The 144,179-nt window shown below is 36.2% G+C and overlaps 4 protein-coding genes and 1 non-coding gene across 7 annotated transcripts in view; 2 read left to right on the top strand and 3 right to left on the bottom strand.

The window, feature by feature from the left end:
• The first annotated feature begins 47,335 nt into the window (after positions 1-47,335).
• On the top strand, positions 47,336-73,850 carry LOC113236121. Its single transcript, XM_026472115.1, has 5 exons — positions 47,336-47,488; positions 52,938-53,146; positions 67,395-67,488; positions 69,464-69,618; positions 73,023-73,850. The coding sequence occupies exons 1-5, from the start codon at positions 47,336-47,338 to the stop codon at positions 73,312-73,314; spliced, it is 903 nt and encodes a 300-aa protein (XP_026327900.1). The 3' UTR covers positions 73,315-73,850.
• A 3,418-nt stretch (positions 73,851-77,268) lies between these two features.
• On the bottom strand, positions 77,269-114,449 carry LOC113236122 (DNA topoisomerase 2). 2 transcript variants are annotated; one of them, XM_026472116.1, is made up of 20 exons: positions 114,311-114,449; positions 107,481-107,718; positions 105,175-107,071; positions 104,131-104,270; positions 103,496-103,698; positions 102,195-102,343; positions 99,746-99,983; positions 95,447-95,604; positions 94,013-94,221; positions 92,878-93,015; positions 91,468-91,606; positions 89,794-89,917; positions 87,951-87,965; positions 87,148-87,303; positions 86,204-86,365; positions 85,293-85,412; positions 84,534-84,711; positions 82,458-82,720; positions 81,579-81,785; positions 77,269-78,013 (listed from the first exon to the last, which is right to left on the bottom strand). In XM_026472116.1, exons 1-19 carry the CDS (start codon positions 114,323-114,325, stop codon positions 81,615-81,617), a joined length of 4,713 nt encoding a protein of 1,570 aa, XP_026327901.1. In that variant the 5' UTR covers positions 114,326-114,449; the 3' UTR covers positions 77,269-78,013; positions 81,579-81,614. The 2 variants fall into 2 exon arrangements, with proteins under 2 accessions (XP_026327901.1, XP_026327902.1); XM_026472117.1 differs by lacking the exon at positions 87,951-87,965 and having other exon boundaries at positions 77,270-78,013.
• Positions 79,186-79,301, bottom strand: LOC113236188. The gene has a single exon (XR_003310923.1). It is a non-coding gene; the product is annotated as a U5 spliceosomal RNA (small nuclear RNA).
• Positions 114,450-115,938: 1,489 nt separating the features above from the next.
• On the top strand, positions 115,939-118,615 carry LOC113236170 (transmembrane protein 223). Its single transcript, XM_026472179.1, has 2 exons — positions 115,939-116,441; positions 117,660-118,615. Exons 1-2 carry the CDS (start codon positions 116,057-116,059, stop codon positions 117,950-117,952), a joined length of 678 nt encoding a protein of 225 aa, XP_026327964.1. The 5' UTR covers positions 115,939-116,056; the 3' UTR covers positions 117,953-118,615.
• Positions 118,616-123,700: 5,085 nt separating this feature from the next.
• Positions 123,701-144,179, bottom strand: part of LOC113236124 — a 221,413-nt gene continuing 200,934 nt past the window's right edge. For both annotated transcript variants that reach the window (XM_026472121.1, XM_026472122.1), the window contains exons 9-12: positions 132,337-132,537; positions 126,943-127,032; positions 125,721-125,815; positions 123,701-124,317 (exon numbers count right to left, since the gene is read on the bottom strand). In XM_026472121.1, the coding sequence (XP_026327906.1) occupies positions 124,200-124,317; positions 125,721-125,815; positions 126,943-127,032; positions 132,337-132,537 (504 nt within the window). In that variant the 3' untranslated portion in view covers positions 123,701-124,199. The remainder of the gene's footprint in view (positions 124,318-125,720; positions 125,816-126,942; positions 127,033-132,336; positions 132,538-144,179) is intronic.

Here is a 144,179-nt window from a genome sequence, read left to right as displayed (position 1 = left end):
AGTAAGAACATTCCTTCCCTAAGGCAACAGATAAACTCATTATATACATTGCCGTCTGTCTAACGACTCTTAAGGATATTTCTTATCTATCACAGTGGTTTTATACAATTTGTTCTAATGACATTTTGTGCCAGTGCCCGTGGCACAATGGGTGTGACGAGATTGCAAAATCTTTAGGAATTTTCGACTTGATTGCGTTTGAATTAAGGTTCACACGTTGGCCTACTTTAAGTCTAATTTTAACGCACCTACCTACCAATCATGTCAATTGTAGGTGGTTTAAAGATCGGTTATACTCGTATATGAGTAATAGGTTCGTCTTCTTAAGACCGCTACCTCTTATCTCTCTTTTAAGTACTTATTTGTGGCTTGATTGCGAGGCCCTGTACGATTTAAATCTCAAGAACTGAGAGGCAATACCACTGCGCCCTTCACCCTGAAATGTTTTTTTTGCGCACGTTTATAGCCACGCACTATATTGCGGGTGCCATGGACACACACAGACAACCACAAATTACACCCACACTCACGAGAAAAATAAATGTAAGCCATACAAATATTTCTCTTGGCCGGGGAATCCGTACCCTGGACCTCTGCGTGGTAGTCCAGCATGGGAACCGTTCAGCCACGGAGGCAGTTAAGGTATATAAGTTGCCATGTACCTGTAATTTCACCAGCACCCTTACAGGTTGGCAGCGCGACGCGTGCAATTTATTTATTTATTATAATAATATAGGTATTGTTATAATGATTAATACAAAGTTTGAACACTCAGAAAAAAATCCTTCGACCCGGCCGGATTCGAACCGACGTCTTTTGGCATAGCGTGTCAGACGCTATACCAACTAAGCCACGGAACGACCCAGCGGACCTCACGAATTTTTCTATGTGCTTGTTGTCACCTCTTTGTATTTGGTTTTTCAACGACTTTTTAACCGTAGCGCCATCTGAGAAATCTGAGACCCAGTTAGATACCCGGGGGGCCGGAGAAAAAAAAATCATTCAGGATTTTTTTGAAGTATGAAGCTGAAAGAGAAAGAGAATAAAGTTAGAATAGTGACAGAGAAGGGGTAGAGTAAATGTAATAGACAAGGGAGAAAAGTAAGTGTAAGAAGTAATAGAGGAGGGAGAAAAGTAAGTGTAATAACAAAGGTATATTATAAGAGGAATAGCAAAACGGAATAAGGCAAGAGAATAGAAGAGGATTATTGTAAGAGAAGGGAAGGTAGCTAATAATATAATTTAAGAGAAATATAGGTTCAATGAAGATCCGTGAGAAGTTTAGATATGTCAATGATAAATAATACATTGGGTCGACTTCCCCTTTCAAACTACATTCACAAAACCTTTTGTACCCTTTTCATACCATTTTCACAAAACTTTCGTATTCCCGCATATGTACCAGCCTATGAGAATAGAGAAAAACCCTAACCACAGGTAAAGGGAGTTTCTCGTAAAGGCGCCCACGACGGTGTAAGGCTTAAATTTGTGTTGGTCACCACCCGCCAACATTGTGAAAGTAATGGATATGATGCTCTATGTGTACAAGTGGTTCAATGCCCACTGGCCTGTACGCTAAGGTACAGCAGCACGTCAGGGACGAAGGTTTAAAAGGGAGTAATTAGGGGAAATAGAATATGAATATATAGTAAGAGTATATTTTAGAGTTAGGGTCATTCTTAAATATACTCTTACTATATATTCATATTCATAGGCTTGTTTTGAGAGTAGTCAACCGCTCTGAAGAAAGACAACGTAAATGAAACCGAAAAAATATGGTGATGAATTATTAGATAGGTTTCTATTATTCGTCTCGGCTTTTCACGGTAACTTTTTAAGATATTTGTCTGACTGATCGTTTCATCGTATTAAGAAAAAATGACAAAAGAGTATTATTATATGCAGTTCGGTTTACAAACTTTTTGAATTATTTAAAAGAAGAAATGTGAATAATAAATTATGGCACTATTACGAGAAAAATAAGATTCGCTCTGGACCTTTTGGAGGGAAAAGTGTCGTTTTTATTTTGACTTTCACTTATTCTGTGAAATCTAGTTTAAAGTGGAATAGGATAATGCTATTGTGCCTTAATCGAAGATTAAAACGCGAAAATATACGAATCTCGAACTAAAATACCCGTATCCGCCCGTGTTAAGGAATCCCGAGTCAATCCAATCACGCCGCCTCAAATTGCCTATCCTCTTTGTGGCGGCCATATTTACAGAAACATAATTAAACTTCATGTTTAGGCTGATGGCTTTGCCAAATCCTTAATAAATAAAAAAAAACAGAAAAATAAATTTGACATAAGTAAAAAATTTGAATTTTAAACGAAAATGAATTATGTCAATTAAAAATTACAAAATAATAGAAAATGTTTGAAAATTTGAAAATTCTCACAGGACATAGGCGAAATCGCCATTTTTTTTTGTATAATTTTTATAATAATACTAAACTACCGTACATAGTTATTTTTACTTGACATTGGCAAAATCATTGATTATTTCGATGGAGCCATAACATTTATAAGAAGAAGAAAATGTTTTACGTAATTTAAGAAAATTTTATAAATACTACAATGAGATGTGGTTATGTTATTATGTGGTGTATATTGTTGAGTAGTAGTGACTTGCAGGGATACTCTCCCAAAACAAGCTGTAAGTCAGTATCGTCTCCGCTTGGAATAACCGAAGGTTTAAACTCCAAGTTTCAACGACTTGTGAATCTACACATGGGTAGATATCGAGATATGACGAAAGTGTACTGTTGGAGTTTCTGGATAGTTTGGTGTTTGATAGGACTGTGCTTGTTGTGCTACCGGTACACCAACTCTGGTTTCAGTTACATTTGTAACCAGCTGAATGTAACGGCAGTCGTCTCTTGTCTGAAATATGGGGTGTGTAGGCGATCTGCGGTGTACTATGAATTATGTAACGTCACTTTTCACAATATTTCACTGTTATTAAAAAAAATTTCACTGTCTTGTTCTTCATTTATTGGTATTCTTCATAGTTTCTTCTAAAATTAGTTAGGGCACTAGTGTAATGGCGCTGCTGGTGCTGGTAGCGTTCTGTAGACTGTAAAATAGCCTGGATAGCAGTAATATGGCCTGGTCCAAGGGTAGTAATAGCCTCCGCAGCCCCCGCAGCCTCCATACGACTTACTTAGCAAGTTTTAGCAGTTGAAAAGACGAAAGTCCGGTTTATAGGAATTTATTCAGTACAACAACAATATTAATATCTTAAAATTGTAAACGGTTCAAAAATAAGAAAGTAGATGTTTTCGCTACCGCGATCGCGAAGAGAGTGACCGTGGTAAGAAGCAAAATGAGAAAGCGAAGGAACATGGAACAATTCAAATTTAAAATTTAAATACAAGCAAAAGAAAAAATGATACGATACAAAAAGGTGAGATGACGGTGTAAGGAGGTCACACCGTCACACTTTTACAGCTACCAGCCCCGGCTAGAGATGTCGCTATTCATTGCATTTCAAATTTTTATTCAATTGATATTCAATTATTTTTGTGTGTGAGTGTTCGAACTTTGTATTAATCATTATAACAAACTAGTGGATTAATTTCACAAAAAAAAATAATTGAATACCAATTCAGTAAAAATTTAAAATGTAGGTATTATTTATTATAAATATTACAGAAAATAAACGTTTTGATAATTTTTTAACCCTCAATTGCTACAGAACACCACTCGAAAAACAACAGGTAAGAAACATTTTTCTCCCTGACATTGTTAATTTTACCCTTTAAAACCGGAACGCAGTAATGCTAACCTTACTGACTTTTGACTTTACCATCTCAGTCAGCCGTGATCACAGAACTTGTAAGGGCCCGAAACGTTGGTTTGTAATAAAATAAACAAATACATGCGATTTAGACCCGAAACAATTGTTTCCAATCCTATGTGTAACAATCGCGAAAACCTAAGGATTCGATGTTATAGTAACGGTCACAAGAATAAATAAAATCAACAGTATGAGTACCACTCTTATATAGACTTTGAAAAACTGCCTCTGTAACGTGCAGTTAATATGAAACCGTTGATTTGTGCGCTAAACTAGCCATAAACAACATTTGATCCACTACACCCAGTTATCTAGACCCGTATTATAATCTAGGATCTAGGCACGGGTGGAATGCACTGATTTATACCTAGGTAGCCTAGGTTAGGTCTCAAGGCTGCTTATTACTTTGATGAGACTTTGATATTTTATAGGTTGTGGTCTGAGATCTCTTTTTCTGAAGATTTTCGCAATAAACTCACGTTCAACGTTAAAGGGAAACAGCGCCCATCAGTGGGGCGTATTATGGGTTAATAATCAAGGTCCGAAATGATAATTAATAATTATCATTAATAATGATTAGATTATGATAATTATTAATGATAATGTTGTTATTTTGATTAATATATCTTGATATTGATAAAATTAATTGAAACAACAAAATACTACCGCTAGCAATGTCATGTCTTTGTATCAGACGTATCCAAAAATAGTCACAAACCAAATCGTTTTTATTTAGTTTCCTTACTGTTTGCATTTTTAGTCAAAAATTAAAGAGAAACCTATGAATCAACGTGGATAATTATCGGACAATTATCATATAATTATCATGATAAGTATTACTGATAATAAAAATCTTGATAATTTTCGAACCCACAATTGTTACAAAACCACTCGAAAAATAACAGATGAGAAACATTTTTCACGCTCAAATTGTTAATTTTACGCAAAACGTAAATATTATCAGATCATGACTATTTTAGTTTATTAATTATCAACTTAAGGTTGAGCAAGAAACATCATAATTAAACTTACACGGTGAAAAGAGATTACAAACTCTTCAACGTCATGTGAAGTTTGTTTTTATGATACCAAATGATGGGACGCACAAGTCGTGCACTTGGTGTTAAGCGACACGCCTGTCCATAACAGTTGCAGATGCACCTGCCATACTAAGATATAAGTTGACACTACTGCTTGGCGACAGTAGTGGATAAGGTGACAGTACATCCTTGGACGAACACTTTCACAAGGAGTTCTACTCCTACTGAAGTCCATGACCCGCAACAAAAGATCTGTATCCAGTAGTAGGACATAAATTATGTAATGGTAACATCGAGTGTATAATCAGAAATAGAGACAAAATAAGGGCCATCCATCCCTGGCAACTACTTTTGACTCATGTCAAATGGTACTGATATCACTATTAAATATCAACTCTCGTTTGCGCTGAAATGACGAATTAGAAAGCTTAAAATTCTACAGCGCCAACAACTGACCTGTATGTACGTCTCCGTATATTCTAAAACTATTCTATATTTATTGTAAAGATAATATCTCTAACAATGGGGGTTGTTCCATTCGGCGGTGTGGGAAAAACAGCAACATTTTGTCGGTAATTAAATATTAAATAAAATTTAATTTTTCGTCCATTATAGCAAAGCTCAGTTAAATTCATCGATTTGAAGTGAAACAATTGACGACACTCGTCAATTGTTTCGAATTCGGACTGGCCAATCGGAACGCAGTTGTCACCTTAATGATATAGCAGAATAGTTTTCAAATAAATTAAATGACATTTCGTCTCTATTTCTGGTTATATATTCGATGAATGATAATGACGACGATATTATGTCTAAGCAGCCAACTCCTACATGTATACTTACTACATTGTAAACATATGTATCTAAAAATCTTGGCTTTTGTATAAATAGGTAAAATAGTTGGCCTATATATAGTCCCACTGGGCACAGGTCCCTCTCACAGCAGGAGAGTTTGGCTGCAGTTCCCGCACCGGCCCGCTGCTGATTAGGAATTTTTGACTCATCATTCAATTAAAATTACTTTGAAAAGCAAATAGCAAATTAAATTTTGCATATCAATTTTGAAAAACTCAAGAGTTACAAACCCGGATTCAAACCCACGTCCTTTGCTTGAGAGGTGATCGGTCAAACCATTAGGCTACCAAGGCTTGTTTTACCGATTCAAAAAAAGAGGTTCCCAATTTGACTGTATTTTTCTTTTTGTATGGGTGTGTTACGCGATTAGTGAACCGATTTGGATGATTTTTTTTTGTTGGAAAGAGGGACCTCAGTATTGGTCCTATTTAAATTTAAAGAAAATATTCCCCCTCTAAGGTTGGCAGACTAGGGGATCAATCCGGTTTCGCGCATTTTCGCGCACAATTTCAATAAAACTTGGCAAATAGATGTAATCTAAAAAATGAACTTTTGAGGTCAGTTTTTGTATAAAAAATTTATAATTATTATGGCAACAAAAAACGAAGCACTGAATAAAAAATGGATTCTTTCGCCATCTAGTACATTCTCTGCAAATAACGGAATATACTGTATAGTTAATCTTTATAGCAGCACACAATAATTGCAAAAGAACACCACAAGTTACAACTTAAGTAGGAACGTAACTTAACTACACTTAAGTTACCAGTTAATACTAAATCTGAACCGTGTCGGTAACTCCTTCATAACTAACAGTTAAGAACTTTACCGGCGAATTTCCGGGTTCGATATCGAGGAATTTATGTTCTAAATCTTACAAAGAAAAATTACTGATTGTTATTTGGAGTTTGCAGTTTATATGGTTTTATTAGCAATAGTTGTAAAAGTAAGTTCAACAGGGAAAATGGTTTCGTCGTATTACCTTGGTTTGGGATTAAATATTTTCTCTCTTTGATGAAAAAACAATTTCGTGCTACTCATTAATACCTACTTACTATACTCGATAGCGCAGTGAGCCAAAGTGGGTGTGGCCTCCGACACCAGACTCTGCCACTCCTCCCGGTTCTGAGCCTGCTCCTTCCAGGCACTAGCACCGAGGTCCTTGAGATCTTTCTGGACTTCGTCGCCTCAGATACTGTAGGAACATAGCTGTGGTTATAACTTAGAGAGAGGTACTATTTAATATTTAAACGAGGAGTATAATTATAAATTAAATTTACTGCGAGCGTTCAGTTTGAAGATTTGTTCAGAACCACCACGATGTTAATTTTACAACAACCTTCTGTTTTATAGTTCTAAATACAATAAAAATATTATCTAACCAGCGTACGCTACATTACCTAGGACGTCTGGCCGGTCGGCGTCCTTTTAGTTGTCCCAAAAAAGCCCTCTTCGCAGCACGATCTTCCCCCGTTCTCTCCACGCGGAGTCTCGCAGCTTTAGTTTCTCTCACAATATTCGGCCCTTACATTAGATGTTCAAAATCAAGGTTCTTCCTTGCCCTCCAGCTCCCGTCTTCATTAATATGTTTAATTATTTTTTTAATTATAAATTGAATTTTGACGACCTCCGTGATCGAGTGGCTTGCGCACAGGTTTTCATAGTGTCACCATCTCTGAGGTCTCGAGTTCGATCCCCGACTGGGTCAATGTAAAAAACTAACATTTCTGTATTGTCTCAGGTCTGGGTGTTTGTGGTACCGTCGTTGTTTTCGATTTTCATAACACAAGTGCTTTAGGCAACTTACTTTGGAATCAGTGCAACGTATGTGATGTGGTCTAAAATTTATTTATAATTAATGAAAAAAATGGAACGTATCATATTAATAATATACATATTTTCAAATCGTATTTAACATAAATGGAAACGTTTCTTTGGTAAATTTATAAATAAGGTACCTAATAACTTTTATAACTCATAAAGATATTTTTTATGATATTAAGTATCGGGATAAACAAGTCGTGCGCCTGGTGATAAGCAACACGTCTATCTATGACAGTTGCAACCACAGACCACATTGCAACTGTCATAGCCACTCAGAGCTTTAAATCGCAAAGATCTGAGGGGCACAGCACGTCACCCAGAGACATAAATTAACAAGTCCCATGTGCCTGTAATTTCACCAGCACCGTTACCCTTCTAAATCGAAATGGAGATATCTTAACTTGTAGTCAGACCTGGGCTGGACCTGGCTTTTGTTTCATTATATTGGAAAGATCCAAAAAAATAGGTTTTCTAGATAAACTGGGTCTACTCATTCAATACACCTAATTTTTTCAATCCTGGATTAAACAAAGATAGGGAAATTCTACAAGTTTGGTTATACAATTCACAGTACCATCTGACAGCCTGTTTCAATACCATTGAAAAAAAAACTGAACTTATAAATGTAATGACCGGCTTTAAAAATACATTTTTTTTGCATACAGTCATTGTACATAAATTCCTACTGATCGGTATAATCAAGATCAATAGTGCGTTCGTTTAGACTTGCAACTCCTGTGTTTGCTTTAATAGTTGCCTGTTAAGTAGTACTTCATCCGTGGCCGAACGGTTACCTTGCTGATCTGCCAAGCAGAGGTCCCGAATTCAATTTCCGGACCGAGATAATTATTTGTATGGCCAACATTTATTTATCTCGTGAGTTTGGATGTAATTTGTGGTTGTCTATTTGTGTGTCCATGGTTCCTCCGACACATGGTTTCCCTAAAGCGAGGCTATGCATGTGTGCGTTATTATTATTATTTAAGTTTAGCATTATCAATTTTAATGTGTTTTATCGTAGATAAGTTATAATCATTAAGTTATATTATCTTTAAACTCATTTTATAGGACATAATTTGAAAAAATTGCAAGAGACCTTGCACTTTCAACTCAAATTTCGTTATAAATTATATTAAGAACACTTAAGTTCGCGCCGATGAAACCGAGTGACACGGGGGTGCACAAAAACCAAAAATTCATTCAAAGGTCGTTCAGAGGACGAATTGAAATACAAGTGCTAGCAACAGGAAACTTTTCGAAGATATTTTTTTGGATTCAAATTTTCAAAACATCATTTTATATAAAGTTTAAAGTTCTTCATTAAATTATATTGTTAAGGAGTTATCAATTATTAATGAAATTCGATCTGCCAATTCGAAATAATATACTCAACACGAACAGTTAAGTATAGTAAAGTATAGAACACGTAAAAAAATCAATAATAACGACCAGTTACTAGATCAATGTAAACACACCATCGGCATAATAAAGACTGCTATAATTCGACGACTCAATACTGATTACTTAACTATCGGTGGCTTAGCAAAAAACGCGCAAAACTGTGCGCGCGCATAACCAATGTAATCTTGAGTTATTTATCGAATGATACGTAATAGTCGGTCGCTCTATGATAACTGGTAGGATAATCACTTTATTGCTACTTGGAGGATTATAGTTTGCCTAATACGATGGGAACGGGATCAAATTCTGTCGTCCGGTAACTAAACCCGCGGGTATTGGACAAAATCATTTTTTTTAAGTTCAAGTTTTCTTCTTTATCTGGCTTTCGCAGAAGAATTAAAGAGTTTACGCTAATAGAACAAATCGAACGAATTATTCTTATTATTATTATTAATTTTGTTATTTTATATTGTTTAAGAGCACGCTGCATATTGTAATAATTATATTATGAATTGGGTATTGTTATTTTAAATGTTAAGGTTACGGATCAAATCCTTGTTATTCTTTTTAGTTTTTGTTAAATAGGCATAGCCATCTACCTCTTCTCAGGCTCCAGCTGAAAATCTGCGCTGTGGCTCTGCCCAGCATTAAGCTGAGCTGTCTAGCCTCTTCGGCTATTAATTATGTACTTAGTAATATATATTTTTTTGGTTTTTTTAGTGGTTTATTCTTTCATTTAAATTTAGATTAATATTATTGTTATTATTTGTGTATTTTATTTGTAATAGCCGAATAAATCTTTCTTTCTTAAGATAACGTAAAAAATCATAACCCTGTTTAGAATATTGAAATCGTTTAATATTTTTTTAGGTACCGCTCAATTAGGGTACATTCTGATATGTCGGATACCTTTATTAACTTGAAGTGTTTTTAATTAGAGAATTTTGAGCTCTACGTATGCTATTTAAAACGGATATTTAACCACTTGTCACTTGACCGCCTTTTAATTAGTGGACGGCAGCATTATTTGGTAAAACGTTTGTTGCTCGCTTTATTTAAAGTTTCATAAGTTAATAATTGTTATAACTGTACTTGGTATTATGTGCTAAGTAGTTATGAACAAATGAAAGAGATTTACTGTAACTTAATATATTACATAGTCTTTTTTTTATTATATTCAGTCATTGGTAAGCGGTACGCCTGTCCATAAGAGCTTTAAGTCATAACTAGATATTTCTTTTATAACACCAAGTGACGGTACGTACAAGTCGTACGCCTGGTATTAAGCGACACGCCTATCCATAGCAGTTACAGCGCCACTCAGAGCTTTAAATCGCAAAGACAGGGGCACAGCCATTGCGCCCGTCACCCTGAGACATAAGTTAAAAAGTCTCATGTGCCTGTAATTTCAACAGCACCCTTATCTTTCTAACCGAAAGTAATGCTCACACTACTGCTTAGCGGCAGAAGTCGGTAAGATGGCAATAGTTCCCTGGACGAACTCATTCATAAGGAGCTCTACTGCTTCTAACTGCTACTGTTTTACAGTACAAGCTCAGGAATGTCTAAATTCACTTTTTTCTCCGACGTTATTTTTTAATTATAAACATCACTTATCAAGAGCCTCATAAAAGACCTCAAAGTCACTGAACGAGCTCGGCAATTCTTCTTTTCGTGATCAAATCAGAAATGAGGAGATCCGTAGAAGAACAAAAGTCACCGGCTCAAAGGATCAGCAAGTTGAATTGGCAGTGGGCAGAGCACATAGCTCGGAGAACCGACAGCCGTTGGGGCAGAAAGGTTCTCGAATGGAGACCATGAACCGGAAGGCGTTCAGTGGGACGGTCCCCTACTAGATGGACGGATAACCTGGTAAAGGCGGCGGGTAACCTATGCATGGATGCACGTCGCGTCCGACCGGCTAGTCTGGCAAACTTTGGGAGAGGCCTATATTCAGCAGTGGACGTCTTCAGGCTAATATGATGATGATGACGACTTATCAAGTCTCCACTTTATGGAATTCCCTATATTATGAGTACCATAACAGCAAAATTCATACAATAAGCGCTACTCGGGCCAGATGAATTTATATAACTCTGTTGCTTAAATTAGTCTGTTAGGAAGTTAAAATTCTTCATCTAGCGCCCATATTGCTACTGACTATCGACGTCACTAACTATCCTTAAAATTTATTCAATTTTCTGTTCCATCTAATCAACATAAAACCGTGGGTGGCAGTAGCGAATAAGCCATTAACGAACCCATAGACTTAGCTGTAGTCTTAACCCTGAACAAGCCCGGCAGGTGTGTCGTACGGTTTAATTGGAATCATGTCCTCTGTATCGACTTTGTATCTATTCAGTATCGATCCTGTATCGTACAGTACGGCTTGGAAAGGTCGAATTAATTGATAGTATTAGCGACTTAATTTTAGTTGAAATTGCCTTCGTTTACTATCGTGTGGTCAGTGATGTTAGTTTGGTTTATATGTAGTTATGATGTGGGTGGTTAGGAAATAAGAACGACGTACTTAAGACTACTAGTTTATTTTCGAAACATTACGTAAATAACATATGTATATGTAATTCAATTTTATTGAATATTGCTCGGTTTGAAATCATTATACATAGTAGAATACCGTTTTCCTTGATAATAGTTGTCGTAATTATTCACAAAGAATTTAAATAATATCACTCAATCGGTAAAGACTAAAACTTGCGTGATCAAGTGTACTGAAGGCCTAGCACAAATCGATATCGATTTTTCATTACTATGCAACTTATAATTCTCAAATAAAATCATGCAATTAGTTGTATTTAAGCCACATTTATTTAATTATACGCGAACAAGAACAGACCGAGCGGAAAATCATTGGCTTGCAATAATCACTGTGCAATTTCTCATAGCATGTCATTTGGAAACCACTCAGAGTTCTTCAAGGAGGTGGCCTGAGCCCTCGGCTGTTCCCTGTCTATGGTTTATTTAATATGATGTTATTTTGATTTATTATTGATGAACAGTACTGTTGGTTTGATGATTGATTTGTGTATTGTATATTAGACTTGCAATAGATTACGGGAATTTTCCTTTAAATGATATTTACGTTCATTTTATTTAAAAAGGACATTCTGAGTATTATTATTTTTTAATTAATGTTACTTATAGGTACTTTACAATTTGCCAGCAATTGTTTTGTTCTTAGTGTGATTTCTTGTTGAAAGATGCAGTAGAGATTATTCACAAAATTATTTCAACTTTGTAATTAAAAACAAAACGTGGTTGATCGTTTGGATTTCAAAGTTACCATACGACAAAATATTATTAAAGATCCGGGGATTTCACCTTCAACAAAAACACCTTTACAAGGCGCAAATATATCGTTTAAAAGGCTCGCAATAACATTTAGCGGAAAGTATTTAATAGTAGCAAGAGAAGCAGCAAGATATTTTGTTTCGACCCAATTGTACGCCCGGGCTCTCATAAACACAAGGCAGTTTATCATTTCGGACCGTTATCTCGACTAACTGCGATTCGCTCCGTTTAGTTTTGTCTGCAGACTTGCAGGTGGTTCGCCCTTAATGCCACCAAGTTAACAGTGCAGATGGGTCAGCGCAAAACTAACGGAGTTGTTTGTAAATAGTACCACAATTGATTAAGAATTTAAATTTGTGAGAAAGGCAAACATAAAGAACTCTGTGCATTAATTTAAAAAAATGTAATCTTAGGAAATCAACCTATTTTTCCGAATTTAAATCGCGTATATTTGTTTTTTCAAACAAACCGACGTTTCGGGCCCTTTACAGGCCCCATGGTCACTGTTGACTGAGATGGTACAGTCATCAACCAGTTATGTCTAATATTAATGCAACCCACCCTATTTTTTCACCATAGTTACAAAAGTTATTAATTAAATACCTCATTTTTAATTTTACAAAGAAAACATTAAAATTTAGGCTACATTACGTTTTACAAATTATTTTATTGAATGAATTTGTGTTAAGTTCAATTAATTAATAATAGAAATTAGAATAAATTAAATCATAATAATTAGTACTGCAGTCTTATGTCTGTTTGGGATTTTCATCAGAGGAAATACTGGATCCCAAACTGATGGTACGGAGAAACCATCTTCCCTGTTGAAATTTCATTTCCTGTGTAACAACCGCGAAAACCTAAGAACTCGATAAATATAATCTTAATTATGAACATCCATATTTTTGGATTCGGTGTGTACTGTTTTTCTAATCTTAAATTTCTTAGCAAGTGAAAGACTGTTGTCTATGCCTAATCCGATGGGAAAAAAGGCATGAAGTATATGTACGTATGTAAATTGCTTTCAGATATTCAAGTGTAGTATAAATACGGTACACATTTGGTAATAATCATCTAAGATACTTTCAAGTATAACTAGCTTACTGCACGACTTTATTGTCAGTTTGTTGAACTTTGAGCACAAATCTTACAAATAAAATTTATCACCAACAATCGATGCATCATCATCAACCCATTTATACCTCCCACTGTTGGGCACGGGTCTCCTCTCAGGCGAGGGTTTAGGCCATAGCCCGCCACGCTGACTCAATGCGGGTTGGGGACTCCACACGTTTTCCTAGGGTTCTGAACCTTCTTCGACATGCAAGTTTCGTCACGATGCTTCATTGCAAAACTCATGATAAATTTCAAATTGAATTTTTTTGATAATAAAAAATAAAATTATTTACCCCAATACCTTTACATATACCATACTTTATCACCAACAATCGTTGCAAGTATTATAAATTCTTATTTGACTACATCTTAAGGAATTGCAGAATCTACACCTGCTGCAATTGGTCGCGATGTGGCTGAAAGATAATGGCCGACTAGCGAGCAAGGGATTTGGAATTATTTTCTGTATCTTTTAATGCTCGTTTTACATCTTGCTTGTTGTGTAGTTAAAAACACTCGTATGAATTTCCTCTTGTATGCTAGTTTTAGAAAACGACTGTCCCTCTTAGAGTATTAAATAATAAAAATCTGTCTACATAGACGGTCATTTGAATTTGTAACGAAAACATATCAATCTGCTTAATGTCGCCCTTGATTTTGCTCTCGGTTACTAGATCATTTATAAAAAATATTATAAACCCCCTGTACAAAGTAGCGTACACCAAAATCTCTTTTGAATGCAATAAAACTCCTTGTGAAAGAATTCGTCCAGGCAAGTACTTAACCTTACCTATTTCTGCCGCCAAGCAGTAATGTCAGCGTTCCGATTTTTAAGGGTAAGGGTACTGGTGAAATTACCGGCACATGGGACTTGGCAACTTATGTGTCAGGGTATCGGGGGCAGTAGCAGTGCACCTAAGGACTTGTATATTTAAATGAAGTTGTTCACATATAGTACAACACGATTAATTGACGTTACGACGACAGACTGTCGTGACAATGGAAAGAGCTAGAACGACAGTCGTCAGACGTCAAATAAAATGTCACGATAAAAATGTGACGACAGATAATCGCAGCTTCCAACGATTCTGTCGTGCAAACGTCAGGGCGGCTGCTGTGAACCGATAAATTGTCGTCACGATCTAGTGGGAACAGCTACACACGACAATCGTTCAACGATAAAGTAAACGTCCAGAACACAGTCAAGATAGATAGTCGTGATATGGGAACAGCCCTAAGATCTTTGCGATTTAAAGCTCTGAGTGGCACAGCAACTGTTATGGACAGACGTGTCGCTTATTACCAGGTACATGACTTGTTCTTGCCATCACACATACACACATATTCCACAATTATAAAAAAAAAGAAAAAAGCAATAAAGTCACCATCTATAATCCAACAATATACCATGAACAATTTAATGAACACAAACTCGATAGTTATATTATAAGTAGTTGTGGAATTGGGTAGTCTGCAAACTGTTCTGGTATCAGATCAAAGCTACCATATTATTGTAATGTCATCAGATACCAAATTTCAAGTTGATCAGACAAATGAAAGTGAAATAAATATCCATTTTATGGATGAGATCTCTACACTAAGAAAAGATCTGATGAACTTATTCGATATACGATTCATTCATTACTGCCTTTTCTATTAAAATATTACCTATTGGTTCGGAAACTTACAGCGGTAAAAAAAACAACAAAGTATTTCCTATTACAAAACAACCTTTCGAAAAGTCTTGGTCACGGTCAGATTAAACACAATGTGTTAATGAACACATGCGGTTAGCGTTAATTTGTTGCGTCACTTGACAACGCCGTGTGAAAGTCGTTGCGTACTACACACAATTTGATGAAAAATTTTATCGCGTGTCGCAGCGGTGACTATATACAGCTGTGATATCTTGATAAACCACGTCTATCGCCTGGTCTCAAACTGGGGCATTCCCTGCAGTATAATGCTTTACCATAGTGGTGAAAGGATTGGCCAATCGGCATAAGAAACTCACTGATTATAATTATTAATACAAAGATCGAACACTCAGAAAAAATTCCTTCGATCCGGCCGGATTCGAACCGACGTCTTCTAGCATACCGTGGCAGACGCTATATCAACTAAGCCACGGTACGAACCAGCGGACCTCGGAGCGTAAGGATGTTTTTCTGAATGTTCGATCTTTGTAATAATAATATAATTATTTTATTTTATTATAATTATTATTACAGACTAGTGGAGTAATTTCACATAAAAAATAATTGAATATCAATTCAATGAATATTTAAAATACTCAATTATTGTTACGCCAGATCATCGAGTATATAACCAGACATAGAGACGAAATGTCATTTAATTTGTTTGAAAACTATTCTGCCTTATTATTACTGTAATCGGTTCGAAACAATTGACGGGTGTCGTCAACTGTTTCTCTTCAAATCAACCAGTTAACTTGAGCTTTGCTATAATGGACGAAAATTGCAAAATTACATATTTAATTATCGATGAAATGTGATTCCGTTTGTTTTGTGATTCCGTTTGTTTTTTAATTAGATGTTTTGCTGTTTTTCCCACACCACCGAATAGAACAACACGGCATTATTAGAGATGTTATCTTTATTACAATAAATACAGAATATTTTTTGGAATATACGGAGACGTACACACAGGTCAGTAGTTGGTCTGTCTATATTTCAATGCAAACGAGAGTTGATATTTATAAGACCTGTACCGACTTCAAAAAAAGGAGGAGGTTTTCAATTCGTCTGTATGTTTTTTTTATGTATGTTTCGCGATAACTCCGCCATTTGTGAACCAATTTTGATGATTCTTTTTTGTTGGAAACAAGGTACCTCAAATGTGGTCCCATTTAAATTTCAAGAAAATATTCGCCCTCTAAGGGTGGCATATTTGGGGATGAATGACTTTTGAGGTCGGTTTTCTTAACCGGAGGTTAGGTTATTTACAATACCAACTTTTTTTATAATGCTAATGGACGTAACGAATAGATCATGCGCCTGATGGTAAACGATACGCCTGTCCATAGCAGTGCCACTGAGATATTTAAGAGTTGTTTTAGCAGAGATGCAAACGCGATGCAAGCGCGCGACTGAATGGATACAAACGCGCGAATGCGTCGCTACACTTGGGACCTATACCGCGCGTTTGTATCGATGCAGTCGCGCGATTTCAAGGCACAGCTACTGCGCCCGTCACCCCGACATAAGTGACATAAGTGCCATTTACCTGTAATTTCACCAGTACCCTTATCCTTCAAAATCGGAAAGACAGTAATGCTCACATTACTGCTCGACGGCGGAAATAGGTAAGGTGGCAGTAGTGGCAGTAGAAATAGATGCAACCATAATTTAAGTTATTCATGTGTGAATAAATATCGCTTCACAACACAACATTTACGGATTTTGCAAGTTTTTTCTAGACAGATTGCCAGCTATTTTCCTTATATATTACAACTCTAATTAAAATGTTATAAATGCACCAAATAAAATACAACAGAAATAGGATTAAAAGACAGTGAGCAAAGGTGGACTTGTCTCTAAAAGAGATCTCTTCCAGCCAAATTCCAAATGTAAAATACAGTTAAATTGAAAATGTAATTTTTTTTAATACTCCAATTTTATGAGAAATATACGTTCAGATTTTTCGAGCATAAAAACTGTTTGGTTAATGTTAACGTAAAAAATCCATAGGGCGATAATGTAATGAAAAAGCCCATGTGCATAATCTAGGACTGTTTACGAGCAAGTGTGATGAAAAATCTTTTATCTAATACCGGCCTTTTGGACAAACGGTAAACAGGTTCCTAGTAGGTACTAAAAGGAGAAGCATATTTCCACTTACTACGAATATGTCTACAATTTCTCTCCCAATAAAGTCACAATTCTTATCTCAAGCAGTAATTTGAGTAAACGAAGTTACAAGAGTACTATATAGTTGTCGTTACTATCTTAATGTGACTGTATTATAAAATTTACTATACCGCATAGCGATCTAATTAAGTGAAACGGCCGCATTAAATTGAAATACCAGCTACGCGGTAGGTTGAGAATTGGTACAAGATTTTCATAGTGTTATAGAGCAAAGAAATGGTAATGGATTGTGACAGAAATGCGTATGAAGGAAGTGAACAAGACATATAGAAGAATGGAAACAAAAACCATACTGCACCGACTCGAAGTAATGATATAAGCATGATGGTAAATGGTAATAGGGCTAAATAATACCTCTAAGAGGCTTTAGTAACAGTAGGGTTCGTCTAGGGAAGTACTTACTGCCACCTTACCTATTTCTACCAAATCTGGTTTTGAAGAGAAAGAATATGATAACCAAATTGGCTTATTGGCTATCCATAATATTAACCTTAGAGCTAAGTCCAAACTCATGGTACCACGATTTCGTTTAACCTAACCAACCGTTAAAAAATCGTTGTAACCAAGGTAAACAACTCTTTTATGGGGAACTGTATACGTTTTTACAATAAGATTCCGGAGCATATGTTAAGTTTATCAATTCCTAAGTTTAAAAACTACATTAAAAATATTTTGATCGAAAAATCATATTACAAAGTTGAAGACTACGTGTTAGATAAAGATGTATGGAAAGACGACATGGCTCCAGAATCCACACAAATTTGATTCAAAGTGTATTCCATAGCATTTAAGTTTATTTGAAAAGAGCAATCCCTAGAGTTTCTTGCTCGTTCTTCTCAGGGAGGTCAGCGTAGTGAACGAGCAGTAGCTTAAATGTGACGTTTTCAAGTGTAAATTTATTTTACCTATGGAATAAATAATCTTGGTCTTTGACTTTGACTTTGCTTCTAAAACGTATTAATATAAATAAATTTATTATTATTTATCTAATTTGGCCTCTCGCCTCTCGCAAGGCCTTAAAGATCAATTTAGAATTTTGAAATGGGAGAGGCGGTATTTTCCTGCACTGGCACAGTCGGCCGGTGCACGTCGCCACTTGATACCATAATAATAGTGACTTCTTTATAAAAAAAACCCGTCCTCAAAAGTTCGTAGAATTACATCTATTTACCAAGTTTTATTGAAAACGGTTACCGAAAAGTGCGCGAAACCGGATTCATCCCTTAGGTTGCCACCCTTAGAGGTGGAATATTTTCTGCAAATTTAAATGGGACCACTAATGAGGTATCCTCTTTCCAACAAAAAAAAATAGGGTAATCATCAAAATCGGTTCACAAATCACAGAGTTATGGCGCAACATAAGCCCCCTTTTTTAAAAATCGGTCAAATAACGTTGGCATCAAATTGCTCTTGAAGATAATCCGTCAAAGCCTCGAGTGGCGTCGGCAAGTGACCCGTCTTTCCGTATTTTACGAGTAGCAGTAAAGCTCCTTGTGAAAGAGTTCGTCCAGGGAAATACTGTCACCTTACGTATTTCCGCCACCAAGCAGTAATGTCCGCATTGCTGTGTTCCGGTTTTGAAGGGTTAAGGGTGCTGGTGAAATTATACGCAAATGAGACTTGTCAACTTATGTCTCAGGGTGACGGGCGCAGTGGCAGTGAGTCAGATCTTTGCGATTTTAAGCTCTGAGTGGCACTGCAACTGTTATGGACAGGCGTGTAGCTTACCAGTAGGCCACGACTTTTTCGTCCCATCACTTGATATTATTAAAAAAATATATTATCATCAAAATGTACCACCAAGTATCGAAAATGAATTCGGGTTCAGATGATACAAATTTAATATTATCTCTCGAGATGCAACTGAACCTCGGACTGGGTGCGATTCCAATTTAATAATTTTTGAAAAGCTACCGGCGCCGGAATCACTCGATATTTTATACATTTGGGCTCATTCGGGTTCCATTGCAACTTTTAAGCCGAGCCGGAGTCAGATGTTACAAACCCGACAGGCGCAGTGGCAGAACCCTTTCAGCGGTACTGCAACTCGACAGGCCAGACGAATTAATACAAAGAGAAACACAACACTCAGAAAAAATTCCTTCGATCCAGCCGGATTTGAACCGACGTCTTCCATCATACCGTGGCAGACGCTTTACCAATAACATTATAATTATATAATTTAAAAAACCCAAGAAAGTTTACAAAATTCCTATCAAAATCGGTACTCCTATAACTAAGTCACACAGTGCGCTGTGCACGCACAGCGCACTGTGTGACTTAGACTCGCAAGGCCGGTCACAGTCGTGGGAACAACCACGCAGTTCCGCTTAGTGTTTGCACATTAGCGCGCACTACCTACCTATTAGAAGGACATTTATGTTTACTTAACAATTTATGGTGCCAATAATAACTAGATATAAAGTCTAAAATTGCATTTCCTTTATTTAGTTTTCTCTTGGCTAAGTGTAGGCATAAATACAATACGGTTGGTCTTTTTATTAGCATATTTTCTTTGATGATAGCCGTACTCGATTTGCTTTTAAAGTGTTACTTCTTAATTTAGCTATATATTATATATTAAGCTTATTTGTTTGTTTACAATCATTTCGAGAGATGTTTATACAGTGTGTTCAGTTCCTTTTAAAGGGGTTATCATTTACGGTTATAGTACATGAGCTCTATATAAATCATACAAGAACCTGTCAGTATTTTTATCCTTAATTATCTTATTACGTTTCATGTAAACAGGAAGCAGGCTTCTATAGAAGAAAAACAAATATAGCCAACTACACAAATGTAAAGAACCTTCCAATAAAAAGTAACAATCAATGCATATGTACATTCAACTACACGCGCTTTACACTCAACATTTAAATTTAACTCTAAGCCAATAACTATAAGAACGTTCTATAGTACAAAGTGTAAACTCACAATCACGTGAATCATGGTGTTCATTAAAAACTAATTGGACATCGTTCAAATAGGCTTTTATTCCTCTATTGAGGGTTATTTCATCGATAATTAGTCGGACAAAGGAAAAATGTAACAACACTACAAAAGATACGTGCGGTACTCAAACTTCAGAAGGATCTGAATACTCCTAGTTCTGTTGAAGTAAAATACAACCTTTCTCGTGAGTTTCGAGGGTTGAAGTTACTGTGTATGTTACGTGTGAATTGGAAATATTAGGGTCGAAACACAATACTGCGAATCGGCGCGATACGAGTTCGCAACGCAGAAAACTGCGACGCGACTTGCGGCGATGCTATTTCGTGCGGCAAAGCGTCTCACTGCCACGGTTCGGGTGATCATTCTTTCTGCGATCGTCAACGGCACTAAACGTATTTTTTAAACTAGGCAGCGACAGGGATCCTCAAAAGAGTGTTGTACTGCTGTTATTGATAAGCAAATATAGGAAAAAAACACAAAGAAGATTAACATCGCAGGAATGCGCGACGCGTGCGAGCTTGTAGATTTCTGCGATGCGACGTCGTATCGCACTTTTGTGTTTCGACCCTTAGTTGTTCTTTTGAGCGTGAGGGTATACTACAATTCGCTATTTGTACATTAACGAAGGAAGGAAAGAGAAGGAAAAGAAGACCGAGAACAGCGTTCTTTGAACAAATAAAAAGTCAAAGAGCTGGCGAAGAATAGAAGAGGCTACACCGACAAGTGTAATGTAATCATAGTTTGTAAATGTTTGGTAGCAATACCTCTCGATGCCGGTAAAGGAACATATAATTAAACCTGCAGGTTAAGACTCGGTACAACCCCAAATGGCTTTGGTTGATTTCGCATAACAGTCAAAGTGTTGAATCAATCAATTTGGAAAAAATATACAGTGTAATTGAGGATATATACCTATTACTATAGGGTGTGAAAACATGATTTCTAAAAATTTTCACGATAGAAAAAAAACACAAACTTGCTTTGAAATTTTACAAGAAAACCATTGTATTCAATAAGTACTTTACATATAAAAATGTTTTTTTATATATCATACGAACTAAATACAACACGTGTAGTATACGACATACATTTTTCAAACGTCCTTAATTTCGTTTGTAAAAAAATAAATGTTGACATAAAGCCAGTGTCCCTGAGGCTCGACCCGAGCAAAACGAACCGTACAACGTAACCGTAGTACGGGAGAAATTTTAATTCGAACTGAGGTAGTATCTACTCCTAAGGGATGTTCACAACCCTTGGAAAAATGTAAAGCATGGACTAAACCCTGTTCTTAGGCGAGACCCGTTCGCAAAGTGTGATGTATTTAACTAGTTGATGAAGAATCTAATCATAGAAGTTACGGTTAGTAACGGTTCGGAAACGAACTTAAAATCTTAAAAGTAAATCGCGTCCACGTGTTGAGAATCACTAACCAAGCCTTTAAGATGCGCCGGCGCACCGTACAAAAGATCAATATCGCGCGGGTGGTTTTAATTTTACAAATAAATTATTTTTAATTGAACCGTCACTCAGTGTGGGCGCTCCTTTTTGTTGTTTAGTGTAGATTAGACTTTACAAAGAGATACAAAGTGAATACGAAGTTAAGGTACGGTCATTCAATTTGTTGTTTGTGTAGTGGAAGGTCTTAATTTTCTAGTGAATATATTTATTGTACTATGAATAAAGAGCAGAGCCTAATTGAGAGAACGCAGACCCCATATGTCAAAAGAAGAGTCTTTATAACATACATACAAAAAAACATACATTCGAATTGAGAACCTTCTCCTTGTTTAAAGTCAGTTAAAAACTAGATAAGTACTGTTTAATTTACTAATTATCTTGCTTTGGTTGTGAAGGAAACCATAGGCAAATCAACATGGCACAGAAAGTTTAAACTTTTTTTTATATTTTTTTTTTTTTTTTTTTTTTTTTTTATGACATTAAGTAACGGGACGAACAAGTCGTGTGCCTGATGGTAAGCTACACGCCTGCCCATAACAGTTGCAGTGCCACCAAGAGCTTTAAATTACAAAGATCTTGGGGGCACTGCCACTGCGCCCGTCACCCTGAGACACAAGTTGACAAGTCTCATGTGCCTGTAATTTCACCAGCACCCTTACCCTTCACAACCGGAACACAGTAATGTGACCATTACTGCTTGGCGGCAGAAATAGGTAAGGTGGCAGTACTTCCCTGGACGAGCTCTTTCACAAGGAGCTCTACTGCTACTAAAATATAAAAAAACTATATAAAAAAACCGACTTCATAAGTTTGTGGTATTACATCCATTCGCCAAGTTTTATTGAAATCGGTTAACGGAAAGTGGGTGAAGTCTAATAAGCCGGATTAATCCCCTAATTTGTCACCCTTGGACGTTTGGATATTTTCTTCAAATTTCAATGGGACCACTACTAAGTTACCCCTCTTCCAACAAAAAAGAATGTTATAATTATTAATTCAAAGATCGAACACAACAGAAAATTCCTTGGACTTGACAGGACTCAAACCTCGCTCAACTGTGCTACAGGTCGAGTTAGCAGAGCGACGAAATTTTGATGTGTCTGTTATAGATATGAAAATATAGAGTTTTGTCGGTTTTCGTCGCCGTAAGTGAAATCTGTGAAAAGAATCATCGAAATCAGTTTACAAATATCGGAATAATCGTGTAACACACACACAAACCTACCTACGGTAAACCTACGGTATACTGACGATACTGCCCTAACAGCTTCCACTCAAGAAGGCACCCAAGATATTGTCTCCCGAGTATACGATAGAAGCAGAAAAAATGGGAATTAACATGAATGTATCAAAGACTAAGTACATGGCTGTCACGTGTGGACCCAAACCTCAGTCGACCATACTGGTCGGAACTGACCTTTTAAGTTGCCCGGGCATCCTTTGAAACAATGAGGAAAGTTTTAAGCAGCCGGCTGTCGTTTAGTCATCCTTTATGGATGCGAATCATGGACCATAAAAGAAGACCTCAGGAAGAAACTTGAAGCGTTCGAAATGTAGTGCTATCGTAGAATGCTTCGCATCAGTTGGACGGTCAAAGTCACGAATGTTGAGGTCCTTAAACGTATAGTGAAGAAGGTGAAGTTGGTACGCACTGTCAAGCAGCGGATGGTTGCCTATTTGGGTCATGTACTGCGACATGACAGATATCACCTATTGCACACTATAATGATGGGCAAAGTACCTGGGAAGCGGAAGGTTGGAAGAAGCAAAATGTCATGACTTCGTAACATCAAGGAGAGGACATCAAGACCGTGGAACAACTGTTCAGGCTAGCTCTGGACAAAGGAGAAGAAGAAGAAGATACACACAAATAATACAGTCGAATTGAGAACCTCCCTTTTTTTAAGTCGGTTCGAAAAAGTGTTAACTTTCCAACTCTCATTGGCTTATTATGGTGGCTTAAGTGCTAAAACTGTGTCCTTATAGACACAAATACAAATATGTATAATATAGATATTAACAAGGCTATAATGGAAAATCTGCTCATTCTAGGTAAACCCGTTTTATGGATGACCAGGTCTCTACCCCACGGATATATTAGGACAATTTTGTACGTACGTACATTCATAAGTTAGCAAGTTACTGTGTGTTAGAAAAGTTTCTCAAGTGAATACAAAAACACGTTGGCGTGCGTGTCAGGATTTGTAAGTGGACCGGTAGTCGCAGTAAAGTTGTACGTACCTACAATTTGAAATCTCTCCTAATTTTAATGCGCTTTTGATACTTAATGATATAGGGGCAGTATGATATGTCCATTTCGTAACTAGGAGACTAGTAGTTGTGGCAGCGTAGCAAATAAGAGGTGTGGTTTGAATATCAAAGTTTAAATCGTGAAGTTTCGGACCTCGCCCGCTACCGACAATAGGTATTATAAATTTGTAATAAATTGTCATTTGCTCACTATTAATAACAAATATCAAAGGCTACTAAGACGTTAAGTTTAAATTTAACCACATAATATATATATCTGATACCCTTTATTCTTACACGGGTAATAATTTAATAAATGACCTGTTTTACCTTTCAACCAGAAAACACAAATAAGGTTTTAAAATATTTACAGACAAAATGCAGTGCGTCCTAAAGAAATAACTTGTCCCTAACAATTTTTTTACTTCAGCGTCCTTGGGCCGTATGGTACCTGTACGTGGTACTTGGTGTAACGGGCAGCTATTTTTTAATAATTCTCAAATCACCAGCAAGCCAACCAAAATAAACGATCTCACCATTCTTAAACAAATTCATTTTATAAAAAATGACGAAACTTTTTCTACCAACATCGTTAGGGACACCGTACAGTCTCTTGGACACGTGACGAGTTACTACATCATCGTCATCATCCTTCTTTCCTTCTTTAATTATTTGGAGTATACGTGCTATGACCTTTTTCATTCATCTTTATTAGCCTTGACGCATAGTAGCAGTAAAGGTCCTTGTGAAAGTGTTCGTCCAAGGAAGTACAGCAGTGACTGCCACCTTACTTATTTCTGCTGCTAAGCAACAATGCGAACATTACTGCGTTCTGGTTTTAAAGGATAAGGGTGCTGATGAAATTATAGGCACATGGGAATTATCAACTTATGTCTCAGGGTGTCAGGCGCAGTGGCAGTAACTCCAGATCTTTGCGGTTTAAAGCTCTGAGTGGCAGTGAACCATGGATAGGCGTGTCACTTACGTCAAGACGAACGACGAAAAACCCTTTTTGCTCTCTCCGTTTACGTGCACATCACTTCCACACTATCCATTAATATTTTCTTTGGAAATAACATGGAAGTAACACTTAAATAACTGTCTTTCAAAAAAATATACAAAAAATTTTTCTTTCCTTTTGGTTTTCTGCTTCTTGAAACTTATTAGTTTGAAAAACGAATAAATGTATCTGTCTCTATGAAGCGTTAATCCAAAATGTCATTGAAATTTTTGTTCTTTGTTCAAACTGCCTCAGTGGCTGAACGGTTACCATGTTGGTCTGCCACGCAGAGGTTCCAGGTTCGATTCTTGGGCCGGGAGAAATATTTGTATTGCCCACAATTATTTCTCTCGTGAATTTGGATATAATTTGTGGTCGTAAACGACCACAAATGTATGTACCCATTGCACCCGCGATACAGGGTTTCCCTAGTACGGGGCTATGAGTGTGTGCGTCATTATTATTATATTACATTATTATTATCATTATTATTGCATTATTATTATTCTTCTTACATCAAATTAAAAACATCACTGTTTATACCATTTGACAAAATTAAAGCCATAATCGAACTGTGTTGTGTAACTTGGGCCTTTTTAAGGCGTGAGAGAATAGGTATTATGTAGGCACATGTGTTCCACCTTCAACTTTATCGTAATTTTCTTTGCGCACTTTTTTATCCATAAAAAAATAAAGCCCAATAATATTCGATACACTTGTCAGCATTCCAAAATATTTCGTAAAAGAAATACATACGTACAAATACATTAATGTAGGTACATACCCATTCCCATAGATAATGACCTGCCTACCTTGACCAGGGTTTAGACATTCGACAGAATAGCGTAAAATTATCATTTCGACGTCTCGAAACGAATACACGATGCGAAAATGAAATGTTTAGACGTAAACGGTTCAAAGCGTATGCAAGAAGTGGGGTATCTCAACTTTATATCAGAAAAAGTTTTTTTTTATTTTGATCACTTCTGAACTTAAAGAAGGTACATAACTACATAGGTTTGAAAACCAAAACCAAAGTTTAAAGGATGATTTTATGGGTCTAAAATTGTGAAATCATATGCAGCTGTTCCTTATTAAATGTTTATAACTACTCGATCAAACGATATAGCGGCGGTAGCCCTAGGAGGTAGTAAATAAGAGATACGGTAGTTCCTATTGGGAGATCACAGGTAAGAATATCTGTATCGACTTTCTATTTTGTAATTACATTTATGAATATTTATTTTAGTGAATATCATGGTGTTTTTATTAGCATGACATTCTTTTTTTTTTAAAAAGCACTCTATTATTATTGATACAAGGACGAAACAAACACAATGAAAAATGCACTCGATGTGACTGCACTCGAAGTAGCGTCTGTTACCTGGAGCCACGGTTACGCTGTGTTTGTCAAATCAAAAGACGATTCTTCTTCTTCTTCTGGAGGCACCAGCTCCTACCGGAAGTCGGCTATCATTAGGGCTATCTATATTTTAGACACCTGAACGGAAGAAGGATCTTGTGCTCGGGTTAAACCATGCCCGGAGATTCTTAAGTCACGAAGTATGCCTTTTTATAGGTAGTGGTTTTTCCTGGATTTTTCCTTGAATAATTAGTCGAAGCAGGTCATATTTATCATTTTTTGACAGTACTCAAGACCGCTAACTTCTTATTCACCATCTGCAATACTCTTTCATTGGACACTCTATGCGTCCATGATATTTTTGAAATTCTTATCTTGTTTTTAAAATACGATGGAACACATCATTTTATCAAACTAAACGTTGTTGTGTACGTGGCAAGTGCTTCAAGTAAACGTTGTTATTATAATTATTCTACCCTTTTCTAGCGTTTAGTTTTCTTCGAAATTGGCACATCAAAAATTTTAAAAATTTTCAGCGAAGCTTAAAGCGTAAGCCCTACCGCGAACGAAGCTAGCTAACTTAGTTTAGCTCACATGCAAAACTAAGTTAAGAAAATGCGTAGTACGCAGTGGTTCTGACTATGAATACGTTCGGGGGTGAAGGGCGGCAGAAGGGCGACATAATTTACATAGTGGGATCTTTGGGTTACTTTAGTTAGCTCGGTTATCTCAGTTCGCTTGCGCGTTAATCTAAACATAATGGAATATACTACATCAGACATTTTGTACCAATAAAGTCTTTAAAGTATACTAGTTAATAGTAGTAATGTCAGTAGCAGTAACATATAATGTAGATGACAAACAATTTAAAAATATTTTGCTTTTCTTACGAATATTTTTTTTTGTTTTAACGGTTAAATTTCCTTTACTTTCAATAACAAATAGATTATCTATCTATATATCTATCTATCTATCTATCTGCATACCACATTACTTTCAAAATATATATAAGATATACCTACAGAGACGCCTGTTCTTGATTAGTGTAACCTGTATAAACATGGCCGCAAAAATTTAAAATCCAACTTCGCTATTGACGTACCCTTTACATTTAAGAGTATTACAATCTTGAGATACGTACTTTTCTCCATTGACTGCCGGCGCAGGCGCACGCGAACGCAAAGTTATGGCTCTCTGACCTTGACATGACATTTGCAACTTAAACTTTGTTATTGGATACTTCTATTACCTTCACGCGCAGTTTTCGTGTTGGAATTTTGTAAAAGAAACTGCATTTATATTGAGTTGGCCAAAAAACTCGTGCGGTATCAAAGTATGAAAATCATTTAAAAAATGTGTGTGTGACTCCGACATATCCATATTGCAAAGAATGCAAAACGTTATCTGGAGCAGTATAGCTAATGTACCCTGGTCATATCACAAAATCGGAGATCCACAGACATCTGGAAATGAACACGGTAAAGGAGGCAATCGAAATAGCCTTAAGAGCCATCCTAATGAATACGCAAAACAGTTGACAATATGCAGTTACAACAAAAGCCTCAAACGAATAGACATACTCCCATTGGAATAACGTAGTGTCCAAATAAAGTGGAAGAAACTCGCAGTGCAGATCTCGTCTGCATTGAGTTAACATTTGCTAAATAGTGGCACTGATTGCAAATGATTCATTTAAAAAAAAAGCTGTGTTTCAAATTTTAAAACACTTTGTATTGCCATCTTTCGAGTAATTTTAGAATTTCCCGTTTTATGGTCTCTTCGTTATCAAAGTCGTGTCCATTCAAAGAATTTTGTAAAGACCGAAACAAATGATAACCTGAACGAGCTATGTCGGACGAACATGGTGGATAAGATAAAACAACCTGTGACAGTTTTTAACGGCTTTCTAAAGTGTGAAGTGTAGAAGATTCTTCGGTAACGCTTTTCATGAATCATGAACTTAAAAAAATCCCGTCTACTCTTAAACGACCGTAAAAAATATAACATTTTAAAAGAAAAAAAGGTTATTTTTTGTTTAAAGTTAGCTAGTGCAGAATGCAGTCATGTGAGCGTTACTGCATTCTGGTTTTCAAGGATAAGGGTGCTGGTGAAACTACAGATATATGGAACTTGTCTGAAATAGAATACTAAACTCCTGACCTCACTTAAAAAAGAAGAAAACGTACGCCATCGTTGTAACTTTTATTCGGCACACGCTTTAAACGACAAGACGATGGCGCGGGATTAGGGCGAGAAATGTCAATGTCAAATTTTTTTTTTATTGACACCCTCGTCTAAAATATATGTAAGGGCTATAGCCTTGATACTTGACCTGGACACGTAGCTACTATAAATCTCTAAGAATGAAGCTGCGTAATATAACTGCAATTAATCTGAACTTGTAAAATACAGTTCTGATTCTTCATAGAACCCTAGAGCTTGACAACATTGCATCTCTGAGCGAAAAAGGCACAAACACTGGTAATTTTTCTTAATGTCATCCATAAAAATCAAAAGAAAGTAGTCATCACATTTGTCAGAGTAACATAATCTTCTGAGTCACGCTTTCGTCTTCTCCCCGCGTTACCTTTAATATTATTATACTAAATCGGTGCTACAAATTACTGTTATTATTGACCTTTTATTTTTTTTCGAGCATGGGCCTACCGCGGGGGCTCGACGAAATTCAAATTATCATTCATTCACGCGATCGAATAGTTTTTTAAGTCCAATGAGTTGGCATTTTTCTTACTCTCGCTGGCCAGTATTAAAATTTGTTTTTTTTTATATATAATATTCACAAATTCGTTAATTTTGAACATCCAGTATATATCTATCCCTGACAACTCATCAGGTAAATGGGCCTTATATTACTTTTTTTTTTTTTTTCTTTTTCTCTCAAGTCGATGAAATTCGTAAATTTATTTCTACATTGTCAAGTGGGAGTACTGATTCTCACAAACTATTGTCGAGTCGAGTGGAACAGTCTATTACTACCAGTGTAACACCACCTGCAACAACTGCAACTAATAACTTGGAACGGCCAAAAAAATACTTAATACTTTTAAATATCAACTCTCGTTCGTTCTCGAAATCACAAATTAGAAAACTGAAATAGTACAGCGCCAACAACTGACCTGTGTGTACATCTCCGTACATTCCAAAAATATTCTGTATTTATTGTAATAAAAATAATATCTCTAACAATTCTAAAGACTGTTCCATTCGGTGGTGTGGGAAAAACAGCAAAACATCTAATCACAGAACAAACGGAATCACATGTCAGAAGAGTGTATGAGTCATATTTGTCCATTTACGTTAGGTAAATAATTAATTTATAAACGACACTCCCTTGACAGTTGTAGTGCCACGACATGAGCACTGCCACTATGCCCGTCACCCTGGGACACAAAGTTGACAAGTCCCATATGTCTGTATTTTTACTACTTCTGTACTTCTCTGGACTAACTCTTTCACAAGGAACTCTACTGCCGCTAAAACTACATACCATCTTCACAACAGTGAGATAACTTTTGTAAAATTTACCGAAAATTAATTAAATTTTTGTATTTAGGGCTCTCGATATCTCAAAGTTTACTATTTCAATACGCATTACGTCCTCTATAGAAAAATGACTGAATACATACATCTCTTTTTCCGTATAAGTTGCATTTTTATAATCTCAGTACAAAGTACTAAAAAAAACGACCTAAAAAATTCGTGGAATTACATCTATTCGCCAAGTTTTATTGAAATCGGTTACCGGAAAGTGCGCGAAACCGGATTTATCCCTTAGTTTGCCACCTTTAGAACTGGAATATTTTCTTCAGATTTAAATGGGACTGAGGTACCCTCTTTCCAACAAAAAAAGAATAAAAAATCGGTTCACAAATGCCGAAATTATCGCGCAACAAAAAAAAAATACAGTCGGATTGAGAACCTTCTCCTTTTTTTTCAATTGTTTTAAAATGTCGAGTTCTTAGGTTTTCGCGATTGTTACACATAGGAAATGAAACTATTTTTCCGGACTTAAATCGCGTATATTTGTTAAACCGTGACCATGGGACCTGTAAAGGGCCCGAAACGTCGGTTTGTTTGAAAAAACAAATATACGCGATTTAAATCCGGAAAAATAGTTTCATTTCCTATGTTTTAAAATGGTTTGCGATCACAATTTTTTGCAGTTAATTCTGTGTTTTACCGGAGGCGAGGCGATACTTTGATTTAGAATTTCATATTCTATGTTGATGTATATATTTCATTTTCGTCAAGATTGCAAGTCACATCCTACAGTGTTGTAAGCTGTGACAAGCAACCTTGCACCGACAGGAGCAATGCACTTAAGTCCCATTCACAATGAAAATGCGAGCGAACTTTACAAGCCAACAATCACGCCATAGCAGCTCGTTCATTTTGACCGTGTTTACGCGATACCATACCAACTAGAAAGATTTTCAACACGGCGCGATTGCATCGACGCAATCACCTATGATTCCCGAGTGTAGCAATGCAATCGCGCGTTTCGATGCAAACGTACATACAAAGGTAGACGACTAGCGACTGCATCGCGTTTGCATCGCTGCTTAAAATCGCGCGCGTGTGTAACCGCACTCAGGTGTGCTGCCCCACACCTCGCATTCATTGAGAAGGGGCGGTTAGGTACTTATATCTTTAAAAAAATCCAAATGTATCATAACGACTCACTGTCGTTTTTACAAATGTTGTAAAATTCATTTCTGTTATTTTCTTACCTGCGATCAGATTGTGGAATTCTCTTCCTGAATCGATTCGACGATCAGGGGATCGTCGGAGAAGGGTCTCTTTATTCCTTCAAATAACGTGTCAAGAACCACTTCCTCAACTCCTAAGTTTCGTCTTTCCCCTACTATCCTTTCATTTCCTATATTTATACTTCATTTTTCATTTTCTTTTAAAAATATATAAGTATTTAATATTGTTATTCATTTATTGCTATGTATATAATTTGTATGTACCTATGATGATATTCTTTTGCTTGCTCCCCTTTTGCATATCCCAAATGTCTATCATAAGGTTGCCTGGAAGAAATTGCTACATACCAATAAGGCTACCTATTATACAATTACCTACTAATACTATTATACTTAAGCTATTGTATTGTATTTTAACTGTAATTTTATGTTTATGTGAAATAAAGAATATTTAATTCACTCATTCATTTCCAATTGTACAGAATAATTACAATATTTATTAATTGATTATCATAATGTTTTACTACTATGATATTCATATATTTTTAGTGAAAGCATTCCACGACTTTGTTATCTTTATTGATACAAAAATCGAAAGAAAGAAGATATCCATAATATTAACCTTAGAACTAAGTCCAGAGTCATGGTACCACGATTTCGTTTAACTAAGGTAAACGATTCTTTTAAGGGGAACTGTATACGTTTTTAGATTCCGGAGAATATATTAAGATTATCATTTTATAAGTTTAAAACTTACATTAAAAATATTTTAATTGAAAAGTCATATTACAAAATTGAAGAGTATATTTTAGATAAAGAAGTATGGAAAGACAACGTGAGTCTAGATTCCACACAATTATGATTTAAAGTGTATTCCATAGCATTTAAGTTTATTTGAAAAGAGCAATCCCTAGAGTTTCTTGCTCGTTCTTCTCAGGGAGGTCAGCGTAGTGAACGAACAGTAGTTTAAAAAGTAGCTTAAAAATGACGTTTTCAAGTGTAAAAGTTTTGGAATAAATGATTCTGCTTATGTTTGTATTTATGTATATAAAGTTCATGTAGGTGTGTGTGTCTGTCATATGTATATATTATCATCCTTTATATGTACATATATATTATTTATATTTATATATATATTTTAATTAATTTATTTTTTTTACTCACATTTAAATTTTAATTTTATTGTACAATAATTAGTCCCGCAGACTTCATTTCTCACCTAGGCTAGGGTTGGCTGGAAGAGATCTCTTCTAGAGATAAGCTCACCTTTGTATATGTCCTTTATAACTTGTGTTTCATGTATCTTTTCTTTGTCAAATAAAGAGTTATTATTTGGCTTTGAATAAAACAAAGAAAAATTCCCTCGATCTGACTGGACACGAACCAGTGTTTCAGGCTTATTCTGTACCTACTTCAAAATAAACAGTTTCATTTTATGGGTTCTTAAAATTCTGGACATATTTCCCTCCATAGAACCGAGTAAGCTAGCTTTGACGCAATTAGACCGCAATTTAATGTTGGAGTCTCAATCTACATCCCAATAGTCTGACATTTATGTAAATATTATAATTGTATGCATTGTATATATAGATTGTGTTTATATATGGATATAGTTAGTCATGTATTATAATGTTATATGTTGTATGTATATTTGTATTGTCTGTTAATAATGTATCATAATTATTTACAAACTTTGATTCTATCTGTTTTTATTTGTCATGGTATGCACTCCTGTTATTTATTTTGAACCCAGCTCTATGGTTGACTGACCTAATGGCATTAAGTTCGTCATTAGTACTATTTTGTGTGTGAAGTTCAAATAAATAAAAAATATACAAAAATTCCACTACCCCTGCTTCACACAGAACGCATTCTGTGTGAAGCGCACTCACAACAATTTTAAAATATAGGTTGTTAGTTTGATGTCCGTAATAAGCACCTTTATTAAGTTTTGACGCCGGCTCCACAGATAAAAATATAACTTGATTGACAGTTTAAAATAAACTAAGTTTGACTTCAACTTCTTGACGACTCCTTAATTTAACCTGACATCTTAACGCTTCCAAATTACTCGAACAAATGAACTTCAACAAAAAGTAATAACATTATGGTATTTTCTAATGATTGATTACACAAACAGATGTAATCTTGTTTCAAACGAAATTACTTTAAAAAAAGTGATCAATTTATAAGATATAACATCGTTATCGTGGAGAGGTTTTAAACCTGCGCGTTAATGGACATCTCATTTTAAACTTAACAAGTAGATACAAAAGTGAAATTAAAATAGTAAATACTAAAAAGAAAAATAAGAGGCCCAGGCACAGATCGAGACTTCTTGTATAGACTAGTCAAGTCGTTTACAATACGGTCGTAGAGTGCCGGCCGTATCTCCTGGCATGCAGCCCTCAGCGACATCATCCGCCGGGTCTTAGCCACGGTTCACGTGCCCGCTATACTCGAGGCACACTCCGGACACTCCATACAACAGTCGCAAGTTATTTACCTACTACTACTTACAGCAAGGTGCTATCTGCACATGTGTGCGTGAAGTGGCAGGGTTACCCATCACTTTCTCGTACTAATACGTGGTCAGAGCACAACTCACTAAATAAAACTATATTCAAATATCAAAGCCGTCTTAGTGTGATAACGGCTCGCCGACAGCCTTGTTGCCGTTCAGTCAAAGTGACCGTCAATGTGCGGTGCGTGGTGCGGTATATAAAGCTAGGGAGGGGCAGAGAGCGCCCATTCTCGTAACTTTTTTGTTCTCTGCTCGACTCAAGCGGCATGTCGCGAACTGATGGCAAACGCCCGGATGGCATGACAGTCATCCCTTGGAGTGTGGGCCGGGCACTGGTGTGAGACGTCGCATGTGTTGACACACTTGCCCCATCCAATTTCCAGCACACCAGCAAGAGGGCTGGCTCCGCAGCTGAGCTGGCGGAAAAAATAGAAAGTAATAAGTACCAGAGCCTCGGCTCCGACTACCTATTTACAGCCTTTCGAGTCGAAACCCTTGGCCCGTGGGACCCGGTGCCCTTCATCTGTACAAAAGTTTCGACCTCATCATCACTTTCCATCAGGTGAGACGGAGGTCAAATGCACACTTACATTTGAATAAAAAAATTTTTTTTTAATCTTTCATACAAAGATCGAACCAACTGGACTCAAATCAGCGTCTGATTGTGTGAAACTATTTTTTATACTAAAAACCCGTGTCCAGTAATGAAACTTAGGTATATGAGTTGATAAAGTCATATTTTAACAATCTTAACCATAGCTAGGTCTTCAGGCTAGGAGAACAAGAGCGAATGACCGAAACAATATCTAATGTCGAAAGACAATAGGTCGTTGAAATATATGCCATACCGCCATACCAGTTGTACCAATGGACGTGGGGCGGTGGTACAAGTTATAAAGACAAGGTGCGTTAAATGTTTTACCAGTGTAATGTTTTTCTTCTAATTTTTTTGAGATTAAGATAACATTTGCTATTCTGCTAAATCTAGTTGCAATGGCAGTTGAGTCTCAGTGGAACGCCAGTGATGGCATATTTTTTTTTAATAGTAATAACGCACACACTCAACATAGCCCCGCACTAGGGATACCCTGTGTCGTGGGTGCCATGGACACAAACATAGACAACCACAAATTACACCCAAACTCACGAGAGAAATAAATGTAGGCCATACAAATATTTCTCTCGGCCCGGGAATCGAACCTGGGACCTCTGCGTGGCAGTCCGGCATGGTAACCGTTGGGCCACTGAGGCAGTTATTCATTCAATACTCAATATATTTATGTTTTTTACACTCAATATATTAGGGGTTAAAGTATGAAATTGCCGTTTTATTGCAATAGGTTCTTTGAATTTTCATAGAATCTTCATGGTTTGAGGTTTTCGAATGAAACTTTTTTCAAATGGTTTCTGTGATTTTTTTTTTTTAATTTGAAACATTTGAATATCGACTTTCAATTGTTTTTGTTATTTAATTTAGACAAGAAAGATGGATACTGCGAAAATTCGAGTGATTTTTGAATACGAGTTCCGACGCGGAACTAACGCGGCATAAACAGCCCGCAATATCAATGCTGCGTTTGGAGAGGGGTCTACTAATGAACGCACCGTGCGATTTTGGTTTAAACGCTTTCGTGATGGAAATTTCGACTTAAAGAACGAGCCACGAGGAAGACCGCCCACACAGATGAATAACGATGAATTAAGAGAGATAGTGGAAGCCGATCCTAGTCAAACTACCCAGGAATTAGCGGCATGGTTTAACGTTACCTTACCCACAATATTGACTCACTTGCGTCAAATCAATAAAATAAAAAAATACGAAAAATGGGTGCCTCATGATTTGACTGATCTGCAGAAAGAAACGCGTGTTGAAACTTGTGTTGCCTTGTTGAACCGGTACAGAAATGAAGGAATATTGGATCGAATTGTAACATGTGATGAAAAGTGGATTCTTTATGATAACCGGAAAAGAAAAATGCAATGGCTGACCCTAGGTCAAATGCCACAACAGTGTCCTAAAGCAAAACTTACCAATAAAAAGGTAATGGTAACTGTTTGGTGGTCTCAGCATGGTGTTATTCACTATAGTTTTCTCCGATCTGGTCAAGCAATAACGGCAGATGTCTATTGTGCCGAACTCCGAACCATGTTGACAAAACTAGCAGTAAAACAGCCCCGACTCATGAATCGATCTTCACCATTATTGCTCCACGACAACGCGAGACCTCACACAGCACGAGAAACCATTTTGACCCTTCAGGAACTGCAGTTAGAAACCATTCGTCATCCTCCGTATTCACCAGACCTTGCTCCAACGGACTACCATTTTTTTCGTGATTTGGACAATTATCTACGTGACAAGAAGTTTTCTTCCCAGGAGGCAGTACAAAATGCTTTCACACAGTTTGTGCAGTCTAGGTCGTCGGAGTTCTATCGCAAAGGCATTAATAACCTTCCCATTAGATGGCAGCAATGTATAGATAATAATGGCAACTATTTTGATTAAATAAATTTGTAAAAAATTTAAAAAATAAACAATTTAGATTTTCAGTACAAATCGGCAATTTCATACTTTAACCCCTATTATTTATTGTCTTCATAAGGTACATAAATTCTTAAAATTAAAATGATGTTACACATAATATGAGCCCTGTGTTAGAGACAACAATAAGAGCAGAGGCAGGCCGAGGCTTAGATTAGTCACTTCGATTATTCACTATCAATATATGTAAGTATAATAAAAGTATGTCACTGAGAAAATTGCGTTTAAACTAAATTACAATATTATCAATATATTATTATAATATAACATGATTCAATTATTTATTTATTTAATTATTAAAATTTATTACAACATTATTATATTTGCCATTCAAATATTCACCTAAATTGTAGTAACATTTATTAATTAGGTATAATTTCAATTTAATAAGAACGAGTGAATACTTTTTCTCGTTCTTAATGATTGGCGGGAGACCGTTGAATATGTTGAATATCTTTACCGACTCGAGAGCTGTGTAATTGTAGCTAAGATTGTGGCAGAAACAATCTATTGCGTGGTCTAAAAATATGTCCTTGGGGCAGGTCGTCTAGATTGGTGAAGATGTCAGGGTGCTGTTTTATAAATTTACAAATCTCGAGAACAGAAATGGAAACTAAAGTTAAAATTATAAATTGTTTGAATAACGGTCTGCGCTCTCAGTACTCTTTATATTAGCGAGAATACGGTTGCACGTTTTTTGAACTGTAAATACTTCTCGTGCGTTTACACATTCATTCAATTACTAACCATCGATGTTACCTTACTAAAACTATCATGGAAATTATTATTAACTCGTTTAAGTAGCAATTTAGTCTTCAAATTAAATATTATATATAATATTAATTCAAATTCAAAATTTTTATTTCGGACATAGTCCATATCATGTTAGTAACAAACAGCTTATAGCCTATGTTAGTAAGACAAATTATTAAAACTGTATCAAAATTCCAAATTGAGAAATTAATTAAAAAGAATATATGAGTGAAAATTAAATAGGTAAATTAAATCTAAAATTGGATAATAAAATTACATAAAATTTACATGTTATCACATTAAATCATACACCAAGCCCCTGGAACCCATGTGAAGCGAGTCCCAGTGTTTCCATAAAGCGCAAGCAGGGTCCTCCCAAATTAGGCGAATAAGGCTGTTGGAACTAACACGCACGCGACGCATCAGGGAGGCAGTTCTCTTACGAACTATTACACCGTAACTGTCTGTATGTGCCTCTGCGAACATACCTGAGGCGCTACAAAAGCGCGGTAGCCCCAACAACCTCCTAAAGTCGTTATTATATTGGACTCGCAAGACGTTGACCGCCTTCTTAGTGTAATTTGTCCACAGGCTGCACGTGTAAAAGGTCTGACAAAACGCCTTAAAAAGGGTGGTTTTGACATCCCCATCACAGCGCGCAAACCTGCGGGACAACATATTACAACGTACGGCCAACGCCCTGCGCTCCCTCTCTATATCAACATCGTCCTGGAGTCTATCTGTGACCCAGTGCCCAAGGTACTTAAAACGTGTGACTCTTCTCAGAGGAATACCACTCAGGTGTACTGTGGGAATTGACGTAAGAGCCTTGTTTCCAGCCTTAAACACTAAGAGCTCACTTTTATTAGTGTTGTACCTTAGACCATGAGCCACCGCATACTCCTCACAAACTTTAATACATACACTACGCCATTTGACGTGCCATCCACGGAAAAAAAACAACGGAAGTGCTAAGGAACCTCGATTACTATAAGAACCGATGTCGCCAAAACTCACACTTTCTTAATTTGAAACACTACAAAATCTTTATATTGATTGGTCGTAGTTTCAAATTTAAAAAGACAACTAATTCTGGATTGTTAATGTAATTTAAACTTTACCTTGTTGGCATATCGTTGATTGTTCAATACCATCAATAACCATAATTGCAAGTTACGACGTTTTGATATTAATTTCAATCAATGTGCTGCCATTTAACGGTTCATTGCTGAACGACAACGAGTTGGAGTAATTAATTTAGTTTCCAAACAAGAAGCGACCATATTGCAGGGGAATAAACTTTACTTTCGTTTCTTGTAACAAAAAAATTATTGAAAATTTATTAAAATAACACTTTCCGATGATATGCAATACCACCACGGATAATATTTTTGATGCGGTTATCATTTTTGCGCTCCAAAACTGCACAATAAGGCATTTTTCACATAAAAAGTTAGAATAGAAGTGGCCGTGGTTGGCCAAATACGACTTATACTTTGACCAATCAGGTGCCAGTAAAGCGTTTGAGTAGCGTCACATTTGATCTTTTAATAAGCAACAATACGACGTTCTTTTTTTGAAACACATGATAATTCTGTACACGGAACTAAAACACAACAACTACACTCAGTAGTGGAAAAACTAATATAACTATTTTGAATCTATAATGTATTTTCAATTTAAACAGAAAGTTCATGACTTGTGCAGTATCGTAGAGGAATTCGTGAAACGCCGACAATGGACTCGTGCGCCGTTCCCTAACTCCGCGTTTTTCATACTTTCCTTTTATAACGTATACATGCAGATATTTTGCAAACATTTTTTTAATATCAAGTAAAATTGCATGCATTAGAATTTTTTTATTTATTTAAACTTTATTACACATACGGTACAAATGGCTTACTGCCATTAGGCATTCTCTACCAATCAACTGGAGAGCTCAAAATAATTAACAGAACATAACATAGCAAGCGAAGATGAAAATGAGATAGGAAAATTTTATAAATAATTATGTTACATAATTTAAACACGTAAATAACAAATTTATAACAATGTCAGACTAATGGAGACTTCACTATGAGATTGTGGACAAATTAATCCGAAAAAAAATAGAGTTAACTAATAAGCTTTCTTGAATTTTTTTAAAGAGTAAATGAGTTAGAAACAAAACCACTAGAATAGAATATATATATATATATATATATAGAGAGAGAGAGCGAGAGAGAAAGATAGATTCACATCTTTCTTCTTTAGTGTAAGCTTTGTGCTATTCGACCAATATCCAACACACACGTAATTTGCTTTCATAATTTCATCATTATTATCATCATCTACCCATTTATACGTCCCACTGCTGGGCACGGGTCTCACGTCACACGGTTTTCCGAGGATTGTGAACGTTCTTCGACGTCCAGGTATCATCACGACGTTTTCCTATATCGAAAAGCTTGTGGTTAATTTCACACATAAATTCCGAGAAACTCGAAAGTGCGGGCCCGGATTCGAACGGCCTCTGCTTGAGAGGTGGCTTTTTTACTTTATCACATCTTTTTCTTTATTTATTTAATTATTTATTGTATAAGAATACACAAATTACATTTAGTAAAAAACATAAACAAAAGGTACTGCTTGTTCTTCCATAAGAAATTTCGACCTACAGACCAAAATACAGGACACAATAATTAAAATAACGTGTTAACTTGCACAACAAAACAAAATTAAATCATGTAATAAATTAATAAAAAAAAATTTGCAAAAATATTAAATTAATACAGACTACACAAATACTTACATAAATACTTATTTCATATTATAAAATCTATAAAATGGATAGAACAGAAGACGGATACTTTTCAGGTAGGTTTTTTATACTCAATTTTGGTGACAATTTCTTTTTATTTAAATATTTATACTATAACACCATGAAGTATTATTATTTAATAATCGAGTGTCGTAACCTGAAATATTCTTTAATACTTCACGAGGATATATTCGAGTAACTATATAATAAAAATTGTCACCAAAATTGAGTACAAAAAACTTAAAATTACTGATAAATATGCTCTTGATTATGTAAAGATATGTGTAAAAATAAAGCATAACCATTGTTGTAGTCCATAAAAAGTAAAGTCACCAAGTCTAATTTGTACTGACAATACAAGTATCAAACTAGATCGATCTCATATTGAATATGTAGCAATCTAAATGCAATGTCATTGGCAATGTTTTGTTAACAATGCGATTGATAATCGTATCATTAGCAACATAGGAACGACCAATGTTGGCCATAGTGTTGGGCAATCATTTGTGCTTGAATTGAGCATTAATGTATATTGACAAAGGAGTTGGGCAAGTTTATCGATGGTTCTAGGTTCATTTAATAATGTATTTGGGCGTTTGAATAGTCTAAAATAGGGTGGTTTTCGTTAATATTAGACCACTTTCTCGCGCGGGACTCACATAATAATGAAAGAAAGTAACAGGTATACACTAGGGAAGGTCAAGGAAAGAAGAACGGAAGGACAGACTGTAACAAAAATAGGTAGGTATAAAAACAGGTACAACAACGTAAAGCATTTCCTACAGATTAGAACTTATAGTACCGTTATGGCCGCTTTGATAGAATAGTGAGATCAAATCTCAATGCGAATCGCATTTATAAGTTTTTGGATTTATAACTAGTATTGCAAGGGGTAGCTGATTAAAAAGTTTTAATAAAACGAAAATAAAAATGTTTGCTTAATATATCGTCAATTTGAAACTGCTTTGTTTTGCATTGAGCTTTGATACGAGTTTGCCGGAGGTAGAAGTTATGCTGGACAGCGATCCTGTAAGTGACGACCGTATTAGAATTCATTTTCAAAAATTTCCAAAAACAAATAAAAAAATTGTGTCGTAAAATTATACATCCATAAATTTTGCTACTCGTGACTATTGACAACAGTGTATTAGTAAAAACACGTCTGCTCGCCTCGAGAATTTTCTATGGAATGACGATGGAACGAAGCAAAGTAAGAACGGCGAAGAAAAACAATTAGAGAACGATTCAAAATTTCAAAAGTAAGTGGCCAGGAACCAGAAAAGAATGATAAACAGGTGGGATGACGATGAAAGAGGTCACATTGTCACAACTTATGCTCCTAAGATCCCATGTACATTACAATGCACATACCTACATAAAAGGTGAAGTTATTCAGACTCCGACAATAGTATCCCTATGATCACTAAAACATCCAGTGTATAACACTATAGGGTTCATTGAAAACCAACGCCACGGTCAATTATGGCTGTAGCTTATACTGAATGAAGTTCTTTTGCGCACGCCACAACCGCACAAATGACAGTACAAAATGTGTAGTCATTATATTTTGTTTTTGACAGTTTTGTCTTATTTTATGTTCTTATTTTAAATTGTATTTTTTATTTTGTTTATTATTCTTTTTATTTTGTTTTACTTGTCTGTGTTATCATTTTTTTTTTGTATCTACATGTTGCAATAAATGTCTATTCTATTTTCAAATTTAACGCTACATATTCTGTATAACCATTAAATATCTAGAAAACTCCTGACCGCGTTTGCCATACACAGCATGTAATTATCATCATCATCATCCACAGCCTGATCACCCACTGCTGGGTTTAGGCCTCCCGAAGTTTGTGCCATCCACCACGGTCTCGTGCTAACCGCATCCATTGACGCTCTGCGACGCGTACTATGTCATCGACCCACCTTACAACAGGGCACCCGACGCTTCTTTTGCCCATCCTCGGCCACCAATCAGTCGATGTCTTGCTCCATCTGTCATCACCTTGCCTTGCTAGGTGTCCCGCCCAGCCCCATTTGAGTTCCATGATCCGAGTTCCAGCATCCTGGACTTTCGTCCGTCGTCGGATCTCAACGTTCGGAACTCGGAGTAACTAACTATAAGTAACTATATGGGTACATTTTCTCTTTTTCCTATGTATTACTGCCGCAAAGCGGATTACTGAGATCACATTCGTGAGCATGACATGTCCGTCTCGTCACTTGACGTTTTCAATTGTTTATCTATAACTGATCCACATCTCTAACAAAATAATCATATACAAATTAATACATTACAATTTTGCGACAATGTTCAAACCTTCAAGGGTGCCGAAGAGTTGTATCGTCTACACAGTATCACATTTCAAAAGACAATTACTGAATACACTTCCACTAAGGGCATTAAATTTCATTACATTCCTGCTTACAGTCCTCAGTGGATTATGGGAGGCTGCAGTAAAATCATTCAAGTTTCTTTTTAAAAGAGTCTTAGGTGTTAAATTATTTACATTCGAACAATTAGTTACATTGACTATTAAAATTGAAGCGATTTTAAATTGTCCGTTGAGAAATGATCCATCAGATTTCAGTGTTTTGACGCCTGGGCATTTTCTAATAGGTTGTCCATTAACTTCATTTCCACAGCCATCTTTATTGAATGTTTCTAATAACCACTTAAAATTTTGGAGGTCCATTGAAGAATTCAGGCAGCATTATTGGCAGGCGTGGTCAAACGATTATCTAGTCTCTTTGAACAAAACGACAAAATGGCAAAATAATCAGCCAAATATACATGAAGGTGATTTGATTTTGTTAAAGGATGATATGGTTCATCCACAATCCTGGCCATTGGATCGTGTAGTAAGAGTCTTTCCAGGCAAGGACTCTAAAGTTATAGTTGTTGAAGTAATGACATCTGATAAAAAATTGCATTCCAGCCTTTTCTAAAGTCGTTGTATTGCCAATACAATTTTGTATTATACTGTGACACTTGTTATGAATACTAGAGAAATACTTATTCAAATATATGTAGTTATGTATTTTATTTAAATGCATTTTAAATATTTAAGTTGTGATTGAAGTGTCCATAGGTCGTTTATTTTAATTTCATGCGCGGGCGCAATTATGTCAACCACATACAATTTCCTTTTTTGTTAAATACTTCTTTATTGCTTTGCAGTCATTGACTTACAATTATATGGACGTCGGGTCCTCGCTAAAAAGTGTCCGAACTTATAGGGCGTTAAAATCGTATACAGAGCGTCATTCACGCTCTAGTCTTCGTTTGTTCGACTGACAGCGAAGTAAGCAAAATTAGACAGTACTGCGATGACATTACAATTTAAATTCAACGTTTTAGCTTTTTCATATTCCTTGACATGTCACTACGTTTAAATAGGTTGAGTTGGGACATTTTTTTCGTGGTTTTTGTATTAGACCCGTCGTCAATTTATTTGTAAGCCAATGTTTGCAATTTATTTTTGTTTCTTTTGTTTAATCACAATTGTTTTTTCTTCCTTTCATGTCGTTCTTACATTTTATAATTACAATACAATTTTTTATTTGTCATTCAATATAAATCCTGCAGTAATTATATAAATCAAAATCAATCAAAAGATAACTTAATATTGGAATACAAAAAGTACATATTGTATTGTAATCGTTGAGTACCGAACATTAATCGTTCTTTCGTAATCGGTTGAGACATCGTTTTAATTATCTTGTTAGTTTTGATTCGAATTTTTAATTACTACTTGTGTAACTGTAAAATACACAATATTTTTCTGTATGGTTTCCGGTTGTTAATCGGGTGGTCTTTTTTCTTTTGCTCAAGTACTGAAATTTGCAATACGCGTATAAGGTTGTATCAACTGTGAATATATAATAAATAAATAACGCACACACTCACAGCCTCGCAATAGGGAAACCCTCTATCGCGGGTGCCATGGAGACACACCTAGGTAAACAACCACAAGTTACACCCGAACTCACGAAATAAATAAATGTTGACCGTTTTTTCGTCGTGCGTCTTGACGTAAGCGACACGCCTATGGTTCACTGCCACTCAGAGCTTTAAATCGCAAAGATCTGGAGTTACTGCCACTGCGCCTGACACCCTGAGACATAAGTTGATAAGTCCCATGTGCCTGTAATTTCACCAGCACCCTTATCCTTCGGCCACAGAGGCAATTGATGTTTCTTTTTGCTATATTTAATTTGTAACCGACTTCAAAAAAGGAGGAGGTTCTCAATTCCACTGAATGTTTCTTTTTTATTTTTGTATGCATGTGAACCGATAACTCTTTGTGAACCGATTTTAATGCTTCTTTTTTGTTGTAAAGAGGGTACCTCAGTAGTGATCCCATTTAAATTTCAAGAAAATGTTCCACCTCTAAAGATGGCAAACTAGGAGATGAATGACTTTTGAGGTCGGTTTTTTTAGTACAGGGTCAAGAGCACGTCAAGCTTGACACTTAAGACCAACTTAACATTTAAATCCAACTCTATGCCGCTTACGATAAGAACGGTCCAAAGTACAAAGTGTCAAGCTTGACGTGCTCTTGACTGTACTCTGTACTGAGATTATAACGTATTGTTTAATCATAACTCTAGTTGGACGCTTTGGCTAACGCTGTAAGTAACCCATACACGCACACACTGAAAAGTTGACAAAAATCATATCTTTATGAATAACGAAATTGTTTGAAAAAAAAAAATTGTCAAAATCGTAAATTTCTACGTTAAATTTAATACCTAGTACTTTTCCCTAAATGCTTCTTGATCTACGCTCCTGCGGCTTATTTATCTTGTATTAAAACGTTAACCGTTAACGTTAAACTCACAGCCCAAAAGATTACGTTGCATTCTAATCTATAATTTACAACACAATTCCAATTCGAAGCGCAACAATGTATAAGTTACTTAACTGGCCCGTTTTAATTTAAATAAATTAAGATCATGATCTTCACACCCTATCAGGAGAAGGCGTGGATATAATTATAGTCATCTTATCCTTAAGTATAGTTCGTAGGTTATTGGAAATGGTTATATATAAGTGGAGGTTGTCGAGTTAACTCCTGGTTTGGTTCGTACACAAGGAAGTTCCGGCCCAGACGATAAGGGACAGCTCAGACAGACCACACTGAAGAATCGGCTTGAGCCGGAAAAAGCTGCAATAATACAATAACTTAGGGTCCACTTAAAATCATCGTCACAGTCTTTACTCGGCTGGGACATTAGCTGCACCGCACACATCAATCGAGTTGACTGTTTAAAATTTGATACGTTCGCTGCATTGTTTTTTTTTTGTTATCATTACCGTTTTTTTATTAAAAAGAAATTGCGCATTTGACCTTGTAGGAACTGTCTCTCACTATAGTACCAACCTACAATGAGTTCCGAGTCTGCATTGGGAATAACTGAAGGACCGCAATTTATTCGTATAAAAATCCCAAAACAGCACGCTATCTGCTGGCGACTCACATTAGGTGTACTGCCACGCGATCGCATTAATATTTCCCGCTTATACTCAAAACTGCTGACTCTAGCCTCACTCACACTTACAGGGCCACCACATCACCTGATGGAAAGTGACGATGACGTCGACGATATGACGTATACAGGGTGTAATCGTTAAGTGTGCCCAGACGATTACTCCGGAAATATAAAAGATATCAAAAACCTTCAAACTTGTATCGAAAGTACGTCACAGAATGAGTAAAACGACATCAATAACATTTTAAATGAAACAGAAATGTCCAACATTTTAACGTTAAATGCTCCTATAAAAAGAAGTTTTAAAAGATTCAGTTGACCTACTTCATGAGGTAACAATAAGTTTATAAATAACAAAACTACTACAAATAAAGTAACAAAACTATCTTTTGATTGAATTAAAACAAATTGATGTTTATTTTTAAGTTAGTACAAAATTTTGTATTCAAAGCAGTTGTTCAAAGTAAAAACTTCGCTACGAATGTCATATTAAATGTATTGTATGGTGGCATTTAACGTAAGTCGTTTTACTCGTTAGGTAACGTAATTTCGATATCAACTTAAAAGTTTTTGATATCTCTTATATTTACGGAATAATCGCCTGGGCACACTTAACGATTACATCTGTATGACGAAGAAGCTATAGGGAAACAAAAATTTTACACTAAATAGCTTTTGTATAACTGGATGACTAAAATTCATTATTGCAACCGGTTTACCTCGTATAGGCTGTTTCAATCTGTACTGGAAATAAGAATTGTAAATGTATACAAATGTTTATTTACAAAGAGCAACTCCTGGAGCTTCTTACTAGTTCTTCTCAGGGGAATCTGCCTTACGAACAAATAGTAGATATTATTCAATATGATGATTTCAAGTGTAATATGATATGATGAGTTTGCATTATTTCACCTAGCATCTAGTAATACCTACTACATAAAGTATTTAACAATTTCTGTATTTGTTTCTCAATTAGTCAAAGAATCGCAATAATATATTGATTTCAAATAAACCATCTGCACAATCACATTGAAGAAGCATTTCAGTTATAAATGGTATTCGATTAAAGAACTAAATCGATAATAATCGGCTTTCCATTAATTAAATCGATTTGGGCCAGATTGGTTCACACAAAAACATGATTGACACATCAGGGTTGCCCGATTTAACTCGATTCATTTAGTCGATTAATAATAACTAGCCTTTTCACGTCCATTGATTTGTAATCAATTGTGAGATGCAGGTAACCATTGTTCGTAATTAAGCAACAGCAAGAGTTTCTTTTAATTAGAATTTTAAACTAATAGAACATCTTTTTTGGTCTCCTTTCTGTAGATTGATGAGATTCGAAATTAGATAGACCTCGGCATACATACCTCAACGAGAAACAAAGACCACAAGTTTTAATGAAGACATCATAAACGGAAGTGTAACAATTTTTTCGTTATGGACTTTGAAATAATTCTGTTACTTTCTCATAAGTTTGATTTTTGCGTGAACATCAACTCACTCGTTTTTATTTTATTAGTCAGCACGCCTTAATAATCTTTCTACAGATGTTTTTGTTGCAGATCATTGATTTTGGTTTTAACGGCTTTTGTTGCATATTGCCTTTACCCAATTACCCGTGAGAAAATTACGAAAATTTTTCCTTTTTTTTCTTCGCTCAATTAATTAGTTTAGTTTGTTTTTTTTACTATGTTATCGTCTAATTTTGATCTGTTTACTTTGTTACAATATTTCTGCTAAAAAATATTTCTTCACTTGTATGGTCGACACTTGCATATTATCCTTCCCTGGATAGATAGAACCTATTTCGGTTTGTTCTTATTACTTTTGACCTGCCTTTTTTAAGGACATCCTCAATCTGGTTGGCTCAATTGGTATGGTCAATAATTTGTACAAAACCGCAGATTTAGTATCAACTAAAGCCGTGACTCAACGAAAATTCAATAGGTCACTATACTAAAATAACCACAAAATTACTACTCAAGGTTGTACTCTTAAAAGGTCAAATGGAGCCCTATTAACAAAACCCTATTCCATTGTTACAGATCTACTGTGCCGGTGCCCCAGAAATCGAGATTCAATCATGATGACTTATTAAAATTATAGGCTGAACATAACTGAATCACGGCCATTAAAAAAAATAATGTCACGAATTGGACGTTGACGTTTGGAATTCGAAGTTTGAAAATGACGTAGGGTTGTTCAAAACACAAAATGGCGCATAAAGTGAAGAATAATCATTACGTGGCGACGCATCGGTCGGGAGTAGATTCGCCATCATCGGGGGCCTATTTGCATAGGGCTTCCCCGAGGGATGAAAATGATAGCCATCGAGCGCCGTCTGAAAGGACACTATCCGAATACACGGTACGTACTACTGTCAACATAATTCTATTTAAATTGAAATAGGTATTATCAAAACTATGATATTCAAGATAATAAAAAAAGACAATGGAACTTACCAATGAAACAAACGTGTCCCACGCACGCACGCACGCACGCACGCACGCACGCACGCACGCACGCACTAATTACTACTTATCAAGTTCTTAGGTCTTCGCGATTGTTACACATAGGAAATGAAAGTATTTTTCCGTAAATATTTTGTTTTTTTTCAAACAAACCAACATTAGTTTTATTTCCTAGAACCTACCTGTTTTGACGACCTCGGTGACTCAACTGCACTGCGCTGGATGAGGAAGTCCCGGGTTCAATTCCCAGTAGGACCAATTTCGGAAATAAACTTTTCTAAATTGATTCTTGTCTGGATATTCCGGGTAACATCCCAGAGTGAACCCTTACTATGGTACAATACCCTACTTTGAGACTGATTTTCTGGCACATTATTATCATTATTGCCTAGCCAAAACATAAATATTTACTAGCAGTAGAGCTCCTTGTAAAAGAGTTCGTCCAAGAAAGTACTGCCAACAGATCTATTTCTGCCATCATTACTGCGTTCCGGTTTTGGAGGGTGCTGATGAAACTACATGCTCGTGAAACTTGTCAACTTTATCCCCAGAGAAAGCTTTGAGTTGCAGATGCAACTGTTATGGATAGGCGTGCCGCTTACATCATCAGACCAAATAGTTCCTCCAGTCTCTAGATTAAAAAAAAAACATTTTTACAAACACTGGTTTATTCTAAAACGTATTGAATAGCAAAACATATCGTCGGGAATAACGCAATTACGCGTAACTAGCATTGGATCATGAGTTTCCACTTCGGTAATTTAGTGGTCAAATGAAATCCGTGTAAACGTGGTGGTAACCAAATTAGCATGAATTACGGGAATCTAAATTATTATCAGTCCGTAGACAACCTAAATTAATGCTTATCATTGAAATAATAATGTAATAATGTTAAATCGCTCTCCTGTAAAATTTGGTTTAGTACAGATACGCGCCTTTTACTAATGTAAATACGCGCGGATTTGCACTATCCTCGACGATATCTAGATATTAAATGCTTACGTTCTTGACACGCAAAAGCAAAAAAAAAAAACAATAACAGACTAAAAGTTAAAGAAACCAGTTTAATAGCACAGATGTTAAGTTATTATTGTAAACAAAAAAATTGTTTAGCCTTAAAGTAAACAAGAGACTATTTCTATCTACGATATACGAAGGTATAGCGTTACGCGAAATCATATATTCACGTCGCTCTGGAATAAGGTTGGCACTTACTTTTATTTTAAATAATTTTACGGAATATAGAACTTCATCATATTATTCATAAGAAGGTCGTTATTTTTTGTTTATACAAAATATTATAATTTTTATAAATATTTTTTGTTTCGTTTGGATTACATGTTCAAGAACAATGTGAACATGTAATCCAAACGATTCTATTTTTGTTGAGTTTCTTAAACAATAGTAGTTTTTATTAGACATCTAGTGACGGAATGATCGAGTCGTACACCTTGCTTGTTGCTGTGCTACTCAGAGCTTTAATCGAGATTTAAAAGGTCTAAGGGGCGCTGCGACCGCATCCATTACCATGAGACATAAAGTTGCCAAGTCGCTTGTGCCTGCCGATTCACCAGCAGCTTTAACCTTCCAAACCAGAACGCAGTGCTTACATTACTGCTTGCGACTTTAGCTTAGTCCATTCATCCTAAAATGGAGGAAAAGATAATAAACAACAAAAAACACAATAATTTTCATGTGTATTTATTTTTCAAAAATATTTCTTATCATTGAAAAAAATGACAACTCTTTATGGTAATTGCAAGAAGCGTGTGTGTGAAGCGATAGAGTGTGTACTTACCCAAAAGAGATAAAATGTAATTTTATTTTTGTTGATTGCAAGAAGCGTGTGTGTGAAGCGATAGAGTGTGTACTTACCCAAAAGAGATAAAATGTAATTTTATTTTTGTTGAATTTCACAATCATCGTAAACAGTTTCAATTCCAATGGTAATGAATTTAACAGAATTTTTATCGACAATTAAAGTTACTGGTACACCGCTATGTCTATTCTGATGTTACTAGTATGAAATATAAACCTTGTACTGTACTAAGTCTCGTCCACAAGTCATATACGCAATACGAATAGTCAAAAATAGCTAAAATTTACACGTAAACAATTTAAAGAGCGAAATTTTATTGCAGTAGCGAAATTACCGAGAAAATTACAATGTCAAATAATATGTTACAATGAAATAGGTTAAGAACGCAATCGTGAACTTCCGTAAAAGTGGAATAGCTCCGAAATTCGGACTTCAAAAAAAGAACGGTAAAATGCCAATTTTTTTTTGTTAAATGAAAACTGTATTGTCAACCCTAAGTAAATAGGTGTAGAACACATGTCGATTTGTATTTTCGTACACATCAAAACACGATATATCGAGTGAAATACTGCGTCGAATCGTAATAGTTTCCTGTGCGGTATCGATTAAACTGCCGCAAACATCCCGATCGGAACGCCTTGCGCTAATGCTCGATGGTTTGGTGAATTTTATTGGTCAATTGAGTTCGAGTTATAAGCTAATGGCGGGAAATTATAATGTAATAATAATTATGCTAAGGGCCTTATCATAACTAACACATTTGCAATTTGGTAACTTTGGAGATATTGGTACCTAAAGCTTTTTTAAAATCAATTACTTGATTTGGCTAAAGAATAAAACTGAAACTAAATACGATATAAAAATACGGGGTTGTAAATCTCGCTTTGCTGAATCAGACATACTAATAACTAAATTTTTCTAAAATTTTTCTAAAAATATTGATTACGTTAGTTATGATAAAGACAGAATGTGCTCATCAATTACCTGGACTCTAACCAGTAATTACCAGTAAGGTCTCTGTACTATTTTAATTAAATTCACGGTCTAATTATACAATAATAGTTATTAAATATGAGAATTTCCAACTTTAGCGAACAATATAAAGTGCTTACAAAACAAAGAAAAAAGTTTATAAAAAACACAATTACATAAAAACTACTGAATAATTAAAACGGTCATTCTCTGACTTAATGTTCACTACCTAATTACCGTGGCATTTTTTATAATTTAAGTACTCGATTTTTATCGTGCAATATTATTTAATATTCGAGTATTGTATAGTGAAATATTATTTAATTATTACAACGAAAATTGGGTAGTGAACACTAGTCCGAGAATGACTAAACGAAAACAAAATAATAGACAAAAATACACAAAAGTTAGAGTATCATCACCAGTTACGTGATGTGTCGAAATGACGTTTGGTAATCTCCCGCCTGCCTGTGTCTATTTTGTACAAAACAAATCAAATTCAGCGTGATTTATGTTATTAAAAAGTCGCAATGTACGCACTAGTAATTGGCACTTGCAAAGGTGGTCGCCATCTGTACTACAGCAACTTAGTGCAAAGCTTTATACGTAACAACACTTCTGGACAATCAATATTACCGTTGGCGATCCTCAACAGAAAACTGACTATGACAATGAGTATCAAAGCAAACTTTTTTTGAAGTCGGTTAATAAGAACCATCTAGGCAAAAATGTAGGTCAGTATTGTCCGAAATACACAAAATACGAAAATTCTTTTTTAATATAGCTACTCGTAAATTGCAGTGATCTTATCGCTTAGACCACACAACCTCTGACACTCATTTCTCTGGTTGTTTAGCATTCTCCGCTAGTCACATTGTGCTAAGGTTTCACTCAATAACATTGTTTATGGCTCTTTAGACTGTTTACGTAGAATGTTTGCTATTTCTGACTGTTCGTATTGTTTATACGATTTATTCGACTGTACAGGGTCTTAATTCCATTTTATAGCCATGAGTGTTGTAAGGGACAATGTCGCACACCGGCTGTTACAGACGGCCGAGACGCGCTTGACCGGTCAGAGTAAATAAGAGTAGAATTACGTTAATAATTCGGGGCTCTGATTGACCGGGTGGCGTCCGCGGCGCATTGATAGGACCGGTACAGTGTGGGAGACACCGTATCGGTACATATATAAGAGAATCTTGTTAGAATTATTCAATCTTATTCGATATTCCGAATGGATTTTTATTACTCGACTTCTAAGTCAGATGGACATAAAGATAAGGTGTTCAAATAAGTTTTATGAAAATGTATACAGTCCACAGTTTCCTAACCTCCAATAAACGGGAAGAATTTACGTTTATACGGAGTTTTGTTGAAGAAGAGAAGGATATCCAACACCCGCTTTAACAATGTCACTTGTCAAAAATCGTTATATTTTCGTTTTTTTATTTATGCACGCAGGAATATTCCTACTTTTGGGTAAAACAAAGACGATGTCGTTGATTCAAACACATAAGTAACTTTTTTCTGCCAACCAGTTATGAGTTTTGTCATTGTTGAAGTCTACTTTTAGCAGCAGTAGAGCTACTAATGAAAAAGTTCGTCCCGGGAAGTAATATACTGCCACCTTACTTATTTCTATCGCCAAGCAGTAATGTGAGCATTACTGCGTTTCGGTTTTGAACGGTAAGGGTACTAATGAAATTACAGGCACATGGGACTTATTAACTTATGTCTCAGGGTGACGGACGCAGTGGCGGCACCTCTCAGATCTTTGTGATTCAAAGCTCCGTGTAGTACTGCAACTGTTATGGAAAGGCGTGTCTCTTTTTTCATGGTAACTAACGTCCTTCTCACCTGATGGAAAGAGACGATGAGGTCGAAGATGTATGCACACTTAAATAGTGCCTATTCACTCTCGCCTTGAAAAGGCCCAAGTTATAGCGTCCGGGGAATAAGTCTGCAGGAAGGGAATTCCAATTCTTTTGCCGTTCGCTGTATACACACACGACTTGTTAGTCCCGTCATCTGGTATTATAAAAAAGTCGATGTGCGACATGCACTTACGTACTGACACATCATAAACCCATTGAGATGTCACTACTGGGCATGGGTCGCCTGAAACGGAATATCGAGTTTACCATATTATCGAAGAATTAAACGGATCTTCAGAAATGTGCAGGTGTCATTACAATGTTTTCTTTGTTTTAGCTAGTAATTGTTGTTATAATTATTAATACACAGATCGAATACAGAAAAATTCCTTCGACCCGGCCGGACTCGAACCGACGTCCTCCAGCACACCGTGCCAGACGCATACCAACCAAGCTACGGAACGAACCAGCGGACAGTGGACCTCACGAATCTTTCTATGTATTTGTTGTAGTGTCTTTGCATTTAGTTTTTTCAACGACTTTTTTGTCTTCTGTTAGTCTAATGTCACAATAATTTGTGTAATTCGACAGGAGACCCAGCCTCTCCCAATTTGGATTTCACTGACCTGTAGGTATCTCAAAAGAACATTAAAATAAATATTTATATTTAATTACAGACAATGGACGAACGAACACGGTCGCCATCGGGTGACCACAGAAACGGTGACCACCGAAGTGCCGATCATCGAAATGGTGACCACAGAAACGGTGACCATCGGAATGGCGACCATCGGAACGGGAAACGGCACGCCAACGGATCAGCTAGGGACTCCGGGTCCGATGTGTACGTCACTAGTGCAGCGTACAGGCCCCCTTCTGAAATAAGGTGAGTTTACAAACACACAAACTTAAATTTCGCGGTTAACTTGCAAATGGTTCAGCTCATTCTGTCGTAATAAACCAAACTTAGGGTCGTATTCCAGAACTCTACTCAATACTCAAGTCAGGACATGAGTATTGCAGTGAGCACTGAAAATCATACTCAAGTCCTTGCCATTAGGGTCGTGTTTCCAGTGCTTCAAATCATACTCAAGTCTGCTCAAATCCTGACTTGAGCATTGAGTAGAGTTCTGGAATACGACCCTTAAACTTAAAAACTCAATCATCTTTATTTCCACACCATACACACTCGCGCACACACTAACAACACTAACGCGCGCTCAAAGCACTAACCCTATTAACTTTTAGATTCTAGACTTTTATGTATAATTTTTATTAAGTTATTTTAACTTCTTAAACTTAAATCAGTCAGTTTTGAAATAGTATTTATCACACTCATGCTCCATTTAGTAAAGCGTATATAGTTATAGTGTTAATGTTACCCATAGAAATATATTCCGAGGGTTGGAGACCTGAAATACAGGCTGTGAGCCTAGTTTAGGCATCAGTCTCCCACAATATGTTTATCATAGTATAGTTTGCACTTTTATTATGTTCACTGTATTGTATTGTGGTGAGAAAATAAAGAATTTATTATTATTATATTTCATAATCGTCATATTAACTAACCTCTACTGCTCATTCGTTAGCAGATTCCCCTGAGAAGAATGAGTAAGAAACTCTGGGAGTTGCTCTTTGTAATTTTTTTTTATAACATCAAATGACGGGACGAACAAGTCGTGCGCCTGATGGTAAGCTCAAGCATATCCGTAACAATTGCAGTCCCACTCAGAGTTTTGAATAGCAAAGATCTGGGGGGCACTGCCACTGCTCCCAACACCCTGAGACATAAGTTGACAAGTCCCAAGTGCCTGTAATGTAACCAGTATCCACACCTTTCAAAACCGGAACATATTAATAATAACATTACTGCTTGGCGTCAGAAATAGGTAAGGTGGCAGTACTACCCTGGACGAACTCCTTTGCAAGGAGCTTTACTGCTACTAATATACATTGGAATATACATTTGAATATACATTTGAATATACATTTGAATATACATTTGAATATACAATTGAATATACATTTGAATATATATTTGAATACAATTTATCATTTACAACATTATAATATAATAAATAGCATATCTATCAGTATAATAAATCAACAATAGATGGGTAACAGATTTATTACAACACAATTCAACTTAGCAAAATATGGCTGCTCCCTCCTCGGCTAGCCCGAGCTATCCGGCCCACAACCCAACCAAAAACAATATCCGTCCGATCTCTTCAAACCTCCCACCAACGACGTGATTGTTCAGCTTAACCCAACCAAAAACCCCGATTGCCACTTTCTTCATTTAACATTCTCTATTTGTTTTTTTTCTAAATTAATGAACCTCACACTATTCATTTCAAACATCTTAGATCGAGAATAAGAGTCATTAAACCTTTCTTCTGTAACGTTGCCATTTTGCAGATGTAACCTAATTACACTAATAATAGTACACATAGGTGAACATTTGTGTGCTACGAGAAAAAATAATGACCCATGGTCCACCCAAGTAAACCAGACAGGTAAATCATGGGTACGAAGGGAAAATAATCCAACCTACAAAAGATTATTTTCAAAGTCCATTTTACCAAAATATGTAGATTTTTTTAATTTGTTACAAAGCATATATATAACATTAATAACTAATTACAATCCAGCCTTTTTAATAGGCAGTTTTAATTTAAAACATTGTCCTAAAATAAAAGTATCTTCTATAAAGAAATTGTCTATCGACCAAAATTTTTGTTAATGCTAGTTACGGACTTTGTTCATGTGTTCATAGTGTAATTAACCCGTCACGCATTTTAGAGTCACACCGTGTCCCTAACGTTTTTGATACTGCAGCGTCCTAGAGCCACAAGGTGACGCATAGCTGTGTTTTCATCCACCATTTTTTTTAAATGTAAAAAAAAGACATAAAAGAAACAAAATGATAGGGACACCGCGTATCTCTAGGGTTCGAGACGGGTTAACGCTGGCATTAATATTTATTTTATTAACTACAACTTAATTATATTATATTAAATCAAAAACGTACGAATTTAAGATGTCACTTTGGTAGGTGAAAGCCCTTCCAAACATTAAGTCAAATTTCGTTCCAAATGCATTAACATTACCAGGAAGACATAAAACGGAACTGAGTAAACAGAAATCAGTGGACGAGCATATTGAATGCGCGCACGCAGGTCACGTCGCGATGATAAATGTGACTATAAATTAGCTGCATCTGGGTAACTGGCGCGTAGAGGTTGAATGCTAAATGTAGGTTGTTAGTTGGGTGGTTTTGTCGTATTTTGATAGACTCTAGTGCTTTGGAACTCGGAAATATCTATATAAAATATAGTCTAGACATACAAACATACAAAAATACTATCACGTCTATTTCCTATTGTTGTAGGCAGAGGCAACGTGAGGTACTTTGCTAAATTCCAGATACACCGCTTTCGCGGCTTCCACTCACTTCATATATTTATTATTCCTGTCTTTACTTTTGTAACGATATCACTTCTCACCTGATTGTTCTAATAAAGAACCTCTGCCATTTGTTTTATCCATATTCAAGTTGATATTAAACGCCTTGCGCGTAACGATCGATCTATAAACAAACCAATTTTCACTCGGTATAATTATATATTTAATTTAATTTCAAAGGATATAATCACTCATGGAAAAAGATTAATTAGCGGTGTAATTACGAAAGGCAAAATATTTACAAATAATGCGGATAATAACGGATGAAATGAATGAAATGAAATGAAATGATTATTATAAGTAATTAATTATATCTCTTGAGCGTTATTTTGACATGTCATATGTCATTTATTATTGTATCGAGGGAACCGCACCCATTTTACGCCGCGTGCGACCTTTCCCCGAGTTCGTATCAATATTCGCATTAAATTTGGTTTATTGTATTAACGAGTTTGGTATAGCAATCGTAATAAGCTGTTTTGTTAGCTATAATTAGTTGAACACGAAATCATAATTCTATTAACAAATGTGTTATTCTTCGACAGATTTTTAAAGTCATATTCTATAGTACCGGCACGCTATGGTGGCCGTTTTGACGTTTGTCTGCTCATCAAGTTTCATATTAATTCGTAACTACGTTGAAGGAGCTAATTGCTGTACGCTTCAAGTCCTTCTTCCCCCTATGTCCCTCTTACCCTACCTGACCCTATATAAAAACAGTCGGTTTCAAGCGACTTTTTATTGCTTCGATTATTGAAACAAAAAAAATCATTATTGTAACTAGCACGTTATTGTAAGGGTCGCCGTAAATTGCTGCAGCTAGACGACGCGACGCTGCACTGGATTAAAACGAGCAATGCAACACAAACTTTATCTTATACACGATAAGTTATATGTCTTCAGCAGCGCAGCGCGCTCTTTCTTATTCTTTTTTTTTTGCATTCATAGAATTGTATACTTTATGTACCTACTACAGAATATGTTGTATATTATATTTAGACGCCGCTGTATTTTTTTTTAATTTTTTGTTCAAATCATGCGGCCTGTAAAACGTATTACCTAATGGCGTATAAAAAGGCCGTGATAGCCGTCACCGCCGTCGGGGTCGTCAAAATCATGGGTTCGAATTTGGGCTTGCACCTCAGAGGTTTTCGGAATTTATGTGCGAAATGTAATTTGAAATTTACCACGAGCTTTTCGGTGAAGGTAAGAATCGTGAAAAAACCTGCACACATCTGCAAAGCAACTGCCTCATTGGCCGAACAGTTACCATGCCGGACTGCCACGCAGAGGTTCTAGGTTCGATTCCCGGGCCGGGAGAAATATTTATATAGCTTACATTTATTTATCTCGTGAGTTCGGATGTTATTTGTGATTGTATATGTATGTGTTCATGGCACCCGCGACACACGGTTTCCCTAGTGCGGGGCTATGTTGAGTGTGTGCGTTATTATTATTATTTTAAAAAATGTCTATGAAGCTCCCGATCCGCAGTGTGCTCGCGCGTGGGAACTACAGACCTTTCATTGTGAAAAAAGGTTTGTGCCCAGCAAACGGGCTTTATATAGGCTATTGCCTAGTGGCAAGTGTCACGACTGAATAAAAATACTTGCTTACGCGCAATTCTGCTCCTAATTTACACTACATTAATCTTTATAACTTATTACGGCTATGTGCTTTTATCTACTTTGTAACTTGTTTACAGTAATATTTGAAATAGTAAAATAAATTTATCGACACAGTTATTCTCAAACTGAAATAAACCTTTTGATCTTAAAATTTATTGTTATATGAACTTTGTTAATATCAATAAAACGCATTTAATGTTACATTTTAACGATTTCGTCAACAAACAAAAACAGATAATATTATTGTTAGTAAGTACAATGCAGTCATTTATTTTAATGTAAATTTTTATCCATTGTCGGGAAGCACGGATTAATCAAACAGTATATCTAAAGATGATGTTATGTTTACTCATTTACACTTTAGATCTGCTTTAAAAAGTTACTACAAAAACATAAAAAAAAACTTACAAATTCTCTTTGCAATATTTCGCACATAAGGTCAACTCAAAAATGGTGGAATTGAGAAAATATATTTTGAAATTTAAACACACGCACGTCTCTTTCAATCATATTGCAGGAACCTATCATTGGTTGACATTATTCCATGACGTCATAAAAACCTACCTACGTGACCTATAAGAAGATGTAATACATCATTGTACGTAATTGGTACATCAATATTACTGACCGACAAAGGCAGCATAAATCTGGACGAGGTGGATATTAACCCATAGCACCGTTAACGTTCAATCCTTGACTCGCCTAATTCTAGCGAACGGATCTCGAAACGTGTGGAATTACACCCTGGGTCCCCAGACGGTGGTAGACGAGCGGTTGGAAAGCGGCGGGCCACTTATAATCGAATTCTCTGCTCTTCTACCTTGAGTAATTAAGTCTGTAGCAAGCGACGACAGCTAGGAGCTCTATACATGACGTGACCACACGTCCCGCTTTTAGGGTTCGTATCCCGCTGTCCCCAAAACAGAACACACGTAAAAATAAATTTAAAAAAATGGCGCGAAAGTGACAAATATATAAAGCCAGGCAACCAGCCATTCATGCAAAGTAATTTTGCATATCAATCGCTCGTCTACAACCCCCGAGTGCATAACAAAACCTTTGCATTAAACGGCCTGGATTGATGGAAGATTACCCATCGCACATCACCACAATTGCTCTGATGACTCATCTTGCATGAACACATCGGTGTACTAGTATGTTTGTTTGCTCATCTACCTTGAATACTTGTATTGTTTATGTTTTGTCCTATATACAGGGTGGAAATTTGTAATGCCACTTGGAAGGAAAGTACGTTAAATACTGGAGATAGAAACCTTTACTTAAAGGAAACATTCCTTTATTTTTAAAAAGAAATAATACTGCATTCAAAGATTTTCGAAAATTACTAGCCACACGCGGGAATCGAACACGCTAAAATCTTTAAAAAAATGCACCCAAAATAAAAATTTCTTTTAAAAAATAAAGGAATGTTTCCTATAAGTAAAAATTTCTATTTCCAGTATTTAGAGTACTTTCCCTCCAGGTGGCATTACAAATTTCCACCCGGTATACTTAGTTGGTTTGAAAATGTTGTTCTAATTTTGGAATGCAATTTTTGATGGTAACTTCTTGGGTGAAAAAAACAATGAGACGTAAAGGGGAACTACCTTCAATAGCTAATTTTACTTAACGTGTTAGTTTTTAACCTACTATAAAAAAGGCGGAGGTTCTCAATTAGACTGTGTGTATGTTTTTTTGAATGTATGTTACGCGACATTCGTGAACCGATTTTGATGATTCTTTTTTTTGTTGGAAAGAGGGTGCCTAAGATGTAGTAAATTTGAAGAAAATATTGCACCTTTAAGGGTGGCAAACTAGGGGATGAATGACTTTTGAGGTCGGTTTTTTTAGTACTCTGTACTGATTTGGTTTTTTATTTGGGTTTTGATATTTTAATAAAATAATACGCACATACACATAATTACTTGACTTGCGCAAGTTTTCTTGCGGTAAAGCCCGACCGTGGAGTCGGGCCATTACATTCTTTCACATTCTAAGTGTGACGAATAAACTACGAAACCATTACGACTAAATTATTATAAAAAAAGCCACCGGCGCCTCGACAAAGGACTATTTGAACGTCATGCATCAAAATTGAGTTACCATCCGGGATTAGAACCTGGAACCTCAAATTACCTGTTATGGTTACGGTGTCCAAGGACGTTATAGTCCGGCTACTGTAGAATGTGCTTTGTTACTGATATTAACGGGTAATTTTCAAATTAGTGTTCTGTTCCCATTGACTTACAATCTGTACCTATAAATATATTGCCGAATATTGTTATGAGGTATTATTTGATGCCTATACGAGTAATATCATGGAATTTTATTTAATATTTCTAGAAAATTTACTCGAATAATTAAATAATAATAAAAGGAAGAGAAAACAAACCTGAAAATTTTGATTTAAACTGGCACGATTTTTACACATTCCATGGTCTCGAAGGGACTGAAGAGGCGGGTGTCAGCATCTTCTAGCCGTGCGAGTTTTTCCAAGTACCCGCACTTGATCCTCATTATTTATTTGTGCATTAGGGTTCTCACTAGACCGACACACAACACTCACGACATCCGGTGACTTGTCGGGCGATACTTGATGTCGTTTTATTGACGTTGCAATATGTCTGAAACGTCTAGATAAATCAAATATGTTTTATACGTGATTAAGTCCCGAATCAAAAATCAAATAAAACCTGAAAATTGCCCCTAAGACGGTATTGCATATTTTAAATACTAAAATTCCGTAAAAATCGGCAAGTACCACATCCAACAGCGGAGTATATTTATTAATTGCTATTTTTGATATGCTATGCTATTTATGATCGAAATATGTAGAATAATAACTACCTAAGCTTCAAGTAATAAATAATCAGTAATTTTATTGCAACCCACAACGTAAAAATACAGAAATGAAAACTTATAGCTATGAGAATCAATTGTGGACTCTGTTGGGCATAGCAATTTAAGAAAAGAGATGAGGACGATATACTAATGTATGTCCTTTGCAAAGAGAAAAAATTGTAAAAATAATTCAAATTGTAAAATTAAATTATAAAAATTATTAAAGTTGTAAAAATTTTATAAATTAAATGCACTGAATGACAAAATTCTATAAAGTAATAATAGTTATCTTATAGTCAATATAACTAAAATAGATTTAAAATATCAAATAACATTAAAAAAAAATATAAAATAGTAATACTCATTTGAGCGAATGATACCTCCCCTGAACTCTTATTACTTCACGTAATAAAGTAATTGCTAGTTCACACATCGAAAATAAAAAAACAAAATACAACACAATAATGCCAAGATTTGACAGAGAGGTTTTATCCAGTCTACGTACGTGTATCCTTGAAGTTTAGGTAAAAATACCCTGCCTTTCCCAATATCTTGTTATTTACATACGAAATTTTATAATATGAGAAAACTATAAAGGTTTCTTTTAATTGTCAACGGAATTCTAAAAATATTGCGTGATTTTTTAAAATTCTTTATTGGCCAGATTGTGGTAAACACAATCACACGAACACAATGAGATGCGATTTGTTCACGTCGCATTTAATTTCCCAATCACGCATTGACCACTGACAAGATGCGAATTAATGACGGATGTAAGGTCTGGATTGTTCCATAGTAAGGTCATCCTAAATAGGACATAGTGTAGAAAGTAAACTGAATTGGTTACGGGAAACCAACGTTATGGTTATAAAGTCTATGGTGTGTTTGGTAATTTGGTTTTTGTTGAAGTGCACTATAAAATAGGGGCAATAAAATGCGCTGGGGCCCTTGGGAAAATGTTTCATTATAGTTTTTTTACCCACAATAGAACGAGAAGCTGACCTATATACGTTTGGGGTAAGAAATATAATATAGATTTTAAGGTTTTCGTGGTTATTCACCAAATGATTATCACTAATTTCAGGGTTCTTACCACGGTATGACTTCTTTTTATTTTCCCGATATTTCGGAACGGTTGCACGCTCCATGGTCACGGGTAGACTGAACGGCGGCAGATGATGAAAGGTAGTCGTCGACAGCGCAAGAGGGTAGACAGATAATGTCTGGTCTTAAAGCTGTCATCTGCCGCCGTCCAGTCAACCCGTGACCATGGAGCGTGCAACCGTTCCGAAATATCGGGAAAATAAAAAGAAGTCATACCGTGGTACGAAGCCTGACATTAGTGATAAATATAATAAGATGTTTACTACCATGATACTCATATATTTTTTGTGACATTACTCCAGTACTTTGTTATAATTATTAATACAAAGATCGAACACAAAGGGTAAGTTGGCGGCAGAAATCGGTAAGTACTTCTCTGGACGAACTCTTTCTCAAGGCGCTCTACTGCTACTAAATCTATTAATGCCGCGAAGCAGTACTGCGTTTTGAAGAGTAAGCGCGCTGCTGAAATTACCTGGGACATGTCAACTTTATGTATCAAGGTAACAGGAGCAATGGCAGTGCCCCTCAGATCTTTGCCATTTAAAGCTCTGAGTGCCAGTGCAACTTTTATGTTGTCGTTTAACACACCAATCCACTTGACATCATAAAAGAAATGCTAGCTGTGAAACATGAGATCTTGAGTCTTCTATGATTTTGATAGCACTGTCTGTACTACAATCCAAAATACAACAGCGCTGAAAAAGGACCAATATTGACCGTTAAAAAATCTACCCAGACAAATTCTGTACATCTAGATAACCCTACCGCCAGCTCTATTTGCGTCAAGAATCACAAAACACCGATAGAAGAACCTATATTAGCGAAGTTTCAACAAAAGTACAGTTAGACAATATCAGGCGCCGCCAATCACAGCTATGTCGCGTCCGGGATTTAAACCCGTCGATATACAGCACTTCTCAACTAATCTGGATACCGGGTCAAACGGTATTCCGCACCGTCTTCAATATTTTACGTGATTTATGAATGGCGGTCGTATGACTTGTATGGAAACGGTTAAACGTATAACGTGTGCTTTATATATACTTTCTTCGTTTATAATGTAATAATAATACTATAATACTTAACCTAAATGTAGACCCAGGCCTCCTCTTACAATGGAAGGTATTGGGCTGTTCCCACGCGGGTCCAATACGGATTGGAAACTTCACACACATCATTAAATTAAATTGCGACGTTTTCTTTCGCCGAAACGCTCGACGTGAATTTCAAATTAAATTTCTAAACTCAGAGATGCAAGCCCGAATTCGAACCCACAACCTGCCGCCTGGGAGGTGGTAAGTTTAAACTACTAACCCAGCACGGCTATTACATAATATTATGATAAATAAAGTATACAAAGCGAAATATTACACTTGAAAACGTCAAGTTTTTTTTTTACTCTAGCAATGACAATCGAATACTTTTAGAAAACTGAGTAAGAAATTTTAAAAAATGTCATACGGCAAAGTCATACGTGCCCAAGGTGCTGTTGTTTATTACAACAATTTCTCAACCCTATGACACTAGCAAAAAGGTGTCACTGTAATGTTTTTAAGTTAGACATATACGTGTAAGGGTTCAACAAGAGGGTCTTCAATAAAAAATACTTAAATCCAAATAACTCTCCTTGTATTCCAGAAAAGTTACAATTTACGACTCGTTGTTTGCTACAGTCATGACAATTGCCGCAGTAATAGTATTTTTTTCATCCTTCAGTACACGCTAAGGCATCTCATCTCAATTGGCCACACTGCCAGTTCTTAGATTGTATTTATTTTTTCAGTAATTTAATTTTCTGAAATATTTTCAAACTTTCGACAATAATGATTATAGATGAAACGGATAGTGATTTGACCGAATGCCGGATATCCGGCGAGCATCAAGGCCGGACAACCGTCTATCCGTTTTTGCTTTTTTTTTGTTTCCCTTCGTTCCGCATGGAACAGGCGAAAGTCAGGGACCATACTGCCTACTCATTAGTTTCTCTTTTTCTTCACTTGACCGTTTTAGTCTTTTTTTCCATCCTCTAAGGTTATTGCTCGGGTGGCGCCAAAAGTGACAGTTCAAGAGAAGTTGCGTTCGAGTAAAAGAATGAATGTCGCGTTCAAGTAACATATAAAAAAAGGAATGTCGCGATTATGTATTTTCAATAAATACGCCGTCTACCATGTACAGTAGTAAACACGCACACGTTACCTATTTCTCCCGCCAAACAGTAAAGTGACCAATACTGCGTTCCGATTTTGAAGGGTATGGGTGCTGGTGAAATTACATGTACATGGGACTTGAGACTTAAGTCTCAGGCTGACTCTGAGTGGCACTGCAACTGCTAAAGACAGGCGTATCACTTACCACCACGCGCACGACTTGTTCGTCCCGTCATTAGAGGTTAAGTGGTAGCTGACCATGTTGTAGGTTTCCTCATTACGTTTTTAATCTGAAATATTAGATCAAAGCCTGAGCAACAAAATTAAAACATCTTCCCAAGTACAAGTTGAATTGGTCGATGCCTGCATTTCTAGATATTCATAATAATGCAGGTTACTACCAGTCCATCTTAAGATCACCCGTAGGCGGCTTTCGCTTTACAAAGAAGTCGCCTGAGCTCGCTTGACTTCGAAGTGGTTTGTACACATATCACATTCACGTTTTTAATAATTTAAACGAATAAACCCATCCAAGTCCCGAATCCAGTCGAACAAGTCCCTTGTGCATCTATTAAGCCATCAATGCATTTTATCATGACACCAGCAGCGAGGCGTCCATATAACTCGATTTTCACCGGCTTGCCTAAAATTTCTATTTATGTATTAACAAATACTACATTTTGTGCTAAATTTGATGTGTGGAATAAGTTAACCAGTGAAATGAAGTATATAAGTAGCCTTGTGTGCTAATAAGTCGTGTTTAAGTGTCGCAAAGGCGCCATTTTTTCTTAAGTTAGATGTTTTTTGTTTTGGTCTGCACTGCACGACACACACCTAAAGAAGTTCCTGTGAGAACTCCGTGACTTTAATAATGTTAGTACCACTGCGTTTATAAAAACGGAGTCTTATTATTTATCTTTTTTATTTATTAGCTTCTTACCTTTCCATACAATCTTTGACAACTCATTTATAAATAAACATTTTTTCGGATTAAGAATGACTAAGGGTTTCGTCGTAAAGCCCTTTTTTGTGATTAGAAAGCTTCTGTCAACATAGATGAATAGGCTGTTTAGCCTTAAAGGTTCCTTAATTCAAAATTGTTTATTTTTTAAACGTTCCTGCTTTCTTTAAATAGATGTTTTAAAAAAACGTTACTTTTGTCATGATTGGACGTTGACGAGTTCCTTATTTGAGAATGATTTCGAATTCTTTTGGTCTTTGACCAAACTTTAAAAGCACAATGGGTTTTACTCTTTAGACATAAATTCAACTCTCTGCCACTAACAATAAGAACGATCCGTGTCTGCCGTCGACGACTATTAGGTACCAATAAAAAGACTTACCAGTTATATGAAAAACATTTCAAGGACCTTTTTCTTTTTTTTATATGTCACAAGACTTTTTTTGTGTAGTATAGCAACACAACTCTCGTTTCCCCCATTACCACGTTGGCCCAATCAAATGAAATCTTTTATTTCTAACTAATTAAATATAAATTTAAATATTAAACAACATGACATACACTTTGATCTCAAGGAAAGTAATTAAAGCACTTGTATTGTGGAAATTACGACGGAACCACAAACATCCAGACCCGAGATAATATAGAAAGGTTAGTTTCTCCATTGTATGACAGTTTTTCGTTAGTCCAGTTACATCGATCTCTGTTAGTAGATGGTGACGCTATAATAAAAAAATTAAAAGAAACTTCGATAGCTCGTGGGGAGCTGCGGGATAGATGAGCTCGTAAGTAAAAGGAATGGAAGCCGTGCTACCACCAACCTTTATGTCCGAACGTCGTAGAGCTCGTCTTCTTTCACACACTTCACGTGCGGCCGATCACCAATAACGCCACCATGTAATATATTGCGTACGCGGCTCAATGCCGGGCGGAGAAGCGGGATATTTAATTTTAATAAATGATGCGACGTCGCGGATGCGGATTTTTCAGTTCGAATGTAACGTCCAGTAACATTAACAAAGTATTTTTTAATTTCACTGGCGATTTATGTGGCTATGGCGTAGCACGGATTAGGACGGGAAAGGTAAGGAGGTGCGAGCTCAGACAAACTATACCTGGCGTTACCAGTAGATATTTAAAAGTTTAGAGCAGTGAACAGTAATGAAGGAAAATCATTTTCATTCCAAGTTCACCTGTTTTCTTTTTTTAAGTAAAATGTCAAAATCAAGGAACAAACCAATCAGGTAGCTTATCAGTGGCACAAATTAACACCAATAAAAAATAATCGACATCTACATGACCGATGACCGCCAAACTGACATCCGAATCGTTATATAATCGATAAATTAATCGATACGACCTTGACTCGATGCAATTCGATTCGAGTCGTGACTTCGACATCCCATCACCCGATTTGTAAAGATAAGTTTGATAAATGATCGATTTTTCATTATTAGTTGCATAGTTTTGTGAAGTAATGGGGTTATACATTTTGTTGTCTTAATTGATGATTGAATTGGAAGGCTGGAGCTTTAGATTGTAATCCCATTAACGAACTTATTACAATCTTTAAATCGAGCTTTAAATCGCAAAGCTCCGAGAGACACCGACCCTGCGCCCTTCACCCAAGACACAAGTTGACAAGTCACGTGTGCTTGTAATTTCACCAGCACCCTACTCCTTCAAAACCGGAAGGCAGTAGTAATGCTCACATTACTGCATGCTTGTAGAAATAGCTAAGGTGGCAGTATTTCTTTTTTTTAAATATTTATTTAAAAAACCAAAGTCTTTATATAGTGAAGTGTATTTATTAGCAAATATAGTGCACAACGTGCAATTGTATTTTAGAATTATTATATTGTAGAAAGCTCCTTAAACTTAGGCAAAGTTCAAAATGCAAAGGCAAAATTCACCTACCCTATCCACCTTCCTAAGCCGCTTTCTTCCGTAGATACCTTAGGATACATAAAGACCTGATCGTGACCGAGACCACACAACCCAGCAATCTAATTTAAAAGAATTATCTATAAAAAATACTTTTACAAAACTAAAACAAGATCATGTCAATAGTTCAGTGTGCGAAATATAATCATGATTTGTAACATCGTGACGTTCGTACGTGAGTCAAGATTCGGGACGGTCGTGAGCGCCGCAACGTCGCCGCGTGCGCAGGTGATGGCTTAGCGGAAAAAGTGAAATTTGGAAGCAGGTGAATGACGAGACATCATTTTTATAACCGTTTTAATGTTGTTTAGTCTTCATCTTACCGTGAAATATAAAAGGCTATCACTAATAATAGCCCGTAGAATTTGTATAAACATTTTTCTGTTTCTTTACCTTCGTCACCTATGGCATAAATTTGGAGATGACATTGCAGTACTATCGCGGTTACCGGTCCATTGCCCTGGAGTGGTGATTATGCTTACTTAGTACTTTAATTGGTAAGAAGCCAAGTGCTGCGAATGGTACAATAGGATAATGTGGTAGAAATCTTTGTCTCTTTTCTTAGTTACGGACAAAATCGCCCGGTAGAAATCGTCGTCACGTGTCTTTACGGACAGATTCGCCAGTGGAAATTTTAATTTAATTTTTCGTTTCGTTTAAAGTATTTTTAAGTTATTGACATTGGTAAAAGTAACGTCAATTACAGTTATCCACGAATGCAAGTTAAATGAACAAGCGTTTGTAGTTTGTCTGCGGTTATTAAGCATAAGAGCAAAAGTTATCAAAAGGACAAAATGGTTTGAGATTTGGACTAAATGCTATCTCTAAGCCTTTCGACTAAGTGTGATCTCTAAGGGATATCTCGTCTCGTTACTTAATTACGGACAAATTCGTTAAACGTTAATATTGATCTCTTTTCTTAGGTACGTACGGTTTTGTATATTTCTCGATATAGGTACAATTAGAGAGTATAATTTTAGAATATAACTTTTAAGTGTAGGTATAAATATAAAAAATAACATTTTCTATTATTTTCAGCCGTCAGTCGCGAGCGCCCCGCAGCGTGTATTCTTACCGGAGTGCAGTAGCTCCTTCAGTTGCGTCCACGCATCGCTCCAAGGTCTCTAGAAAGGTAATGAACAAGAAAATATTTCTAATTAATCATGATTTAGCAACAAAACGTTAATAAAACATCATGCGTGACGATTTGCATATACGAGAGGATTCATTTTTGCCCGGTCAGCCATGTTTCTTGAAAAATCTTCATAAAGGTGACCTCGTTCTATTTTATGGTTCCTACATCTAATCTCTAAGAGCGGTCACGCACGGCAACTGTTCTCAGTCGCGATGTGACGATACACACGTGCAACTTAAGCAGCGATACAGCTCCCATATCTTTTCTACATAAATTTTGTTAGTAGTAACCCTCCTATCAACCTCTTGGTTATGCGGAAAGGGCGCTATCTTCTATCACGTTGAACCTGTGCGCGCACAGGAACCTTCTAAGTTCAGGTTCTGGCCCCAGATCAGCCAGTATACAGGGTTCTAACAGACCGTTGTCGCTGACTTCATCCGGTTCATAAGAGGCTAGTGCCTCGGGTGAGCGACTCCGGGTACACGTACAGTACCCTCCTATTTTCCAAATAGGTACCGGAGCTGTAGGCACGCTCACTTCTCGTTGCGCGTTGCAAAACTAACGGTTGTCACCACTAAGCCGTCAACTCTAAAATCCACTACCAAATCTCCTCATTGGTGGCGGAGCTGTAAGGCTCGCTCACTTCCCGGCTCTGAAAAACGGCGTCTCTCCGTTGCCCAATAACCTAAGCAGCTGGAGGGACCGGAGGATATCTAGCTAAACCACTGCCGGAGATGCCGGTTGCAGTGTCCTGCGACCATGTCCGGACATAGCTTCCGACTTAAAGGGCAACGCACGTGCCCTGCGCGTCTTCTCGCCTTAGGTCTTCGTCTTCTCGCCTTAGGTCTTCGTCTAGGCCGCAAGTAAGACCCGCTAGCTGCGCACGAGATAGACACCCCCGCCACACACCACCGGGGCAAACAAACATGTCCGTCTCTGCAGCTCACTACAAACCCCAGCGAGTCCATACCCAAGTCCGCGCCCATCAGAGACCCATGAAGGCGTATCAGTTCAGGTGCCTTTTGCGGCCGCTGCAACCAAACGCGTTTTTCGTGACGAGCGCTGTGGCTCAGTCACCAGTAATCACGATCTTCGGCGCGTTTGTTATCAAATTTCGGATTTTGTGATGTTGATAATTGTGCGATCGTCTTTATTTGCTTATCAATCTTTGCTTTCAAAACACAGAATCGCTTTATGCGATAAACCTTCTACAGTCTTTATTAACTCACGGACAAAATTCTCCAACACTATTTGCGACAAAAATACGGAGCACATCTTCACACGACCGCGGGGTGACGGCGAAAAACATAAATCGCTATTGTCGCGATGCAATCACGCGTATTTTCTAAACAAGGAAACTGTCTTAGGAACCACTAAGGCGATTATTACACTGTACCGCGCCCCGCGACGGAGCGCGGAGCTGCGTTTTTTAACGTTGTACTGAAGTATCTCAGTTTGTATGGAAAACACGCGCCGTCGAACAGACTGACAAGTGCAGGGTATGGCACCCTGCGCCCCGCTCTACCGCGCAGATTTTTAAGCTTAAGGACATGTTCAGTTTTCTACAATAGATCTCGACGTCGATAAATTTATATTTGCTATTGAAAATCGACCAAATTGATTTTCATATTTTCTTAAATCTTTGTAATGAAGTTGAAATTATCCATTTATCGATCTTGTTCGTAAAAAGGGGTGTATCCAATATCTTCGGTGTCCTTTTATTTGAGTAAACAAAAACCAAATAGATACTACAACAGCAGCGTCCTGATGAATTCTGTATTATTAACCATTCTTTTCAAAGCAGGATCTTGGTTACATATACAATCACTACGGCGATCAACTGCGCCGCTGGCCGCTGGATCGCTGCCCCCGCGCAGATTAAACCGCGTGTTACAAATACAAATGCGCGATCCGTCTCTAAGGAAAAATCTGCTTTTAGGATTATTTAAATTGTAAGTTAAAACTGTTGCAGGCTGGAGTGAAAGTGGACGCTATGGCCGCCCCAAATCCGTTCTGTCCGAACGTGAAGGGTATGTGCTGCTTGATGCTGCTGCTCAACCTCGGCTTGATCCTCGTCACACTCGGTTTCGTTATCGTGCTGCAGTTCTTCGAACCGCTCTTCGTGTGGTAAGTGTCGACGCAATTATTATTTAGACGTCCGCATTCTAAACACTTATAAATACACGTCACACCCTTACCTCGTACATGTGGGATTAGAGAGTAGGGAAAAACTGACTATAAAATTTAAACGTTAAAACGTTGTACTTTTCGGAATAGACGTGCTTATAAAAGCGTTTCCACTTAAACGCTTTTCAGTTTGAAGCTTACAAAATCGTTTAGAAAAACGTTTTACTAAAGACGTAACGCGAATTGCTGCGATGCGATTTCGTGCGGCAAGGCATCTCACTGCCACGGTTCGGGTAACCATTCCTTTGCCGATCGTCAACCGTACTGAACGTATTTTATAAAAACAAGGTTGCGACATGGGTTGTAAAAAAAGTGTTGCACCGCTGTTGTTATAAGAAAATATAGGAATAAAACACAAAGAAGATTAACATCGCAGGAATGCGCGATGCGGAGCAATTCGCAAATTCTTGCGACGTGTCGTGCGAGCTCGTAGATTTCTGCGATGCAACGTCGCATCGCAGTTTTGTGTTTCGACGCAAATATCAAAGTTTCGCCTTAAATGTAGATATCGCTGATCGATAGCCTAGAAGTAGTTTATATTATATATACAGCTATGGATATCAATTAATTTCTCTTTAATATAAAACATAAGACGCCATTTTTTTTTCTTTGTAATATTACTAAAATATTGATCATGAGCTAAAATTAACTTCTGAACTTCGACAAATATGCGTGTCAATAGATGGCATTGTGTGTTAAAAAATAATTTATAAATTAACGCTTCCTAATATGGGTAGATGGCGCTAATCCTAAACAAAATAAAAGAATAGCCGGCCCTATCCATAAAAAATTGTGCAATAAGCGCCATCTAGCTGATTCGTTTGTTATCAGTAGAAATTAGACTAGCTTGCAAATGTAAAACAAATTAGTTACAAAAACAACTAATTGGCACTCGTCGCGACATCTGTACCAATGGGTACTAAATAAACACCCGATTGCGCTGTCATGAATCGCGATTAGCTCTGAAGTTGCTAATACCAACAAAATTATCTCAAAAAGACTACAGTCCAACGCAAAAGTGAATAAAACCTCTTTAGAAATAGTACAAAATGTTACATACTTTTTAACACGAAAATTTCATAAGAAAGTCAAGCAAAAACCAGTTTTCCACAGTCAATAGTGTGAATGGATGGAGTATGAAATATTCTTCCCACTGTAACTACCGGCACACTTTAATCTAGCACGGTGCGTCAACAATTGAATCAGGGCTGTCACACGCCTTTGTTATTTCCAAATTTCTAAGATAAATTAGAAAAAACAGGCCAATGTCGGAATATAATATGTAGACAATCGAACGTTAACCACGTCTGAATATTAATACCCAGTCTTATCACATTGAACGTTGATCAACCGTAGCTACATACTTGGATTAATTAAATTGTTTGAAATTTCAAACTAGTTCAGAGGCGAAGAAGGGTAATTGAACGTAATTTTAAACAAAGAATCTGATAATCCGTTCCGTGACTTAGTTGGCATAGCGTCTGGCACGGTTTGCTAGGAGACGTCGGTTGAAATCCGGCCGGATCGAAGGAATTTTTTCGTATTAATGATTATAACAAACTAGCGGAGTAATATCAATTCAATGAAAAATTAATTACAATTAATAGAGTCATCTCTAGCCAGGGCCGATAGCTGTAAATGTGACTGGCTGACGAAAAACTTTCATACATTTCTCATAGATGGCGCTACGGCTAAAAGTCGTTGAATAACAAATACAAAGATCCGACAACAAGCACATAGAAAAATTCGTAACATGCACTGGTTTGTTCCGTGGCTTAGTGTCTGGCACGGTTTGTTAAGAGACGTCGGTTCGAATCCGGTCGGATCGAAGAATTTTTTTTCTAAATGATCGATCTTTGTATTAATAATTATAACAAACATCTGAATTAAAATTTATACTGGCAATTAAACTTTTGATCTTAGCTATGTTGTAGAATTCATTTACACTACTGATGACATGATTGTCAAAAGCCAAAAGGTATTTCATGTCTGTCACTCATTATGTATAAAGGCATTTTAACTGCCTCCGTGGCCGAACGGTTACCATGCTGGACTGCCACGCAGAGGTCCCAGGTTCGATTCCCGGGCCGGGAGAAATGTTTGTATGGCTTACATTTATTTCTCTCGTGAGTTTGGGTGTAATTTGTGGTTGTCTATGTGTGTGTACATGGTACCCGCGACACAGGGTTTCCCTAGTGCGGGGCTATGTTGAGTGTGTGCGTTATTTATTTATTTATTATTTAAAAAAATTTAACTTTCTATATTGTACAGTCGGTCATAATAATATTATTAATGTTATTATGACCACATGTTTATTCAACTGCCTCCGTGGCCGACCGGTTACCATTCTGGACTGCCACGCAGAAGTCCCGACTTCGATTCCGTGACCGGAACAAGATTTGTATGACCCACATTTATTTCACTCGTGTGTTTGGGTGTAATTTGTGGTTGTCTATATGTGTGTTCATGGCACTCGCGATACAGGATCTCGTTAGTGCGGGGCTATGAGTGTGTGCGTTATTTAATTTACCAAATTATTTACATAGCGTTAAAAAATAGTCAAAAAGTTTTGCTTTTAAATGAAACCCAAGCAATACTTTAAAAGCGACAACCCTAGTGAAAGTCGATAGTAGAGCATTAAAAATCACTTTGCTCAAACGCACTAACGGTGCATATAATTCGGAATGAGCAAATTTCGAACGATTCGTGACAATTTTCGCGGGTCATAGGGTAAACCTACTTTTGCATCGGACCTTGCTTGGGTAAACAAAACCACATACTATTCGACGTTTTGTTATCGCAACAAAAGCCGCCAAATCGTCTCGCTTTGTCACACACTACTTTGTGTGAACCTCCTACATTCAAATGAGAATAAAGAAATCACGACAAATATAACGACACAACTTTCTGGACGAATACCTGATATAATAACTGAATGTAGGTTTCCAAAATTCTTCGGGAAATGAATTTGATTTGGCCAACATTAATATTCCGCTACTTACAAAAAAGACTTGGCTTTAAGATTAGAATATACATTAATTGAGAATGGATAAGGGCTTATAGCATAAGGGTATTATGGATTACAAACACAAAACTCTGGACAAATCGAAAAAACAAATAGAAAATTAATCACGATCATTATTTTTAGAATTACTTGGTTACAAATTAGGTTCCGAAGTACATATTTTTTAAGCGCTTCGATATCTGTCTACTGCATGTGCCACATTTCAGGATCAATACAGTACAATGTAAACTGATCATCGTTTACACTGTACCGCATTCTCCATAATACAAATATTTTTCACCACAGACAATTCCCTAATGAATAATTATTTTTATTTCAGGATCCTGGGTATAGTTTTCCTCATATTCGGCTTCATCACTCTGCTGGGCAGTTTGATCTACTGCGTAGTTCTTTGCAGAGAAAACCCCTATCCCCGGTACCCTGACGATTTCTACTGGACCCACCATTGGTCGAAAACAATAGGACCATCCGAGATCCACTACAGTGCTAGTGAAAAACCGTATAGACAAAACGGACATAGTGATAGGTATAATAAGTATAATGGTAAATATTCTGATAGAGAAAGCGCTAAAGGGTATTCAGACAGAGAAAGCAAACTAAGTAGGTACTGAGAAAGTGTCTGTATGTTTTAAATCGGTGCTAAAAATACCAGTGGCAGTTTTCAAACGCAATTCCTGATTTTTGCGCGGGAAAATGTAACATCCGCCATGTTAAACATAATCCGCAATTAGGGAAATAATACAAAGAACTACATTTCATTACTCATTAACGTTTTGTGATAATAAAACTGTAAAATGAAGTTTATTCGTAACAGCTTCGTTAATTTTCAATACATAATACTTACCTGAAATCAAGTAACGGCATTGTAAACGTGTAAGGAACACGTATATATGTAGTTTACAGTAAGCGCGTCAAGTTATCGCTTCTGCCGAATATACTTAATTATTTTTAAGATGTATTTTGTAACTTAATTGTAAATAATAATATTAATTCTTGACACTCGAAGAAGAATGCCATATTAATTATATAGATATTTAAAGTGTTTTGTAGATTAAAATTGTTAACAATAATTTTATTTACTATGTACGCTTTCGGTGAATATTATTATATTGTAATTGAATTATTTTTACAAAATAACCCTGTGTAAAATGTGAAATTAGATAACAATAATTGTGAGTTAAAAAAATTAATCTTTTCATTAAATATGTACCTACGAATATTACTTAGTTGATGTATTATTTTAAAAACCTTCCGCTGAAATCGCGTTCATGCTGTTATTTATTACTTCTCATGTGATTTAAGTTTACTTTCAAATGCAATTATGTGTGAAACATTAATCGTTACATATCAAATCGACCCCTCCTACGTAAAGTATCGTATGTCGAAATTGCCAAGTTTACAGGGAAGCGTTTTAAAATTCTCCGTTTTATTCGGCAAAGCTCGTTACTCAAATAGAGTGATCATCCAACACATCCTCTAACCGATATCTAGGATTTTATGATACTCTATGTGAGTAGCGAACTTTGTCGAATAAAACTGAGAAATGCTAAAGTCACGTGTTTTGCTTATTTCAGTGAATTCAGAATATTTAAAAGGCTCCTCTGTAAACTTGGCAAATTCGACATACGATACTTTACGTCGGAGGGGTCGAAATACTCGAAAGCGATCGTGTTTCATTTTCTGAAGTTCCAGGAATGGCTTTTGACATTAGTCATGAGTTTTCTAGTAAGCAAAAAAGTCGTTATTTTTCGTCGAAGGAATTTTTCTATTAGTTCGATCTTTGTACTTTATTGGTAGGTCAATGTCTTTATACTAATAATTATAACAAACTAATAGTCGTCACAAAATAAGAGGCACCTTTTCATACTCGCAATCGCTACTTAAATAGGGATGTAACTAAACATGTCGGTAACCATATTGATTGATTCTCACGAGAAATAGATTCAGAATCTTATAAGTCGATGATCATTAAGAATATTTTTCGGGTCTTTGGTTTTTAGTTCTAGATATAACAATTACCATACATAGTTTAATATAAATAATAAGTAAGTATATTAAATGGTTACAGTGAGAACCTGTAGTTGTTGTTATAGCGCATTTACATTAACAAAGTTCACAAGGACAACTTGTAGTTAAGTAACAAAATTCTAAAACAAAAGAAAACAGACTTCATAATTTAAAAAACTTTCATAGTTTTACAATCCTGTGGACTCTCATTTGCAACTAGAGAGCACATTACGATTCGATTTTCATGAAAATCGATACAAATATTTGTATAGATTCATTTAAATGTTATTTTTAACCGAATCGATTCAATGGAAAGGCAAAATGTGTAAGCAAGCAATAAACATTTTGTGATAATATCAACAAACCGATTTACATTCATTTAGTTGTAAATATATTTTGGTCTCGATTTCGAGCGTTAGTGGGATTTAACCCTTTAACAAAGAGCCGGCTTAAAATCCGGGTGCTTGCCCCATCTCAGGTGATATTCAATAAACTCCCAACTTTATTTCCCTTACAAATGAATTCCAGACACTGACCAAAACGAACTAGTTTCTCTTGCACGATCTTAATAGTTCACGGGTCTTTCTAGTTTGGTAGGAACTGTCTGCATTGCGGATCCAAAAACGCAACCTGTCTATTAGTTCGTAAGAACGGTGCTAACGGGAAAATCCGCAATTTTTCACTGCTTTTAGCACAAGTTCGAGTGAAATGCACCACAAATACAAAATTGTATTCTCAAATATTTAGTAGACTATTGACCTAATAGTACTAGAAGTCTGAGGTAGTTCATTTTAAAAGTACATACATACTACTTTGGAGCTTTCATTCAATATCCGAGCAAAAACAAAACGAACTAAATGAAGTAGAAGGCCGAACTAGTTCCGTTGACCAATTGAACTAGATCGGATAACTTACTTTAAATACCGAGCAGATCAAGTATAATTAACATTTCGCTGTCAGACTGGCTTTCAAAGGTGGTATGTATAGAACGTTAAGTTGTCTACCCAGCATGACTAAAAATGCATAATTATGATTTCAAATAAAACTCAAAAAGTCAAAGTTGTCAATTTATTTACAAATAGTAACTAAACAAATTGTCGAGACATAAAAAAGAAAGAAGAAGTAAAAGGGTACCATCATGAGTTTACAGTAACAAAAATAAGTCATATATTTGTATAAAAATGTTACTCGTTGTAACCGCTAGGGGCGCTGAACAATTCGCCGTATAGAATTGTGAATTTCGCGGTCGGACAAAATTGTCACTGTAATCTCAAGTTAAAGGCATAGAACGACAGATTACATCAACGTAAACTAATAATTATATACGGCATTTTTAAAATTTTCTTAATTGACATTCAAAACAAAGTCAGTTCGTTAAATTAAGACGATTACTTGTACAAGATGCTTAAAACGGATAGTCAGAAACCAATCCATGAGACACCAAAATAGCCTCTTAATATTAGAAATGGTACTTAGCCCTGAACTATGGCACCAAATTCTAGATTAGCACAGAGCTATGGTGCCAATGTCCACAAACTTACAACAAAATCGTGGCTTAAAATACGGGCGTAACTGATAATTCAGCTGAAAATTAATTATTTATTTAACAACACAAATTCTGAAGCGTACTATGCATTTTTTAAGTTACATACGTTCATCAAGGGAATGGTGTAATATTGTAACACAATGAAAAGGCTTATACGTATATAATCGAAAACAACCGGTAATAATACATTATTGCCCGTTTGTTCTAATTAATTGTTTGTTAAGGCAATTAGATTAATTTTGTTTTATCGTTGTTGTCCGTTTACCACTTTGCCTCTGACAAATAAAACGAAAAGAAATCACTTAAAGGACAATAAAATATAAGCAAAGATTCATATGATAGCATATCGATAGAAATATCGTTAAACCGGTAATGGTAGTATAAATTTCGATAAATCAGTCAATATTTAAATTTATTATTTTGAAATAATAAGTCAGATTTACCTCGTTGTAGAATACGACTTAGGAGTTAGACATCTTGAATTAGGGGGATATTGTAATCATATAGTAACAAACAACCAGTACAATCAATACATAAAACGAAATTCCAGATATTGTAACGACATTTTAATAAAATATAAGGCGTTAACAAATATTTTTATTGTAGTTCCTTTTCTAGACAACATAAATTCAAACTGGTTTTGTTGATAAAAATTCATCTACAAAAAATGTAAAAATTATGGAATGAATTAAATTAAAGAATATTCACTAAATTATATTTATATTGCTAAGTACACATTAAAAGAAATAAAACTTTTATTTGACTGGTCACACAAAGAAATAGGCTCAATTTATATTGCGGCGGCAAGTAATGGAAGCGATTTTTTGTACATAGCATAATGAACGTTATTCATTCTCGGGCTTGCGCCAGAATTCCGCGGAAGATTTTGGCTCATACCTACTTTATACATTACACAATTGACCATAAAGTTAATTATGCGATATATAATATCGTCACTTCCATTCCGTTCCGCCGCAATGTAAATTGAGCCCCAGCAAGCACAGTACTGCGATCCTGTTGCATGTAGATTTAATTCTTTAATCATGTGTACAATAAATAAGTATTACATTACGATACAAAATGCCTTAATTATAAATGAATTGTCGTGAATAAATTACTCAGAAAATCAAATTAAGAAAATGATATTTCAAAATATTGTAATAAAAATTTAAATATTTACAATTTCTTTTGACGTTACAAGTCATTATTTTTTTAATTGCTTATTACCAAATAGAGAGTGGTAAATAGACTAATAACAAAATGTAAAGATAGAAAAAATGTCAAACAAATGAAAGAACAATTCAATAAAATTTCACAAGATTCTACTAAAAAAAACTAAAAGGAAAAAAACGGCCAGCGCTGCAAACGTACAATAAATGTACTTCCGTCTATTGATAATAATTTGCAATTTAATGAAAAGCAAATTTAAAAAAAACATCTTTCCAATTTGTCTTTGAGCTTAGTGCGAATAACTATTTTATAAGTATAATATTAGATAATACTTAACACCACAGTAATTGTGCTTAAGTAAAAAATACATCTACGAAATCGTATGGACTCACTCACGAATCGAAGTTACTGCAAATAACGTGTCAAAAATTCAAAAAATTTATAAAAAATATTTATTTCAATACAGTTCGAGAGATTCGAATAAGGGGAGTTAGGAAATGAGAGTAAGTCATTTTCAGTAACATACGATGTCGAAACTTTGCTTGCCAGTATTCTCTAGCTGATTACTGCATGGTATTCACTTATTCCTGTAACAACGGAAATCACATTGAAAAAATGTTAGCATATTTTATGGTATGAAAACATTCTGCTTTTTTAAAATCTTTATTTGTTTAAAGAGGGTTTTACAAATGCCACCCGCAAAATGTTTCTCTTAATTCAAACATTGCTTAGGATAGTTCTCTCCTTAACTAATTTATATCATAGTTTCCCAAAGTAGTCCCTACCGCCCCTCAGTGGGCGCCGAAGAGTCCTACAGAGGCGGTAGGGCCTCCAGTGGGACACATTGCTTCCGATCACCCCCTGGTGCTACAGCATTCGAAAAAAAAACCTGGATCATCTATTTATATTTCACAAATATATATAAATTATTTTCACCGTGATTTTTTGTGTTAAGTTAGTCAGTGACCGTCAGGATGGCTGGTCGCCTGTCGCATCTGGCACTTATGGAGTGTATATTAAAGAATGGCTACCTATTTGCCACTAATTGTTACCTTTTCTAAATAATTGTTACCTTTGATATATTCTGAGAAATTAAAAAATAATTGACCAGCAATTCTGACGTCAGGATGGCTGGTCGCCACTTTGTTCAGCATGAAAGGAGTAGAGTTTCCAGTTAATAATTGGTAGGTAGGTAAATAGGTAGTAATTCAAAAATCAAAAATGAAGAAGCTCAATACTTTAAATAGTGGTTCGAGGTTGAGACTGACGAGACTCCCTTTTAAATATGGCACTGTTATTACAATATTGTTGTAACTCAAAATGTGGGAAATTCAAGATTATTATCGTTGCTCAAAATAAAATTTGATTCTCTACACGTCAACGAAACCGTCGTTAGAATATTGTAAGAAACAATTAAAAGATATCTAGTTAACTCAAAGTGAGACTAACTTTATGTGAGCTCGTTCTGCCCAAAACAGTCCTTACTCAAAAATATGACATAATTTTTCGCTTAGGTATATTTTTAAATATATTTGGGAAGTAGGAAATTGTTTAGACGACTGTAATAAACATTAACGTGTACATAAAATAAATATTAATGATCTATCTCGGGAAATTAGTAATTCGTTTATCATTGATTCTGAAAAAAATACACTTTTTGAGTTAACACACTATTGCATTAACAGTGCGTATTTGTGTATACTTGTGCTAGGTATCAAAAAACGCCGTGGCGCCATGTACAACGTAGTAGATAGATAGAGCTCTACTGAACAGTAGAGTTTCCAAAAGTACAATCACTCAAAATATTGTTACCCTCCACACAAACCCGTAGCAAAAGGCGAAAGATTTATACGTTTTGAGGGGAAAACAGAAAGACAACAACTAATAAAACGACACACAGGCGTTGACCCAACCAAAACAGGCATATTCTTAACACCGCGACGCAGAAATTGCGAAAAATGGTATAGTGCCATCTAGTGGATATTTTATGAACTAAAGTTGAATATTATGGAAGCTCTTGTATCGGAAGCGTTAATCATAATTAACATGATATTATATGTTCTTGCAAGGTAATAAAATATTTAAAAGAATATTACTTTCAGAATATGTTACCCGTCTTGGAGCTTATAACACTTAATAGTTCCCTGGTTTATCTATTTATGCGCATTTATAATTTAAATACCATTGTTTTAGTGCTCTGTATTTAATTCCATGAAAATAATTAATTATTTTTAACAGATTTCAAAAAAAGGAGGAGGTTCTCATTTCGACTGTATGTTTTTTTTTTTGTATGTTTGTTACGCGATAACTCCGGTTAATTTCGGTTTAGTCCGGATCATTTGTGAACCGATTTTGATGATTATTTTTTTGTTGGAAAGAGGGTACCATTTAATTTTGAAGCAAATATCCACCTGTAAGGGTGGCTGTTCACATATGAACTTTTTTTTTTTTTAAATAGCGCCTAACTTTTATAAGGAGCAATTATTTTAATAATTGATTTTGCTATGCTCCAATTAAAGGCATTTTTCTCTCTCAATATACTTTAAGCGGTGAGCACCGATTTTTATTATCTCCTGTGTTAAGTCACGTACATGGTCCTAGACCGAAGCCGGATTCTGTCTACCTGGATTCAAGAATATGTAAGCTGCAAAAAAAGAAAATAAGTGAACTTAACTGCTAGTCGTCAAGGTCGTGGATGTAGGCTGATGAAGGTGTACGTAGCCTTTTTAAACGTTTGACAACAAAGGCTATCCACATTGAACTGGTTGGCGACTTGACAAGCAATAATTATTTATCAGCATTGCGCAGATTCATTACACGTGGAAACCCAAAATCGTATATTCCGACAATGGTCTATCATTTGCTAGTGCTTATAACGACCTTTAAAATTTTTATAAAAGTAATCGTGATTCGCTGTCGTCGGAGGCCGCCAATGAAGTAATAAATTTCTGTTTTATTCCAGCTTATTCACCACAGTTCGGAGGTGTAAAGGAGGCTGATGTAGAATCGGCCAAATATCATTTACAGAGTGTTGGGCAATTGTAATTTAACTTTTGAACACCTTTATAACAACTTGTTCATTTGTACTTGTTCAAATTGAAGCAATCCTCAATTCACGACCACCTTACCCCTCTCTCAAGCGATCCAGAAAACCTAATGCCATTCGTATATTCCCAGTAGTTACATGTACTCAGTTCCATGTAGAACAATTGTAACCTTAACATGTCATAATTGACACCAGGACATTTCATCATAAGTAAACCGCTCACTTCCTTGCCAAGTCAGGTTTATCAAGATGTGCAAAACAATCGCTTGAATCGTTTCCAGCAAATTGAAACACTTCGACAACATTTTTGATGCAGATGGAGCAAAGAGTATGTCTCAGAGCTTCACCTGAGGACTAAATGGCGTACTTGTACAGACACGTTGAAGATGAACGGTCTAGTAATTCAAGATAAGGACAATCTACCACCGTTAAAATGGAAATTGGGTCGAGTAGTAGCTATGTATCCTGGCTTCTACAGGAATTGTAAAATCCTTTTGAAAAATTTGTCAACTTCCTGAAGTAAGTATTACTGGCTGAAATGCAAGCGTTCAACGAAAGGCGGAATGTTCACGCATGAAGACTTATTTTTGTAAATAGCGCCTAAATTTTATAAGGAGCTATTAATTTTAATTGTTGATTTTGCTATGCTCCAATTAGAGGCGTTTTACTCTTAATATACTTTAAGCGGTGAGCACCGATTTTTCTTATCTCCTGTGTTAAGTTCCGTATAGTAGCAAACTAGGGTATGAATCCGGTTTTGCGCACTTTCCAGTAAGTGGTAAAAGTTTCAATGAAACTTGGCAAATAGACGTAATTCCATGAACTTTTCAGGTCGGTTTTTTTAGTACTCTTTACTGACATTATGCACAAATACAAATGACGAAAATATAATATGTCCTATAGATTGTAAATAATCTGTGAATGCAGAGGTCACTAGAGATAACCAGTAAGGTCCATTTATTTCTATATTATTCAATACAGTCCACTTCATGGAAAACAATAACTGTCGCTGGCTAGTCGTATTCGCACAGACGACACACGTTTAGAGCTTTAGCAAAAATTTGTTTATTGATTTACTACAAATAAGTTGTACGATCTGTGCTTACCTGTTAGATTAGGCTCTGGTAGGCCAATCTGCCATCCTAATCGCTGTCCGAGCCGCTGTCCAGCTCGCGGTACGTCTTGGCAGTCTTCACGCGCGCGTTGCTCTTAGCCGCGACGGGAGGAGGGCTCCCGCGGAAATCGAAGTCTGACTCGTCATCGCTCGAGTTCTTCTTCGCTTTCTTCTTAGGATTCGCTTTTTTCTGTTTACTCTGAAATATAACAAAATATCTTTTTCAAATTTTTAAGTACTAATCAAGTAAAGAATTATGTTTTCCAGTGCTCATCATAAATTTGTATTTTCGTTTCTTTGACCTACAAGTGTTAATTATTACTAGAGTCTGACTGGATACTTATAACACTAATAACTATCGACCCTGTTACAAAAAACTCCTTTTGAGCCATAGTTTCCCTAAGTGGTTCCTACCGCCCCCCAGTGGGCGCTGAAGAGCCCTAGGTAGGGAGGGGCCTCGGAAGCCGTTGGGGGACGTTGATGCTGACCATATAATTTTTCCCTTGTCATTTTTTGTGTTAAGTTAATATAAAAAATACGTGCTTTCAATTATTGTTTGTGGTGGTAGGCGTTGAAATTTTTTTAATCTTGTTTAAGTAGGCGGTGGCCCAAAATGTTTGGGAACCCATGTTTTAAACTATAGTAATGTTGTCGCGAATTTAGCGTTATAGTATTAAAGCACAATATTACATTTTAAACATATATAAAGAACGTTTTTATAACTAGCTGCTAATTCTCCAGGAGATTTTATGCTAATGTTATGGACAGCTTTGAATTTACATTCTCTAACTATTACTATATAATAAGGCCAGGTTTAGGTTGGTGATCGCTCTGAAGCGAGAATAATGTCAGTGAATTTCATGAAACTCACCTTTTTACTATCAAATATGCTATCTTCCTCGCTATCCAAGCTCAGTACTTTTACGGGTCGTTTCTTGGGCTTTTCTTTCTTTTCCTCTTTATCGGAGTTCATGATTTTCCCCTTTTTGGCTGGAGCCTTCTTCTTCGGCGGGGATGCAGGTGGGGAAGGTGCGACGTCAGAATCACTCGACACAGCAGTGGTGATGATTTTGTGATTGGCCGATCTCTCTTCTTCGCGCTTCGACACCTCGATTAGGGAGTCGAAAAGACAATCTAGAATATATAAGAAATTAAATAATAAGGTCGCACATTGGCATACACTTGTAAGATATCTGTAAGATGTGATAATGGGTGAAAATGTAAAATAATCGCCTTATTCAACTCGCAATTCAACGGGGTACATTTTAACATTGTGCAGTTCCAGATACGCAGAGTCCATTTTAGGTCTAGTTCAATATACCACCGTTAAGACCATCTACACGGGTTTCTTTCTTTTCTTGCAAGAAAAGCTTAGAAAATAAATTCATCACATCAGAACTCCATCAAGTAAGTATTTATTATTAATTAGGGTATGATAATCGGATAGGGAATTTCATGAGGAAAACAGTGATGTGAAATTTGTTAAAATCAAAATCTAATCGAATTCTATGCATTTTTCTGATGTCATTGAAAACGGAAACGCAATTTTTGTAATTAATCAGGCACTTAGAAACACAAGAAGCACAAGACACTCGGTTAGAAAATTGTACGTGCTGTTAATCATTATGAAAAAACATAAGATTGTACCATTTGACGCAAATGTGGACAATAAAAGGAGGAAAGATAAGGTAGCTTTGGTTCCCAACTGTAAAACCGTATTTGCCAATAAGCAATACACTAGATGCTCGGCCTATCTATATAATAAAGTAAACACAGAACTACAGATTTATAAAAAAACTATTTATGAGTGCAAATGCTTGCTAGTGAAATGGTTGAAAACCCTTAGTTATGAGAATGTTGAGATATTTTTGCAATAACGTTCTAATAGGTACAACAACCACTAACTAAAAAACTCTTTCTTTAATCTACACCTTACAATTACAAATAATACAATTCTAATCACAGTAAAATTTATACTAATTGAATATTCGCCGCATTTATTTGTATATATAACACGGAAGAAATACTGTATATTAAATTTGACTCAATGTGTATATATTTATATGTCTGTATATCTTTCGTATTTATGTAATATATATTTACTTTAAAGACATCAACCTACTCTGTATAAATATGTAACCCAACCACTGTTTCAAAATAATAAAACTAATATAAATGCTCTAATTACCTGTACTATACAATTTAGAAATTTGTAAATTAGATGTAGTAAACAGATATGGATGTAGAAGAGCGGAGTCTCCTAACACAGGCATTGCTATGCTTAAAAGGAGATTCCAGTCACTAATACTGTAAATCTAAACTTGAATTGAAATAAATGATGATTATTATTATTATTATTACTTGTTAAGTATAACTTATGATGAATTTATTTTCTAAGCTTTTCTTGCAAGAAAAGAAAGAAACCCGTGTAGATGGTCTCACATGACATAAGACGGCTTAAGTCATAATTATTATAACTGCGCACTCAAAGCACTTGTGCAGAAACACAAAACTAATGCTAATTCGCAGCGCAGAAAACTGCAACGCGAATTGCTGCGATGCGATTTCGTGAGGCAAAGCGCCTCACTGCCACGGTTCTGGTGATCATTTCTTCGACAATCGTCAACCGTACTAAACGTATTTTTTAAAACTAGGTAGCTACAGGGATCCTATAAAGAGTGTTGCACTGCTGTTATTAATAAGCAAATATAGGAAAAAAAACACAAGAAGATTAACATCTCACCATTTCTGCGATGTAACGTCGCATCGCAGTTTTGTGTTTCGACCCGTCCGTTCAGTTTACAGTCGTGTAGTTCAACAATGATTTGTATTTCAGGAGGGATAGTTGAAAATAGACCAAAACAATTTTGCATAACGCCTTCTGCCGCTCTTTGCCACCTGAGTCCAGGCTTTTATCGTGCATTCCAAATCATAGAGTTCAACATACCTGAATCCATCTCCGAGGGTTTCTTGGCTACATTCTTCTTGACATTGAAATCATCATCATCGTCGCTGATCGACATGGCCCTCTGCGGTTGATCGCCGTCTGAATCCAGCTTATTGTCGAGCAATTCAACATCAGACCCGTCTGATTCGGAGTCTTCGCCATCTTTATATTTTTGTACCTGTAAGTTGGTATTGTTAACAATGTGTATATGTTTTATAAGAAAAAAACTACTTGTGTAACTCGCAAACGTTTCGTTTTAAATATATTTTTCACTTCACGAAGCAGAAAGGCTTTCTTTGTTTGTTGTCTCTTTAGAAATATGCGGGCATTAGCATTTTTTCCACGCCAAGTTTTTGAGATTCGAACTTGACTATGGACTGTGGTCCACCCAACTTTTTCCTTCCTTACACGTTCAACTACGCGATTTGTCGTACATTATTTACGTAATATAAATCCGTTAGTATATTTTATGCTTATAATTGTTGACATTCAATTGACAACGATAACTAATTTTGTTTAAACTGATTTCTTATAGTTCAAATGTTTTTCTTTCATCTACTATTTTTTTCGTTACAGTGTGGTGAAACGTGTGTTTCGCTCGGCAGCAAAGGTCTTTTGCATTTCATGCCTTGAAACCCTCGCTACGCTCAGGATTCTGTTTTTGAACCACTCGCGTCAAACAACAACTTTGCAGCCTTGCATAACAAATAACTATTATTATTTTGAATAGATCTCTCTAGCGCAATGAGTTCAGCTCACTTTGGTCGCGGCGCGGCGCACATTGGTTCTCTCCCGCGGTGCAGGCGCAGGTGCGTCCAAGGTCTCCACGTCGGAGTCAGACATCTCGCCGGAGCTGCTGCCGCTGAACGTCATCTTCTTCTGTAAACGCAATACTCTTTTTAACCACTGCATGGCGACTGGGTCGACCCTCTAATTACAAACTTCGACTGTTGTCAGAAATTTAGCTACGTCCACATTTTTGCCAAAAAAAAAGGCTTTACAAACAAAACATGTTTTTTGAATACTTTATGTTCTATTAAAATCGAATTAAATTTACTACGCAATATAATTTTAATTATGTTTCATAGGTAACAAAGCATAGTGCCTAACTACTGTCGAGAAATTTACAAACACACGATTATATTGAATTAAAAAAAAAGTGTCACTATTTTGGAAACTAAAGAATGAAGTATTATTGTAGACCGTTTTCATTCTATTTTGAGACATGTAAACTAATGGTATCAAAACTTGCAATAAAAGATTAAAGACCACAGGAACACCAATTACCTCGTCTCAATCATGGGGATGTACTATAATGAGTACTACCGATAGTCAAACCCGGAACAATCTTATTAGCAGCCACATGACTATCCGCTCGGTCACCGAGGAAGTAAAAATCAGTGTTAGAAGATCCTGTTACTTCATCGCCAACGTTTCATTTACATTTTGTTATCAATGAAGATTTTCACTTCGTAAAGTTTATCTGAACATAGGTCTCCTCTGTCTAGAGAGAATATTAAATTAAACTTTGGCCCTGAACTATTGTGGACTAGGCACTTCATATCATTAGATCTGCAATGATGCGGTGATGCTTACATATGACTAAGGTGACCTTTGAAAAATACGTCCGGGCAAGTAATATTGACTGATAGTGGCGTATAGGTTCTCACCTTCTTAGGCTCCTTCTTAAAAGTAAGTTTGGTCTGTTTAAGCCCATCAATCTTCTCCTTTTCCGGTTTTTCAGATTTCTCAGGCTTTTCCGGTTTCTCCTTCTTCACACGTCCTTTGGGCTTCTTCTCCGCACCCGCTGGACTGACTCCAGTCGGGTCATCCTTACAATACAATACATTATAATTTGAATAAATATTTATAGGCAGTCTTAACAAAACTAAAACTAAGTTACATGAATCGAATAAAGTTAATATGAATAATACGTTGGGCTCTTTCTACCAAGTAGCAGTCGAGCTCCTTTTGAAAGGGTTCGTGTAAGATACTGCCACCTTACCTATTTCCGCCGCCAAGCAGTAATGTGAGCATTTTCTGCGTTCCGGTTTGGAACGGTAAGGGTGCTGGTGAAATTACAGGCACATGGGACTTGTCAACTTATGTGTCAGGGTGACAGTGGCAGTGCCCATAAGATCTTTGCTATTTAAAGCTCTGAATGGCACTGCAACTGTCACTTCGTATTATATTAAAAAAAAGCGATTATGATTGATTTTTTTAGAAATTTTTTAGACATTTCAAAACCACCATCCGACATAACATTTCAGTCTGAAGGACAGAATACTTGAACCATAGAGAACTAACAGACAATGCACTTCAGATTGGCTTTCAAGTTCCCACGATGCATTACTTCGACGCCTGAGCAGTGACGCCGTGTTGTACTACATATAAATTAGAACTACATGTCGCATGGTGCGCAGGAGACGGAGCAAGGGGAACTGCGGAGCGACGTCGGCGTAAGCTGCGTTATGTTGCGCATTGCCCGTGTGGCACTTGGTGCATTCATTTAATAGCGATGCGACGACGCAACGCACCGGTAACGCACGTGTAGCATCGCTCTTAGAAGTAACACGGTAGACTTTTTTAATCTTAAAGATTGCATGAAACTTACCGGATCATACTCCTTCTTAGTTTCCTTCTTAATTTTGGCCTTCTCAGCTGCTTGTATCCTCTTGATGAGGTCTTCTGAGATCTTGGGCTCGACTCGGCGTCCGTTGTCCGAAGGAGCAATTTCCATTAAGGATTTACGGCTCTTTTTGTTAGCGGCCTGAGTGGAGTGATTTATATATATATTCACATATTATTGCACATATAGTGGAGGGAGCGATGCAAGCATGCCAGGAACGTAGCAACTGGAGAATTTGAATACAAGCGTGACGATAATGCTTATAAAATTAAATATCAGAAAAAGAAATTCTTTAAAGCGTTACCATTTTCTAGTTACACACATTCTTCGATATAAAAATGAGAGATTCTTAAAACATTATTCAATAAAATTCACAGGGAACCGATATCTACGTGAACAAATTGATCACAGAACGTAGAGGCCTATAAAAGGTGTCTCCCGGCTATGGGACACGAAGAAAAAGTCTTTAAATATTGTAGATATGACATTTTCCTTCGTAGAGATTATTACTTTGTAAGTAAATCTGCACTCAAAAATTTTTAAAAAGCAGCTTGCCTGTTCTGGAAATCGAACTGACAAAAATCATGAGAAAGGGATTCATTCCTTATAATCTTCTCATAATTTATTTTTAAGTCTTTGAATGCTGTAATACTTAATTTTAAAAATAAAATAACGTCTCCATCAAGCAAAATATCTTATTTAGAAATTTAAAGTACTTGCCCTCCAAGTCCCACAAACGGGAGACTCCCTGTTTACCACACTACGATAAGATAATGGAGATTAAGTACCTTCATCCTTTCCATCTGTTTCGGAATTTGCGAGCATAACAAAAAGTATACATAGTTTACAAAATACTGTATAACGATATGATAACCGACGATACGAAAAGTTACCTTTTATATATCCCCCGGTGAAACAGTGACTTACCCTACATTTGCAAAATTTTACAATTACTACTTAGGGCTTTACTATTTTAGGGCTACAGAGCACATTTAAAGAGATAGTTATATTATTTCAATAAACATTGCACCCATTACGGAAAAATGAAATAATACAGAGTGTATCTCTGTCTTTTTCTTGTTTTTTTGTGTGAAAATGACATCAAATTTTTTGCAGTTAAGTGCGCGTTTCACCGTAGTTGCGATATCGTCTCTTATTAAAAGTCAATACTATATTTCATTTTGCTTGGGTCGAGGGACAGCAACACTGGTTTTATTTTAGAATTTACTTTTTTTACAAACGAAATTAGAGGCATTTGAAAAATGTATATCGTATAGTATACGTTATTAGTTCAATTGATAGAAAAAAATCATTGGTATGTGTAAAGTACCTATTGATTACAGCGGTTTTCTTGTAAAATTTCGAGGTAAGTTTGCGTTTTTTTTTCTATCACAAAAATTTCTAGGAATTGTGTTTTCACAACGCATCCAAAGCCCTCAATTTTAATGTTATATTTTTTCCAATGTGATTGATTCAACACTTCCACTGTTATGCAGAATCAACCAAAGCCATTTGAGGTTCTATAGACTCTTAAAAGATCTAAATTACAATTTAGCGAAAATTAATTATTTACAACATAGAACAAGTGGCCAGGCAAGTATCTATTCCCCAAAGATTTCCAGAGCAGCCGATCGGACGCAACGTGCATCCACCGGTTACCCGCCGCCCTTACCAGGTCGTCCGTCCATCTAGTAGGGGGCCGTCCCACTGAACGCCTTCCGGTTCGTAGTCTCCATTCAAGAACCTTTCTGCCCCAACGGCCGTCAGTTCTACGAGCTATGTGCCCTGCACACTGCCACTTCAACTTGCCAATCCTTTGTCGATGACTTTCGTTCTTCTACGGATTTCCTCATTTCTGATTCGATCACGTAAAGAAATGCCGAACTTTGCTCGCTCCATAGCTCGTTGAGTGACTTTGAACTTTTTTATGAGGCCCATAGTAAGTGACCACGTCTCAGAGCCGTAGGCCATCACTGGCAACGCGCACTGATCGAAGACTTTTGTCTTCAAGGACTGCGGTACTGAGGGCGAGAAGACGCACCGGAGCTTCTCGAAAGCGGCCCAACCGAGTCGGATTCGATGATTGACCTCTTTCTCGAAGTTGGCCCTGGCTAATTGGACGGTTTATTCAAGGTAAACATACTCGTCAACAACTTCGAGAGTAGAGGTACCCAGGTATAGTATCTATTATATTTAAAAAAACACCTAATTCTGAACCGAATTATGTAAATAACTTTGTCTCATCAAAATTTTGAAAATAATGGCATCATGCAAGATGACGAGATAACAAAATCCAACATTCGGTTCGCTCTGGCGTTCAGCGAATAGTCTGGTTGCTTATTGTATTTAATCTGTCTGATTATATCACGATAAATTATTTAATTAACAGAAAATTAAGATACTAGGTGTAGTCGTATTAATCGGGAATCGGAGACAATGTCCTCGACCCAATAAATTTGGACCCAGCCTCATGATAAGTTTATGAAAATTAAAATTATGTTCACAATCTTGAGTGAAAATTGTTATGGGACATAATACAAAAACATGTCTCCGTCAATAAAAGACAGGCGTGATGTCAAATATAAAGTTGATGATAGAGGTAACGCTGAATACGAATTTGTTTTTACAAACCAGCGCTTTCGAGGTCTTCTTGTTGACAGTCACTTCTTCCTGCCTCTCTTTGTTCTCAACTTCCTCGAGCTTATTGATCAACGCGTCAAGGTCCTCGCGCCAGAGCATTGACGGTGTTTTCAATCTGAAAAATACACATATCATTACTTGTGTAACTTCGCAGAGAGTGGATGGATACATGCAGGTGCAAATACATTCGAATAGTGCATGATTCTAACTGACTAAAATATTAATGCAATGCGCAGAATTCGGTGCTATTTCGGAGTCATAAAAATGTAAGAAGAAAGTTAGGGAATTTGAAAAACAATTAAAAGTCTAGGGTTGGTAGAAAATAATCGGAACAGCGATGTTTAAACAACGAATTGTCTTTCGTTATTTTAACTAAGGGGCGTAGAGATGTGAAAATAACTAATTGACGATATGATAATAACAATAATAAAATTGCCTGTATGTAAACCCACTACTGGACATAGGCCTCCTCTTACAACTTCCCACGCGGGTCAAAAGCTGTTTGGAGAAACTTCACACACATCATTAAATGTGCAGGTTTCCTCACGATGATTTCCGTGGAAAATTTAAATGCATCCATGGTAAATTTAAATTCCGCACATAGTTTCGCGAGAACTGTTTCGAACCCAGGACCCACTGTTTGAGAGGCGATAGGTCAAACCATTAGGGTGCCACGATTTTTTAAATTGATGATGAGTTAATACAACAAAGTCGCGCTATGATAGACGTATGACTTATAAACGTAATGAACCACGCGCATCAAGTATATAACCAGAAATAGAGACGAAATGTCTTAATTTGTTTGAAATCTATTCTACCATATCATTACTGTGACATCTGCGCTCCGATTGGCCAGCCCGAATTCGAAACAATTGACGGTTGTCGTCAGTTGTTTCACTTCAAATCGACCAGTTAACTTGACCTTTGCTATAATGGACGAATATTGCAAAATTCATTGACTTACAAATAAATGGACGACGGGTCTAATACAAAAACCACGAAAAAAATGTCCCAAGTCAACCTATTTAAACGTAGTGACATGTAAAGGAATATGAAAAAGCTAAAACGTTGAATTTAAATTGTAATGTCATCGCAGTACTGTCTAATTTTGCTTGCTTCGCTGTCAGAAGAAACAAACGAAGTCTAAAGCGTGAATGACGCTCTGTATACGATTTTAACGCCCTATAAGTTCGGACACTTTTTAGCGCGGACCCGACGTCCATATAATTGTATGTAAATGGCAAAATTACATATTTAATTACCGATGAAATTTGATTCTGTTTGTTTTGTAATTAGACGTTTTGCTGTTTCTCCCCACACCACCGATTGGAACAGCACGCCATTGTTAGAGATATTGTCATTATTACAATAAATACAGTATATTTTTGGAATTTATGTAGACGTACACATGGGTCAGTTGTTGGCGCTGTCTATATGTCAGTGCAAACGAGAGTTGATGTTTATAAGTGATGTATCACTGATGAGTTACCAAGAATGTATGGCCCTTACTGCATCTCTATTTCTGGTTATATACTCGATGACCACGCGTAACAATAAAATATCTAAGGAACCTTTTGTACCATAATAAAATTTAACACCAGTGCAACCATTTCAAAGTAGAAAAGTAACTTGCCGATGTTAACATGTTATATGCAATAGACTTACTTGAGCGCAGTGAGCTCAGTGAGTTTCTGGTCGCGCTGCTTCAGCAGTTCGTCCTTCTTCTCCTTGGTGAGCATCCACATCGACATGCCCAGCAGGTAGTTGAACTTCTTCACTTCCTTCAACTGCTGGAATGCTTTTTCTGCCACACAAAATAGAGCAATAATATGTCAATACTTGATAGTTATTCAAGTAGTTATCTTGTGATTACGGTTATACTCCAATTATTATTTTTTAATTATTAAACTCCAAAAGTTGTTACTGGAGACCTAAAATACAAATCATATCATAAATTGGAGTATAACCGTAATTTATTAAACAGGTTTAAAAAAACCGCAATAAATTAAAAAGATGTAGAAAAAAATGATCATATCAGATAAGTCCTTTTAAAGGTTATAATCATTTATCCACCGCCCTATTTATTAAGTAGCATGTTTATTTTTTTATTATTTATAATGATTACTATCACCAAACTTATCAAGAAATTGCGAATAAAGTAAATCCTACGAAGACATCAGCTGCATAATAAGATTCCAATAATCTGCTCTCATACTACGACCAAGTTCCACACAGACCTGAACTAGCTAAATAAAAGTTGATGACCACCAATCGCAGATACAGGGTTTCTAATTTTAATATAATTTTGACTAAGGAATGTAGATTTAAGCAATATTTTCTTTTTGTTAATAATCAACATCAATATGTTACTTTGTAGTATAGAGTTAAATATTATTCTAAGTAAAGTTTGGTCCACATTGAAAGTAATACTTAGATTCACTACGACAGACGAATGAGATAAAAATGGTGCGAAAAGATACGATTTTTTTTTGAAGGCACTTATAACGTTTATTGCTTTACTTGTTACGATTTATTTTTGAACGTAGTCTAACTTTGATTTAAGTCTAGTTTACACTAACATGATTTGAATTGATTGACAAAAAAATTGCAATTGTTTGTTAACATAGCACAATTAAGATTTTCAATGTCTTATTATGACATTACGAATTTTTTAAATATTTACATCTTTTTTTTTCCAACTTACTTCAAATTTTAATTAATAAAACTTATATTACTTGATTACGTATTTATTTAGATGGATATAAATTTTTAACATGTCGCGACAATAAAATGTTTCTTGTTGTTACTGGAGACCTAAAATACAAATCCTTGATTTAGTTTAGGCTCCAGCTTTCCACCAAATTTACTTTGTTCTGTAAAATATTTACCTAAGTTTTTCATAAGTACCTTGGCTTAGTACTATTGTGGAAGGAGAAATAAACGATTTTTATAAAGCCATTTTCGAGCACTATATTTGACTTTCAGAAATTTGTTGAGAATGCTTCCAAATGTCAAGTCATCAATCAAATTAGACATTTACGCACGTCAGAACAACGAAAGCTTTTTAGAACATACCTGGATCTACGGGCTTGCTCTTGTCTTCTGGTTCCGGCTCTTCCTCAGACTCTTCGTCGGCGTCATCCTCCAGCGCCGTCAGGCCTTTTATCTTGGCGGCTCGCTTCTTCCACTCCGCGATGGGGTCCGGCGCATAACCTTGATATCAAATAATTCATATTTAGGGACATATTTCCATGTGCATATGTAACCAGACATTTACGTTATAAATACGTGTACGGCAAAGGACTGGAATACACTAAGTACCACTAAGAATACACTACGACATCTTATGTTACACTATAACTAAAATTTGAGGTAATTCAAGGTGATATTGAATAGGCATTTTTAGACACATCGCCAATTAACCCTTAATAAAGTAAAGATAAATTTACTCTCTTTTTAAAAACTATGCCACTATGTTTCAATTTCTAAACATTGACCTGTTCTCATCGAGCATATAATATAATGAGAAATAGAGACGAAATGTCATTTCATTTGTTTGAAAACCATTCTACCATATCATTAAAAATTACACAATTTAATATTTAAATACCGATGTAATGTGATTCCGTTTGTTTTTTAATTAGATGTTTTGCTGTTACGCCTATAAATACAGAATATTTTTGGAATATACGAAGACACACACGTACGCATAGGTCAGTTGTTGGCGCTTTACTATTTCAGCTTTCTAATTTGTGATTTCAGCGTAAACGAGAATTGATATTTAAAAGAGATATCAGTACTGATTAGTTGCCAGGGACGGATGGCCCTTATTTCGTCTCTATTTCTGGTTATATACTTGATGCCTGTTCTAAACGCATAAAGGTAAAATATTTTACAACCAAAAAAAGTCAGCAATGGAAATAGCATCTAAGACCCTCAATGAACAGGGAACCACTGCGTTATTTTATAGATAGGGCATAGAGGCTCGCGTTTGTTTAAAAGTCAAAATCAGATGAGATTGCAGCCAGCGTTTATTTTGCATAAAACAAAATTAAAACCGCGCTCGGCTCTTCACATCGTCACGAATCGATCAAGTAGTCTGTCAGAATGACGAAGTTTGATTTCATTACCAAAGATGGCTGCTATTTTGTAAATGTATGATACAATAAGTATTAAGTTGGTAAGCTTCTGCTACTGATTTGTACATTACCCCTCTTAATAAGTTCTTCAACCATAGTTTTTCGTTTTTTATTCTCCACGACGAGCCCCTTATCGCACTTCTCGACAATGAATCTCGCCTGGTTTGACAGCTTATCGGCTTCAGCTTGCAGCTGCCCCTCGAGATAATCCTTTCGTCTACTGTAATACTTAAGACGCAAGTCGAAGAACGGGCGGAGAACGTCTTCTACTTTTTCGTACCTAGAATTTAACAGTTTTAGATAAAGCTTAAAGTAATCCGTAGACAAAAAATAAACTCATGAATGTATTAAATATACAACTCATTCGGCGAAGATGAAAACGAATCACAGTGATTCAAAATGCTTTCTCGTGACGCCTTTATTACCTGTGTATCACAAAGAAACAATAGAATTTCACTTTGAATCTGACTGTATAGTTGTGACACTATCACAGCTGGACTTTACTTATCTAAAGCGATGGTAGTCACTAAGACGCTTCAAGTACGGAACTAGACAGTAGTTTGGTCCAGCGTACCTCACACGTAAAAAATAACCATTTCACGGGAGTGCATCACGTTTTTAACTCGTTAAATGCATTTTTGGCAATGAAACAACGCTTCCGAGATTAGAATTAGAGATGCCACGAATATTCGGCTACTATTCGGTATTCGGCCTATTCGGACACTTTTTTTAACATTCGATATTCAGCCGAATACTACGACTATTCGGCTGAATATCGAATATCAAATAATGAAAAAAGCACATATATTCAAAATGTATCATGTATTTTACAGTTTTCAAATAAAAATCAATTTCATGTGCAATAGAACTTTTATCCTCATCCTCCATTTTGCATATTATCTGTAGCGACTTCTTCAAAACAGATCCAGAAACTGTTATGTATTGATTCTATCGTTTTATCAATTTTTAACAAAAACACTCGACCCCCGTTACCTCCGCACGCAGAGCAATGAGACAGGACGTAACAGGCCACGCGTGAAATGCACCGATTTTACGCCGAACATTCGGCACTTCGGCCGAGGCCGTGGCCGAACATTCGGCATTTCGGCCGAGGCCGTGGCCGAATAATCGGTATTCGGCCAAATCACTATTCGTGGCATCTCTAATTAGAATGTCTAGAGAAGGCCCGCTTTATAAATGTATATTAATTTATAATAAAATACCAGACTCACTTAAGAAAGAAGAAAATACAACTTATTCTAAATCAAATTAAAGTCTCTCTTGATAAATGGGCGCTACTACATTGTGAGAGACTTCACGAACTCTCCTATAAGATGATATGAAAGAGCTGGAAGTCCATGTTTGTTTTTGTTAATTATTAGAGATAATAATAATAATTATTATTATTTTAGATAATAATTATTTGCTACACTCCAACAAGGTATGTTTGTTCTTAGTAATTACCTGTGTAATGCCTGTTAGCAATAAATAAATAATATACTTACTTGGTCAAGCAGTTGTTGTGATCAAATGCGTTCATGCAAGTCATAGAGATGGTGGTCTGCAGCTTGAAGACCTTGTGGATGCCCTCGGCCTCCACCTCGGCCAGCTTGCCTGGCAGGAGGCTCACCACGAACCGCACAGTCGTGTCGGTGTTGTACTCCTGTTCAACGAAAGATAATATGTTTAAGATTTAAACCACGCTTACCAGCATCCAACAGCAACTACGACTATGCAAATCTAGAAAACTGGGACCCACTTCGGATGTCGCTTATGCTCTAAGTCCGATCCGAATCCGAGAAGAGAGAGATAAAATTATCCCTGTGACGTTTCTTAAGTATTTTTTAACATAAAAATAAGTGCGCTTTTAACATCCATCTCCCTTGATGGAAAGTGACGATAATAAGGTCGACGATGTAGCATGCACACCTAAATAACTCTTGCCTTGAAAAGGCCCAAGTTATTGCGTTCGGGGAATAAGTGTGCAGGCAGGGAATATATTCCACTCCATAGCCGTTCGCCATATAAATGTATAATATGTACTAAGTGCTGACCTAATTCCGTTTATGAACTAAACACAAATAATATTTTACATAATAGTACATAACATTATTATTTACTTCCGAGACAAGTATACATTTTGAATACGGTGACCAAGTAAATGCAGTTTAGCAAATTCATTAGCAGTAGGGCTCCCTATGAAAGAGGTCATCTAGGAAAGTACTGCCACCTTACCTATTTCTTCCGCCAAGCAGTAATGTGAGCATTACTGCGTTACTGCGTTCCGGTTTTGAAGGTTAAAGGTACTGGTAAAACAACAGGCACATGAGAATTGTCAACGGGTGATGGGCGCCGTGGCAGTACAGTAGATCTTTGCAATTTAAAGCTCCGAGTGGCATTGCAACTGCTATGGAGAGGTGTATCGCTTACCACCTGGTGTCATTTCTCGGATTCGGAACTGGGAGTTTACTCCCCTTCTCCGTCCTACATCCATACGAAACAATTACTGTCAACTAAGTAACACTCGACCAAATTATATATAAATAAGTAATACTTGACATTGGCTTTTTGAATTGATTGAGTAATACTTGTTTTACAGTAAACGTTTCGTACGGAGTACGGAAGTAGACGGTCAGGTACGAATCTGACGTAGTGCACAAACGCTCTAAGACTTTTGAATATTTTTGTAAAGAAGTGGTACACGGGCCTTTCTTAGGGTCGTATTCTAGAACTCTACTCAATGTTCAAGTCAGGATTTGAGTATGTTTTAAAGCACTCGAAATTATACTCAAGTGCCTGCCATTAGGGTCGTATTTCCAGTGCTTGAAATCACACTCAGATCCTGACTTGAGCATTGAGTAGAGTTCTGGAATACGACCCTTAGAGCGACATCATAATAAAAGTCTATTTCATATGAAAAAATATTCAAATTTTAAATTACAAATATGTAATTTAAAACCCTAAGGGCGCGTTCCCACTATGTCATCACGTTTTATCATCGTTGGACGACTGTCGTGTCTAGCCTGTTCCCATATCACGGCTATCTGTCGTGGACGATTTTTTATCGTTGAACGACTGTCGTAATTAGCTGTTCCCACTAGATCGTGACGACAATTTATCGTTTCACGACAGCCTCCTTGTCGTTTGCACGACAAAATCGTTTGATGCACTGCAGTCGCTTGTATGTTCTTTTGGAAACCGGTAGTGTGTGTTCGCTCGAAATGGATGAAGACGAAATTTTAATAATGTATTACTTTTTGAAAATGCGGAAGAGGAAGCAAACAAAGAAAAGAAATGATTATCACTAGTATCAGGTTTCTTACCACGGTATGACTTCTTTTTATTTTCCCGATATTTCGGAACGGTCGCACGCTCCATGGTCACGGGTTGACTGGACGGCGGCAGATGACAGCTTTATGAGCAGACATATCTGTCTACCCTCTTGCGCTGTCGACGACTACCTTCATCGCGATTTGTTGTGGCGTTACCATTGTCACTCACTTTTTTCACACAAACCACACTCACTGTATCCACACGCGAAACTGAACTCGAAGTGTTTTTGTTTTTATTACTGCACGCACTAAGGACCGGATTCCATGCACTGGACAGTTTAAAACCATCATCACGGTTAAATGTTTTGTACTTCGTGATCTCGATGGCTTCTCGTACCAACCGTGGTATGTAGTGACGTTCTGTCGAGAGTACCTGGGGGCTATGCAACTCGATCCAGTGGTTAGTGTCAGTCTGTGTGAGATGTTGTGCTATAGCCGACTTCTGTGCATCATTGTTTTTTACTGCTCGGATGTGTTCCTTCATACGATCGACAATTGTTCGTTTAGTCTGACCGATATACGAGCTCCCACAACTGCAGTTCACTTTATAGACACCCGGTGTTTGTAAAGGAAGGTGGTCTTTTGGTGAACGTAACATTTTTCCTATTTTGGTTAAGGGGGTCAAAATAGTTTTTATGGAAAACTTCCTTAGCGACCTGGCTATTTTGTCTGTCACCCCTTGTACATAGGGCAGAAAAACTGGTAGTCTCTGTACGTCAATTTGCTTCTTCCTTTTGTTGTTCCTATTGGTTTAAATGTTTTTATTTTGTATCCATTCTGTCGCAAAACCGTCTTAACGTGCTCCTGTTCCTGTGGTAGGTGGTGTGAATCACAAAGATCATAAGCTCTATTGGTTAATGACCTGACGACCGAATGTAGGTGTTTTGGGTGATGATGTGAAGTGGCATGTAAATATTGTAATATTGTCCGTGTGAGTTGGTTTTCTGTACACAGAATGACCAAGTGAACCGTCTTGTCGGACTTTGACCAATACATCCAAAAATGCAAGCGCGCGATTTTTCTCAATTTCACAAGTGAACTTCATTTTCAAAATTCAAAAAGAAGTCATACCGTGGTAAGAAACCTGATACTAGTGATAATCATTTAGTGAATAACCACGAAAGTCTTAAAATCTATAAAGAAAAGAAAGTTTTGGGTACTTCCAATGCTACTAAAAAGAATTCCATTAGGGTTATGTCAAACGGTATACGAAGTTGCTTTCTTTTCGGTATTGTCAAAACCTGCTGTGACCAGAGATGAGCAGTGGGTTAAAACCCAATCAACCCGCCCGTGTTTTCACCAGGGTTTTACCCGAAGCGCCGAGTTTTAACCTATTTCTGCCCAAAATCGTGGGCAGAAACGAAGAGTACAGAATTTGGTGTAATTCCAATAGTAACAACATAATATACAATGACTTGTAACAAATTTCTATATTTTTATTACATGAAGAAGAGGCATCTCCACATAATACCCACCACCCATCAATCCTGGGGATTCTCAATGAAGATCGATTCAAGAGCATACGATCTAGCGATTTTTTGTATCAATTTATTGATGAACTTTTCAAGTGAATCTATTCAATAGAAAGATAAATCGAACTGTCCTGATAAAAAAGCAACAAATATTTTGTAATAATATGTATAATTAAATTTGAACAAAACTCAATTCACAACAAATATTTAGACGTAAATAGTTTTTGCCCTGAATATCGGGTGTTAACCCGATTTAACCCCGGTGTTAACAAAGCGCCGGGTTAAAACCCGGACTGCACGACAATCTGTCGTCACGACATAATGGGAACGCTTGACATAACGCAGAAAGAAAAGATGGTTTCATTTGTGATTAGATTGTGTTATTTACTTTTTTATATAATTTAATACCTTTCAATAAGACCTGTTTTATCCAGAACTAGGTCACCAACAGTTTGTCTCATTTTTAGTTAAGTTAATATCTTTGTTTCTCACAATATTCTAACGACAGTTGTATTTACTTGTACCACGGACTTGTATATTACACTGGGCACTAAATTAATAAAACGAACCGAGTGAGAATCATCAAAGTAGTAATGTCTCTCTTTCTAATAGGGTGTTCGTTCATTTTTCAGCCAGCCATATTGTTTTGAACTTTTCAGATTTTACAGAAAATGTGGTCGCTTATGGATGACCGAAACGACTAATATTATTTCATAATACAAATTAGTATACTTATTGAGGTGAAACACAAGCAAGTCGGTTGAACACTGGTTTATTCCATGCAAACACACTGAGGGTAGGACGACTACCCTCGCATAATGTGTTACAATTTATATCAATATTTTCAAAATAAAAAGCCCGAAGAAGTGTATTATATTCAATAAGAAATAGGTGTAGTTGTTTTCTGTTTGGACTTATTTAAATTTTCTTTGTAAAATGTATATTAAGAGTAAACCGTATTATAGTTAAAAGCGAACAAATTACTAATAACACTTCTTACCTTGTACTCTTGAATAAGAGGCTTCACTTTATCGGTTCCCAACATGGGTTCCAAAACATTCTCCTTATAATTCTGTGTCCAAGTGCCGACGGGAAGTTCCGTGATCTCAATCTTATCCCCGGGCAAGATGGCCGCCTCGCCGGAAATGACGTATTTGTCGCCGAATCCTTCGACGGTGCCGCGGAAGTTTTTGTACCAGGGATGCATTGGCACTGGTTCCTCGCCGTCCAACATACGACTGTTAACAAAAATAATATCATGAAATCAAATCTTGTGTAAATTAACTTGTCACTACTACAAGCACTATATATACATAAGTTAATTTTATACAAGATTTTGTTGGCAACCACCAATTTGCCCGCCATTATTATTTTCGGCAAATACAAATCGTAAGACGTCACAATTGTGGTATTGGTTTCGTATCTTCAACTTATACTCTTTGCCACCAAGACTGGACATCTATAGTCTGTCCTTTTTGAAAGTGGAGTAAAATAACATTCGTGGGGTTGCCAGTTTTCATAAAATTTTAAATAGTTATGTAGTTGTCGATTAAAAAATTTTCGAAACATTACGAAAGAAGATAAAATTTTGCCAAAAATGCCTGAATTGTGAATCTTACGGCGTTCTAATGATTACTAATTGCGTTGTTGACTTCTGTATTTTTATATTAACAGTTGGCCTAATATCGAGATAAATTTTTATACGTATTAATTTTAAATGGAATAGCCCGATTTGATTATCTATATTAAAATATGTCTCCACTTTGTATTTTTCATAAATATAGTTCTAAATACAGTGTATGTATGAACTTACAAAAATTGACCATTCAAATGAACTTGTACTTTGTAATTGAATGAATAATGGGTGGGGGATGATCCAAACAAGTTCGGCAATTTATTCCATAAGCATGAGCAATATTTCGATAATCGATAGAACATTTATCGACTGCAAGCACTAGCTGCTCGCAAGTGGGCAACACTTTTGCGCAATGAACGATCATTTCACTCCGTCTTCAAAAAAGACAGACTATACCTTTTTCGCTTGTACATATGCATTGCGAATTCTCTCTAATTCTAAAAATACTAATAATACTTATTTCTAAGTTGGGTTTGGTCTAAGTATTGCCCTCAGAGTTATCGTTATTCTGGTATTTATAGTACAAGAAATTCGGCATAAATTTGGCATTTTTTCCTTCTAAATATTTTTCTTTGGCATAGCTTCAAAAAAAAAAGGAATCTAACAGAGAGACGGTCGAGATACAACATCGCTATTATAACTATCTCATTCCCACTACATCGGGAAGTATGCCTCACATTTTTTCAATTGTGAGATCTTGTACTCGTAACCTATTACGCCTCTGTATTTTACCTCCGTACGATGGCGTGCGGACGCTTCGGGTTTCGGCCTACGCGGACCTCGGCCTACAGCCTACGGCCTAGGCACTTATGACTTTGTTTTAAAAAAAATAAAATAGCTCTTTAATTACGGCTTGTATGGAGGCCATTTCGAAAAACGGCGGAAACAAAATTATGATTGAAGCCATGCCATTTTCAGTCTAGTTAGAAGAAATTTTTATCTACCGCCAAAAGAGCTTGTATGGCAGTCATATTGAAAAGTTGCGAAAAATAAATTTTGATCGCAAATTATTATTAAACACTCATAGAGACCGCCACATGCCGATTTTCAGTTGACTTAGAGCAAATTTTAATAAACGTTTGTATGGCAGCCATATTGAAAAATGGCGAAAAATAAAATGACCATAAATTATTATCAAACACCCTTAGATGGGGGTCTCTACCATATTCTCCACATTCAGGTTTTCTTATATTTGATCTTTGCTTTGGAATCTATCCGCGTCCAACGGTATAAATGTTTTTTCCATCATATCGGGAAGTATGCGTGCTATTTCTACCAGTGACTATGAACTTGTAGCTTTATTTATAGATATATTCTATAAAATTATATGCATGTTATATAAATTTGGTTACTAAATAACATTTCTTAAGTAACAGCATTTTACAATATCTAGGAAACTCGTCAATGGCAGCTTGCCTCATCAGACAAAACTCTCAGGCGCTGTTTGTTTGTTCGTTCATAACCATAATCAAGCTATAAGGATGAGACCGACAGGCAATACAAACACGATCAGTCGGTTCGATGTAACTTTTAATACTGTTATTTGAATCAAATACATGAGTATATTATATAGATATATGTAGCAACATTATAATTATTATTAACAAGTAATAAAAAAAAACAAAGTAATACTACACCTCAAGTCGTTCAGTTTGTTCCAAATCAAGTGAAAATGTTGTATGTCTCATTAATTAGGTTTTATAAGAACTGGTCGCCACTAATGCTTACATAACATAGCAGCTCCATGGTAATGCCACTATTTTAGGGTCCAGAAACTCGTAAGTCTTTGTTGTAAAAACTGAAGCCCACTTACCGAATGTTTGCCACGATATCTCTGGGATTGTAGTTGGGGATTTTGGTGGACCAACCCGTGCCAATACCTTCTGCGCCATTCACCAGTACCATCGGGATAATCGGCAGGTAGTACACCGGCTCTATCTTCTGGTTGTCTTCGAATTCGTGCTGAAAGATACAACAGTCTAACAAATCCTCATCTTGACTAATGTCCTTGAATACTGAGACCAAATAAATTTACTGTAAAACTTGTAACATTCTTCTTACTGAAGAAAAAATCGTAATAGATTGGATTATAGATGTATAACGTAATGAATACTTGCAATAAAGATAGACGGAAAAAAAATTACAAGGTTTCGATTGCGAAAGAGAATCAAATTCTCCTGCTATATTATTTTAATTTATTTAAAAACTATGGTCCATTTCACATAGGATGGGTACGGTGACATTTCCGATTTTTACCTTACACACATCATCATCATTATCATCATCTCAGCCCGCTAAACCCACTGCCGGGTATAGGCCTCCTCCTCCTTACACACATAATATTTTTAAATAATCTTCTCCAGCAGGTTACAAAAAGGAATAGCAAATTTGTTACAATGTATCAAAAACAAACAGTATTTGTTGCAGTTGTAAATTTAAATAAAAATTACAGTATATTAAGTAGATACAAATTTAAATTATAAAGATAAATATAAATGACCCCAACTACTCCCTGCGTAAAACGGAATATTTATCTATAGAATCGATAAAACGAATCGGCTATTACGTATCTCTCGTCAATATCAGTGCATACACTTTGAATGCGGGCAGTTTTCTTTTGTTTTGAGCTTTACGTGATGCTTTTGGGAATATTTGTTCAAATTTAGTTTCGTTGCTGTTGATTTTATGCTTCGTTGTCGCCTTTTTGTTTGGTTGTTGTTGATTTTTTGTTGTGCAGGTTTTTAGTAACTTACTATAAATAATTGAATTCTTTTTATTTTGTTTATTATGTAGTCTTAAATCATAATTTATCTGATCTCTTCGTTACAAATTATCTCGATATGATGTACAAATAGATTTTTCTTCGTTCCGTTTTACATCACTACATCTCTTGAAACTTCAAAGCTCAAATGTCACCATACCTAAGCCATGTGAAGTTACTTTTAGACCTCGAAATGGTTGCAATAGCCATCAACGTGGGAATTAACACTAGCTCATTAAAATACCGGAATCAAATCAAAAATGTACGGTACAAATCTGACTTTTTTGCGTATACTCGCGTTGTCTAATATCCGGAGAAAATTACTAAAAGATTTTCCACTTCAATGTACTCACCACTAGCAACGGGTCGTCATGAGGATGGAAAATGAGCCTAGTCAGCGGCGACATAAGAGTGAAGATGTATCGAGCGCTTGCAGAGTCCTTGCCGCCACAAAGCCGCGTACCGAACTGACCGCGCGGCTCTAGCAGGTTGATGTTGTTGGAACCGACGTAATTTTGCGCCAAATTCACGATCGTCATTGCGAGAGATTGCTCACCTGTTTGTGTGATAATAAAAAGATAAAAGCCGACGAGGAAAAAAGAAATAATTATTTATTATGTAATATTAAATTCGCCCCCATTCATTGTCAAAATTATAAAATTAATTGTGGTTGTTCATCTAGCCGATATCTATGATTTCATAATACTCTATGCACGTAACGAGCTTTGCCGAATAAAACTGAGAAATGCTAAAGTCACGTGTTACGAATTCAAAACTTGAAAATGCTCCCTTCTAAACTAGCCAATTTCGACATACGATACTTTACGTAGGAGGGGTCAATAATGGCTCTGCAGTGTATATTAAAATAATTGAAATCTTTCTTTGCAATAAGTAAAAATTAACTATTTTGATTTTGACCGCCAGCCAACTCAGCCAAGTGTGACTTTTGCATACAAATTGACATAGTGTAAGTACGTAACGTACTAACCGTGATGGTAAGCTGAGTGTTCGGCAACGGAACCAGCCAGCTGCGCCACTTTGACCTCCCGTTTGTCGTTACGCTTTATACATGTGAAGATCACCTTACGCTGGCCTGGCTTCAGCCCGTCAATCATGGAAGGGATAGATCTGAAAAATGTATATGAAAATTTAGAAATATTGAGGCAAAGATGCACATCTCATAAACACATATTAGTGGATCATTAAAATAATGTATTACTTCACAAAGTAATTTTGAAGCTTATTTGGATATACATTATTTAGTTGTGGGGGGAACTGCACCAATCATACATCTAGATTCTGCAACTATACCAAAACAGCATTTTAAAGGCTCCATTGTTTACTTAAATGAGATCAATGAACACCTTTAAATGTTTACTGTTACTGAAAAAGTAACTAAGTCATATAGAGAAAGAATATCCACTCATAGTAACAAAGTGTGTGAAGGACCATAGATAAAAGGATGAACTATAAACACATAGCAGATCAAACTCACTGAGCTACATTTTTGGCCACATTAAAACAACCCAATGTTAGAAAGTGTTTGGAGTTTGTGCAATGTAAAGAACCGAAGTTCATCCGAATGTCGGTCTAGTTTTGAATTTTTATCAATCTAGTCAGGCTGTCTTTGTAACATTTGACGTACGATACTTGTGGCTTTATTATTATATTATTATTTAGTAACGAATTACGATACGCATGACAAAGTCATTTAACATGATTTGTTAGATCTATATATTCAGAAGTCGTTTTCTCGGGTCTGCAGTTTGGTCAGAACTGGCCTCGTCGTCTTTTGTCCAAAAGAATCGATCTAATTTTGAAATTTTGTCAATATAGTCTGTTTGCTACTCATCATGGAGTATGCTTGACATTCAAAAAAATTTGAAATAAGACCTATGATCTGGTCTGAAACAAAACTAATTGCATGTCGGCAGAGTTAAAACTACGCGATGCTTAGGGTAAACGACTCCATAGCGACTGTTTCATGTGGTGACCATCTTCTTGGTCAAAATTATTGAAAATTGCAACTTACCGCACATTATCTCCATTGGAGAAGAGAACAAGCTCCAAATTAACAAAATCCGAATAAGATACAGCCTTAGTCTCTTTCGTATACAAATATCTCTCAGGTAAACCAATCTCTTTGCGTCTCTTAACTTCCTCCATGTGGCCTGTCAGCCACTCCTTACGCTGGTCAGCACCTTTCTTAGAAAACGCCAATTCAATATGATGATCGTCTGTAGGTCCAGCATACTTAAAACGAATCCGATGCCTCTCCATGTTCTGGAAATACTCTTTTGCTTCCTTAGACGTGGAAGTACCCAAACCTTTGTAGTATTTGATATTATAAGTGTGATGATTTTCAGTTTCGCGCTTCCACTCTTCGAATTCTGGCAGTGAGTAGAAAGATATCTCCTTATCTTTCTTAGTGGCTTTCACAATTGGGGTGATGAACTCCTCCAAGAACGGTAGCTTGAGCAACTCCGGCCAGTTGTGATGAATAAAATTGATTATTAAACCTTTGATATGAGATCCGTCCTGATCCTGATCAGCCATTATCATAACTTTGCCGTATCTTAACGATTTAAGATCGTCAACAGAGTTGTATTTCTTTTTGTATTGAAGGCCAATGATTTTGATCAGATTGTTGATCTCGACGTTCTCAAGAACTTGCTTGTGCGAGGCGTCGCGAACGTTTAGAGGCTTACCCTTCAGTGGGAAGACGCCATAATGGTCTCGGCCTACAACGCCAAGCCCAGAAACAGCCAATGTCTTAGCTGAGTCTCCCTCAGTCAGAATCAATGTGCAAAGATGTGCGTTCTTCGTTCCCGCGTCGTTAGCATCCTCTAACTTCGGAATACCTTTCAGTTTACTCTGCTTTTTCCCAGAGGTCTTCTGCAGTTCTGTCTGCGCCTTGAACTTGGCCCAAGTCAGCACAGCCTCTACCAAGCCACACTTGCTTACAGCATTAACAAACTTTTCTGAATAGTTGCACTTCGATCCAAAGCTCTTGGCCTGGAGGGTCATGTTTTCTTTTGTTTGTGAATCAAAGGTTGGGTTCACCACCAAGCAATTGATGAATAACCACAAATGATTTTTCACTTGGAAAGGCTTAATATTAACGCCACCTTTGTTTTTCTTTTTGATTACTTCTAGAACATTCTTTACAATACTGTCAGTCACAGAGTCAATGTGTTTACCTCCTTTAGTTGTGGCTATGGAGTTAACGAATGATACCTGCTGGAATCCCCTGTCAGATAGAGTGAGAGCGACCTCCCACCTATCATTTACCTTCTCGTAAACAACTTTCAATGGCTGCCCATTCTCGTCTTCTTTTCCTTTTATGTATAAATCTACATAATCTTTGAACTTGTTTATTTTGATGCGTTCTCCATTGAGGTACACCTTTACCCCAGTCGTAGCTGCAACGTCGTATGCGCGTCGCGACATCAGCGCAACTATGTCGTCTTCCAGTTTCTCCATTTTGAACTTAGCCAGGTCAGGGCTGAATGTTACTTTTGTGAAATCGTCGTCTTTACCAGCGTCTTTTACTTTCGGCTCTGAAGCTTTCGTCATATTGGAACCCCACGTCTGTTTGAAATGTTTCTTATATTGTTTTGAAGCAGTTTCTACTGTAAACTTTGTTGAGAAAATGTTGCACAATTTAGCACCATAACCATTTCTACCTCCAGTCACTTTTTCTTCTTCGTCGTTATAGTTTGACGATGTCAATAGATGTCCAAAAATCATTGTTGGCACATACATTTTTTCGTCCTTGTGCATAACTACGGGTATGCCGCAGCCATTGTTGTAGACTGAGATAGTGTTCTGCTCTTGATTGATTTCAATTCTCATGACGTCCATTTTGGGATCCCTCTGCTTGTTGTCAGCTGCGTTCACGAGTATTTCGTCGTATATCTTGTAAAGACCTGGAAACAAAAACGTATAATTGAGAAACGATTTCTTTACTAGTCGTAAATATCCACAAAATAGCGAATGACAGAAAAGTGGCGTTAGAATCGCACGCAGTACTAAAAGTCATAAGCGCCAAGAGAGAGTGGCGATTATACGAGAACATGATCCTCTCGCTACCTGCAGGCCATCTCCATAACCCACGGAACTCTCCAGTAGCAATTTCCATTCCTATGATATTTTATTTGACTAAATACATTATTTTGATAGTTGAAACAACATTAATGCAAAAACGCCATTATTACTGATGACAGACGTTCCAAAGCGAAGTTCTTGATTTCATTAGAAATTAAATTGATGTGCATTTCACTTTTAATGTGTAGTAGTCGCGAAAACATAGAAGCTCGATATTGATGTGTTTGTTACCTGGCACATAAGTAAGCTCCCTCTGCACCATACATTCTTTAGTCTTGTCATACACCCACATGGTCTCTGTAGCCCTCTCAACAGACCCGATGTATGTGTCGGGTCTGAGCAGGATATGCTCTAGCTGAGATTTCTTCTGATAGATCTTCTCTATGGCTGCTTTGGAGCCTTTCGCAGGCGCAGCCTCCGACGTCCCGTTCTGGGTCGCTGTAGCGCCGCTCATTTTGTTGAACATGGACTGGAAATTATTTAATTTTTATAGAGACAGTTTTAAACTTAAAATACGTTATTACACTACGTCACTGCACTACTTTTATAGCTTAAAAATAGTTATAAGATTATCACAACAAACAAAATTGTATTGTAAGTTAATCTGCAATGCGAGCCGTCGGCATACGACGAAAGTAGATCAGGCAGGACCCGAAAGTAGATCAGGCAGGACCCGTTAAGGGGTTTCAGTGGTTTTTTGTGAAATTACACCACTAGTTTGTTATAATTTTATTAAAAACACTTAGAAAACATTCCTTCGATATGGCTGGATTCAAACCAATGTCTTCCAGTAAACAGTGCCAGAAAAAGCAATGGCTATGGTAATTAGGCTGAGGATACCGAAATGGCTACAGTAATTAGGCTGAGAACACCGAATGTGTAAAAAGGCTGTTGTACAGGTATGTTACCCTTTTGTGTCGTATTCTACTTCAGGATAAGATTAGAGTATGTTGCAAAAGACCACATATTATTATTAGCTCAATCAGAAACTCAACACATCTTTGATGTTCTGTAGGGATTGAACCCACAACTTAGTGCTTTCAAGTCATTAAAACAAGTGTATCACTGATATTTTTTTACCTTTACTATAAAAAAATTCAATAAACTTTACTGTTTTATTTTTTCGTATTTGAGTAGTGTGCTACATAAAGAGAAGGTCTATCCGCACACATAAGTGCTGACACGTGACAATCAAAAATGTTCAGACCCGTGACGTGTTATTCTGACGCCGACGTGTGCCGTGGTTGCTAGTTAATTTAGTAACTTGTTGTATCACAGTTAAATGAGACGTCCGTGCCATGAAATGAAAATATCCTCTGGCTAGAAATTCTCGTGGGATCACAGCGGGCGTCAGAGCAATATGGACGTCACAAAACATCACCGACAAGTACGGAAAACTTCGAACAAAACGTGTGGAGCTAGTTTGTTACAATCCTATTTAATAAAAAGGTCATTGAACTGACCATAGACCGTTTAGTAATGGCTAGTTGTACTGGCAATCACAAATAATTAATATGAATTTGAACAACAACTGCATCAGTGCAACTGCAACTGAATCAGTTGGAAAATCAATTTTTTTTTGCGATTTCACAACAAATTACTAATAAAGATGTGATTCGATATTTAGGGTCGTATTCCAGAACTCTACTCAATGCTCAAGTCAGGATTTGAGTATGATTTAAAGCACTAGAAATCATACTCAAGTCCTTGCCATTAGGGTCGTATTTCCAGTGCTTGAAATCATACTCAAGTCTGCTCAAATCCTGACTTGAGCATTGAGTAGAGTTCTGGAACACGACCCTAAGTTACGATATTTTTATGTACATGTATGTACAGGGCCGGATTTGCCCTAAGGCCCAGTAGGCCCGGGCCTAGGGCGCCCAGATTTTAGGGGCGGCCAATCGTGACAAAAAATTCACTGATGATAACATGAAATAACAAAGTAGCAAATCTCAAGGCTCAGGCTCAAGCGCATTATGGCGGGCCACACTGCACCGCGTCGTATAACCTAAATAATCTTCCTAAATCACTTCGTACATTTTATGTAACTTATCTAAAGTTATATATCTATAATGTAATGTATAATCATTACATCACGTCTGTCTGTCTGTCTGATCGCGATAAACTCAAAACTACTGAACGGATGCTGATACTGAATACTGACTACATAGGCCAAGACTGCAAAACCACCACTGTGTACAGGATCAGAAGATTATAATTTGTAGCTTTGTGTTAAAAATTCCAAAATAATATTAAATAAAACTTAACAAAACTTAACACATAGCAAATAAAATACAAAATAATACACAAATGTAATTTACCAAGTTTCTAAAGCGAAGCTATTCAAAACACGAGTTGGTCAATTGACTTGAAAGTAGTGTGTTTCTAGCGCCTCATGCGGCAATTCGAGACAAGTGTGTAATTTAGCGGGGTATTACCGTTGACAGAAACATTCGTTATTTTTTATAATTATTAATACAAAGATCAAACACAATGAAAAATTTTTAGTCTGTCAGGACTCGAACCTGGGTCTATATGCCAAACTACGGCCACCGACCGCTCTGGCAACTGAGCTACAGAGCGATTCAGCAGCCAATTGAGCTACAGAGCGATTCTGCGGACCTTACTAATTTCTCAAGTGTTTGTTACAGATTTTATATTGGGATTTTTAGGCTTTTACCGCCATATTTTTGTTTGCATTCGATTTTAATACTAAGTAATTACAATAAACTAGTGGAGTAATTGCACAAAAATAAATGAATATCATGATATTCAACAAAGATCAATATTCGTTATTTGAATTGAAACTTTGTTATTTGAGTTTTGTTGCAAAATTGTGTTAGTTTGCGAGTAAACATGGTGTACTACTAGCGCTTTTCCTTACATGAAATAAAAGTAAATATAAAACCCAAAAACTGTTAATCCTCCTTGCAATGCTTATACTTAGGTCCTTCTTTGATTGTTTGTGTTTCATACATCACTATGCAATCATAGACTATCCATGTTTTTATATTCGAAAATAACAACCATTTTTTTTCGTAGTTCGTAAAATTTTGGTTTAACATTTTTTATTTCATAATAATTAATTATTATGGTAGTCTAATGGCTGGCCGTTACTTCGAATCCAAGCTGCTCGTCCCTCTGAGTTTTCTGAAGTTCAGAACCAGATTTGATTTGAAATTTACCACATTTCTCATATGTCTCTCGTCATGAACTTGGATAAGTCCGTATCAATCCGGTTTCCGCTCTGGTCATAGCACAGTAACTGCCTTGCTTAATGTCACCGGATAACCGGTTGTTTACCATTATTGTTTTACTGGACTTCAGCAGTGCTTTCAACTCTGTGGACTATGACATCATTCTAGCCATTCTCTGCTCTCTTGACATCTCCCCTGCTACAATCGCTTGGTTTTCGGATTACCTCTGCAATCGCCATCAAAGGATCAGGAACGATAACACTTATTCCGAATGGCCTCCTTTGACTTCAGGGGTGCCACAGGGTGGTGTACTTTCACCTACTCTCTTCTCGCTGTTCATAAACGAGCTCACTAAATTAATTTCTCCTCCATTCCATTTATACGCAGATGACTTGCAAATATATAGACATTTTGATGTAGCCTATACCCTATCTGCCATTGAAACTATTAATAAGGATCTTCTTGTGGTGAAGTCTTGGGCTGATGCGTTTGGTTTACTTTTAAACCCGATGAAATCACAGGCAATAATTGTATGTAGCAACAGACTTTTCTGCAGGTTGAACATTAATAATCTCCTCAAGGTTTTGTATGATGGAGTGAGTCTTGCATATGCGGAAAATACAAAGAACAGCGGCTTCAATTCTTCTTACCATTCAACACCTAGGTTATGCTTGCTCAGTCTTTACTACTCCCTCTTCTCGACTATGCTGATGTTTGCTATTTGGATGCTACTGAGGAGCTACGTAACAAACTGGAGTGCTTACAAAATCTGGCAATCCGTTTCATTTTCGGTTTACGTAAATATGACCTTAGCCCTTCCCGCCCAAAACGTACCTGTGACACTAGAACATTATTATATCCCCAATCCAACTCCAAGTTCTTCCACAATTCTTTTACAGTTAGTGCAGCTCATATGTGGAATTAACTGCTTGCTGAGATTCGTGACTGTCCATCGGTGGCACCTTTCAAACACAAATTAAAACAGCACTTTCTGTCGAACTCATTACTTAGTTAATCGGTAACATATATATAAAATAGTAATTTGTTATTATAGTAGGTATATATTCTGATTATGTAAATATTTATGTATATGTATAAAGTTCGTGTATATTACCATCATTTGTCTATTTTTTTTAGTCACATTTAAATTTTGATTTTATTGTACAATAATTAGTCCCGCAGACTTAACTTTTACGCCACGGCTAGAGTTCGCTGGAAGAGATCTCTTCTAGAGATAAGCTCACCTTTGTATATGTCCTTTGTACCCAGTGTTTTATGTGTCTTTTCTTTGTGCAATAAAGACTTATATATGAGATTTCCGGTGAATGCCACCTGCACTTCAAGGATTCACAACCCTCGGATAATGTGTGAAGTCCCGCATTGGGCCAGAGTGGCAAATTATGGCCTTAACTAGAGACGCTACAAATATTCTGCTTCTATTCGGTATTGGGCCTATTCAGCCACTTTGTATAATATTCGGTATTCGACCAAACACTGAATATCAAATAATGAAAAAAGCATATATTATTCAAAATGTATCATGTATTTCAATCACAAGTTATTGCTTTAATACTTTAAATCAATCAGTGGTAGGTTGTGATGAATGAAAACAATTTTTTCAGCATTAGTTGGTAACAAATGATTGTGCTTTTCCTCATAAACAATTCCTGCTTCTGGATATAACCTCTCACTATAAACACTACTGCCAGGAGACGATAGATAAATCTTAGCAAATGTTGACAGGCTTGAATACTGCTTTGCGTTGGCTGACCACCACTTGTAAGGATCAGTCATCTGATCTAGATGAACAGTTTTCAAAAAAAAATTAATCTCATGTGCAATAGAACTTTTCACCACATCCCCATCAATTTGCATATTATCTGTAGCGACTTATAACAATACATGACATATTAACTGTCATGTATTGTAATAAGATTACTTAGATTAGATTACTTTGTTCTATAATTTTTCAACAAAAACACCCAGTCGTAACAGGTGGCGCGTGAAATGCACAGATGTTACGCCGAATATTCGGCGCTTCGGCCGAGAGCGTGTCCTAATATTCGGTATTCGGCCAAATCACTAATCGTGGCAACTCTAGCATAAACAGGTGAGCTGAGAGGAAACCCGTGACCAGCAGTGGGACGTATAATGGGTTGACAATGATTGATGATGTAAAGAAAATTTAAATTTATTGGTTGCATTTTCAGCCATTTTTTTAACTTTCAATTCGAATTTCTCAATTTCATAATTTTGATTACAGTATTTGGTTTTGTGTGATTACTGATTAATGAGTAGTGAAATTTTTCTACAACTAAGTCACGAGAATGGCTCAATTTCCATTTTGAAAAAAAATCACATTTTTCAGAAAAATAAATATTTTTCCAGATAAATATTTTTTCTGTCATTTTCCGCATTTGAAATTGACATCAGTCAAAAGTAAATGGAGTCGTTAAAAAGATTTTTTTGTGAAATAACTTTAAATCTCATTTTTCTTAAGTGGCTTTTAGCTTTACAAGTTTATTTTATAATTCACACTAAACTAAAGTAACTAAAAACTTCAAAAGATATTTCTAAACGTAGAATGTAATTCGAAATTGCAAAATTGCCAATTATTCCCAATTTTTCACGAATTATTGTAGAAAAATTTCCACTTTTTTTATTAGCTGTGCATTGCTGGTTCCTACATTTATGTATGGCAGAATGTTGGGTTTGACAGAAGAAGCATGAAAGTAGAATTAATGCAGTAGAAATGAGAGCTTTGAGTATGGCTGGAGTGACTCGAATGGATAAATAACAGAACAGTGTGATAAGAGAGTGTTGCAGCAGGGAAGAAGATATAGTGACAAAGATAGAGAAAGGGATGCTTAGATGGTTCGGACATGTAGAGAGAATGAATGTAAGAAGAGTGACGAAACAGATTTATAAGGCGAGTGTGAGCGGGCAAGTTGGAATGGGCCGACCAAGGAGAACTTATCATGACCAAATTGAGGCCATCCTAAAGAAGGGCCAGGTCAACAGTACCCTTAACCGACAAGCGTGTATGAAAGCATTGTTGGGCACGGATGAGGCGAAAGATGTGTGTCAGGACTGTAGCAAATGGAAGACTGTTGTCTCTGCCTACCCCGATGGGAAAAAGGCGTGAAGTATATGTATGTATGTAAAATTTCCACTATTTGAAATTTTTTGGAAAATTACCCAATAGTATGTGAGATGTTCTCCATAATGGCACAATGTACCCACTAGGGTTTATTTACATTGTGCTGTGTTTGGCAAGTGCCAAGCACAGGAGAGTAAAATTCAATATATCAGTATTTAGGTCAATGTTAAGATGATATATGTGCATACAAACTAAAAATATCCTAACAAATAAAAATAAAAATAAAATCTTTGTTCAATATAAGTATTTATTTTATTATTCATTAAAAACAAATTCATTCAAAAACTGTTGTACCTTAAAAGCATACGATAAGGTCGATTTTTGTCAAATGTAAAGTGTCAGTTATACACTGTCCGTATATATACGTCGAAGTTTTTTATTTAATAGTAGTGAAGGTAGCAGCGCACGCGACCGTTATTTCAAAAACGAATCGTAATTCAATAAAATCGCAAATCGCATCAAAAGTATAATATAATCGACAAGATCAATGCCATCTTGGTAATGCTACGAAAATTATTTAATTACATATGGCAGTGTCTCGAAGAAAATTGCAGTTAAAACGAGCAATTATTAATGAGCCAGATTTGATTTATGTCTTGTAGAATAAAGAACAAGTAAAAATTAAATAAACAAACGTAAGCAACAAAACAATATGATTTTTAACCGTTATGTGAGAGAATCAAATGCCGCGAAAGGCAACCTACCTTTATATCAGCCATCTTGTCCGTGGTGCTTATAAATCTTGAGCGATCAACGCCGAGCACAACTCGCTTAAAATTAAACACAAATCGTGTGTTAAATGTACTGATTGCGGCAAAACGACATTTTTTACAGAAATATCACGATAAACACGACCGCGACGATATTGCGAAGACGCCGAGAATAATCATAGAGTAAATTCCTCTATGAATTTTGAATTTTGCTATAGGCATAGTCGTTTCATTATCTATCTTTGTAAACTAGCTAACGAGCATAAAATGCTTATTTTTTAAATCAGAATAGAATTAAGATTAGAATTCGGAATAATAATATATATTTTTGTAACATTTACCTGTATTTCATATATTATCGGCACTCTCGTGATCGTAACGGTTTCATTATAAATACCTATTTTTTTTAGTTTCGTGTTCATCCCTTTGCTTTCTAAATCGGGTACTGTGTTGCATAGAATACACATCAAAATTTGACCAAAAACATGATGAAGGAACATGGAAGCAACAGTACCACGAATTCACGAAACTCAATGCATTGTACATATGTATATATGGTCTACTAAGCAAAGACCACAAACGTACCGCACCAAGTAAAATGTATTATGAATCATGCGGTATAAACTCATTTGCATGTTTTTTTAACTCTTTATTTATTTAGGGTTATCATTATTGAACTGTCAGGTCAGCTTCATTAGAAAAACAATATTGTTTATTATTATCAGATAGATAAACAAAAATACTTCCAAACCAATCATGTATAGAAAATCTTCCAAAAATCAATTCAAAGCATTGTATATTTCTATTTTCGACTAACGTTTAACATAAATAATGGCCGGACGCATTCTGAAGCGTAGCAGCGGCAATTAAGTATTTTTATATTATTACATTGGGCACGCGAAGTAGCCAAATAAAGTATAAATATTTTATTTTCTTATAATTTTTGTATTAAATAAATATAAAAAGTACGTGTTTTCCATTGTGTGTTGAATTTTTTTTTATTTTGCCTAAATGACAGTGAGTCAAAAAGTTTGAGAGCCTATGATTTATGTTAATAATGTCGGTGGCTTTATCCAAAAGTGATATCACTGGTAGTTTTTAAAGTTGCATATTTTTGCAAACTGTCTAAGTGGCCGAACGGTTACCTTGCCGGACTGCCACGCCGAGGTTCCAGGTTCAATTCCCGGGCCGGGAGAAATATTTGTATGGCCTACATTTATTTCTCTCGTGAGTTTGGGTGTAATTTGTGGTTGTCTATGTGTGTGTCCATGGCACCCGCGACACAGGGGTTCCCTAGTGCTGGGCTATGTTGAGTGTGTGCGTTATTATTATTATTATACCTATCTATTTTAGACTCTCGCCTCTCCCAAGGCCTAAAAGATTAATTTTGAATTTTTAAATGGGGGAGGCGGTACTATTATTATTATTAGTTTATTTATGACGGAACGAACAGAACTTAAAAAAAAGCTAAGTATTTGTTTATGGTTAAGAAGCTTTGGCATAAACTACACCAGCGCTTAATTGTACGAAACACCACAAATTATATGTAACATTAAGGTGGTGATGAATAGTGCCAAATGCCAATTTGATATTCCCTTGCTGCCAAACGAAACGAGCGTCATTAAGACTGTCACTCTGTCAGCCAGTGTCAGTCAGCTGTTATGCTGTTATTATTTGAGGTTATCTATGTAGGTAATGAAATAATATTTTTTGTGAAAATATAACACAAAATCTCAGAAAATGTCTCTTATATCATACGCATCATTGTTCTTAAGGCGATCTGGTGCACTCCGCTATCCATCAACATGCAACAATTGTACTAATAAAGTGAAACATGTGTCGTATAGTTCAGTAGCTACGAAAACGATTCATGATGTGAATACAAATGTTACAAAAGACGTTATTTTGTTTAAGTATGAGAATCCAAAGTTTTATATGTATATGAACCTGTTCGCAGTGGTTCAATACATGTTCTGGTCATATTTGGGTATATTCGCGTTCTCCACTCTAAGAGACGCTCCGGTGGACAAAACCAAGATAACGGACGATACACCGTGGTTTAGAAGGATAAATTTAGGAGAAAACAAGTATAGGAACACTTTGGGAAGCGTGGCCTTACTTGTTGGTAAGAATTAATTTTATACTTGCCTTAGATTAACATTTTTCGTTAATCCAAAGAACCTACATCATTTTTTTATTGATTTTATATCTCGATTGAATATTTTGATGTCAGTGCTGAGTGAGAAGCTTCATATGGCTGCAATTCCACTGGAGATGTGCGATGTAGAGAGGCGGTGTGCAAGGAAATATCCACCCATAGGATTACTTCATGTTCTTAGCCTCGCTTAGTGCAGCTCTGGTGGAGAAAGGCTAGCGTAGCTAAATTTTTGTACATACAAAAAAGAAAGAGATGTGTGTGAGGGATGCAAGTGTCCTCACTTGCATCCCTCACACACATCTCTTTCTTTTTCACACATCACATTCCTATGTGTGTAAGGTTCGCCTCCGCTCTCCTTACCACACCCCAACCCAACCATGCTCTGCTGAACAGAGTCCGCTACTCATCCTTGCTCTGCTCAGCTATATACGGTTTCACAGCTTTCCTGCACATCCTCGCACTACCAGTCACCTCTAACAGCTTTGGTGGAATCGCAGCCTAAATCTCTCCAGTTTGGCGTACAGATGTAGATTCGAGACCTGTCAGATTGAAGAAAGTTTTCTTTGTGTTCGATATACTATTAGCCATTGTAACTTTTTTATGTAATATTTTTATGATATTGAATGATGGGACGAACAAGTTGTGCACCTGGTGGTGTGGCGACACACCTACCTATAATAGTTGCAGTGACACTCAGGAAAATAGAATTGCAAAGATGTAAGGGGTACTGCCACAGTGTCCGTCACCCTAAGATATACTTGACAAATCCCATATGCCTATAGTATGTAACTCGTCTATAAAAAAGGGTTGCTCAGAAATTATGTCTAGTACTTATAAATGCTTTTGAGTAATTTTCACACTAGTTTATCCGATTTTGGTGGCAATTTTTATTATTTTTATTATATATAGTATTTATTCATTTTTATTATTAAATAATAAAAATGAATAAATACTCCAATAATTATTAATATTAATATTATCATGAAATATTGAATAATATTTCAGGATACTACACTTAAATATTAAATAATACTTCATGATAATATTCTAGAATATTTAAATAATATAATATTGCCACCGAAATTAGATAGAGAAAACTAACCTGAAAATTACCCTTTTGCTTTCCAGTTGCATTTCTTTGTTCATACCTAATTTATTTTTCTAATAATTTAATTAACTTTGCAGGTACAGGGTCTCTAGCAATGATTTGGATGTACACACTGAAATCAGTACGCTATCTAATACTTAATAAAGGAGGGAAGCACCTTACGTTTGTGACATATACTCCGTTTGGGAAAAACCGTATGATGAAAGTTCCTGTTGATCATGTTTGTTGTAAGGAACAGCGAACTGCAGCCAAAGTACAGTTACCTTTGAAAATAAAGAACACTTGGACGCATTATATGTTGGACATGAGAGGTGAATTTAAACACCCAATGTTGTTTGATAGTACTGCAGGATTGTTTAGGAAAATTTGAACTGTTGTGAGTTATGTGGTACCATTATTATAAATTGTAAATGTGTTGAATAAAAATTAGTTTGTAATTTATTTTTCGTTTGTATGTACTATCTGTTTTTAAGCAAACATAATAAAGTAATATTTTCAAGTCAATCTTATCCCATTGAATGTGTTGCCTTGTAATGGGCTACGAAAGCCATTCCATGACAGACAGACATTGACACCAGCAAATAACATTACGCTAACACCCTAATTTAGAAATTGCATCTTTTGATTTTCAAGCATATATGTATTAATGATTTTTCTACTACCAGTTATTGATTGATTGAATATATTTAGCATTAAAAACGGAAAATCGACAAAGACCATGATCAAGTAGTGTTAATTGATGGTGTCAATATGCTCCAGCCAGATGAGTGAAAAAACAATTAGATTTAATACTAAAAAAACATCCTAATGTTCTATAATGTTGTATACCTTGACTCCGAATTCTAATTAGCACTTATTACAGTAGTTTCAATTGTTTAGAGTGATGTAGAGCTGCACTGGCCTGAAGTAAACTATCCTCACAATAATAATAATAATAGACAACACAATATTATGGTTTGGACTGTCACGTAAAAGTTCTTAAGCTTTTTACATGTCATTGAAGAATACATAACAGGATTTTCTGCAAAAGTCAAAAGTAAACAGAAATAAAATGCAACCTGTAGATAGATTTATGAGAAAAAAATCTTTATTATATTGTTTATAATTATAGTAACGGAAAATTAATTCTGTCTCAACACAAAATAAACGAAGTAAATAACAAAAAATAAAGTTTTTTCTATTTACAATTTTTGTATCAGTACCTTTTTTTTGTTAGGTGCAAAGAAAACTTAAATCTTTTAACAAATCATAAAAATCCATGTGTAAAATTCGTGACGAAACTTGATCCGAACATTTTCAAAATAAATGCAATGCATAACATTGAGATCGCCAAACCTGGTTCAAGTGAAACTTGCACCTAACTTAAACCAAAGTCTTTGTACGAATATCGGCGATAATGCTTTTACAATCAACTTAGATATTACTTACTCTTTCTAAGTCTTCTACAGACAATTTTTGATTAAGTCTACAAATGCTTTCGCTAGCTTGCTACAACAAGCTAATAAGGACCAATGGTTATATTAACTTTGAAGTTTTTAAAAGGCTTACTGTTAACTTTAAAAGTTATCCGTAGTTAAAAATAAGCAGTAATATTTTTGAAACCACTGAACATCTGAATTCTTAAAATTGATAATATGAAACTGTGTGCACCGAGACATGGGTAATTTATTTTTCCAGCGCAAGATTTCATGAGCTGAGCATAACCCTGTTTACTGATATGTTCTCATAGAAACTTTACCAGAGACGAAGTAAGGGCAACAAACCATTGGTCCTCTATTAAGTACAATATTAATTTTTATTTACATTAAGTCATAAATATTAACACTCTACTAAGTTACATTTTAAGGCTCCGTGTGACGTCACACAGCAAAGCGGTGCTATTTTTTTTAATACGTGGGGTTCCGAAATAAAAAAATAAGTTTCCACAATAACATTATAGAATATTCCTGTTCAAAAAATTCCGAAAAATATTTTCAATCTTATATAATTTATTTCGTCCAGTTAAGTCAGTAGACTATCTGTAATTGATGTCACACAAGTTTCAACTTTTTGTCACATTCCAATGAATTTCTGGCACATCATGTGACACTTCAATGACGTCAATTAAATATGGCCCCTAACTTTACATGTTTGTTATATACGATGTTATGGGAAAATAAAAAATAAAACTCACGATATATATAAAGATATAAATATATGCATTGTCTCTTCACTGCATTGCAGTTACCTCGTTTGATGTTAAAAATAATGCTGACTTCTTCATTTACCTTGTATTATTTGCGTTTAAACAAAACCTAGTACGCTAAGCATACTGTTCTTTTACAATTATAAAAAAATATATACATTAATATCATCAATATCACTACTTCACTTTTAAGATAATGACTAACTTACCTACCATACCTACATATATGTTTAAATAAAAGCTTTTTTTTTTAATTTTACACATTGTTAGTTATAAGCAGCGTTTTATCTTTTATGGTTTTCGTTGTTGTAAAAAGAAAACTGCGTAATATGCATTCGTGTAAGATAAAAAAAAATATTGAATGTTTTTCCCGAGAAAGCTGACTGAAATAAAAAATGGTGGAGCTATTTTAATAAATGGCTTTATGCATCAGTAATAGACATGGTACGGACATCTAAATCTTATTATCAGCATACAAGGTGCCATATTCGTTAGTCAACATGCTTGATAAGCCGACATGTTGACCCACATTTTTATGTCAAACAATAACCGACACCGCCAATAAACAATGAATTTAGTGATACCGTACGAAGTAATGTTTCTGTACGAATCTGTTACTGCCTTCAATTGTGGTTGAAAAAATCAATTTCAACTTTATAAGACTGCTAGCCAAGGGTACTTCATGAAATGAATGACTTTTCGTGCTGGTGTCAAGTAGTGGAACTGACAAGGCATATGAACATGAGCATGTTTAAACAATTTTTGAAAAAATTGCCATCTTTGGAATTAATTGGGGACTGATTAAGCAGAAGCATATCTACTCCCTGAAACACGTACATTGCTTGCACAACTTTACCACGACGAGACTCGACCGTGCACCTTATCCTTAAACCTATGTGGCCACAAAATATTGATTTTTTTTCGCGGAATTATGGTCAACCTTTTCAAACCGTCTTTGCAATTCTTTTTACAACAAACCTGAAGCAAAAAATCAAACTTTTCATGTCAATCAAACAATGCATTCTTGAATTTCAATTGATAAGAATAAAAAACGTATGAACAGTTCATCTTTATCAACCATACAAATAAAAAATCGAAAATAAACAGTTTTACATATTTTTCCCTCATGCAAATGTTTGACACTTGGGGGAGTCTGGGACTTTTGATTTATTTTGTGATTTTCTTCACAACGAAGAAAAACACTTAATATTCCGCCTTCCCCTTTCCATCGCCGGGGGACTAGATAGCATTGGGTTCCACCCATATGTTGTGGATATTCCAAAGATTCTCACGAAGCGTTAGGCTTCCACATTTATACGGCGAACGGTTGTTCCCTGAACGTTATAACCCTTCAAGGCGAGAGTGAATAGGCATTATTTACTTGTGCATGCGCCATCGCCGACCTCATCATCACTTTCCGTCAGGATGGAATTTGATTGAAGATGGAGGTCAAATGCGCACTTACATTTTTATTAAAAAAAAACACTTATTCACGTAGCCCTAATGGCTAATCCGTCGTTTTAAACTGATCGAAATGAGAAATCGTCTGTATATGCCCCATATTAGAAGTTAACATCTGCATGAAAGTCAAAAGAACAAAATTGGCACCCAAACTGGACCATCAGTCTCACATAACTTCAGTTCTCTCCACATCATTGTGTGCTCCTTTTCTAAGCAGGATCTGTAACTGTTTGACTGCAGATTTAAGATGAATCTCAAACGACTTTCATATGCTCTCACTGTATCCAAAATTTGTTCAAATTCAGTCACACAACATCTCAAATTCTACTTAAATGGGAACATTAGCTTAAGTTTTATTTATTAATCATGAGATCACTCTCACAGTTAAGATCGGTTTATAAGGACGGCCTTTTAAGTAATCTTTCTCGTATCTGCACTTCGTAGCTATCACCACCCTGCTTAGAATAGATTACTATAGCATAACGCAAAAATTCATTGAATCAAAACTTAATTTTGTTATAAATATAATTATTACAACAAATCAACTGTTATCGTATTTTGTTACGTATTTTTTAGGTTTATTTTTAATTTATAATTTATACTTTTCTGCCAATGAAATAAACCTTTTTGAATCAGGTTAACATTATATATTTTAACTTATAGCAACGCTGCTAATTTAAAAAAAAATTCATAATTTTTAAATTGTTGCCATCCATCCTTATCAATATTTTATTAAAGGCAACACTGTTTTTGTTATGCGTGTCAAATTAGTTCACAGATCATCCAACTAATGTGATATAGGAGATGTGACGCTAGTGTATATGCAGTGTTGCTAGTAACCTTAATAAATGACAGACAAAAACGTCAAACGTATGTCAAAATAAGAGTCATTGGTCCTATACACATGTTTGATTTACGTCACGGACTTCTAACAACTTTTATCTATTATGATCTTTTCCTTTAGGTCTTTAAAAGACAATTATATATTTGCAACTATGTTGGATAATAATCCTTTAATTATTTAAAGAAATATAGAATTAAAGTACATTATTTTAAGTCATGTTTCAGACATATTTACAAATAGCTTTGTTTCACAACACAAAATTTAAAAGTCAAAGTAAACAATAATAGTTACTAGTATTAGTTACCGACAACGTTCCAAGGTTTAAATACTTTTTGTAGTTGAAGTCACTGAACTTTATGTAAATGCTTATTATTTATTGTACATAAAAACAACGACCTACTTATTTCAAATTCAATTAATTTGCATTGCAAACCAAACAGCAAATGCCATTTATGGCAAAATGACTGAATATTCATGTATTATTTTAGTAACTATAACAAAAAATTTGAAAATTAAGCCGTGTTCATTTTTTTTGTAAAGAAAATTATGTTGTCATAATTAGTACAATTTACCGCGTGATGAATGTCAATGACAAGTGATAACTCCACCTTTTAAACTGACAGGTACACAATACGCCCTCTAGTTGCAACTTCTAGCAATAAAGACTCATTCATTCGCGTTAAGAATGCAGTACGAAATATAAACTGGCCAATCAAGATGCGTTAATATCACGCCTAATGCATTAAGAAATTCATTTGCCAATAGATATCTTTTAAATCGTGACATTGCAATGATGTCTCTAGTTTTATGCTCACCAGGTAGCGCCACATGGACGCAAGGTCCAGACATCTAATTTCAACGGCTTAATGCCGTGCCAATATTTGTTTAAACAATATAACCTTTTCAATATCTTTCCTTTATACTTCTACAACTTATTTTACGCATATTAAAGTGTACTCGCTTTATGTTCCGTAAAGACAATTATTCATTCAAATGTAAATAAATTAAACAAAAAATGTTCCAAAATAAATATACACATTCATTTGAGCTGTACAGCCATCTGCGTTACAATCGTTTGAGCGGCAGAGCCATCTGTGTTCTAACGACTGCTGTACAAATTGTAAGGCCCTTCGCCTAGATGGCGCTAACAGGTGGAGCAAATATTTCCACTGAATTCTTAACAGAAATTTACTGTAATCCAGGCCCATCGAGTATATAACCAGAAATAGAGACGAAATAACGGCCATCCACCCCTGGCAACTCATCACGCAAATGGGCCTTATATCACTTTTAAATATCAACACTCGTTCGCGCTGAAATCACAAATCAGAAAGCTGAAATAGTACAGCGCCAACAACTGATCTGTGTGTACGTCTCCGTATATTCCAAAATTATTCTGTATTTATTGCAATCAAGATAATATCTCTAACAAATGGGCTGTTCCATTTCATGGTATGGGAAACAACAGACAGCAAAACATCTAATTACGAAACAAACGAAATCACATTTCATGGGTATTAAGTATGTAATTTTTCATACTTTGTCCATTATAGCAATGCTCAAGTTAAACTAGTTGATTTGAAAAAAAAACAATTGACGACACCCGTCATTGTTTCAAACTGGCTAATCGGAGCGCAGTTGTCACCGTAATGATTTGGCAGAATAGTATTCAAACAAATCAAATGACATTTCGTCTGTTTCTGGTATATACTCGATGTCCAGATCGGACATTCAATCTAAAATGTATGCACCTTCATAAAACACGAATAGCGATGTTTGACGAAATCACGCATAGTAACGGCATATGTCACGAGACACAGCTATTTCAATGTAGAGAACACACACTGCCCGTTACCGCGTAAGGTGTTGCGATTCCCCGCGTGCGATTGACCTGCTCCGGTGACTGACCTTGATAACTTTTAAGACATAATTAAGTTCTATTTGACAGTAAGCCTTAGTGACCTGACGAAATGCTCACAATCATCACGATAAAAAAAAGGTTCAGATTGTACAATCGCTTCGACACAAGCAAAGACTGAATAATCTGTATACTACACTATGTGCTCTTTGTATTGGTAGTACGTTCTTCATACTGCGTCCACGCATTCTTTAGTACCGCGTCAGTCGTCAATCAGCAAGGAATCTAGAGGATCTAGCAATGTCATCGCCATCGTCGTCTCGGCCTGGACTGATGCTGTCTATTTCGTCTACTTCTTCCAGGTTTTTCGTGCTCGGGTTGCATAGTCTAGAAATTTATAACATTTTAATTAATTCCATTATAAAAGTATTATTAATGAATTTATACGGGGTTATTTTTAAAATGCTAAAAACCTCGCAAGACTATATTACTAACATCATAAACAAAAACTTTTGTTCCATAACTTTTAATAAGTCATTAGATTTTACTTTCATATAAAAATAAATAGATCGCTCTAAACGGTAATTAACTTTGTACAGGACGGGGGTGGGAACTGAAAGGGAGGATGGGAGCTGGAGGGCAAAGAAGAACCTTGAGATTGAACATCTAATGTCCGAGCCCAATATTGTGGGAGAAACAAAAGCTGCGAGACTCCGCTGGCTCGGACACGCGGAGAGTATGGGAGAAGATCGTGTCGCGAAGAGGGCTTATTTGGGACAACCGAAAGGACGGACGCCCCAGGTACCGCTGGAGCGATGAAGTCTTGAAAGATCTCAAGGACCTCGGTGCTAGTGGCTGGAAGGAGTAAGCTCAGGACCCCGATTCAGAACTCCTCGATATTTTAACCGAATCGTTCTATTGGATATCGTTCTCGAATCGAAGAGCGGTTTTCGAGCTATTCAGAACATTCCGGGTTAAACGTTCCATTCGGATTCGGATACGATATCGTTATCCAACAGCGTTTACGGGGTTAGTCGGTGAAATGGATTATAAGAAAAATGAAAACCCTTTTATATACACTTTTAAGAATTTAAAGGCCTTAAATATAGGAATGCATTAGTCTTGCATTAAAATAAATTAATAAAATTGACCAAAATCCAGACTTTATTTAAAATAATTAAATATTTCCATATTTCATTCTTGCTTTGTAAACAACAGGATATTCGGTAACTTTCATTCGATAACTATGTTCTGAATAACGTTTGGAGCCTTTGCCGGTCGAGAAGTGTGACGTCATTTCGGTTCGGTTTGGAATACGACAGTTTGACGTTCGATTCGGGTATTGTGAATAAAAATGAAAAGAAATTGTACGATATCAAAACGAATCGGTCGACAACTGAGTTATCGTAAAGTTCTGAATCGACCCCCAGGACCGGGAGGAGTGGCAGAATCTGGTGTCGGAGGTCAAGACCCACCTTGGGTCACTAAGTAACGTAACTTCAGTAAGGACGGGGGTTGGAGTCGGCGCGGAGAACGCTTGCACGTTTCAACCTATTCTACCAAATACAGATCGAAAAAGTGTCAAATAGGACAACAAACACTTGAAAGTTTATTTTTGTAAAATTTATTATGTTTTGTAAAAACGGAACAAAAGTTGTTGTTTATGATGTTGGTAATATAGTCCCGCGAGGTTGTTTGTATATTTTAAAAATTACCCTGTATATTACACATTAATTCCCCAATCTTTAGAGGGTCCCATGAACAAAAGTGCGAAATGAGCAGATACCTACCTGCACTTGCAGCAGACGATGCAGGGCGCTGCTAACAATAGCAAAGGACTCGCCACCAGTAGTAGCAGACCGAAACCGGCGAAAATGCCTACCACCTGCAATGGACAAGGAAAATTTTAGTACAAATATATTGATACTGGTAGGCACACAGTATTTTCTACAAAAATAAGGATAAAGAGCCTTGGTGAATTTATAGTATTCGCATAATAATGTTAGGGTTGGACTTCACCAAGCGTCAGCTTTGCTTAACATTTTACTCCCTCAATGTAAGTTCAAAACTTAACCTTTTTGGAGAAACTGATATTATTTATTATATTCATTTCAAATGTACTTGCGCGAGCCAATTCAAAGCCAAAGTATTCATGGCTGTTACCACGTACCTACGTAAGTCTTTATATTGTCAGCTTCGCAAAAACTACTTTACGAATTTTGTCACTTTATAAATAAGGTTACGATTAATTAAAAGAGAGTTTTATTATACATATTTGAGACTCTTGAAATTGGATGGATGACAAGGCAACGAATGTATTATTATAACGTTTTTTTTTCTAACAATTATTTGTTAATTAGCTTAATTTCACAGTGCATTCGTTCTTAAACTACAATACCGTGTAAATACATTTCGTCGGGGATAGTGCCAATCCGCGTATGTAGTATTGGTAAAAAGCGCGTATCTGCACCAAACCAAATCTCACAGGAGAGGAATTTAACGCTATTACTTGGTTATTTCAGTAGCTACGACTTTAATTTTTGCACAGTAAGCATTAATTTATGTTGTCCACGGACTGATAACAATAGATTCCCGTAAATCATGCTAATTTGGTCGTCACGACATTTACGCGGATTTAATTTGGCCAATAAATTACCGAAATGGAAACTCTTAATCAAATGCTAGTTACGCGTAACTGCACTATCATCGAAGATTTGCAAAACATTTGAAAAAAATCAAATTCAAGAAAATAATATTCATGTCCGCTCCAGCATCGACCCATTTAAAACATACTGAAGTGTTAACTTCGTGCTGTTGCGTGCCGATGAGTGTGGTCGGATCCTTATTTGAGGATAAATAACAGTAACTTTTAAGAACGAGCCAATTCAAGTTTTTGTAAATAAGGAAGGTGCGCTCACCGGCGATAATTTTCGACTAATCATATTTGATTTTTTTTATATTATATTTTCTTATGTATTCTACGTAGGTCAGTGAACGAATGTAATTTGTTACCTGTGCGCGGTGCCAAAGCACCGATGCTCGGGAGTGGCCGAGTTTGTTTTTGCACGGGCCTTTGTCGTAGTGCCTGAGAAGAAAATCGTCCTGCAAGAAAATATCAATATTATAAGTCTGCGAGAATCTCGTGACAAATGAGGAAAGTGTGTGGATATTGTTCTAAATACAACTTACAATCTGTCGTATATTTAAAATAAAATATGTGTGTAGGTATAATTATACAACGTCCCATTTTCGAGATGGCAGGTTTTTTTTTTACAAAAGTACGAGGTTATACGAAATTAATAACTTTTTTCACATTTCTCAGTAAAATATTAGATGCAATGCCTGGAAAAACTATTTAGAATAACCACAAAAATAAAAATAACAACCATCTGGAGCTAACCCTGGCAATAATAGCATAAAACCCAACATAAAGTTGAGTTTTCCCAAAAAAATAAAAAAGTGCCAATATCTCCAAAGCCAAAAGACTTATTAAGGTCAAATTATTTTTTTCTGTTAGGTATAGAGTTCATCTACCCACAGTGTCAATCTGGCGTGATATTTTTGGGACATCTGTATATACACAAACACATACTTTACTTTCAGCATGCTATTGAAGTTTGTGGCTGAAATTTTTCTATATTTCTTTTATACGTATTTGCCTCTCAGCTCTTTGCGATTTAAAGCTCTGAGTGACATTGCAACTGATATGGATAGGCGTGTCGCTACGGTCGCTGATCACCAGGCGCACGACTTATTATCATATGTTATATAAAAAAAGGCTGAAAAAAATGCTAAATACTAATGCTAAAAAAATGTTTCTTTATACTTTTTGTTTACGGTATTGTGATTAAACATTTTGCTGTTTTGTAATTACAAATATATTTTATTACAATGTACGCAAACAAATAGAAATGATTTTATTTTTGTCGGCTTGCTGTAGTTTTATGGAATATCATTTGCAAACAGAGCGAAGAAACAAAATTGCAAACACGTTTTTATAGTAGGTATATACTTAAATCGTAAAACATTCATAGTGACAACTTAATCGAGAGAGCGGATTCTTTATGTACTATTTAAGAGGTCGTAGATTCGATTTCCATTTTGTTCACATAAGAGTAAAGAAAAATATTATGAAGAATTCTGCATGTCGAAGGAAGGTTAGATAATGACTCAACGGTCTCGGTGGCTCAACGGTCTAAATTATGAGCGATGGATATGGATGTCCCGGGTTCGCTTCCCGGTAGAACCAATTTGGGAAATGAACGTTTCTGGTCTGGGTGTTCTGGGTGCCCCAAAGTGAAATGCGTTGCTCTGGTACTGGTAGGTAATTTCCTAGTTTGTTACCACGTTATCGGTGTACTTGTTTGGCACATTATTATTATTAGATAAGTCACTGAAGGTGTGTCAAGTTGGACCTGGGTGATACGCTATGAAATTCCTCTCTTTGTAGGAGGTTCATGCTCAGTAGTGGGGCGTATCATGATGAATAATATTCGTATTCAACAGCACTCGTGTATTAGTAAGTTTATCTCGTATATTAGAATTCGTGTATCCATTTCAATTTTAGCATAAAGTTAAATATACCAATTATAATAACGGTAATACTACTTTTCTAAACCGTCCACAAATCTATTTTCATAGCGTTAGTAAAGTTTATACCGTATGTTTAACGATCGATTAGAGAATACCGTCACGTACCGATTCTCATTTTATTTTTAAACGATCACGATCGGCTAAATTTAGAACGGAGTGAGTCTTAAAACAGCAGAATAAAAAAAAGTGAGGCACAAAACACTGATATCAATTCGAATTTTAAAAATAGAATACCTTGAAATTTTTGGCCATTCGCTTTTATTTCGTACATAAAACACTTAGACCGCCATCCACGAGGTGTTTTTTTTAATTCGTGTTCGGATACCTTAATGTATATTTATACTGTGATTAGTGAACATACATAAATGCTGCGCTAAGTAGTGAGCGTGTAGTAGTTTGTAAAAATAAAAAAAAACAACGTTATTGTTTACAAATTCGTTTCTTAGTGTGGCTTGTGTAATGTTTTCAACTGCATACAACAAATCCCAGACAATACACAGGAATCAAGCGCAGTATCAGACAGTTTATAGTATTGATAAAGAAAAGAACTGATTTTTTGTGCGAAACTTTAGAATTAAGGCAGCTTTAGCACCATTATGAAAATCCATTTCTTGGTCAGATTATAGGAATGACCATCGAAATCGAACCAAGGTTCTTCTGCATAGAAGACAAGCGCTCTCCATTAAAAGTACTATTTTGTGAACCGCTCCCATGAAAATGGTTCTAATCGTCATTTTCGTGGCGAATTGCGTTTATTACGTGACAAAGAATTAAACAATTGAAAATAGGGATATAGGACAGTGCGAAAAACCTAAAACATTCAAATCAAATGGTAACTTTCTGCAGAAATCAACGTTGACACATCTGTGTCCACGAAAATGACGTGTACAGTGTCGTACCAAAAAGATGCAATAAATTACCAAAATCCATTGACTTACAATTATATGGACGTCGGGTCCGCGCTAAAAAGTGTCCGAACTTATAGGGCGTTAAAATCGTATACAGAGCGTCATTCACGCTTTAGTCTTCGTTTGTTCGACTGACAGCGAAGCAAGCAAAATTAGACAGTACTGCGATGACATTACAATTTAAATTCAACGTTTTAGCTTTTTCATATTCCTTTACATCTTGGGACTTTTTTTCGTGGTTTTTGTATTAGACCCGTCGTCCATTTATTTGTAAGTCAATGCCAAAATCATGTAGGTACATTGCTACCCTCCTTAACTTAAACAACGCATTTGAATTTTGGTAACTTTAAAAATATTGGCTAAAGATTTTTTTCTTAGCCAAATTTAAATGTCAATTACGCTTATTTTGCTTATTATAATAATAAACCATTAATTTCAGGCCATAGCCTGTAAGATAATGGTGTTAGTTACAAAAGAAAAACAATTTATGTTTTTCATTGTCTAGACATTTCAATTTGTTTCGCAGATTAGTAAAACGTAACGAGAGAAGATTTTGCTTTAGTTTTTAATGAACCTTTCCGTGCTTGTTGCCAGAAAAGTAAGAGAATTACAGAATTTAAAAACTTACTTCATGACTGTAATAATGAAACATAATTTATTAGTGAGAGACTTTGATATCGATTTTTAACCGACTTCAAAAAAAGGAGGAGGTTCTCAATTCGACTATATGTTCTTTTTTTTGTATGTATGTTACGCGATAACTCCGGTATTTGTGAACCAATTTTCATGATTCTTTTTTTGTTGGAAAGAGGGTACCTCCATTGTGGTCCCATTTCATTTTGAAAAAAATCATCCACCTCTACGGGTGGCTGATCACGTATGAACATTCATTTTTCTAAATAGCGCCTAAATTGTACATAAGGAGCAATTATTTTAATGGTTTTGCTATTCTCCAATTCAAGGCGTTTTTGTCTTAATATACTTTGAGTAGTGAGAACCGATTTTTATTATCTCCTGTGTCAAGTCCTGTATAATGGCGAACTAGGGGATATTTCAATAAAACTTGACAAGTAGATGTAATTCCACATACTTTTGAGGTCGGTTTTTTTAGTATTCTGTACTGAGATTATAAGAATTTATCTCAGGCGTGTGCCGATACAGTGTCTGTCAATAGTAGGATTTTGTACGTTTGGTATACTGCTAAAAGTTAACCGTAGTGGCTCGTCAATGACTAACCATCAAGTGCTACTCAACTGCCATTGCAATATTTTGGTGCTGCTCTTCAACGGCGAATTGTCGTCAGGCGCATGTCAGGATGTTTCACCACCAGATATTCAATAATGTTTTTTGTGATTTTTTTTTTATAAAATATAAGTGCGCATTTGACCTCCATCTCACCTGATGGAAAGTGACGATGAGGTCGACGATGGTGCATGCACATCTAAATAATGCCTATTTACTCCGGCATTGAAAAGACCCAAGTTATAACGTTCAGGGAACAAGTGTGCAGGCATATATATTATAAATGTAATTATCGCTATATCTCTTTTTATTTTTCCGACATTATTTTCACAAGCTATACTTAAACATGACTTTTAAACATATTTCTTCTTTATGAGCATTGAGTTTCATTGAACATCATACTCAAACTCTAACATTTTCTCTCAATGAATACCCAATCGACAAACTAATTTTTTTAGCCGGTAGAGTTTTGGTAAAAATATCTGCCAGTTGTCCTTCACTTGACACCTTCTTTAATGTAATCTGCTATTAATTAATAGCAATAATTATTCAACAAAGATCGCACACTTAGAAAAAACTCTCTTCGATCCGATTAAATGATTTCTCTATGAAGAAAAACATCCTATAAAAACTTTCCCTCCGGGTCACATAGCCATGGGACACCCTGTACACGCATTTCCATATGAGTTAATGTTTTTATTTTACTTGATAATAGTTTAAATGTAAAACCTAATAGAAGTGACCCTTAATAATAAAGAATCATGTTTATATTTAGGATTTAAGTCCTTCTCGTAACCGTTAACAAAAAGTTAATTACCGTTTAAAAAACTGTTGGAAGGTTAAAAGTATGTAAAGGATATGGACATAATGGACAATATTCTAATAATAATATATGATGTGCCAAATAACCTCACGAATTCCCTGTACTATGAGAGAAGCCGTGGTAGCTTAATGGTTTGACCTATCGCCGCTTAATAAGAGGCCGTGGGTTCGAATCCAGGTTCGCACCTCTGGTTTCTCGAAATTTATATGCGAAATTTAGTTTGAAATTTACCATGAGCTTTTCGGTGAACGATAAAATAATGAAACCTGCACATCGAAGAAGGTTCACAAACATCGGAAAACGCGTGAAACTCTCACCTGATAGGAAACCCGTGCAGAGCAGTGGAACGTATAAATGGGTTGATAATGATGATGAGTACCAGAGCAACGTTGTATCCCCTAAAGATTTCGTTTTAAAATGGATACATAATATCCAACCAATGCATCAATATCACTTAACATGTATTGAGCTTTCTAAACCTCGGTTACAAACTCACAATCGATTCAAGTACAATGCGCTTCGTGTGCCGTCAAAACGACGCGGGCGCAGGTCAAGGGGAACTTGGGCTTAGCAATTGTTACACCGTGATCCAATGACTGCTTATGCAATCGCGAAGTAATTGTGAGTTATTAGGTTTTAATTATTGTAGTTGCAAATGGTTTTAAAAATTATTGTCCTTGTAACATTGACATGTGCGCTAATGTCTTTGGAATTGAAAAGTTGAAGATTTCATGTCAATGTTTTTCATTACAATTTTATACGTAAATCAAAACCTGTTTCAGAAAACTTACTTTAAAATTTATCTACTCATTACTTAAATGGTAAAAAGCGAATACTTACATCTAAGGAAGCGAGGCAATACCAGCAAAACACATGTTTGCACCGTTTGCACATCATTTGCGCACATCCCTCGTCCTTTTCAATAGGCACGCGGCACATTGGGCAGAGCTTGATCAACTCGGAGTCTGGTAATAGGGGAGCTCCAGCTCCTCCCATTGAGGAGGAGGCGGCGGCTGCTTCACAGGATATACCACCATGCCACTGTGAAAAAAGAAAAAGGTACTTGAATGAATCGAAATTTAGAATGTTCATGTTTGTATTTTAATTGTCGATGTTTTGTATGCTGTACTCATTGACCTACCAACAAATGGACAACGAGTCTAATACAAAAACCACGAAAAAATGTCCGAAGTTAACCTATACAAACGTAGTGACATGTAACGAATATAAAAAAAAAACTAAAACATTTAATTTAAATTGTAACGTCATTGCAGTACTGTCTAATTTTGCTTGCAACAATTTAAGGGCCCAAAAACACCATCTTCAGCTTTTACTGGAAATTACTTGAATACAAGAGTAATGGAGCTGTCTTTGTTGTAAATATTAATAAATTTTTATATATATTATTATGTCGAATTTTTTTCGAATTCACTTAAAGAAATAATAAAGAGTTGGGCATACATAAATTAATTTTGAATAAAACTAGTTTGTCTAAGCTCAAATATCTACACGCATATATCAAATAATATTTTTTAAATAAAAGCCGTGGATTATTTAAGAATAATATATAATAAACACATTAAGAATCTTATCTAAGAAGCGACTGTGTCAACGACCGTGTGAGGCCGACCTCAATACACCGGCCTTGCATTTTACACTTGAACCAACTTCTTACTGCTAATGAAAAAACTACAACTCATTGATATCCTCATAAATATCTGACAATATAAGTGTTTTTCAGCAGCAAAGGTACGTTGGTAAAATTGTGTCATTATATTCAAATGGTGGCCTCGGCGATGACAGATTCCAAATATCTTTATTTGTCTATATGCCGTTGCTCTTATCTTAACGCGTTAGATAGATCTACGGAGTAACTCATGTTTACTATTTATCGTAATATCAATTGAATTGATAATAAATAGGCACCTTTACAACGTTATATAGTCATTCTATTTAAGGATTTTTCAAATGAAATTAAACGTTATATCAAAGTGAGCGTTAAAAACATTGACTTACAAATAAATGGACGACGGGTCCAATACAAAAACCACGAAAAAAATGTCCCAAGTCAAACTATTTAAACGTAGTGACATGTAAAGGAATATGAAAAAGCTAAAACGTTAGATTTAAATTGTAATGTCATCGCAGTACTGTCTAATTTTGCTTGCTTCGCTGTCAGTCGAACAAACGAAGACTACAGCGTGAATGACGCTCTGTATACGATTTTAACGCCCTATAAGTTCGGACACTTTTTAGCGCGGACCCGACGTCCATATAATTGTAAGTCAATGATTAAAAACGACTATTATAAAATATATCATATATCGTGATGTAAGTGACAGGCGTGACAAAATCTGGGTGATTTGTCACTGTGTTTTTTTTGTTACTGGAACGATAGACACCGAGATAGGAATGTAACGCTTTTCCCCATGTCTACTAAAAGCTTTAGTTTAAATAATGTTGTACCAAACCGGTACTGTATACTGTTGTGAATACGCGCCATGGTACAAGAAATCGATATGAAAAAACCATTTGCACCACAAGAGAGTGCGAGCCAATTTTAAAATGAATATTTCATGTCACACTTGCGATTTTTCACATGCACTTTCGCCTACAAATTACCTACTTTCAATTATTGCATTACAACCAGAGTAGTGTCGTTTTCATTTTTAAATTATATTATAATGTCTTTAGTATACAATCTCAATCATTTCAAACATCTGATAAAAAATATATTTGAGCAAGAAGTTTACAAGTTTTTCTTCAACAAAAGTCAATAAAAACGAACCATGTGAAAATGCGTATGATAGGTTTTCACTCTAAGGCGACGTTACAAGCTACCTTGGTGAGTAAATCATGGAGTAATGTCATAGTGTATATGTAACTAAAAAAAACAAAACTAAAAAAGCATTACGTTCATATGACAGGGTCATTTATATTTAGGTTCCGCCCATTTATCTTTGGATTCGGCCCAACTCGGCGCAAGCGCAGTGCAAGTATACACTCAGATGGGATGACAATGTTAATTTGCGGATTTCAACATCTACTTCAGTAACACATATATCATATTTACAGCCGTTTTCAGTGGCAAAGGTCTTCAAATTCAAACGATTATATTGAAATCACCAGTGTTGTATTTGGACCCACATCTTTGTGCTAATGTGAAATTGTGAACGATGAAAGTGAACAAATATAGCTTTGCAATTGCATTCTTGTCAATCTGCCTTACGAATTAATGGCAAATGTAATATCGTCGCCTTATTATATGAAACTCGTATCTTAAAGCACAAAGTTACTGAAATGCAAAAAATTGATTGTATATACAAATTTTGCAGGCTGATTTTAGATGTACAGATCAAGTGACGGTAACACTTCTTAAAGCTTATTGCCAGTCCTTTTACACGTGCAGCCTGTGGGTCAACTATACGCAGCGGACATACGGTGCACTGCGCGTTCAGTATAACAATGCGTTCAGGATGTTGTTCCGACTGCCACGTTTCTGTAGCGCATCAACCATGTTCGCTGATAAACGTGTAGACGATTTTTACGCTATCATACGAAAGCGAAGTGCGTCGCTACTCGGTCGCATGCGTGGCAGCACAAACAGCATCCTGAACACATTGACAGATAGGTGGGAGTCCCCAATGTTGTGGCGGTGGATGCGTTTGCACACCGCTAGCTATTCACTGCTCTAACATTGGCTGGGCAGTTATCCTCCCGCCTATTAAACAAATTATTATTTAATTATTATTAGTATTATTTTTATTTTTATTTTTATGTTTAAACTAACACTAGCTTAAGTACTTTTTATTAACAAATATTATGGATCATGTTGTCTAAGAATAAAATTATTATTATTATTATTATTATATCACATTTCCTTCATATTCACACACTAGCTTTTATCTATTCTTAAAGTAATGCGTCCAAATTAACACCCTTGATAAGAAATTTAAAATGAATAGAAAGTTTTGCAATCTCCTGAATAATCACTCTTTACAAGATACGAGTTTGAGAAAGTAAGGCATCGATATGCTATATTAATGAATTAAAGGAAAAGAACAAACAAAATTAAAAAAATAAAAATACAGAGATTAGCGACATCTCTCGCCAGGACTGGTAGCTGTAAAGGCACTAACTGGGTGATAGATCTTTCATAGATTCCTCATAGATGGCGCTACGACTAAAAAGTCGTTGAAAAACCAAATACAGAGACACGACGCAAGCACATAGAAAAATTTGGTATAGCGTCTGGCACGGTGAGCTAGAAGACGACGGTTCGAATCCGGCCGGATCGAAGGAATTTTTTCTGAGTGTTCGATCTTTGTATTAATAATTAAAACTACTTAGGCACTTAGGCAGTTTCAAAATTCGCATTATGTCTTACTTGTGGAATGTAGACATATTGTGACCGTAGAGCTTCTTGTGAAACAATTCGTCCAGGGAAGTACTGCATTACCTATTTCTGCCGCCAAGCAGTAATGTGAGCATTACAGCGTTCCGGTTTTGAAGGGTAAGGGTGCTGGTGAAATTACAGGCACATGGGACTTGTCAACTTATGTCTCAGGGTGACGGGCGCAGTGGGAGTGCCAGATCTTTGCGATTTATAGCTCTGAAGTGGTATAATTCGTGTGTCCAAATGACGCGAAACGCAAACCGTAAAACAATACAACCAGTACTTTTACCGTAAGAGACAGTTTTACTGAGAGCAGCGAACTTTACACTTAGCAGGGAGTACAATATGCGACCTACTTGTGCTGAGGAGGCATGAAAAGATCCCAGCTACCTTTGGATCTCACATTGTGTACTAGGCCCTTTTTCCGAAAAACACGCAAATAAAATCCAACTGACAGAAATAAACTTTACAAAGCTTTTATTTGTAAAATTGTAAATAAAATGTTGTATATCCATATGTTTGTAATAGAACACTACCGTGAGATTCAGACATATTAAGGCGAGTCACTGGAGGAGAAGCGGGAAAAACTGTTTTGATAGATCAAATGGTTTAGGTATTTAATATTAAATAACAGTCGTACAAAAAATATACGATACACTTAAGGATATTGTCTAAAGAATGTGCTAATTTGTTACAAAATAGGATGTACTTTAACCGCTCATACAAAATCCTGAAAAAACAGGCTAAAACAAAATTCTAAAACGAGTTATTTAAGAATAAAATATCTATCTTGGTACATAATTACAATATAGAGATATTTTTCTTTAAGTACTACAGAGAATGTGCTAAATTTTAGTTTTTACAAATTGCCCAGCGGTTTAACGACATGCCGCGCCGCCCGCTGCCCCGTCAGTCGTCATCGGACGCTTGTCGACGTCAGATGTGTGTCAAATTTTCTCCGCTCATGTTCTTATTTTATTCATATTAATAGTGCGAGCGGATTGCGAGTCGTGATGAACAACCCCCCACTACACCTAAAATCTAAGCACGCGATGAAATGCCTCGCCTGAACTACACTAACAACTATCCCCGTTTGCTTCATTCTTATTAAAGTCATACGCAAGATTGCACACTACCTACACTAACAACGCCACTTTCTATAACCTCATCAACACCAACATATCCTCATCCGCACCAACCACTGACGTAGTCACCAGGATAACAGAGTTTACTTAATATGTGTGTAACAAATGTGTTCTGCAGTTAAGGCATTAACTTTACCTCTCCCTGGTGGAAGGGCTACTATCATCTACGAGAAAGGTGCATCGTCTCTGTTACCTCTGTGGTTTTATGGTTGTGAAGTAAATAAATACACTGTTATGTATTATATTTTTTTTTATAGCCCCGCACAAGTGAAACCACACATAGACAACCACAAAGTACACCCATGAGAGAAATATATGTAGGCCATACAAATATTTCTCCCGGCACGTGATTCGAACTCGGGACATCTGCGTGGCAGTCCGGCAAGGTAACCGTTCGGCCACCGAGGCTGTTAAATTGAGAATAATATTTTTATTATTGATACAAAAATTAAACATACACAAAGCAAAATTCCTTCGATCCGAAATATCTGGATCGACTAGGCAACAGTCTCGTTCGTACTCAGTTGGATTGAATAAATTTTACTTTGTATTAATAATAATAACAACTTGATAGTAAAAAACATCATAAAATTTAAAATAAAATTTGTTTTTTAAAATAATAGTCACTTTGATAATTTAACAATACGGAACTCGAATGATGATATTGTCCATTAAAATTAATTATTCATTTTCTAATCACGTTGCTTAAAACGTTCTGAACAGAGACAAAATGTTTTACTTTAATTCGATAAGAAAATGAATTATTAATTTTTATAGATAATGTCAATGTTTGGGTTTTATATTATTAAATCATCGAAATACGTCACAGGGTAGCAATGTAACAAAAAGTTCGATAAATAACGCTTTCTTTGACGTGACGTCACGTAGCCCTATTACAAACTCAATTAAACTTGGTGTGTTCTGTCTCTTTTTTAATAATTGAAAAATAATAATATAATCTTACATATAATCTAACAAAATACATTTTGGTACACTACATTTAACAATGAACGACGTAACGTATAACACCGAACAATTACATATATGTCGTTTTATTGTTTTGGTATTTTTGCTTATATAACATTAATAGTTGACCTATCATCACTGTATACACCACAAGTGGCAAATGAGAATTCTAGAAAGCGAGTTTATAGTAATAAGTTACTGCCTCTGTGGCCGAACGGTTACCATGCCGGACTGCCACGCATAGGTCTCAGGTTCGATTCCCGGGTCGGGAGAAACATTTGTATGGCCTACATTTATTTATCTCGTGAGTTTGGGTGTAATTTGTGGTTGTCTATGTGTGTATCCATGGCACCCGCGACACAGGGTTTCCCTACTGCGGGGATATGTCGAGTGTGTGCGTTATTATTATTATTATTATTAGTAGAGTTCCTTGTACCTTGAAATAACTCATCCAGGGAAGTACCACCTTACCTATGTATGCCGCCAAGCAGTAGTCAGTATTACTGCGTTCCGATTTGGAAAAGTAAGGGTGCTGGTGAAATTACAGGTACTAGGGACTTGTCAACTTATGTCTCAAGGTGATGGGCGCAGTGGCAGTGCCCCTAAGATCTTTGCGATTTAAAGCTGTGAGTGGCACTGCAACTGTTATGGATAGGCGTGTCGCTTACCACCAGGTGCACGACTTGTCCGTCCAATCTTGGTATTATAAATAATAGCGTACCTCATTGATAGCGCGATGCAAAGTCTAAGTTATTATTCTAAGGCTCAACTCACACTGGCGCAGAGTCGAAGCGTTGCGACGCGTCACCTTTTTCGCCTATAGCATATTCATCCCCATTTTCCCATTATTAAGGTACAAATTTGTGTTTTGCAAATATGGAATCGAGCGACGACGCGCGTCGATGCTTGGTAGCATTCGAACGGTTTCGCGCAGGCCGCGCGTCACTTGGGCGCCGTGAGGCATCAGACGCCGACCACGCTGTGATCTTAATGTGATCCTGGCGCACAAATGCGAGCGTCGTCGTCGCGTCTCGCCTGGCGGTGGAGTTGAAAAACAGGTCAAGACGCGACGCTTCGACTCTGCGCCAATGTGAGTTGAGCCTAAGAGTTGTGCCATCTAGCGTCGCACATACAACACTAAACATATGCAATCAATTTAAACTACGTTATTTAATTATTACATTGAATTATCTGATTTTCAATAGATAGCTACATGAAAATACGAATGATTCTTCTATAACGGCAACTTTCTGCCTTTTCCATTCATTTTCATGTCCCTTCAATCTGAACAGACGAATATTCCCAGTGCAGAAACCTGTAAAGAGCATTGTACGCTAGCGACCCACTTCCATTGACGCGGCTTGAAAAGAACCTCGCTAGGGTACCAAGAACACTCGCCTGGTTTTAATACAAAGACAAAGGGAATATAATTCATAACAGCACGCTGCAGTGTTGACAATACACTGTACCAAACATACACCAACGGAAATCGCTTTTTTACAAACACAGTCAACATAAATGAGATATTATATTTAAGATTGAGATTATTTATTAATATAAAGATCGAACACATAGAAAATCTTTTTCGACCCGATGGGATTTGAACCCACGACCATACTACACCATAGTATTGCTCTTACCAACTGAGCTACTGGTCGAGTTATCGATAAAGAACTTTGCACTGGATTTTTCGGCATTTTGCGCCGCTAGTGACATCTAATAAGAGATTTTAGAACCTTCTTTACTGCAGCCATGTGGATATTTCTCAGTATTTTTAAATGTAAAAGCTCTATATAGTGCAATTACATGCGAAGAAGTCGATTCTTTGTGTTAGCACATAACACTGTGTCTACAGATTAAGTGTGCTGTCACAACACGGCAGCACATTTACGAGTATTGTATTTGACGTTCTAAACATCAAGAACACTAGTACATACATTACAATACAATAAAATACAAATTCAATTTGTGACTTTACAATGCAATGGCTAACATCACAAAACAAAGTGCCGTATTGCGAAATATACAGAGTGAAATTATACTTTTCTTCTTTTGCTATACTATAGACACTTACTAACTTAAAATCACGCAGTCATTTGTTGTTTTAGTGTTAAATATTAGATTTAAGTGTGTATAGTAACTCAATTTAATGAACAGACATTTTTCTTCCTTTCTTTCCACCTAGGTGCGACAATGTTTCATCAACTAGTTATATATACACGGTAAAAGTTAAATATACATATCACGCCTGTCTCTCACCGGGGTAGGCAGAGATTATGGGCTTTTACCTGCTACGCTAATGACAATCCTCCTTCGCCACTCCCAATAGCCTCTTCATTATATGCTCGTTTATTCTTGGCACTTTTAACTAGGCCTATCTTAAAGACATCCCCAATCTGATCGAGATATGTACGCCGAGGTACCTCTTCTCACGCCTTCATCCACGTTCGCTCTATAAATTTGTGTCGTCAATATACCAATATTCATTCAGTTAAATAAGAAATATAAAAAAAATACCTAGATACAAATAATATTAAAGAAATGGGAATACTATCTGTTGCGAACGCAGCAGAATTTTGTAATTTAATGTAATTTTCGAAGCAGTAACTAAACGCTCGGCAAAGGTTCTATTTTGAACCAATCAACTAACACCACATATATTTTATTTCATTCCTACCACGTATTTAACGAACTTTTTGAACGAACAAAGGTCAAAAATAACGTTCACTGTTGAATTGTACTTGCATGAGAAACCACCACTGTTTATCGATTAATTGAATAATATGCTCCTCTTATTGAATAATATACTCCTATTAAACAGTAAACCAGCTACCTATTGCCAATATATTACAGTCAACGTCTTTAATTTAACGAGCTCGTCGAGATCCTCTCCATCTTCTACTTAGGTCTGGCGGCTACACTATCCTTAAAAACTGGATAACTTATATATTCTCTTGTTTAAAGTTCATAATTTTGTTATAATTATTAATACAAAGATCGAACACTCAGAAAAAACACTCAGAAAGTTGAAAGACCAAGTACAAAGACACGACGCAAGCACATAGAAAAATTCCTGAGGTCCGTTGGTTCGTTCCGTGGCTTAGTTGGTATAGCGTCTGGCACGGTATGCAGGAAGACGTCGGTTCGAATCCGACCGGATCGAAGGAATTTTTTCTGAGTGTTTTTTCCGAGTGTTCGATCTTTGTATTAATAATTATAACAAACTAGTAGAGTAATTTCACAAAAAATAATTGAATATCAATTCAATAAAAATTTAATTAGTTCATAATTTTGTTTAAAATGTACATTATTTTACCTAGTCTTCTCATTATCGTATTGATGGTGCTTGCTAGAGAACGCCGGGATGTTATATGAGCTAGCGCCGGCGCTATTAAGAAGAAAAAGGTTAAGGGGAAGCCACACAGATTACACGCGTTTTCCTAGCGTTGTGAGCCTTCTTCGACGGATGAAACGTTATATTATGTTAGCGAGAGGTACTGTTACTGAACATTCGGCAATGTAAGTAACCTCGAAATTAAAGTCAAGACATGCCTTCTCTACTCAAATGTATCTACATTGCAAAAATTTTCCTAACTGCAAATAACATCTACACTGGTATCAAATCTATTAGCATGTGAGGTAGCGACCTCCTTCACCGTCATCCCACTTTTTTGTCACCATTTCACATGTCACATTTTTTCTTTGGTTCCTGGCCACTTACTTTTGCAATTTTGAATTGTTCTCTAATTCGTTTGCTTCGTTATTATCACTTTGCTTTGTTCCGTCGTCACTCTCTACTAAATGTCTGAAGCAAGCAGTCCTGCTCGTCTTCTCCTGAATTCTGGGGGTCTACTCTCGATCTCCGTCTGACATCCGTCCGAAACAATTACTGTCAAATAAGTAATATTCGACAAAATTAAAAGACAAGTAGCAAGTATGAAGCTTCATTCGCGTCACGCGTCTTTTCATTTGGTCAAGTATTGCTTATTTCGCAGTAATTGTTTCAGACGGATGTCGGACGGAGATCGAGAGTAGACCCCCTGATCAGTTTTCAATTAAAATCATGTAACTTAACTAATATTTGTAGAAAATACGGTCCGTTTGAGGTAACTTCTATTTACCGTTTGACGCATGTTTTGTAACCAATTTAAGTAGGAAGTGTTTTGATATCACTATACCTGTGTTTTATACTGTTATTTTTATTGCTATAGGCTTCATTTTCGCCTTGTTTACCTTTTCTTATGCTTCATTATGCAATAAATTTATGTGGACCGAGTCGTCCATTTTATTACTCGACTTTATATGGACGTCAATCAATAATGTTCAGATTGTTCAGAGTTCTTCTTATGTCTTCAAGCATAAGGTTCATTATCTACATTAGCGGAGAAGCTAGGCTTCATCATCCAGTAGTATTTAGTAATTTTACTCGCCGTTGCTCAGTCGAAATATAGATATTTTATTGGTTGCTAAGACGGCGGTGATCCGCTCCGCCATTTTGGTAGTAAATTTAACGCAAATAATTAGTTTAGAATCCTTAGAAAGGTCAAAAAAGACGAAACGGGCATCGTAAAGTTCATTGACCGAAAATTGGCGGGATCGACTTTTTCGAAAAAAGGTTGTTTATGTGTGGCAAATTGCCTTGTTTATCATTTGGATAAACTGTTTGAAGATTTCTATGAATCCAATTGGCCTTTTTGTTTGTTACCCAATTAAGGTCGTGAAAATAGGAGAAACAAGTCGCGTGTTTCTTTCATATTAATTTGTTTACGACATTCTGTACGTCAGTTGCTTTGTAAGATGTTTCATGGGTCTTCTTTTGTGAAAAGTAGGATACATATCGGCAGACGAGCCACTTAACGGGGGTCATGTCACCCCATGGACAGCTGACAAGAGCTGTCCGTGGGCGTCCATGTAACTACTCGTAGATGTCTTTTTTTATGATACCAAGTGTGACGGGGCGAACAAGTAGTTGGCCTGGTGGTAAGCGACACCATAACTATTGCAGAAAACCAACTGCGTCTGGCACCTTGAACATAAGTTGACAAATCACAAGTGCCTGTAATTTCGCCAGGACCCTTACTAAAATAACTTACATAAATATATAAATGTCAAAAATTAGACAATATATTTAGGGTTTTGTCACTAAAAAATTCTGACACTGCATAAATACATTTTATTTTAAAGTTGTTTAATTGTTTTTTAAATAGCATAAGGTTTTTCTCAGATCTTAATAGAATCAGTAAATTTTGGCGCTAAATCAAAAATATTTTTCTGCATGACGATAGTTTTCTAAGCTTCCAAACGATTTTGATAATAACATTTTGGCTTTAGAGTTCACGTGAACCAGTGGGAGGTTCGGACATATAAACAAACACCACGTTCTCCGCACAAAGGGCACCAATTAGTAACTGAAGGATCCTATCGTTTGTCAATTCGACGGCCATACAGGCCGTAATAATAATTGCACAATACATACTTACACACGGACCACGGTAAGGAAATAATATGAAATATGATCGCGGAACCCTCGTACATTCCGCAGCAGAGCAATAAACATTCCTGAAATTTACTATGCCATCTTATATAATGCCATTTTTGTCAGAGCTACGCCAGTAATATTTTTTTGATGTAAAAGTGTTTGTCTACATAGATTTGTAAAAGCTGTTCAAAATAACAAGACGCGATATACGTGCGTACGTATTTTGCAATACGGCACGGTAAGCAAAAGAGATAAGTCGCAAACTGGCATCAATAGTGTCATAAGTCAAAAATCATAACTGGGTTTAGTTACGGCCGGCTGATGCTATGAGTGATACTTAATTTCCAAAGTGATGTGTGATGTCACATTACACTGTCGCGTGACATCAGAACATTGTAATATTACTCGCATTACTTATATGTCTCTTTTATTAAACGTGTTTAGTAACTTGTTAATATTACTGCATACATTAAAAGACTGTTACTATTTGTTCCATCGGTTCTCCAGCAGCGCTGGCATGAGACTTGTCAACCTAAGTCTCAGAGTGCGCGGGCGCAGTAGCAGTGCCCATAAGATCTTTACGATTAAAGCTCTGAATGGCACTGCAACTGTTATGGATAGGCGTGTCGGTTACCACCACGCGCACGAGTTGTTCGTCACGTCACTCGATATAAATCATCTTAAATGCCATTATACA

The sequence above is a fragment of the Hyposmocoma kahamanoa genome, unplaced genomic scaffold (assembly GCF_003589595.1).
Source record: "Hyposmocoma kahamanoa isolate Upper Pololo Valley unplaced genomic scaffold, ASM358959v1 89, whole genome shotgun sequence".
NCBI lineage: Eukaryota > Metazoa > Arthropoda > Insecta > Lepidoptera > Cosmopterigidae > Hyposmocoma > Hyposmocoma kahamanoa.
The sequence above is the reverse complement of the archived record's forward strand: the minus strand, read 5'-3'. Positions and strand labels throughout refer to the sequence as shown.

What these genes read in the sequence shown, in the direction of transcription:
- LOC113236121 (XM_026472115.1), top strand. Translation starts at nt 47,336, where the DNA reads ATGGCGCATAAAGTGAAGAATAATCATTACGTGGCGACGCATCGGTCG. An exon ending in GGACACTATCCGAATACACG is followed by an intron (nt 47,489 to 52,937) that starts GTACGTACTACT and finishes ATTTAATTACAG; the next exon opens with ACAATGGACGAACGAACACG. An exon ending in AGGCCCCCTTCTGAAATAAG is followed by an intron (nt 53,147 to 67,394) that starts GTGAGTTTACAA and finishes TATTATTTTCAG; the next exon opens with CCGTCAGTCGCGAGCGCCCC.
- LOC113236122 (XM_026472116.1), bottom strand. An exon ending in ACACTCAGCTTACCATCACG is followed by an intron (nt 103,699 to 104,130) that starts GTTAGTACGTTA and finishes TCACACAAACAG; the next exon opens with GTGAGCAATCTCTCGCAATG. An exon ending in GCATATTTGATAGTAAAAAG is followed by an intron (nt 81,786 to 82,457) that starts GTGAGTTTCATG and finishes GTTATATTTCAG; the next exon opens with AGTAAACAGAAAAAAGCGAA.
- LOC113236170 (XM_026472179.1), top strand. Translation starts at nt 116,057, where the DNA reads ATGTCTCTTATATCATACGCATCATTGTTCTTAAGGCGATCTGGTGCA. An exon ending in AAGCGTGGCCTTACTTGTTG is followed by an intron (nt 116,442 to 117,659) that starts GTAAGAATTAAT and finishes TTAACTTTGCAG; the next exon opens with GTACAGGGTCTCTAGCAATG.